General features: G+C 47.0%; 3 protein-coding genes across 6 annotated transcripts; 2 read left to right on the plus strand and 1 right to left on the minus strand.

Moving 5' to 3' along the window:
* Positions 1 to 13,036: 13,036 nt before the first annotated feature.
* On the plus strand, positions 13,037 to 14,722 carry LOC149366447 (putative ATP-dependent RNA helicase DDX5). Its single transcript, XM_089559204.1, has one exon. The coding sequence runs from the start codon at positions 13,037 to 13,039 to the stop codon at positions 14,720 to 14,722; it is 1,686 nt and encodes a 561-aa protein (XP_089415330.1).
* Positions 14,723 to 21,085: 6,363 nt separating this feature from the next.
* LOC149366448 (peptidyl-alpha-hydroxyglycine alpha-amidating lyase 1-like) lies at positions 21,086 to 37,345 on the plus strand. Its single transcript, XM_089550818.1, has 8 exons — positions 21,086 to 21,320; positions 23,096 to 23,226; positions 24,512 to 24,625; positions 26,498 to 26,570; positions 28,036 to 28,237; positions 29,172 to 29,363; positions 31,292 to 31,398; positions 32,242 to 37,345. The coding sequence occupies exons 1-8, from the start codon at positions 21,234 to 21,236 to the stop codon at positions 32,341 to 32,343; spliced, it is 1,008 nt and encodes a 335-aa protein (XP_089406944.1). The 5' UTR covers positions 21,086 to 21,233; the 3' UTR covers positions 32,344 to 37,345.
* A 148-nt stretch (positions 37,346 to 37,493) lies between these two features.
* On the minus strand, positions 37,494 to 104,258 carry LOC149366449 (uncharacterized). 4 transcript variants are annotated; one of them, XM_089550824.1, is made up of 11 exons: positions 104,102 to 104,258; positions 67,578 to 67,694; positions 64,611 to 64,789; positions 62,756 to 62,845; positions 60,377 to 60,682; positions 57,168 to 57,260; positions 55,176 to 55,268; positions 50,382 to 50,510; positions 49,935 to 50,147; positions 47,668 to 47,958; positions 37,494 to 45,614 (listed from the first exon to the last, which is right to left on the minus strand). In XM_089550824.1, exons 1-11 carry the CDS (start codon positions 104,151 to 104,153, stop codon positions 45,507 to 45,509), a joined length of 1,671 nt encoding a protein of 556 aa, XP_089406950.1. In that variant the 5' UTR covers positions 104,154 to 104,258; the 3' UTR covers positions 37,494 to 45,506. The 4 variants fall into 4 exon arrangements, with proteins under 4 accessions (XP_089406950.1, XP_089406955.1, XP_089406959.1 ...); XM_089550829.1 differs by lacking the exon at positions 104,102 to 104,258 and adding an exon at positions 83,437 to 83,623; XM_089550833.1 differs by lacking the exon at positions 104,102 to 104,258 and adding an exon at positions 69,682 to 69,899.
* Between the last annotated feature and the right edge of the window lie 39,921 nt (positions 104,259 to 144,179).

A 144,179-nucleotide genomic window follows, 5' to 3' on the forward strand; every position in this document is an offset into this window, starting at 1 on the left:
TCAGATCATCGCAAGGCTCATCGTAAGTTCACTTACCAGCTTATCTAAACGCGAATGCCTGGCAGACATTGGTGCAGTGTGTTTTAAACATAAATTAACAATAGCTTTAGAGCGCAAAGCCCCGCATTTATGGCACTCGAAAGCAGACCACAAGTACCTACGATTTCTGTGGTGCAGTTTTCCGAAATAAGCAGATTTTACGCACAGCGTTCACTTCGTGAATGACTCCGCGCGCTGCTCACAACCCGAGCTGCGAAGGCAGTGAACTTCCTCGGGTTCCTGAGTCGTCAGTTTCTCTTTCCCTGCAACAGCGAGGATGCCTGACGCCAACTCCAGAAAAGCAATTTCAGTATTTTGAGTTTACCGCTCTCCGTGTATTGATCCTAGCGTGCGCTACCGTTCCAACAATATTTTTCGATCCTTCACGCAGTGCACTACAGGTGGACACAAATACAGAAATACTTTTACATTTTGTTCCCAACACATTGCGCACGCACCCCTCGACGAGGCTCCACTTACTCCTCTCGATTTTTGCTGCTTCCCCATTAATAACATGGGTGTACGTCTTCAGTATGTCTTCTTCGTGAAAATGAAGGTCGCACACCCGTGATTTTTCGGAGAGTTTTCTTACAACACGGGGCAATGGCTCGATCCCATGCCGCACGGAGATCCGCGTCACGAGGAGCCGCGAAAAAATTCCTCGCAGTCTTGTTTTTTCTGTAGCCGCTCGTGCAGCCCGGCGCACAGCACGTCGGTATGGCAGATACAGCACCTGAAACTCTGCATGCAAGCGCACGTAGCACAGAGACAACGATCACAGCAGCAATCGCGTCGCGAAAGCACTCTACGACATGCGCGCACAGTAGCAGGATTCGCGTTTAGATAAGCTGTTAAGTGAACTTACGATGAGCCTTGCGATGATCTGATCTCCACCTTTAAAGTAGATGTCTAATATGCTACTTTGGTGAAGAAACTCTAATAACCACGCTCCTTTCAAAAATCATGACCACCCGCAGTTTCGGCCAACGGTGGCATTGGCTAGGCAGCGATGATCTATCACTCCAGTTGCTGCAGCAAAGATATGTGGCATACTCGCCGCACAGGGTTTAGAACTGACTGGTGTCTTTACGATAAACATCGGTAAGTGCGATATTTGGGACGCCAGTTGCTCAACATTCCTGAAGGCTGCATGCTACGACGCTGGGCGGCCGGGCCTGCGGCGTCTGCTAGCGGCGGCCAGCGGGAGCCTGTTTCGACGGCAGCGCCCCCTCGCGCTAAAATTTTCGAGCCGCTTCAGCCGCATGGAGAAGGCGGAGAGTTTGGCAACTTAGTTTAGTTCCATTAACGTTGGTCACTAATGCGCCTTCCTAGCACTATAGTGCCTAGAATACTGGCTAGTGTCTCGAGCGGAGGGGTCTCCGCATGGGAAGAGGGGGCAGCGCCAGCGCTGCCTTCCAATTTTCGCCGCCAGAGGGCGCTTCCTGTCGTAAAGGTGCTCGATTGCTGCAGTTGCCCAGCCAAGCCTAGTGTTGTGCACTGTGTTTAGCTTGCGTCTGCGCGTTTCTTTGGTTTTGTTTGCGCTGTGATTTGAGCAAATGAACTGAAAGCTGCAGCGACTAATCGTGCTTAAGTTGCTTCAGTTCAGTTGCCTTGCCAAAACTTGGTTGCCCCGAACACGAGGCAGCAACCAGGCTGTGGGTTGTTTTATGTTTTGCTAAGAATTACGTTTTATGTTAAAGGGCTAGACAAAGACAGAGAGGCACAAAGGCAACGAAAAAAATTGTTGAAGTTCAGACACTGCAACTAGTTTGCTAATATCAATACAGTGTTTTCCTCTCTGTATATGTAAAGTGCCTTGCTTAAATGGTATGGCTGTGTACTGTTTCTAGGCGCTTCTCTTTATAACTCTTGATGAACGGTCTCTCCAGCGACCAACTTCAGATATTTTGTTCAGTTAATAATTCAGTGCCTTGCCTACTTTGTACAAACTTTTAGCAGCGACCAGTTATATTTACCTGTTTATTATGGCTGTAGCTTTACAGTTTGCAGTATATTGTAGCCCTTTGTAGAAGAGAATCACTGATAGGAGCACTTTTTTGTTTTAGTTCTTGCCTTTTCTTCTCTTAAAAGATGGAACGAAAATTCGCAGACACCTGCATAAAAACTACTTCTGTATAGCGAGTTCTAACTTCCAAATGAAATGCAACGAGTCCTCTTCAGGCTGCATGTGTTCATTACATATATACGATCATAGCAAACAGATGCAATGTTGGGAAAGAGCCCCTGCGATTTTTTTTGCACATACACGACGCTATTAAATATTGTCTGACTGATATATCAAAATGATATATCAAACATCGGCATAACATGTCCAGAAGTGTAGCACTGGCCTGTAGAACTGAAATCCCTTGGGTCATGACCTTTGCAAAAGCTATGGATGCTATTTCCTAATACCAGTGTCATACGGGCGCTTCCGATTGCTATCGATCCGTTTGGGGTGAAAATTTTTTTATCGCGATTTAAGAATGGTCGCCGCTGCGAGGTCCAGCCACCTGGATACTGCTGGTTGAGCATGACAGCATGACAGTGCGCGCAACAGCCTACGGTCGCGGTTGAGATGCGCGGATCGCAGTCGACTGAATTCAGATCGAGTAAAATCGTGATCGAAAGTTCCCATGTATCAGCAACGAATCCGGATCGGAGAGTTTTCGGGGATACTGTGGCCGCAGCTGTCAGCCTTCGGTGTTTGTTTCAAGTTGGTAAGCTGGGCCTTTCGCTGGATATTCGGCATTTAATTTACCTTTCTTTTTCACTTCAGGGGTTCTGTACAGTGACGCTGTACAATGTACAGCGTGTTCAGTGTACGGTGGAAAGAATAAAAATTTTACGGATTGGATCTGGTAGTAAATCGGTACAACCATAGTACTTGTACAACGCATCGTCGGTCTCGCGGCGCTATCTCGGTTGATGATTTTCTACGGACAGTGTTAGGCCGTTGAGTTTATCTTCCGCCGAGAAAGGTTTTGAACAAAAGTGCTCTCAAAGCACGGAGAAAGATGGGCTGCGTAGCGAAAAGCGCAGCGCATGGTTAGTTTCCAACGCCGGGTCAAGGCAGCGAACGCTGCGCGGTGGCACCTTAGCGACTGGCAGCGCCACCCTGCGGTGGCTTCGGGAAGGCATCACCACGGCGGCCACGCGAGCGCGCGCCCTCGGCACACTAGCCAGTATATTCTAGGCACTGTACTAGCACAGGCCTCGTTGCAGTCGGCCATCGAAGAGAACTGGTTTCTGCCAGCCAGGCATCGGCGGCCGCCGACCACTGCTTCCGAGGTTAGCAAGCAGGTGGCGCGGCCCTCCTGCAGCGAGAAGTGTGCGAAGTAGGGAAAGCAGAGGTGGCGCCGCTTGCAGGGCACAGCGCGATGCTTGCCGCAGGAAGGGTGGCGCTGCGCGCGGTAGCCGGCGCACTGGGAGGCGCACTGGGAGGCGCACTCGGCGGCAGAGGCAAAGACGGCGCTGCCGTTCGCCGGACACGTGCCCGAAGAGAAGCTCCAGAAGTGGCAGCGGCCGCCGTCGTAGAACCACCAGCTATCCCTCATGTCTTCCCTGCAAAAGGCAGACCGCATGGTACCTTAGCGGTACTCACCTATGGGGCAGAAACTTGGAGGCTGACGAACAGGGTTCAGCTTAAGTTAAGGACAACGCAGCGGGCAATGGAAAGAAAAATGATAGGTGTAACGTTAAGAGATCGGAAGAGAGCAGAGTGAGTGAGGGAACAAACGCGGGTTAATGGCATCCTAGTCGAAATCTAAAGGAAGAAGTGGGCTTGGGCAGGGCATGTAATACGAAGGTAAGATAACCGCTGGTTTTTAATGGTAACGAAGTGGATTCCAAGAGAAGGCAAGCGTAGCAGGGGGCGGCAAAATGGTAGGTGGGCGGATGAGATTAAGAAGTTGGCAGGAATAGGGTGGCCGCAGCTGGCAAAGGGCAGGGTTAATTAGGGATACATGGGAGAGGCCTTTGCCCTGCTTTGGGCGTAGTCAGGCTGATGATAATGATGGTAAGATGTTTTCAGTCTGGCTCGCTCTTCACTGTGCACGCCAACTAGAATTTGGCCAGGTCGCGGAAATCGAGCGACGTAAAAAAAATTAGAACGTCGAAATGAATGCACGACGACATTGTACTAGCTATGAACTGTTAGCACACAGAAGAAAGCAAAAGGCTTGGACACCGCAGCAGCTTCATTGTGTGGTGTCCGTTATATATCACACGGAAAGAGGACCAGAAATAGACAAAACAGGCCGAATGTACGGGAAATCCCATATGCTTGTCTGCAGACACGGACACCAGGAAAGCCTGGGTGCGTCCCTGCGCCCTAGCTAAACATGCACCAGCCAAGGCTGGTTCTCTGGTGTAGAGTTGGCCAGCGGTTTTTACAATGCAGAGCTCGGGTTGGTCTGTTGTGCAGGTTTGTGCATTTTCTGGATCTGTCAGCTGAAGTCCCTGTTACGTAAGCTCCTCCCCACCGAAGAAGACATTTTGACGAAGGCTGGTGAGGTGAAAGATTGCCACGTGGGGAAGTAGTTCACGATCAGCTGCTGTGCTATTACAGACTGCTCTCTATTAACGAGCTTGCTTGGATAGAGGTGCATAGACGCGTCGAATTCCGTGAGTGCCTCGAAGTGCCAGGTGTGTGGTGTGGGCGGGGAAAAAAATGCCTTTCAGGCTTGTACCCTCTATTCTCATGCTTTTGAATTCTGAGGGACGGCCTCTCAACAGCATAAATTTCCAGAATCAGGGAATGCTGTAGTTTTCGGTAACGACATGACAGGACAACAGTGAAAACAATGCTTGCACCAGAAACTAACTATCAATTGTGTAAAAATGCAATCAAGGATACTGGACTACAGCTATTCTTATTGCTTTAAAAGTGTGAGCCCCCACGTTATCAGAGAGAGAACGAATTGAGGCTGCCAATAAGATGGCGACATTATCGCTTGATGGGGAACAAATTAGGCTTCGATTCGACTTGGTCGAACCGAGTTAACCGCAGTGGAAGCTGCGGTGCGATGCTTTCGGTTATATACAACTCTGGGCGCTGACGTCGCACCCACACTCCATCACACCATAATCACGTGGTATCACACTAAGGTCTCGTGACTTCTTCCACTACTGCACTCCCACTGTAAGGTCAAAGGGAAAGGGTGGTCCACTAAGTAGACCACCCTACCTCGACCATAGCTCAACCAAGGTCATTCAAGGTCGGCGGCTAGGCACGCGAAGTGTAAGTTAGGCATGTTGGTGTAGCTTTCGCTGCCAAAATTACCTATTGCAGCCGGTGAAGAGCGGCGTCTCGACGCAGGCGTCCTTCATGCGCTCTCCGAAGGCGCAGCTGTGCTGGCAGTCGGCCAGCGAGGCGAACCTGTTCTTGCCCCGGGCGCACAGCTGCATCATCAGGGGGTCCAGGGAGGCCGCCACACAGGCTTTCACCGACGGCCGGTAGTGGAACTCGAGCCGGGGCACAGTGCAGTAAGTGTACACGACACTCTGGCATTGGGGACTGGCCTGGGAAGGCAGAGTTGCGTGAAATGCTGTGCGCAACTGCTGTTGAAATACGCTGCGACCCGTTGCCCATGAAGCCCACACATTTTATACGTATAATAGCACTCTTGAGGCAAAGCGTATAATGTACGCGTACAGACCTAGGTACCTATATTGTTTTTCCGAAAAAGAATCAAATATAGGTCCTCAAAACTTCAGCGCGCAAGCATAATAATCCATTGCTACATTAGTTGTACCCTGTGGCACCGAGTATAGACGTCGCTTAACGTTGACTAGTGGCAGAAAGACTCAAAGGCCGGCACACTAACACATGAGTGCACTCATATCGCCTCACTCACACTCACGGATGTCAGTGTGAGTGGGTTTATGGTTTTTTGGTGTTTGACGTCCCAAAGTGACTCAGACCATGAGGGACGCGTAGTGGAGGGCTCCGGTAATTCCGACCACCTGGGGTTCTTTAACGTGCACTGATGTCGCACAGTACACGGGCCTCTAGCATTTAGCCTCCATCGAAACGCGACCGCCGCTGCCGGAATCGAACCCGCGTCTTTGGGGTCAGCAGCCGAGCACCCTAATCACTGAGCCACTGCGGCGGATGAGTGTGATTGAGTGGCTGTGTGTGTGAGTGGACGTGAGGCTGAGTGCGAATGAGTGGGTGTGAGTGTGGGTGGTCATGAGTGAGTGCCAGTCAATGTATGTGAGTGTGATTGGTCACGAATGTGAGAAGGCAGAATGGCGCAAGCTATACACAGGGACAAGAAAGTAGACGAGACACACACAGCGCTGACTTAAAACTGAAGGTTTATTTTCTCAGACACTTCGATAAATGTACAGCAGCATCAAGAAAATAAGAAGAGCAACCGAGTCTGATAAACAGTCATCGCCACCAGAAATCACAAAGGAGAACTCAGATCATCCAGCTACCGATAAGAACCGCAATTTATCTACAAGATCTACTGAGTGGGTGCTGACACAAATCTCTAAGATGCACGATCTTTACGGCTTCAATGATTTCTCGCGTGGTTTTGTCATCGCACGCGCGCAGCACGCTCGTGTTGCCCAGCTCAGGGGCCCATTTACAATCTCGGCAGTGAATGCCCAGATGGCCTCAGATTCGTTGCGTCACATTGTCTTTGTGCTCGGACAATCTCTTATTAAGGCATCTGCCGGTTGGGCCTACGTATGCATGGCCGCAAGACAATAGGAAAGAATACACGACGGCCTGAGCACAGGAAGCGAACCGGTCGCGATGATTTATGGTGCATCCGGTGTGCTTACGGCCCATTTGATTAATGCGCTTGCAGAGGCTTGACAAGCGATCCGGAGCTGAAAATAACGCATATATTCCTTCTCTTTTTCCTATCTTTCTTAAATTGTGCGAAATACTTAAAAATCCTTATCCTTATGTCGAAGAAAAAGTAAAGAGATAAGGATAAGATCGCAGTCATTCCCTACGCACACGGTATTTCACACAACTCAAGAAAGATAGGAAAAAGAGTAAGAATATATGGGTTATTTTCAGCTCCGGACCGCTTATCAAACCTCTGCAAGCGCGTTAATCTAATGGGTCGTAAGTACACAGGTTGCACCATAAATCATCGCGACCGGATCGTTTCCTGTAGTGTTTCAGCAATACTTACTATTGGCCCCTTGGTCAAGAAAGCTAATTACTGTGTGTGTAAACTTAATGACTCGCATCCCACCGGCTGTCAGTTTGTGCATTGTTGAATGCCACTGGCACTCTTCCAGCAGACAGCAGATGCAGAAACATGCTATGTGTGCAAGGCATGTTTCCGGATCTGCTGTCTGCTGGAAAGAACCAGTGGCATTCAACAATGCACAAACTGACAGCCGGTGAGATGCGAGTCATTAAGTTTACACACTCAGTAATTAGCTTTCTTGACCAAGGGGCCAATAGTAAGTATTTCTGAAACACTATAGACTCCATCAATACGACTCTTGATGAAAAATAAATGTCCTGTAGGTGTCACTGACACACAACGAACCACAGCACTCTGGAAAATTTTCTCGATCTGAACATAAAAAACTGGCTTCCATGTGCAGCAGGAGTTAAACAACTGGTGCTAGAGTGCGCCTATGGGATATTGTTTGGCAGTAAGCTCACGGGACGGCATCAGGACAGCAAAGCTGCTCCCACTAGATAAAGGTAGCCTCAGAGGCTTTGAGCGAAAGGCCTGTAGATTTTTTCAAAGCCAATACGCTTTAAGTACTTAGTTACTAGTAGATTTGTTTCTAAGAACGGCCTGTTGTAGCGTGCATATTTCATGGTTCGTTTTTTACAGCCACATCATGTATCTAAGCAAGTATATCATTTTTTTACTGTTTTGTTTGTTGGGAGCTGTACTGCTTTTGAAAAACATTATGTAGTGCACCGTTCCAAGCAATGCTTTATGCAGGGTTCGTGCCCAGTGTTTCAATCGGTTACTATCGCCTTTCTTCAGTACATGTATGGAAAGGCACTCATTTCTTATTTTAGAAATTGTGCATATAAGAGCCATGACTTATACCTATCCTATTGCTTTTGTTACCCTGTCACAGTTCACTATAATGCGAAATTTCATTTCAGGAATTAAATAACTAAATATAACACCCTAATGGTAGTGTCAATAATTAGAATGAGCCAAGCAGCACAACTGCCAGAGATACACAGCACTCAGGGGCTACAATTCTCTGCATGACAAAGCAAGAAAGTGCTCTGTAAACACAAGCACCAACCGCCTTTATTACACAAGACATAATTCTACTGCTAGCACTGGCCAACATGATTCAAGCTATCCTCATGAAGGCAGAACAAAAAGAGGACACCATCGTACAAACTTTCGGCCTGTCCTTTGTCCCCGAGTGCAGCTTACACCTGAGTGAAGCACCACTTTTCCCAACAATACTCTCCAATCAGTTTCTCAAACTAGTGAACAATGACAAAATATGGACACCTCCAATGTGACTCACTAGCCGAGTTAGTATCACAAGCACCAACACTGACACCAGGAGCTTCGACGGAATGTTCAGCAGATACCACAGCAGGCCCTTTCACCAGCTCGCGAGCGCGTTCATCTTTCAACGCGTGTTTACTTGTGTGACCGAGCAGTCTCAATGACTTTTTGGTCTCCCGAGAGGCTTTTTCACATATGCGTGTATCACTACGCAGTTGCAGAGCCATAACTGTACCGACTGCATACGCACAAATGCGGCTTGTTGAAACACAGCGCGCGCCATAAATGTATACGTCGGGTTTTTCACATGTACTACAACGGACCTAAATCGGCTGAAGATTGTAACCAAGGAGACACTCAAACCAACGTCAGTCGGCTAAAGAAAGAAAAAACGAAACCAACTCACCTTTCTTGCCTTTTCCCACCGCCTCTATAGCTGGTTTGACTGCAGCTACGCATCCAAAATCTGCACAGCAAAGGAAGGCCCAAAATTACGCGAGAAGACTGTGCTGAAGAATAAACTAATCGGACTCACCGCTTCCACTCCGTACTCTTCCCGCCGCGCGAAAGAGCGACGCCAGCAACGCGCGCCGCCACTGGACCGGCTTTGGCAGTGGCTGTTGCTGGGCGCAAAGTAATGCGCGTGCTGCGAACAGCTAACTGCTTCGTCAGCGTCACGTGTGCCCTCTTCCGCCCCGCTCACATCTTATCACACAGCGTCACGGCCAAGCACAGCTTTCCTTTCGTTCTCGTTTTCTTTGACTGGCTGTCAAAACCAAAGTCACGAAATAAACCTCGTTCTTTTTGCTCCAGCCACCCCTCTCGTTTCGTTCTAGCGGGCTCCGCCGCCGACCCGTTGGTGTATTCGCCAACTGCAGCCTGTACAGCCACAAGGCTTGAAACCACGTTGAATTGATCACGGTGACTGAAGATTGTCACAACGACTTACCTAAAAGGGATAATTATTCCCTAAATAATGCTTAAAAGTCTATACCAACCTATTGTTACTAACCATGTAAAATTTAGTTTAAATTCAAAACTGATATTCCAGCGCTGTGAATAATCTGTGTAAAAGTATGCAGAAAATGTTTTGAAAATCGTAAACGGCGTTATATGCCACTAAGCATCACGATTTGCGACCTAAAAGGGAAAAAAATTAAAAAATGAAATAAAAAAAAACAATAAAATTACAGTACAGAGAGCGGAGTCGAACGGCTGACCTTTCATGCGCAACACGTGCCTCTAATGCACTGCGCCATAGCAGCGATGTCAAGCCGTCGTTCTGAAAGAATATTTATAACCAGCCTTAACGGTGGCTGCTACCTGCCGGTGGGCGGCGCTGTCTTCGCTGGCTGTACCGGCTGCATTTGGCGAACACGCGACCCGTTGGCAGGCGTCCGCCAGGCGCCGGCCCGTTTGTAACAGCGCGTTTTGAATTATTTGAATGTGTAGAAACTGTATGGTTGCAGAGCTAGGTTTATATTTAAAGCATGTAAATGTTCGTTTGACAATGAAAACTCGTACATATGCACTTGAAAAATGTCAAAGGTACTGATATGTCCAACGGTCGTACACCTAATGTCCATAATCGGAAATTAGCAAAGTCCACTGGTAGTAAACCATCGGTGGTGGTGGTGGTGAAAAACTTTAATATTCAAAGAAAGTTTGAGGGTCAAAAAACCCTGCTTGCATGGTCGGTATCCTTAGTCCGGGACACCGCACGACGAGGCCCCGTCTCGCGCCCGCTTTACTAGAGCCCTTTGGGACTCCAGTGTGGAGCAGTTGAGGAGGGCAGTCTCCCATGCCTCTCGGGTGGGGGTGGGGGAAGGGGGAAGGTGGGGATTTTGAGTACATGCCCACACCATGTGAAAGATATCGCAGATCTCTGAACAGTGCGGGCAGCGCCCATCTGTGTTCGGATCGAAGTGTTTTGCTATGGAAGGACAGAGAAGAGTTCCTGTCTGCAGGCGCCGCAGAGTTCGCTCCTCCGCCTTACTCAGCCCCTTGGCAGATGCCGGGTAGAGACGGTGGCTGTCGCAATAATGAATTAGGATTTCGCGGAACCGCAGAAGCGGTTTATGAGCTTCTGAGCCAGGAGAGCTAGGATGAGGAGCCCGGTGTGTGAGCGCTCTGGCGGCCGCATCAGCGGCCTCATTGCCTCGTAGACCCTGGTGGCCAGCAGCCCAGATCACTTTTGTGCGAGTTGGATCGGCGGGAGGTCCTGCAGACTTTCGCTTTTAGACGTCCATCACTCGCGAACTGGCGGAAGTCCTGCGGATTCACTCATTTGGACGTATTAGTCGGTCCGGCGCGGTATGATCCTCTGGTCATCCGCTGTACATATCTGGTTCGGTTTTATGGCGCTTAGCGTCCCAACGCGACTCAGGCTATGAGAGACGCCGTAGTGAAGGTCTCTGGAAATTTCGACGTTAAAGAACCGCAGGTGGTCGAAATTTCTGGAGCCCTTCACTACGGCGTCTCCAAACAATAGGCCAAACTTTGATCTCGGATGGACTAGAGGACCCTGCAAATGTTGCAGTCACCGACTCAGTTGGTATACGAGAGCCTCCAGCCTCTCTGCTGCAGCGGTAAACTGACAGGATGCCAACACCGGCGTCATGTAAGTCTGCAAGAACTTCCCCTGGTGTAGCGTAAGGATCCACCCCGCGGATAATTCATTTTACGGAGGCAATTGAGTTGCTCAGGAATAAACACTTTCACCGGTGGTGAGGCGAAAGAGGCGCACTGCAGGAAATCGGAAACACAATCCAAGTCAGCCGATTTGCACAGAATTCCTCTCTTGCCAAATGGTCGCACCTCCAAAATCTCAAGACAGCGGCTGGTCGCTGTCTTTAGCTGCTTCTGGATGATTCGAGAGTTTTGAAGCGAAAAGCTTCACTACCCGCACCACAGCCGCGCTTCGCGTGAGCCGTCGGAGCCAAGATTTGCCACAGCTGCGCATGCGGGAAACCGAGTGACGTCACGCGCGGCGCAGGTGGCCGTAGCCGCCACCGCGCCGACTCCGCCGCCTGACCTTTCGGCGCAGCCACGCGCTACTGCGCATGTGCGCCGCCTCCTCACCGCCGCTACGACGGCGCGCTCGCCTCCTCGCCACCGTTTGACCATTCGTTGCAGCCGCGTGTTCACAACAGTTACTACGCATGTGCAAGGAGGGCTATATAACGCGCTTGCCTACACCGTTATCTTGATGCTCCCAGTGCATTGTGCGAACTGCGACAGCCATGACGTCAAACAAAGCATAACTGCAGCTCGTACTGGAGAAAAGCCACTGTCATTTCTTTTATTTTAATTACACCATCTCCTGCAGGGACCAGTGGCACAGGGATAAGCTTGACATCGTTTGGACCGAAAGACGTTAGCGGCATATTTTCAGCCCGCAAACTGGTCAACCAGGTTACCGGACCTGAGCCCGGGGAAGACATAGCCATGGCGGTAAGCCTACAGAGCATTGGAACCTACATCCAAAGGAGGGGAAAATTTGGCCAAATCCCCCACTCTGGGGACGGCCTCACCAAAATTTGAAGAGAGGCCAGAAGACGCACAGGCAGGCCGTGAAACAGAAGCACCAACAGGGACGACAGGGATCAGCAGTAGGAAGGGCAGCTCACGCTCTCAAGCTCTGAATGATAATGATGATGATGATGTCCTCAGGCTGAATGGCACATACCCACGGCGGTGGATTGGCTAGGGTGCATAGCGGATACAAACGCACACATGTACAAGCAATGGAGCATTTTGATAATTTTGGGACGTAGAGCTAGAATTTGTACAAAACAAAAAATACGGAAAACGAAAAGTAGTGAATTCGCATTCTAAAAGAGGAATCTACCAGATGAAATTATATAATCATAAATATAATCGCACACTGGTTTCAGGGCATATCCCTTCGCGCTTGCCCCGAAGGATAGGAGAATCGGAAGAGATAGAGGAAGCCCGAGTCGAGCGAGGGGGATCTCCAAGTAAATTCTACGGAGAGCAGCGAACCGCCGGCAGGAAAGGAAAAAGTGTTCTATGTACTCAAATCAAAATATCACATTCCCTGTACACGAGTGCGTTTGTATCAGCTATGCACCCTGGCCAATCCCCCGCTGTGGATATGTGCCATTAAGCCTGAGGACATCACCATCACCATCATCATCATCATCATCGCCACAAGACTCTGAATGTTAACCAGTGTACGCTTTTCGTCTTTGTCAGGACTCGCGCTGATCGCAACGCCAGCACGGAGTTGTTTCTTTTCGCATTATACCTACTCCAATCACCGTCATGACTTCTGGTGTTTTTTCTTTCACCGTCTGGTTTTCGCCTCGTTATGTCGTTCAAATTTCTTGGGTTTTCCTCGTAAGGAACACAGTATCGGACGAGTTAAATACCTTTGACATCCCTGCGGTTATGCGTGGAATAGAGTTCGCCGAAGAAGAGGGCGAAGGCAGCTGAGGAAGGGCAGCCGTCGGCGGAACCAATAGCGACTACGACAGGAACACAACGCTACCGCAGGCGAGATGTTTGGTCACCAAAATCAGCCCCTCGCGCAGGACACCATTGATGCCGTGCATTCGTTGAACAGAGCTCTCAACATGGTCCACAACATCAACCAAGGCCTGCCCCATCAACTGTTCAACGCTGGCCTGTTCGGGCAACAGTTTCACGGAAACAACTGGATGGTCGCACTACACGGGCTCAACGAAGGAGATGCCGGCATGGCGCCCCAAAACGCTGTAATTGGCCCCGGTCAAGGGCAAGCCGATGAGTTTGCTGGAGAAGTCAACCTGACAGTCGGGAGAGGAGAGGGTATTCCAGCAGGGTCCATCCAAGGAGAGGGTGCTCGGAGGCTCCGTTCTCCAGACTGGAAGCGCCTAGAACTGTTACCCTTAATTAAGAAGGCTTATCGGGAGCATTTGAACACATCACTGCGGTCACCCGTCGAAGTCGACGCCTACCGTGACGCCAATGACATCGCGGTAAGAGGCCGTGGCGTGCCGAAGCCTATTCTGAACATCGAGGAGGCTGGCTTCCCCAAACATCTGATGGAAGCCGCCCAGGCAATAGGGTTCGACCCACTCAGCGGGCTCCACGGCCAGTGCTGGCCAGTAGCGCAAAGCGGCAGGGACCTTCTCGCTATTGTCAACAACGAAGCTGAGAGAAGGACAATGGGCTACCTCCTGCCCGCCATCGTTCACATCCACTATCAGTATCCCTTTAAGCCCGGCGACGGACCTATAGTGCTTGTGCTGGCAGCTACCCGGGAGTCGGCCCGAGGGATTGAGCAAGCAGTCCTTAACATCGAGAAGTACACGCGCATTCGAGCTATGTGTCTTTTATCGGGCCTCCCGAAAACACCGCAGCTCGAGCAGCTGAAGAAAGGCGCACAGATCTGCATTGCTACTCCTGCCCGCCTTGTGAGCTTCATGGAGGATAGGTACGTGGACCTGAGCCGTTGCTCCTACCTGGTCGTTGATGGTGCGGACCGCATGGTGGCGATGGGCCTGGAGAAGCAGCTTCGCACCATTGCAAAACACATCCGGCCGGATCGCCAGACGCACATGTGGGTCACCTCGTGGGCAGCGGACATGGACGACCTCAGCGAAATACTGCTCACGGATCACGTGACGGTCAGATTCGGGACGTCCCTGGAATGTCAGTTGCACCGAGTACAGCACGTGGTCTTGGTCTGCGAGGAGGACGAAAGAGACAATGCACTCATCACCCTCTTCCAGGACATACTCTGTGATGAAAGGGACAAAGTAGTCGTGTTTGTGGAAGCGAGGCAGACAGTGGACGACCTGGTGGTCAAGATGCACGACCATAACTGGCTTGCCGTTGGTGTCCACATGAAGAAGAAAGAACAGGAGCGCCGCTGGGCATTGGAGGCATTTAGACTCCGCAGTGTGCCCATTCTGGTGACAACCTGCGAGGCAGTGTGCGGTCTGGCCGCGGACGACGTGCGTTTCGTGGTGAACTACGACCGCCCCGCCAGAAAAGAGTACATTCAGCGAATCAAATACGCCGCTCGCGTCGACGGTTCCGGTAAAGCCTACACTTTCCTAGCGCCCTCCGACAGCTGCCAAGCCAAGAAGATGATTTCGATATTGAGCGATGCCGAACAGGACATTCCGCGTGACGTCCTCAACATTGCCGAGAGGAAGGTGCCGTCGGGAAGGTCACCTGCTCTGGACTGCCACCAGTGATTCTTCGCTGTGTATTGGCTGCCTGAAGAACTCAAGTGGCAGTGGCACTTCAAAATTTGTTCAGGAGCGTAAATTGCTGGGCTAGTTGGTTCATAATGTTGTCAGGGTTGAACCAGCGGAACACAGACGCCGGACAAGAAAAAGGAGGTACACACACCACACCGCTGGACTTCCAACTGATTTATTTCGAAGAAAACCACCACATTTAAAGGCTTCCCTGCGCAAGCGCACACTCGGGATGATGGGAACAACTGTATTAAGATAAAAGAAAGTTATATTCTTTATCCGTGATAAAAACCGAGGGATCGCTGACACACTTCTCCTTGTTTTTCCTGATTAGAAACGCTTCAAGAATTTCACGCTCTCGTCTTGATTTCCCCCGACCGATAATGCTCGTGCGGTGAAGCAAAGGAGAACATCCTTCGCATACCTTAACATGCAAGGCTAAATTGCTTCCAGTGCCTGAATTGAACGTTGTTCGGTGCTGCCTCAGACGTTCATTGATGCACCAATGCACGGATCACGGATCAAGAATATAACTTTCTTTTATCTTAATACAGTTGTTCCCATCATCCAGAGTGTGCGCTTGCACAGGGAAACCTTTAAATCTGGTGGTTTTCTTCGAAATAAATCAGTTGCAAGTCCAGCGGTGTGGTGTGTGTACCTCCTTTTTCTTGTCCTGCGTCTGTGTTCCGCTGGTTCAACCCTGACAACATTATGAACCAACTAGCCCAGCAATTTACGCTCCAGAACTATTATTCTTCTACTCTGGGCCCTTTTCTTCGTGTTCAAGCATCTTCGGGTGTTTTATCTTCCTGCGTCAGCGCCATTGCTCTGACTACATGTAAGGCAAAAATTTTGTCTCATTGTCTAAAAAGCGGATTTCCGCCATTGGAAGTGTGCCAGCTTTTCGGCCCTCTGCCACCGTCTTCAGGCCACTGGAAGCGTGTCTGTAGAATACTGAAGTCGGAGCTATATCGGCAGGTCAGACACCTGCGGGATTGGCTGCGGCATGCCTGCCTTCAGATCGGGAATCCCTGGGCGGCTTCTAGCAGGCTTCGTGAACATCTCCGCCTAGCATCCCTACTTACGGAGACCTGCTGGAACGACCTTCGGCGACATTTGCCCAAGAAAAAGTGTCAGCCTGAAACAAGGACAGCTGTGACGTACCTAGAAGGAGCCTCCCTTCCATCGGAGTTCGACAACCTACTGAAGCTGGGCCCTAAGTACGCCCAGGAGCCGCAGATTCGAAAGCATGAACTTCTGGCAGCTGTGCACAGTATTGCTGGAAAGGCACCACCTGAGAAGAACAGTCACTGCGTCTCGGAGGGAGTAGGCTGTCTTGCACGGATTTGGCCTAGCCGACATAAAAGAAGCAAGATCTTCGCCCCTTTGTCAACCATTTCCCGCAGGAGGGCCTCAGCCTTCTGCAAGCAGATAAGGAAGGAGGGTTCGTGGTTTTGCCTTCTTCACTTTTTAAGACAAAAGCCGCCGAGGCTATCGAGAACTTCAGGAATTCAGACTTAAAACCACGAAAGGCTAAGGCTCTGGCATTGGGGCTGTTAAATCGGCTGAACTTGCGTCGCCTGGAAGAAGAAGTTCGGAAGAGGGATCAAGACGTCCTGCGGGTGTTCTTCAGCGCTAAAACTCATAAGCCTGGTTATCCGTTCAGTGCCATCGTTACAGAAGAAGGGTCTTGGCAAAAAGTCGTCTCCAACTACCTCAAGGTTTCCTTCGAGGGTCTGGTGCCTACGGATCCCCTTAGGGTGAAGAGCTCACTGAACCTGGTAGAATGCCTCTGTTCCGGTTTTCCCGGTGCCAATGCAGCCTTCTCTTTGGACATTGTGGACTTGTTTTACTCTGTTCCGCATGATGAACTCTTTTGTGCTGTACGCGAATTAATTGAAAGAACCGGGACAATTTCCTTCCAGAATAAGTGTGGCATATCTCTGGAATCTTTCCTTGAGCTGTTGAAGGTGTATTTAAATTCGACAATTGTTCAATATGATAGCAAGTACGTGGTGCAAAACCGAGGTATCTGCGTTGGCTCGTGTGTAGCGCCAGTTCTCTGTGACATTTTTTTTAGCAAAAATTGACTCGATTCTACAGGATTCTATTCAAGACACACGTGTTATTAGGGTTTTCAGATATGTGGACGATTTTCTAGTCATTTTAAAATTAAATGAAACTGACCAGCTCACTCTTGTGGCAGACCAGCTTTTAAATGTTTTTAGCGCATGCTCTGACAACTTGGCTTTTACCAAAGGGATTCCTTCTGACAAGACCATTAGGTTCCTTGATTTAGAATTGAGTTTTTTACCCGACGGGCACGTGTGTTGGAAATATGCGCCCAGGACTAAAAAGTCGCTTTTGCCATATGCATCGGCTCATTCGAAGCTGGTGAAACGCAGCATCGCAAATTTGTGGTTTTCGAACGCTCTCAAGAAAAGTTGCCCACATGTCATGCAGCAAAGTCTGGCCGAGCAGGTCGCGCGGTTGTCGGATTCTTGGTTTCCCCCGTCGGTTTTGCTTGCGGGGGGTGAATCACTGGGGAATAAGATGAAGAAACTGTCGGCTAAGTCTGCAAGTCCATCGCAAGAGAACAGGAAGAAGATTGAAGTGCTTCCTTACTGCCACAAGACATCGCATGGTCTAAAAAAAGTGGCACAAAAATTCGGTGTCACTACGGTTTTTTCTGCCCCCGGAAAACTGTCTGCTTTGTGCGCCCATATTTCTGGTGGTCCGCAGAAAAAGGGGACCTGTAAAACCAAGCACCAAACGAGGTTCACTTCGTGTGAAGTAGGGGTGGTGTACTGCATCCCATTGTCCTGTGGGAAAACCTACATCGGGAAAACCGGAGAGTGCATCAATGAACGTCTGAGGCAGCACCGAACAACGTTCAATTGAGGCACTGGAAGCAATTTAGCCTTGCATGTTAAGGTATGCGAAGGATGTTCTCCTTTGCTTCACCGCACGAGCATTATCGGTCGGGGGAAAACAAGACGAGAGCGTGAAATTCTTGAAGCCTTTCTAATCAGGAAAAACAAGGAGAAGTGTGTCAGCGATCCCTCGGTTTTTATCACGGATAAAGAATATAACTTTCTTTTATCTTAATACAGTTGTTCCCATCATCCAGAGTGTGCGCTTGCGCAGGGACACCTTTAAATGTGATGGTTTTCTTCGAAATAAATCAGTTGCAAGTCCAGTGGTGTGGTGTGTGTACCTCTTTTTTCTTGTCCTGCGTCTGTGTTCCGCTGGTTCAACCCTGACAACATCAAAATTTGTGCGCGACGTTGGTATTGAACCGTCGTAAAAGGAGATGATAGCGCTTATCCTTTCCCAGAGAACAATCTTCTTCCAGCAACACTTTGGGCAACACATCCTTGTACTGATGCCCGTTGGAGATTGACATTTTGTTGGATTGTTTAAAAATTCGATAAAATTTGGGCGTTCATTGCAGGATCGATTTTCGATACTGTGCGCTCGTTACATTTCGCCCGTTTGTAAGCTCAGATGAGAGCAAAACCCTCGAGCTATCCTTTATGTTCAGGAAGAACTAAGAATGCTTTATGCTCGATTGTTCACAACGTGAGGCCAGAGAAATTTGTCGCGTAAGAGAAAGAACGATGAGTCTCCGCTGGAATCCTTCATTAGGCAAGGAGGCCCAAGCGCAAGCCGTCTTATTTCTTCGGCAGGTGCATTTATCCATCGCACAAAGAATGAAGCACAACCCCGACTCGATTGCCAAAGCTGCTGATAGATGACGAGCACGCTATTCCCGGAACTATCCAGGAGGTGTTACAGGCTGGCAGCGAAAGAGCAAAATGCTACGGTGCAAACATCTGCTAATGTCGATATCGTGCAGAGCGCCCCTCTGTGCTTCTAAAGACATCACTATTCATTCGAAGCTCATGTTTCTCGGCAGCTGACATCGAAGGCATCTTCCCTGTAGGAATCTCCGGAAGGCACAGTCTAAACAGAAAATAGTAAGAAGGGAGTAAACTATACTCTAGCGCACACTCTTTTATAAAAGAATGTGCGCTAGAGGACAGCTTACCGTATTTTTACTCCCATATAGGCGTATTCCTGTCTAGAATTCCCAGCAAACCAAAAACCTCTCAGAGACGTAGGCAGACGTCTCTGAGAGGTTTTTGGTTTGCTGGGATGCGGCAGGTGCTGCCAAATGTTTGCCTGCCCCCCCCCCCCCCCCCCCTGCCCCCGCGGGTGGGCAGGGGGCCTTTAAAGGCCCCCTGCCCACCCGCGGCCAGCAGACACTCTCTACCTCACTTTGAGCGAGCCTCCTCTCCTTCCATTCCCTCCTCGAAATTTTTCTCTCCCGCTCCTCGTCGAGTAGGCTCGGCAAGGCAAAATCACCCCTTCCTTCTCCGGTGTAAGCCGGAGGCGTGGTGTTTGTGGAGTGCGTCACAGGGCGACGTCATGGCCCCGCCTTCAATAGAATTCTTTTCTTGGTTTTTGCATTTTCTCCGCACACTGAACGATCGAGAGGCGCGATCGGCTCGACCACCTAGACTTGTTAGCGAGCGCATCCTTTCATACATCTGTTTGTCATTCCCAGTTAACGAGCCACCTTTTCATTTTCTTTTAGGCCTCCCCACCGTTTCACGAGCGGAGGGGCGGAAGTCGGTTGTGTTCGAAACACACGGCGAAGCGCGGACCCGGCAACCGCCCGTTTGCTTTTCTCCATGCGTGTTTGTGTTCTGTGTGTTTGTGTCTTTTCTCCGCTCCAAAGCATATGTCATTCATTGGAGTCAAGGCGTACGCAAGATGCACGAAAGATAAGCGGTATGTGTGCGGAGCGGTAAAGTGGGCGAGCGAGGGAAAGGCTCTGCTGCACTACTAATTAAAACCTTGTTTTGGGGGGCTCGCATAGAAGAAAAGAAACTGAGAAGGGAGCCCGCACGCAGAGCGTCTCGTGACGGGATCACGGCGGGGGGGGGGGGGGGGGGGGGCGAGCCAACTCCCTCAGTTTTACTGTTTTTTTACTTTTTATGGCTAGGGTTCAAGGCTGTCGCCGCACGCTCCCTCCGCAGTTTTTTTTTTTTTTGTTCCTTCATGCGGGTTTGTAGGCATGAGCCAGAACAGAAGGCGCTGCGGAAAGCGTTGTGCAGACGACGCGACGCCAAGGCTACGCCCAACCTTCTCCCGTCAGTCAGAACGATGCACCAATGGAGTGCCTTTAGCGAAAGTAGCCCCCCCTTGACGTCAGCGGGGTGCAGAGTAGTGGGCCGATCCCGTTTTTGAAGGAAGGAAAGAACGAACGGGCTTTGATTTGAATTTTCGCAGCTTTTCGGGGCGCGCATGGCTCTAGTATTTTGCAAAGGTTATCTTCGATGCCTCATCTATGCAGTGGGCTTGTTTTTCAAAAATGTCCGGACCCTGGTCAGTGGCCCTTTAACTGAAAGAAGTAAATATTCTTTATTATATTTTTTATTACCGTTGCATTTCTCATTTCGTACAACAAAGGAAATGACAAGACCTGTAACCCGTTGCCCAAACGGCGCTGGACTGATACCTATTCGAGCAGGTTATTACACGCAGTGCTCTTTTCTGCTGAGAAATAATTAGATAAATCAGTTTTAACCATGAATTTCTTGGACATCGTTCGGCGAAAAAAGGGTTCGGCATGCTTTTTCTGAATGAAATTTCTGGGAAGGGGTGAGGGGAAACCATAAACCGTACCTGCGCAGATCTCTCCGAATCATAGAGGTCTCCAATTCCAAAGGCCATTTACTAACCTGTATATGCGAGAAGGATTGATATGCTCAATCGTATAGAGGACTTAGAAGTCAGCGTAAGCTAATTATACAGGCACGGAAGCAATCCATTTGAGAGTGACTAACTCTCAGGATGTTCCAGTGAAATTGCAGGCACTGTGCTTAAGTGGACGCGGATGAACGTAGACACACAAAATAAACTACATCATTCTGGAGATCCGCGCATTCACTGTAGACACTCGCAGAAGTTTTCTGTCAAAAGCGCGGTTCATACATTCCGCCACCGAACGTCATTCAATGCGTCATCATTCTGTTGTCACGCCATAGATTCTACAACTTTAGTTGCGAGACATTTCATCGACATCTTGTCTGCCAAAAACAACGCAATCACCGCCGTTGGTATTCAATATAAATTTTGTTGCGTCACCTAGTGGTGAAAAATCTAACTAATATTAGCAAATGTTTACAATTAAATTTTGTAATCTGTAGTTTTATTTTGCAAAAGGCGGCGCATGCATCGGCAAAATTTTCAGAGACTGCGGCGTTGAGCATTGTCTCAAAAATGCCCAACAGCTTCACAACTCTGTCACGCAGAGTTAGCATCACGTGACGACTAGCGAGTCCATCGTCCATCTCTGCGGCAAGAGCCGCTGTCAACTGTTGTGCGCGGTGCCCGTCAGTGTACCGTCAGCTGCAGAAGCCGGACTGATAGTTATACAAAAATATGTATCCGACCAGGTCCACACCATAAGCCACTGGCCTTGGAAGCTGTCAACATGACGACGATGTACTCGAGGGCTGCCGTCGCTTGCTTGCTGCTGGTTGGCGCTACCGGCTGGCACCTATCGCCCGCGCACAGGGAGGTGAGCGAAGGTTGCTCTGCTGCTCGTGTTTCGCGCTCTCTCAGATCGAGATTTCCTTTCTGACGCGTGCCGAGCGATCTTTATTTTCGCGTATTACTTGAAAGTGACTTCAACCACGAAAAGGATCAGCCCGAAGCACTCAACGGGGTTCTCTCATTGCAGCCGTCATCTGCGCGTATCGCTTGTTCTAAATTTGTCTCGAATCGGGCCGGTATAACGGCACATATGATCTTACAGCCCTGAAGTTTTCTGTGCGTCGACCCTGACAAGTGTCAGAGATGCAGTGTTCTTTGTTTAAAGAATAAAGAAACACATCGATGTCGCCCGACCGATTTTTTTTTTTTTTCCATGTGTCGATTTCACGAATGCGCACTGCGGCGTGTGATCGTGTATGTTTGAGTGTCCCCCAATAAATGCGGTGCACTAAAACTCCGGAGATGTCCTAGGCTACGTTTAGTTTCCAACCGATGTCTCCCGACCGATCGACGAAACAAAAAGGCTAACATATGGAACATGATGCGCGGTGCGCGGTTGCATTGGCCGATCGATCGGGGAAGCATTTCTCCTGATTAGATGACATTGAAGCTTATGCTGTTGTAGGACGATCATGGATGTGATGTTAGCAACTTTTTTTGACAGTTAATCATCTGTACAGCCGCACTCCTGACCCAGTGAATTTAATTTCTCAAAACCATCCACCGTGTTAATTTTGGGTGCTTCACTGCATGACAGACGTGTGATGTGGAGGAAGCAACGGAAGGGGCAAGTTGGGATGTCGTGGCGGAATAGCTGCACATCGTAACTGTTCGAACAAAGGTTATCGATGGCATGAAAATGTACGGCTTGTAAGAAGTAAATAGCTCAGTGTACAAGTTACTAGAGATGGCTACGTGGTAAGCAATGGTGATTGTTCATGTATCCTGGCACTATGAAGTGTATCTCAGAAAGCTTTGAATTGTTATGGCTGGACAATATTTAACTGTGTGCTTCAGTCAAAGCACACAACCTCCGTGGTTTTAGCACAGCTAATTGCAGAACTTCTTCATTTTTTCCCCCATGAACGTGAATGAGGTTCTGTTGATCGAACCTCAAATGAAGATTACTCATTGGAAGAACAACTAAGCAGTTCATCTTTTGACCATGCTGACATGCGCTCTGGATGAAATGTACAGTCATTGTGACCGAATCGACTGTGCAGAAGATGTTTCTTTCTCACTGGATGCTAGTCATCACGTATTTCTTTCTAATACATTTCACAGCTTGTGAGAAAGAAGCTTACAGTATGAAAGCACACTTAAACATCAGCAGAGGCTTTCTTCCCATCGTGGTCGAGGGTGAAGTTCACAAGTCTCACATTAATCCCCAAGTGATTTATTTTCATGACCTGGAATTAAACAGCATTGGTTCCATTTTCTATCTTCCTAATTTGACATGCATAGATTGAGTGAAAAGCAATGTTCACCTCGTTATAAACTTAACAGAATGGATGACTCTTTAAATCAGAAGAATCGGAGCACCTGCACTTACTGCAAGCTAAACGGTTCTCGCTGGCATGTGAGAAACCACTGTTTCTTTGCAAAGTCTACATTTTTATCAAATACTCGCTTTTCACAAACCACACTGATTACCCTGTTATGTCCTAGCTTAATTTCTCTGTGAGTGCTTTTCTGTTTGAGCTAGGTTAAGTAGTGCTGAAAGCATTTTGACATGTCCTCTTGATCATGCTGTACTTCAACCTGAATGGTAGTTTCACTATCATGTTTGAACTACTGCAGAGGTTGCCAGTCGAGGATGCGAACTGGCAGGTAGCAAATCGCAGCCAGTTGGGCCAGGTGGCAGGAGTGGCCGTCAACAGCCAGGGCCAACTTTACATCTTTCACCGGGGCCCAGTCGTCTGGGACCACACGTAAGTCGGGGCAGTGGGTTGCTTGTATTTCACTTCATAGTTTATTTTCGCACAGTCATCCTGCCCTGGCTACAAGCATGGTAAGCTGGATTGGAACTGCATGAAATATGCAAACGCCCAGGATTTGACGTGTATGCCTCTAGAGGGTTTTTATGCAACAGCAGTAATGAGACTGCAAGCCATTTATCACATCTCTGGGCATGTCTGTCGCTACACAGAAATTTTTCCCTCTTGTCGCAGTTTCTTACATGCAGCAGACCACTGCAAAATCCCTTGTTTTCATTTGTAGTTCACTGTAGTAGCTTGTGTTTTTATTTTGTCCACAGCTACACACAAATTTCTGTAGAGCGAAAGAACAAACCATGTGCATACACTGTATTGTGAATAGCATTTGTTGAGAAGAATGCATATGCAGTCTTTCACTATTCTTTATTTACTCGTTTGATGTCAGCTGACGTTATTCAGAGTTTCATGTGAAAATTGCGCCCATTGCTTAACGAGCAGTTGGTTATCGTCACTGTACATCACATATGGTCATGCATGCACATGTTCAAGTAGATGTGCAAGAAGTTTTCGTGCACGTAGTTTTATATTGTTGCATTTCAATACGTGCTAATAGTAAAGCACAAATATTCAAATTCACTCTATCTTCACATGACTAGCTAAAGATACTGCACTCTTAGTTATTGTAAAATATTCAGTATCACACATTCACTGAAGAGCAAAGAAACTCGAGCAGTGTTAAATCGTGCTTCGCTGTGTGCATATTCATTGATTTATTTATCGAACAGTAGAAAAATTAATTAACCAGCATATTGATTCATTTAATTAATAATTAATCTACTTATATAGCTTAGCTGGTTTTTTATTTATTAATAAGAAATCATTGTGAAAAGTTGTGTTTTGACATATTTTAAACAAGCTCCTCTTGGCTTTACATCCTAGACTCGATGTCTAGTTATAATTTAAGAGTGCAGTTACTTCACGTACTCGCTGAAGCATGCAACAGAGTGGTGACGTACAATGTGCGTCACCACTCTGTTGCATGCTTCAGCGAGTACGTGAAGTAACTGCACTCTTAAATTATAACTAATGTCATGTGCATGAAAATGCATGAATGGGGGGACCAGAAGTTAGTATTCTGGTAAATCATTGTTTGCTAAGTGCTCCTGTGAAATTACGTGCATGCAACTGTTATCGTTGTTGCTAACCTTGCAGCTTGTTTGGTACAGAGGCTCTAATAAGGCATCCAGCTTCATGCCGTGATGTTACACAATGCTCGCAGGTCTTTTACGGCTGGCCATGTTTACCGTCGTCCTGATGCCGTCATTCAGGAACCGACCATCTGCGTCGTGGACCCACGGTCGGGTGCCCTGCTTCACCACTGGGGAAAGAACATGTGAGCATCTTTGCTGTTAGCATTCCTTTTTATGTGCAGTGCATTTGGTTCAATACTCTGGGCTTCAAAAGGGTGGAAATTTGGGCTGGTTGGTGCATGATCTGAGGCTAAAAAACAGCGCAAACGGGGACGAAGCAGAGAGAGGGACACGACGCTGACTAACAACCAAGTTTTATTGCACGTTCGCCGGTTAAATACCTCTCGTTCGTGCAAAAAAGGAAGGAAAAAGAAGAAAAAAAAGGAAAGAGCCTCAGACTCTGGGCTTATTGCTCTAAATATAGGTATTCTTTTTTTTTCTCAGAAAGATATACATCGTCCGACACTGTGGGTATCAACACTTAACAAAGCACTTAATAATGACTTATAATAGCCCTTGAAAAAAATTTGCCTGCAATAATAAAAAAAATTATCCAGTGGGCAAACACTCCTCATTGCACCAAATTTTGACACCAGCCTTCGTTAGGCAGCTGCAGACTGCTGCGCCCTTGCCTTTGGTGGAGGCTGGAATGCATGTGCTCATTTCAATTAATTGAGGAGTCTTTTACAGCTTCTCAGTTATTATGTTCTTGAATGGCTGCAGGATTATATATATTATACTACAGAACAGTGATGGCATTTTTCGGCTTACCCAAGAATAGTGTGTGTTGTTCTGTCCTCTGTTCTTTCTTTATTGCATACTTGCGAAACAAGTGGTGACGGTAATGTTGAACCAATTTGTGAAAAAGTGCAAAATATTTTATACGACGCGTTTTCCGTCATTGTCAGCAGACCGGCGGATGGCAGGTGGCCCATCTGCTGCAGGCATTGCAAATGGCTGGTGTGTGAGATTGTTACAGAACAAGGCAAATAAATATAAACTTTCTTCCACTACATGAAGACACTATTACTATCTCTGACACTTCTTCATGCATTTAGGGCAAAAAAGCACAGAGTTTTTTAGATGTAAGGTGCATCCTTGATGGAGTGCTATGCTGTCCATATGGGCCCAGAAAGAAAGGAATAGTCATTCGGGATTGTCATGTGATGCGCCAAAGTTATGTTCCAGCGAAGATAGAACACAGTGCAGATAGCTGGGCTGAAGGCAGCATGAGAAAACATGTCCTTATACAGCTGTGCCTAGTTAATACGGGCACTGTGGTTTGCGAGCAAGACCGTCCATAAAGGAGTAATGAAGCATGAAAAAAAATTGCATTTTTTCACAAAAAAGAGCTATGATAAAAGTCTGCTTTTGTGTGTAGTGGTGCGGATTGAAGTGAACATTAGGCACTATCTCAAAAACCCTAGTAGCAGTATCCTGGCCACCATTATGCCTTAAAGTAGCCTGCAGTCTATGAGACACTTCATGGTGCCACTTGATATGACGGCACCTCTCTATAGCTGTTCACATGCTCACCAGCTGCTAGTGCATATCTGCACCCAGTCTGCTGGAAGCTGCTGAATGTGTCTTTTAAAGTGGCAGAAATGGTAGAAATTACTGAGAAAAATTTCTTTTCAGCCATGGATTGGATGCAGCAAATAGAAAGGCTCGCCAATGATCACCTTGCCACTGTAGAGCCTGAGGCCACAAAACAAGCAAGGCTTTCACTGGAACATTTAAGCTTTCACATCGCCTTTCACTAGTTTCCTGATCTTGGAATGCTACAAACAAGTAAACACCTTGTTCTTGGGCAGTCAAGGCTTTGTTATCTTTGCTGTCCTTATTAATGCAATAAGGAACACGTGAGCTGTAGTGGGCTCTGTGCGTTTTCACTTTGTCCATTTTTAAAACAACCTGTTTCAATCATAGAATTGAAGTTTCAAAATGCATTGAATGAGTTTGGTCAATAATTGTTTTCTATAATTCGAGTCATTGATCTGACTGGCTGCACGCAGGTTCTACATGCCGCACAGCATCCACGTAGACCGGGAGGACAATGTGTGGACCACGGATGTGGCACTGCACCAGGTGGGTGCTTTGTGTGGCTGAGGGTGTTAAAGGGACCCTGAAATGATTTCAGTGGTCATGTTCTCGTGCAATGGATCTGCATAGAGGTGGTCTTTGCAGGTATCTGACTCAAATTTAAAAGCTGTGCGCGAACCCTCTGATTTACAAATAATTTTTAAAAATCGCTGCTCACAGTAGCTCGCAACCGATTAGGGCGACACTTCACCGCGCGTCCCCTACCCCGATAACATCAGTGGGCGGTCTGGGTGAGCCCATTGACATCATCGGGTGTGCTCAGGGAGCTTGGGCGAGTGGGCAAGACGAGGCGCAGAGGGGTGCAGTAGCAGCTTTTTTATTTTTGTTTATTTTTTTGGTGCGTCAGCGTGTGTGAGTTGAAGAGGGCGAGGGGGAGCCTCAATTTTATTCGCCGATATCTTCGGTGTTAACGAAGCTAGCTTAAAAATTTTGCGGTGCGATGATGAGTGATGGAATACCGATCACTTATGCACTTTTTCTAACCTCAGTATGTACCACTGCATGGTCCCTTTAAGTATAATGAGCAGCGCATGCTTTGTTGCACTTATACAGTATATAGGTATTGGGGTTTGTAGTGTGCAGTGTGCAAGTGAATTCTAAAGCACCCAGGGCACTCAGCACTATTAGTGATACTGATGGACGGTAGATTTGCTGATTTGTTGCAGAAGATCCTGGTGCATTACCAGTGTGTTTTCCTAGTGCCTTCAGAGGATCCAAAGGGTCAATAAAAATTAAATAACCAAGCCTCAACCGCACCCCTAACCAAAGTGTCAACCGAAGTGCTAGCATACCTGATTTTCATTTGGCCTAACCATGCTAAATCGTGCATCATTTTTTTCTTATAGGATTTGTGGCAGCAAAATCAATTATCCAAGAAACGAAAGTGAGCTACTAGTTATCTTTTACTGCCCTTATGCCTAAGCCAAGATTGTGCCACAAGCAGTGCCCGGTCAAGAAAGAACAATTGAAACTGTTGAAATTACAACTGGAACCAATTAGAAACAAGCTGGAACCAATTAGATTCATATTGGATATAGTTGTATTTCTGACAGTTCTAACTCATCATCATCATCATCAACCTGACTACGCCCATTGCAGGGCAAAGGCCTCTCCCATGTCTCTCCAATTAACCCTGTCCTTTGCCTGTTACGGCCACTGTATCCCCGCAAACTTCTTAATCTCACCCGCCCACCTAACTTTCTGAAATTCCCTGCTACAGTTCTAACTTGTATTTGTTAACTGGGCAAAGCTTTGGATAGGTCAGAAGTTCCGAAACTATGAATTTCAATAGTTGTAGGGCTTGAAATAATAAATAAATGCTGTAATCTTACTTGTAGTTAGGTGCAAGTAACACGTGATAAAAGTAGCATTCTTTTATTCACTCCTTTTCTATTTATACTCAAGGTCGGCATTCACTTGCACCTGAGAATGCTAATATGGCCACATGCAGGTGTTCAGGTTTGGTGCGTCAGGTCCACCGTTGGTGCTGGGCCGTGCCTTTGAACCGGGTAGCGGGCGGGACCACTTCTGCAAGCCGACAGGCGTGGCCGTGGGTCCCTCGGGACGCATTTTTGTCAGCGACGGCTACTGCAACCACCGCGTTGCTGTGTTCACCCGGGATGGTGTCCATCTCACCGACATTGGACTCCAAGGTTAGCTCCTCTTCTTTTCCCAAACTGTTGTTGCACTCTTTTTTTCTAAAGTGCACAGTGTGTGCCTATTAAGTACCAACTATAATACCATATATACTCAGATATCTCTCAGCTTCCTTTTTTTCCACCTCCAGAGTCCTTTGGTTTTGTTTCCAGTGCAGTTTCTGTACTTTATTTTTTTTTTGCAAAAATGGTTATCGAGTCTACATGCAGAGTACATTCGCTTTATTGAACGACTTTTGAGGACTCAAGGACATCAACTAACACTACTGCTTAGGATAAACCTTTGTGGACGTAATCACATCAATATTCAATAAATTTATTGCGAATGAGTCAAATAAAATGGGCTACTTGGCGTGTTCATTTTTGTGACTAAACATTTTTATGACCCAAAAACTATAAAGGGTACTGTGAAACTGGAGTTTATTTTTATATCAGCTAAATTTACTGTAATTACCCGAATGTGTCTCTACCACAAGTGCACTACAGAGGTCACTTATACAAGTGTGAGGCAAGAAAAAAAGTTAACCAATTATGTTCAGTAATGTTGATTCAGTTATAACGTAAAGCCTCGCAATTTTTTAAACATACTCAAAGTGCTCTCAAGGATACATTGGGGGTCTGATAGAACATGCTTTCTGAACATTTATCGCTCTTTGGTACGTGCCTCCGTCTCCATAAGGGTGGACTTTCCACTTCCATTTTTACCGAAAAAGCTTTTGTTATCATTTGAATAAATACGACATTACTTGCCCATGCGTATCAAATCTCATTAGAATTCATGCAAAAATAACTGAACAGTTTTAATTGCCAGTGCAAAACTCAGTTAAAAGTTGGTAAACAGTGAAAAAGCAATAGAATGTACTGCTGGAAACAATTGGTGTCATGAAGTGGATTCATTGCACATCAACAAAGCCACTCTTTGCCCTTGCAGAACGTATGCTGGTGCCTCATGGGGTGGCCTACGTGCCCACCCTGAACGTGGTGTGTGTGGCCGATCGCGAGCGTCGCCGAGTGCTCTGCTACTGGGCGGGTTCACAGGGTCCACGGCCGGGTCGCGATCTAGGCGACCTGATGCTCGCCTTTGGCGAGCCCCTCCAACGTGTGTACGCCGTTGTTGCCCGAGGTGAGTTTCTTTCTTGATACCCTATACATGGTGAGGCTTTGGTGATTGTAATGCTTAGTGCTAGGCCTAACTGCAAATGGGGCTATAATTACTACGAGCACATGCGTAACATCAGTTATCAATGCCTGCATAACACTGAAAGCATTCTGATAACATCAGATGAAAGTTATCAACTTCCAGGATTTCGTCGCTTATTGTCCCTACATTCCATAAATTTAAAATGAGTTACTACGAGCACATGCATAACATCAATTATCAATGCCTGCATAACACTGCAAGCATAGTGATAACATCGGATGAAAGTTATCCACTTCCAGGCTTTCGTCGCTTATTGTCCCTACATCCCATAAATGTAGAATGAGTTACTACGCGCACATGCATAACAAGTTATCAATGCCTGCATAAAACTGCAAGCATTGTGATAACATCGGATGAAAGTTATCAACTTCCAGGATTTGGTCGCTTATTGTCCCTACATTTCATAAATGTAAAATGAGTTACTACGAGCATGTGCATAACATCAGTTGTCAATGCATGCATAACACTGCAAGCATTGTGATAACATCAGATGGAAGTTATCAACTTCCAGGATTGCGTCACTGATTGTCCCTACATTCCAGAAGTGTAAAATGAGAGATTCATTAAAAAAAGTTGATTGCAGCTTATTTAAATTTAGCTAATTTTGATGACTTCAGAACACATTTTGTAGAAAAAATACTGCATAAATAGTCAAGCCTATGCACTAAATCAAGAGAAAAATTTAAAACTGTTCCATCACCTGTCAGTGAGGCATTATGGAAATTTTAAGCTCTTTTGCCATTAGGCTTAGCTTTTCGCTTGAATTCATCTGTCATCAGCTGATACTTTCACATTTCTTTGATAATATAGTATGTTGCAAAAAACCATTCCTTCAATTTTGTTAACAATTCATGTACTAGTTCTGCAAGGAAATGTGAAAATTATTCACATTCTTGCGCTCATATCACACGCGACAGAATCCGCATTACGTGGTAATGAAAAAGTGCTAGCATCGCCAACTAGTTTTTATTACGGGCAAAATTTCATTGTTTAGCTCTCTGTGGCTCTGCTAAATACTCTGCTAAATGCTCATTTGGCAGCAAAAGAGTTATTTATAGCTGAAGAAATTAGCAGCTGAATATAATTGACCTTTTTCCCTGCACTATGTTCATACACTTGATGTAGTAGGGAATTGTAGACTTTGTGATTGATGAACAAGAATTCATGGTGATGTGTCCTAGCCTGGGAGATCCACAGCCTAAAATCATCATTGCCATCATTGCAGTTTACTTATGAAGACAACCAGTGGTGGCGATACCAGTGTTTCCATTTCTGGCCTTTCCTAACTCACAAGAAGAGTCAGTTTCAGTGCAAGTAGCCTGTTTGTTATTAGAATACCGTACTCAATCAGTATAGGTCAACTTCAATTTTGACTCAGAGTCAGAGTCGATCAGCTCAACTGCCTTGAGTTGCTCATGAACTTAGCGGTAACCATTCCCTTGCTTGAATTTGACTCCACCTCTTGAAATTCTTCTAACAAGTTGGGCCAACATTGGGCGAACAGTGGTTCATCTAGAAAGTTAGGTGGGCAGATGAGATTAGGAAGTTTGCGGGGATATGGTGGCAGTAACAGGCAAAGGACAGGGTTAATAGGAGAGACATGGGAGAGGCCTTTGCCCTGTAGTGGGATGTAGTCAGGCTGATGATGATGATGATGGTCCATCTATATGGCACTGCTGCTTGCAGGTGAAGTGCATGGAAAGTGAATTATGACCTATGAATGCATTTTTTGAAGAAATGCTGCTAGGAGGAGCTGGATTTTCAGAAATTGCGAACGAAGAATTCTACATAAGCCTTTTCTATAGTGCCCCCCCCCCCCCTGATTTTTTTTCCTCTCTCCTTTTGCATAGGGCATACCCTGTACGGTGTGCAAGCCCTGGCCCCCAACCAGTCATCGGCATTCCGGCTGGAGTTGGATCCGAGCGCCAGTCCTGAGCGTTTCTATCCAACCTCAGTGGTGAGTGCACTTTTCTGCAGGTTCCTTCCACTCTGTTCAGTCACCCTGCATAACTACGCTTGCATGTGCTTAACAGCTTGTTATAACCTGTAGTGCTAACTTCAATCTCTACGAGTCTCCTACGAGTTTCTAGCGCAAATCATCATTGTCATTATACATCGCGGCTCATCATTGTTGCAACAACTCTTTCCTGCCACTGCTCCATCTTTGACTGCACTCTTGTGCAGTAGAAAATCGTCAGCGGTCAAAGATGGTCAAAGAGATTTTATGGTTCTCACTGCTGTCCACCAAAGCTCCATCTCCTCCGCTAAGTCTTTTGCCAAATGCAGAGCACTAGGCCAGAGGAAATACAGTGGAATCTAAGTGAAATTTGAACTGAAGTAATTCAAACTTTCAGTTTATTTGAACTGATACTTTCACTGCGCCCCGCCGCGGTGGCTCAGTGGTTACAGCGCTCGGCTGCTGACCCGAAAGACGCGGGTTCGATCCCGGCCGCGGCGGCTGAATTTCGATGAAGGCGAAATTCTAGAGGCCCGTGTGCTGTGCGATGTCAGTGCACGTTAAAGAACCCCAGGTGGTCGAAATTTCTGTAGCCCTTCACTACGGCGTCCCTCATAGCCTGAGTTGCTTTGGGACATTAAACCCCAATAAACCAAACTTTTGCTGCATTAATTAAAAAGGCTGTCTTTAATTCCAACTCTGAATAATTGAAGCAAATTTTTGTTCCGCTTTGAGAGCGTATTATGGAGATTTGATTGTACTTGCTTTGGAGCAACCGCTCCATCTTTCCGTGATAAATGTGTGTGCATGAAGACGAGTCCTTTTTGGTTCATCTCTTTTCAGCCGCTGGTGCAGCCACACGCCATCGCCATCAGCCCCGACGGGCAGTCTCTGTTTGTGGCCGACCTGGACAGCGCCCGCAAGGTGTACAAATTCCGCCTCTGACCTGTCCCTTCCACCAGTGTACCTCACGTTTCAGAGATGTTCCCTACTCCTTTTGGAACCATGAATGGGTGGAGAACTTCGACACACCCATAATGTATCGTCATTGTGAAGCGATAATGCCGACTGTAAGACTGGCGAACTGAGCCAGTATGCATTATCATTCGCGAGATTACTAAGTCCATTGCTGGACAAAAAGGGTTTCTCTCAGCATGTTTAGTCGCCCCTTTCCTGTGGAAATTTCTTGACCTGATGAACAAACATTCGCCACTGGAATCGCAGCAGAGGGGACAGCTGGGAAGACCTTCAAGTTGGGTGCTGTATTCCTTTAGTTACCAGGTTACAGTCGTCCTTATGTTTTCAGTGGGCAAAAGGCTGTCCGCTGTCAACATTTTCTGCTGGCAACATTAAAAAGGCATGGTTTTTAGCAAAGGAGAAGAAAATGTTCAGATATCTCATTCAACTTATTTTCCTGGACATTTTTATCTGTCACAGTGGAAACCATAATAACCATAAGACTTAGATTACATAAATAACAGTAGACTTAGATATCCAAGACAGTATATAGTAACACACAAGGAACAGTGCTTGTCACCATTTGTTTGGTCTCTTGTTGTCTCCTGTGCTGCGATTACAGTTGGAACCAAATCTTATAAAGCCAAGGGAGCCGCAGAATGTTATGCACAATCAAAATCTTCATCAAGACACAAAGTATTGATCCCAGTGACTTAGTGCCCAGAAAATCAGAATTTGTGATGCACGAAAATCCACAAAATCTTTCTTCAACTTCACAGTGTTCCCAGTACTCACTGATGTGATACTAGTAACTTGGATTCGTAGCCAAACTGTACTGAGTATTTGTTGACTGTATAACATATCTGTTTCCACACTGTGTTGTTGTTAATGTGAATTGTGATAATTTAACACGCCCCTTTTCTCCCATTTGTAATGATGTGGAGAAGAGTGCCTAAGATGAGCAAAGACAACCTTTGTGAAAATGTTAATGCTGTAAGAAACTTGCACTGTCTTAGCAGAAGCTCAGATATTTACTCTATTGCCAGACATGTTTGGACACCCGGTGACACAGTAGTTCTAGTCATTGCTTCAGTTCCTATGTTATGGTGGAATCCTGGAGTGTTAGCATAGATGAAAGTAGAGATTGCTAAAGGTTGAAACAGCACTGAATCCCTCCACAGACTTTATCAGCGGAACTCCAGTTTTTGCAAGGTTAACTTATCATTCTTTTCATCATGTTTGTGCTTTCACACGGGTATTTCATTATGTTCAGCACATATGGCTCATGTATATGCCCACTTCACAGGTGCGACGCACCAAATCAATGAGTTTAATTATGAGCAGCCACCCAGATCATCACATATGTTGCAGTTGGAACTTCTTTTATTCTTTTTAGACTCCTTTTTGTTTGTTTGTGTTCATTTATAGCACTGACAATGTGCGACCGGTGAGTAGCTTTGAACAAACAGGTCTCCATTTCAGGTTATCTGAGGTCACAATGGTCTATTATACTCAAGACAAAAAGTTGACTTGTCTGAGATGCCCAATCTGACCTGCTTTCACAAAATGGATGCTTTACGCATTTTGTTTAGGTCCCAATGTTGTGTTCTGTTACTGGCTTCAAAAATTAGTGTGCACTAATCCGTACTAGTACCTCCTGATAGCTCATTTTTGGCTAAAATGACTGTTAGGCTTGAACAAATTTGAATGCTGTGATCTTTCAGGTTCAAAGTTAGTTTGAAGTGAATACAGTCACGCCTCGTTAATATACACACTTTGCTTCCCGAGCACAATTGTCGATAAAGCAAGTCGTTCGTAATAACAAATCGTGAAGAAAAATAAAGCAAAAATTATTTTAAAAATAACACTTCCGTGATTTGTGGATAAGGTCCGCTTCTGTGCATTGTGGTGGGCAGTGAAGAAGAAATTAGATAATCTTGAGAGCTCAAAATGAATTATCCTGATTGTCTTTGTTGTTTTAGTTGAATGTAGTGCAGTTCGAAACGCCTAGTGGTGCACGAGACACGTCGTATGGAGTGAAAACGTATCTCTTGCTATGTGTGTTCACATCATGCGAACTGTTATAGTACATATATGTCCACATTATGCGAACGGCTGCTGAAGCAGTCTTTCAACATTTTGGAGGTTGCCGAGAGAGTTTCCTTCCCAGCCATTCATGAAATGCAGCGAATGGAAAGGCGCATCGACTGTGCACCTTAATCCTCAGTAATGCATGAAGCTCCAAATAAAAAAAAAGAAAAGCAATCACTAGGCATTTCAACTTACACACTGCTTTACACTGGTGCTCTGCACTCAAAATATTGGAAAGGAACAATTTGGTTGTGTAGTCGATCTATTATATTCGGCACTGTTCATATTATTGGACAAGGATACGTGAACCAATGGGTTTTCAGGACTGTCACCCGCCGATAGGCCGGACAGCAAGTTTCCATGTTAACGAGGCAAAAAATAAATAGCAAAATTTTGGCCCGGAGGAAAATTGCCCATAATTTGAGTTGTCTGCATTAACGAAGGTCATATTAACGAGACATGACTGTAGTAATTTTCTTTGAATAATTTCGAAATCAATATATATTTCGAATACTTTTGATGCAAAAACAGTTTGCGTGTGGAAAAATCCAGCAGGTTCAAAACAATTTATTCTTCTAACCACAAGGCCCTTAGATGCAAAAAATGGAAGGTGCACCGAATATTTACAGTAAAACCTGGACCTTTCAAACAGACCACCTTTTATATATAATATGAAGCTATTGAAGTCCTCAGTCATCTCCTAAGAAGTTGATCTTCAGGGATATTGTAAATGCTCCACTAGAAGCCTCGGAAGCTGATCCTATGGCCTCAGGACTTTTGACCAACGCTTTACTTGCATCTAGAAGGCACATCAGCTTATCTGCGTGCATTCATCACTCACTTATAATTTTAGTTTTTGTTGCAGTCCAGTTTTTTTTATTATTATTGTTTGGACGCTTGTTTGGAGCAACCTGCTTTTGCATGCCATGTGCAAAAGCAAGGCTTTGTATGTTGGGTATCTGTGTCAGCTTCCTCAGTTTTTGAAGCCTTGCATCACAAGAGCTCGTTTTCGAGCAAATACATAAGAAAGAAGCCAATAGCAATTAATACCAAGGAAAGTACAGTGGAATGTTACTCATTTTTTTGTGGTGGTGTTGATTAAAGTGAGCTATAAGTTGTGCAATCATTTTAGACAGAAGATAAATTTACAGAAATGATCTTCTAAACCAATTACACTAATGCCATGAGGTTATCTCTACCCTTGATTTTCTGTAAAGTTCCCTTCTATCTAAAGTGATTACGCAATTAATTGGCTACTCTAATCAACACCACCATAAATACAAATTCCTCTATGTTTTCGTTGGTTTCAGCAAGCGTTTTTTTCACAAGAGCTTATTTTTTTGTTTCCCCTAGGCTGCATTATAAACAGTGTGTTACTTGTTTATCGTTGCCAGCGATATATTGAGCTATGGCTAGTTGTGACAGTTGTCCCTCAGTCTGGTGCCGATATGCTATGACAAAAGTGTTCAGTCTTCCTTAGGGTCCGGTCAGTGTCTTCAGTATGAGTCATACCAGTTTTTCGCTTGGGGAAAATGAGGAAAGGGGGGGGGCAGCTTGAAAGTGCCTAAATTCCGTTTTGTTGGGGAGATGACCTCAATTATGATGGGGAGAATTGAGGAAGACTGTGGCTGTGATCGGTGTGTGCCTGTATGAACCGTGCTTTAGCATGTACTGTGGTACAAAGAAAAGTTCTGACATCAGGATGTCGGCAACAGGTTCAGGTACTCTAGAGCAGTTCCAGTTGTTGCTGCTATCCATTTTTCTTTTTTTTTGGTCTGCTCTCAATATTGAGCCAGGTCATTTTTACCTAGTGAGTCATTTTTACATTTGTATCAGTCATGTTTCCTTTGCTTAAGAAAGGCTTATGGGCATTCACCTGTATCATCTTGTGTTGTGAGCCTATTTCACTGCAGATGGTTATGCGATGTCATAAATACTTGCCGCTTTCAAATACTTTGAGGACTTTCAAAACCAAATCTATTTGTTGAAATGCATTGTGAAATCTTCTTGCACACTTTGCATGTTAAGGCATGCCAAGACTGCATGAACAAAATTCAGGGATGTTTTGCATTGTTCACACTGTAGGCTGAGCTGTTGAGATCCTCTGGAAAACAGGAGCAAATTTTACTTTACACATTTTATACACCAAAAAGCCCAGTTTGTGCTAGACCTTATGAATATTAGTTGCTTAGGATATACTGCTTCAGTCAGCAGAACGCTTTTCTGTCACAACTTGAATGTGCTCGAAACCATGACAGTGTCTGCATCAAAAAAAACTTCACACTACTACGTATATCGCTTGCGGTGTTCGGCTAGAAGTTCATTTCACTTGCTTTCCTGCATTCAGAATTGCTAAAGCTGTTTCAACAGTGAAATGAAATCAGCACGGAATGCCAAGAACAAAAACACCTATGGAATGTTGATAATCTGCAGATTTATACGAGTCCTGAGCACCTCTCGTTGACAGCACACTTCCTCCATCTGTGAGGATTTTTCCATCTCTTCTTCAACATGCGCCGGAATCTATAAAGGCACTAATTAACCCTGTACTGTGCCAGCAGAGGCCACCGTAGCCTCTAAAACTGTCTCAATCGCCATCCGATCTCCTGCCGCCCCCGCTATGTGGGCGTTCTCTTGGAGTACATTCTATTATCGTAACAAACCAGTGGTTCAATATGAAAGCTTCAGGGATAGAGTAGTGGCTGCTTCGATAAGAGGTGTTTCAGGACTTTAAAAGTACTTGCATGTTTCATGTTCTCCGATCAAAACTTTACTGATCTTCTCTTTCTTGTGCCTGCTAGTCATTGCGTGCTGGTCTCCTTGCCATTACTGGTCACATGTGTTCCCTGTGTAAAGTGCGCACAAGCATACCGCAGAATTAAAGTACTGCACAGGCCTATTTATGTGTCTTGCCTGAGTTCCATGACTCTGCATAATCTGAACTCCGCGGATACAGGTTGTTGGCGGCAAAACAAGATGTGACCAACCTGCCAATGACCTGTGGTTATGGTTCAAGCAGGCTGTTCCAAGACAACAAACACCGTGCGCAGTCGTTGCTTTGCACTTTATTTCAAACCTACAGGCTGCCCAATGAGGGGAGGGCGGGGCACTGCTCAGTCCTGAAAGTGGGCATACCGGCACGTAGGATCACATAGGCCGAAGAACAGTGTTTATGACGACGCGAGATGCTCACGAACAAAATGGCGCGACATTCCGCAGTCAGCCTGCATCATTCAACGCCAACTGCAAGGCACAACTCTGAATGCAGCTATCCGCAAAGATATTTCAGTAAGGAAATTGCAGTTTTTTTTTCTTCGTAATATCATTCACATCGGGTGTTTACTATAAATGGACATAACCTTAGTAGTGAAGCTTCATCCACATAAATAGGCAACACCCTTTTTTTTTTCAGCAATAGGCAAGTAGTCTGTTGAAGCTTCTCTCACTACCTAAACAATTACAATTAAATAAAATGCTAATTGACAAGCACATAACGCACTGCAAGGCCTGCGAAAGCAATCCGATTCGTCTAGGCAGGTTGTGCCTGTCAGTTATTTCCTAAGCATCTCGCGTTGTGGTCGTAAGCTAAAAACAGGGCTATTTACTATTGTGCCCAAAGGCACTTCCTGGAAACAGGTTCAACAGTTGAACATGCACGAGTACACAGCCGTCCAAGCCAAACAGTGCTGCCATGCCAAACATTTTTTTTTGCAGCAAAGCCCGAAAAAATCTCTCAAATCCCGTCAGCAATTTGGCGGCGCAGCATGGTTGCTTTTCACAAGGAAGACAGTAAAGCCATCAACACAGTTGAATCACGCTTGAATTAGGCCTAGCTCACAATTCACCACAGACACATTGAACTTCTCCGTAGTTTTATGGACAATCCGTGACAATGTAAAAGCACATGCTTACGTAATCTGTAGCCTTGCAAAAACTCTGCGATGCAGTTTTCACGCAAACTCCTTTCAAAATTTTAGGAAGACTTCCAGTTTTTCAGAGCATTCAGCACAGGCATGCAAGTTGTACGCACGACTTTGGGCTGTAACGTCATATTTGGCTTGGTCGTGAGCAGGTATCTGACCTCTGCACTCGTTTTTAAAAACCTCTACATCTGGGACGCCCTCCTAATCGGCGAGCTGGGGAGACTTGCTAAGGTAACACGGGTCAGGTAAAGGGCAGAGAGCCTTTACCATTCCAAGCATGGCCACAAAAGGCAGTATATATACTACACTCGGAAACCTTTCATCGACTCCTGGAGACCCACGTTGAGGCAGTTCCTTTTGACTCGTACTTGCTATTAAAACTTTTCTCAGTCTATGGACTGAAGTCATCTCTACAGACCAAAACGGCAATGCTTTGACTTTTGGGAATGCTGTAGAGCTTTTGAAAACTTAGTAAGCCATCAAGAATGGCTGACAGTTTGCCAAAATTGATAACCACTAAAGAAAAGTTGAATGAGTAGTTAGCCGACATCCTGGGCGACACCACACGTGCGGATGAGGTTAGAGTGAGCAACTGTTTGTGCTGCAACTTTAGTTGAGTACCTATCAGAACACAGACAAGATCTCAACACATGCAAAATTCACACACTCCAATTAGGTAACTTCTTTCACGACCAGAATAGCAGGCCACAGAAGTCTTAGAAAAATTCAACTCTTATTTACAAAATTCCTTGTAACACATAAGCAACCTGATTTCGGTGTGGGTCAAGACTTATACAAATCTTATTTACAAAATTCACTGCATTGCAACACATAACCAATCAGTGTGGGTCAAGACCGATATAAACTGTGTTTGTTGTTCTGCGGGTTAGCAAATCAGCAATGGTGAATAAACCAAAGAAGCATCTAGTACGTAGTCGAACTGTGCAGACCTGGACAGTGACCAGAACTGTGACTTTGCACTGGCCCCAAACGCGATTTCGTGTTAACCCAGTAAAATGACCAGGCAATGATAATGTTAGATAGCAGTCATGAACCTCTAGTATTTCGTCAACGGAAGCAATCCCTATATTGGAGCAATGTAAAAAGGATGATAGCTTCAAGAAAAATTAATGTATGATCAAAAATGGAGAGTCAAAATAACTTCCGGATGTCTAAGAACAATACAATAACACCGTGCAGAAACACTCAGGTGCATAAAATAAATGAACAGCAAATTACAAAACTGCTTCACCATCTGCCAATGCAGCAGTGTACCCACAGAAATTTTGGGCTCAGGTTACTGCAAGAAGACAAATTGCAAGCCGTGACCATTACCAATGCCTAAGAACGATGATAGTGTGGAAAAACTCTGGTGTATACAATAAACCAATGGCACAATGCAAAACTGTTCCATCGCCTCCTAATGCAGCACTATGAACAAAGAAATTTTAAATTTTCACGTTAGGCTTAGCATAAATTATCTTCCAGCAGGCCTTCTGCATATCTTGCAGCTGGTACTTTTGGCTTTGCTTTGATAAATACATTGAAAACGGCCATTTCTGTAGTAATGTGAGCAACTAATATAGTACTTCTGCAAGCATAAGAGAAAACAGGCTTATCATATGAAATACACTGGGCCTTACTGGTGGGAGGCATCTTCAAGACGCATCCTGCTGATAGAAGTCCCCAATCAGCTTCTAAATAGACATTGTGCAACTGACGGTGCACTATTGGCTCGGAAATTCACAGCACACTGCTCCATGACTTGGGCCCAGTCCCGCCACACTTCACACACTAATAAGCACTCTGGTGAGGTATTGCACAGAGCAATAGTGACAGAGCTTGTCAAAACACAACATGCACCTAATTTAATCAGGCTGCAATTCTTCACCAAAATAAACTCCACTCATCACTGCTCAGCATTTTCACACAGAGATTCTCTGCACCGTACATTTTTTGGTGCTTTGCTCAATAAGTGCTGGCGAAACAAGTATTGCACTAACTCAACAATGCGATACCAAACAAAAGCGATCACTCTGTACAGGCCTTCTTCCAACAGCAGTACATTTTTCAGATAACTCCGCACCATACACATTTTTCACAAAAATTGACGCCAAGGACTTTATGATTGCACATGATACGTCGTATCACATGACCTTCGTCAGGGAGAATATGCTAATGCTGTACAGTCTGCAGCCGAAACCTCTACACGGTTAAAAGTACTCCTCAACTTGGGTCTCCGCACATGACTAACAATACAAAGGAGGTCGCAAAGCTTCTGACCTGTTTCTACATGCTACAGAAGCATATCACACAAGGACCGGCAAAGAAGTGCCCTAAGCACTACGAGGCTCGCTGAGGAAAAAAAATATGGTAAGCCTAGCCCATTGCTAGCAAACACTGCCCTCAACAACAAGACAAACCTAAGAGTACATCATTTTGTCAACTCCTGCCCCTTTTTTCAAGCCAAGAACAAATGGGGACTACATACCTTGCAGCTGTTGCGTACACTGCAAGAATTCCAAGTAATCTGACACTCGCATCCCTTGCATTTGGAAGAGATGGTTGTGCCCCAATTATGTTCTAGTAAATACAAACAGCGACTTTTACCGAGGACTGCAACGGTCGCAGTGTTACAGGGTCGGTCAAAAGTTCCCAGGCCATAGGCTCCGCTTTTCAGCGGCATATACTGCCACTTATGATAGCAATAAAGCTATCAAGGTTCTCAGAGGTGAGAATGGTGCTTCTCCTATCCTCTATAAAGATTTTGGGCTTTGGGGGTAACTTAACAATCCAACTATGGTGCTCAAAAGCAGATTCTGTGGCCCGGAAACTTTTGACCAACTCTGTACATAAAAAAAAAGAGCAACTAATGACGTTCCATAATCAAGTAATCACTTCTTTTAGTAATAAGCAAGCATGCAAAGCTCTGCACGAATGTGCTCAAATGACAACTACTACGCTTTACTCGTTTCCTTTGCAATCTCCCTTCACAAAAATAAAAAGAAATCCGCATACTAAAACACTGGCCTGAAAAGGCTTCTGCCTAGCTTAAACTGAGCATTGTAAACGTTCAGTGAACCTCTGATCAAAGGGGGTAGCATACAACAAGAGGTTCGATTCAAAATCCGCAGGGGCACATTGGGGAGGAAAAACACAAATGAGAACAACTGTGCCACTTCACTCAACGTCGATTCGCGGAATGTAGGCTAGAACAATGCTTTGGCATCGATAAACATGAACTTTCCCGCTTCTGCTTTCCACGAAAATGTCTCCAACAATTCAAAGACCACAGGTTTATGATTTGGCCCACTTTTGAAGGAAGAGGCGGTTGATGAGCGATCTGCTTTGCAGTTCTGGAGCGAAAGGTGAAAAAAATTCCTCACAACACTGGTTTCACAACTTTGGCAATCGAAAGGTCAAAGTTTTGTGGAATGAAGAAGGACAGTTACGTCGAACCACAACCGCCACCGGACGACCAACATCTATCAACGCACACACTAGCCACAGTCGTGTGCAACAGGTATTGCATGTAACAGGCCCGCATCAACGCAAAGAGGCAATTCATACAGTGTACAGGGCGTTCCGTATTTATCTGTTTGGGTTGTAAAAAATTATCCAGCGCAAACTACTTGCCGGCTTGGGTTCAAGCACAGACCGTAGGGTAGCCTATGATAGTCTTCATTTTTCGGTAAATAATTCAAACTTCGGAAATTGCCTGAATTGTCTGGAATCGGCGAAAAACTGCAGTCCTCTGCACAGAGAATTTTCGCCTAGGTGAGCGGAGGTGCAGATTTGACAGGCTGCGCCATCTGGTGTGTTCGAGACGTACCCCAGCTCCGAGCAGGGATATTGATTGTCTCGCTGTCCGCCAGATGGCGCGACCTCTCCATTCGGCTATCAAAGTCGCCTCAGTGAAAAATTCTGCGCGCAGACGACTTCAGTTTTTCACCGTTTCCGGGCAGTCCAGGCAAGTTCTGATGTTGAATTATTTATCCAAAAACGCAGACCGTCACAAGCTACTCTGTGGTCTGTGCTTAAGCAGAAATAGACCATTGGTTAGCGCAGGAGAATTTTTAACCACCCGGACAGATAAATACGGAACACCCTGTACATCAATGGACTTGTGCACGGACATTGAAACACTCAACAAAAATCAACGATCCTTAAAAACAAAACCATACATGTCGGTGCATCCAAGCGGCCGAAAGTTTGAAAAATGCAACAATTCATTTTGGGCACAGGGATTCAGTAGCATACACTGATCTATGTAAGCATTTCATGCTGAAAGATATGCAGATGCTCACTGAAGTCGTCCCTCAATCTGATTAGGGTGAACATTTGTGCCTCCTTAGTGTATTTGCATCACGTCTACAATGACCGATATACAACAATGATAATGTTCTACTGAGACTGGCAGTTCAACTAGTTTACAGCCAAAACTACAGTTGAAAGGAGTGGCATGCAAGTGGAACTAGCGGAAATCAGCTGTTCCTAGTTCAGAGCTTCTCCAAAAGTCAGACTTCACCAACTTCACCTCAACACGCTGCTCTAAACAGTAAACCAGTGCTGTGCCATTTGGGGAATTTTCCCTTTTTCAGGAAATTCAAGATGTAAATTAGGCAAAAGAGAATTTTCATGAAATTTCAGAGAATTTTTTAAAGAATAGACATTGTCTCACTTTTTCCACATTGGAAATGAAATTACAGGAAATTATAAGAGCATAGTGCCACTTTTTCACACTGACAAAGTTTTCAATCTGAAGCAGGGAAAAAAAATTTGACGAAAAGAGAATTTTCACGTAATTTTAGGGAATTTTAAGAACAGACATCGTCTCACTTTTCAAAATGGACAGTTTTCAAGCTGAAGTAGGAAAAAACGACCTGAAATCAAAATTTTTTTACTCGAATTGAGGGAATTTCTGATTGCTGCATGAAACATCACCGCAGTAAACCCAATAAGCATGCAAGCTTATGCACAACCTTTTCTTTGTTCAGTCACTTCTGCTATGTGAGCGTATGATTTCTTTTTGCACCAGATTAGTGTAATAGAGAGAAAACTCCTTGGTTGATTCCTTTTTCGCACAGAGAGTAAACATTTCCTACAGATGCGAAAAGTGCGAAGGACATTGTATTTTGTGAGCTATTCTCACAACTAGATACAGGACCCCTCCATGTGGTTCGAAAGGGTACGATCGGTGCCCATCATTCCCCACTAAGTTGTTCTGCATTTTGCAATGCTGCAATGTGCCTTCCATGCAGAATAAAGGCAGGCTAATCCATCTCCTACCTTGAAAAATGACCAGGAAAAGCAGCTCGTGAGTCTGCACTATCTAAGAAGCAGCAACCATTCGCAAACTCTGAAAGAACCCCATCCATGTAAAAGATACAAACTGTTCCCATTAATCATGACACAGAACAATATGCCCTAGAGCTGTGCCAATAGCCTCATGCTAACCCTTCAGCATGAAAAGAGCAAAGGAGTTGAAATTCAGTGAGCTCTAGCAACAAAGAGCCAATAAGCTCTAGCACTACATGCTTAGTTGCACTCAAAGGCCTTGCTGAAAAGTTTCGCATTTTCATGAAACCTTTGCTGCATGCTACTGATTCACGCTGCTTGCATGCCTTGAGATTCACAGGATCACAATTTAGAAACTGAAGAAGAAAATGTGCTATATTCTCGATCTGACACTGGCAGGGGCGCTTGAAGTGTCAAGGCCCTTACAATTTGTCGACAGAACAAGCGGATTGGCTTCTTTCACCATGCATGCTCAAATGCGGAATACAGTTGCACAGTGCCCTTGGAAAGCTGCAAAAGCCGTGCAGGCAGCAAAATGCACCAGCAAGACGCAAAAAACAAGACCCCGATTCTCGTCTAAAGCCCCAAAAAACAAAGTAATGACCACATTGTGGCCAAGCGTCCACAAACAAAACTACAGCCCATAAATTGTAACCTAGTTGCAGCTCACCCAATACATAAACCGGGCAGTAATGAGCTCACCGCAAACAGTAGCAGGGCTATAAAAATTTGGCCCTGAAGCCAAACAATTTTTCATAGTGGGGCACTCCGAAATCTCGCAGCTCGTAATTATTCGACCGGTTTTCACATAGTGGCTGCAAGTATTACCAGGGCAACCTCAGTCATAATAATAATAAACATGCCGAAGCCATTTTGCGGCGAGTCGCGCATCAACACAGTTGCATTTAAGATGAGTGGGCTATGTCTGAGTAACTTTAAAATAATTCTGTGACTTGTGAGTGCGCTCGACGCACACAAAACGTGCGGTGCGATCTCCTAGACATCGGCTTGGCCGGTGCATTAAGATAAAAGCCCTCGCAACAAACTACGGCAGTGCGCGACTCGAAAGCGAGACATCACCGCCATCCACAATCAAAACAGGAACGAAACAAACTCAACACACTATATAAACTCTCACTACGCCACTGGCCGCGACTCCTGCGGCCCAGCTTCTTTTTGTGAACAGTGTATAAACAGCAATTTATATTTGGCTTGGGTGCACCAACCTTTTTCCGCCGCGGAGGCAGCAAAAAAAGAAGCTTGTGAGCATTCCATTTTGCAAGTGGCGAAGCGCCGCTGAACCTGACGGCACGGGGCACCACGCTTTCCCAACGCATTCGTGCACCAGAAACACAAACAAAACCGGCTACACACATACCACCACACGACATCAAGAGCACCGTGGACTGCTTCGGGCAACGTCGAGCGCGCCCCGAGCAGATGACACAGACCAACGCCACCACGCAACCCTCTTTTCCAAACCAACGACGACAAAACTGGACGAAATCGATTCTCTTCACATCCCCACATAAGCACAACCTTGAGAGAGAGAAGGATGAGTTCGCAGAAATTGAAGTGGAAAGGGGGAAGAAGGGGTATGCGCTGGGAAAGAGGGCACACCTTGGTTCCTACGTAGTGTTCCAAAAAAACAGTTCGAGGGCTGGCACTGGCGAGTTGGGGATATATATATATATATATAGTTTCCTCTGGTATAAAGGTGGTGTTGGGTAGAGGCAAAGGGGGTCAGCGTCGATTAGGCGCCCCGATGCCGCCTGATCGTTGTGTGAGCACGTGTTGTGAAAACTGTCGCTGCCGGTTAGCTGGGTGGCAGCGGTTGCGTCAGCGGCGCAAGGGGACCGTCTGTGGTGCCATGGGCCATGGCGAGCTGTTTGTTGACAGTCCAGGCAGGAGGGCAGGCCTGGCTGGGCTTGCGTTGGCTGTGAAGTCCTGGCGAGGGAAAAGACCGCGACACCCCCGTCACACACTGACCGTTACTAACTTTCGAAAACAGCGATGCGGCAAAGACAGGTGGTTGATCTCCTAGCTTTGCAAAAAAGAGAAACAGAAAAAAACCTCGGAAAAGAATACTTTGTTGACTACGCAAAACCTGGTCAGCAGTCAATACTGAATATCATAATTTTAGTGCTGCTGCCTAAATGGCACCATTAACTGAGCAACTAATTACTGGATATTTGTGTGCCAATATCAATATAGTGGGCTCTGAGATGTGCCGTGATGGATTACCTTCAACATTCCATTGATATGCATTACAATCTAGGTATGATAGTATCTTTGCATTCTGTGTGCATTAATTTGAAGCATGTGATATGACTTTTGCAACCAGAACTAAACCTCCAAGCTCGTACTCAGCGGCCAAATGTCTTAACCACTGACCATTATGTAGTGCCTAAATTGCATAGCAAAAAGTGATGCAAATTCGTAGACTGATCTAACCTTCTCAAGAGCATGGCGGTGACAATCTACTGGCAATGTTTTCTTTACTGAAAGTACAACAGAGTAGATAGAAGACATTGCCTGGAACATAAATGCACTTCAAGAATGAAAATTTGTTGTTTTCCATGCTTTACACTTCATTATCACAAAGCCATCTGGCAAAGGAAAGCAATACATCAGAAAAAAAAAAACAATTATGATTAACTTTAACTTCCACACACTGGCCAGCTATGCATCATGAGGGAAGTTTAAGAGGCACTTTGACCAGACTTGTCAAAGATTATTTGCTGAGAAAAAAAACAGAAAATTCTTATTTTTCAACACCGTTCCCATTGAAGGCTGTGCATTCAATCCAATTTTTTCATGCCATCACGAAAAACGCCAGCCCTGAAAGTCAAGTGCACGTTTTTTTTAAGCGAGGGGGAAAAAAAATTCTTAACTCTTTCCCTACCGCACCCATTGAGCATCATTAGCCCGCTAACGATGATTTCATGCTCTGGTTTCAGAACCTTCTGCGTTGCTAATCACCACGCTGCAGATACAGCTTGTAGGCAAGGATTCAAAGTTTTTGTCTCTGATGTAGTTTTCTTTTGTCCCACGATGGGGAACTTTCTAACGCGCTGCGAAGAAATGAAGACGCGGACCTGTGCTCATTGCTCGCCATGTTGCCCGCAGATGACGCCTTTGCCGCTCGACATCGGAGCCTTCAGCGTTGCTTACAGGCACGATGCGAATCTGGCTTGTAGCCGGAGAACTGAAGTTTTGTTTCCGATATAGTTTTTTTTTCCCCTAAAAAAACGGCATTTTTTGAATGCGCTCCGATGATTCGGTACCATCAAAGTCGCTTGGCAGCCTCCACATGCGTGACAAGCGCACCAAAACATAGCAAATCTCAGGACTTCGTTTAGTCTGAGTGATTTAATCGACGACCTGTGCAACAACGAGCCTGAAAATGGTGCAAGGTGCTGAAGATGATTGAGATTTCACATCGGTGATGATGGAAACCAGCCTGAAACACAGGCAACCGTGCTCCGATGCACAACTGTAGGGTTTCCAGTTATTGTTTTGTAGCATGAATACTATTCAAGATAGAAATGATTTTTTTTTTGCAGATAGTGGCCAATAGAGTAACAAACATTTTGCATATTTCAGAAAATTAACATTTTTTTCTTTTTAAATACAAGCGTGTCTTCGCAAGTTTTGTTCAATTTTTTTCTAAAATCTCGTTTTTAGCAAATAAAATTTTTTGTTGCAACATGCAATTTGTTGTTTAAACTTATATGAATAGAAAGCACCTTTTTTCCTCTCTGTTTTTGGGTATTGCAATAAATATTGAATGCAAAAGTATTAACAGAAAAAAAAATGTACTGAAACCTTCAGAAAATGGTCATTTCCCCCATGGTACGAAAAGAGTGAACAAAAATGGGGAGTGGGTTTATCCCGCTAGTAAATACGGCACAAGGCGCGCATTTTAAAAGCAGAGAAGCATGGTAGTAGCTTTCCCAGGGTTCCGCAGCTGATCGTCGTCATCTCACCGCTCACTCACCTTGCTGCCAGGAGTGGAGGGGGCTGCAAAGAACTCATCCGCAAAGGGGTCCTGTCCTCCGCAGCGGCTGAAGATGTTGTTGCTGTTGGACAGAGACGGGAAGGGGGCGGCGGCGGAAGTTGCAGTGGCGGTGACCACGGGCGGCAGGGACGGGGACACGGAGGACGCGTTGCTGCCACTGCAGAAGCCCTCGTCTAGCGCGGTCAGCGGAGGTGGCGGGGGCGGAAAGGCGGGTGGCGGAGGACCCTCGTCCTCTTCTTCCTCCTCATCAAACGTCTGCCAGCCGCTGGTCTGCATCAACGGCAACACGACAGACCCATAAACGCTACACGTCACCCCTGAGAGACGACAACCAAACCCGGTGATGTCCCATCTAGAGAATTTTTTGATTTTCACGAAATACTCAGTTAAAACTAGGCCTAAAGAGAAAAAGAAAAAAAGGAAACCCTGCTGACATTTCGGGGAATTTTAAAGAATTACAGCAGGGAAATGTGTCCAATCTGCTAGATGTCAACGACGGGCCGCTCGCAGCAAATGCAACGGCGGGAAGCGGCAGCCAATGCGAGCGCGGAGAGTGGCAGCGTCATGATGACATACAGCGCGCTCCTCTGAGCCGGGCCGGACTGCCAGCCTTGATGCCGACAGCCGGCGTCTGAAAAATGCGATAGTATTGTTATTGTTTGTGCACGTTCGTAGCAAGCCCTGAGATAGATGAATGTCAAAAATGCGTCATATCTGACGATCGTTGGCCAATACCGAGTTCCTGGTAGAGGTGATGACTGCGATACAAGCAAATTTCATCCAATAGCCGCTTTGGTGCTGCTCTTGCCTGGTGCGGTTCGCCTGCCGTCTGCTAGCTCTGTTGCTGAAGGTGTCGCGGAAATCTAGCGTATCTTTCATTATGGGACAGGCTGACAATAAATGGGTGCCGAGTGTAGCCCCTTTGAGTGCTGGCCAGTCCCAAAATGCTATCAGCTGTAGCATCGATGCGAAACTGGCTAGGCGTAGCGACGACTAGGGCTGTCAGGGAGCAGTGCGCAGTTTGTCACCCGGCGTTCCTGCAGGCGGCGTCGTTGCCGAAAGCTCCACTCTTGCACAGGCATGCTGTCGTTGCTCGAATCTAGGAGGCAGACTTTATGGTAGCATGGATGCTTTGTGTTTTCTTGTGCGAATGTGAAGTAAGCCGAGCCTGCCAGCCTGTCGACCAGCCTGGATCCCGTCTACCGGCGTCACAAAAATGAGCTAAAGCTTGTTGTTGACATAAAATATAAACTCTGGTATAAGAAATGTGAAAATATCATCTTTGGGGATTGCTGACCAATACTGAGTTGCTGGTAGAAGTAACAACTGCACTACAAGCAAATTTTGTAGCGAAAGCTACATTGGCCACGAACTTGCGATTTTGCTGTGGCGGTGCTCCGAGGCGGCGCTCGCCGTGCGGCGTCTACCAGCTTCCTCGCAGCTGTGGCGCGATTAAATCTCGACTGTTTTAGCTTTTTTTTTAGTGGTCGCTTATATCGAATTATCGCTTATAATGAATTTTTCCGCCGTCCCACTGACTTCGTTATAACGAGGGATTACTGTAAAAATATAGTTTACAAACTGTACAGATAATACAATGCACATAAACTCTGCTATCCAAGGCTATGCTGCCGACCCGGCTCTGTGGGAGAAAAGTGACTGTGGGAGTGCTGTTAGGAGAAACGCCACTCGCAAAGGCACAGCGCACCATTCGATATAAGTAATGTTCCACTAAACGGAAATTTGACAAATGTGAACAATAATGCTATACTGCTGCATGCGATTTTTAATAAATCCAAGATTGAATATGCTATGAAAGTGCAGAAAAAACTGCCCAAAACAGATTTTTTGGGACCAAAAAGGAATTTTTGGTTATGGCATAGAACATACCTAGCTAAACTGCCCCGCTGTTCACCCGGGAGCAAAAGTTTAGACCACAACATCCACAAAGGAAAAAAAACATGCAATTTCAATGTATGCCTCGCAAACAGCCAAAACTCAGAAGTGCAGCTGATGTTCCAGCATTACCTATTCCGCCATTCACCAACAAACAGATTTCAATCTCGCACTGACAGGAAATTCCAATTTTTTTTCCCCATGGCTGTCAATAATGCACAAAATTTCCTTCCAAAACAACGAGCGCCATGCTGTGCATCCACAGTACAGCACAGAATTCGCCAGACCTCAAACACCTCCCTACCTTGGTTCCGAGAGCAGGCACTTGAGGGCAAGGAAGGGAGCCTCACCTGTTTGAGCAGCTCGGCGAGTGTCTTTGGGGGACTCTTGAGTTCCGCAAAGCCAGAGCTCCCCTTGCTGCTGCTGTTGGCCCCAGCCAGGGGGTCGAGGTCGGCAAACAGGTCTGGCAAGGGCGTGGGGGGCAGGGAGGCCGTCGCTTGGGGCACAGTGCCAAACGGCAGGGTCCGCGGCGGCGGCACGGCACGGTGCTGCTGCTGCGCTGTCTGCAATGCGGTGAAGACGTGGCACAACGGAACACACTTAAGAGCCTGAACAGAACTGCCAGAGCAAAAAACTACAGAGAATGTTTACTACATTCCAAACGGAGCGAAAGCAAAGTTAGGTGGGCGGAAGAGTTTAAGAAGTTTGCGGGGATACGGTGGCTGCAGCTGGCAAAGGATAGGGTTAATTGGAGAGACGTGGGAGAGCTTCTTTACGCGGCAGGAGACGGCACTCACCCCTCCGAAGGTGGCAGCGGACTGTAAGGTGGCACGGGCAACAGGAGGCGGCGGTGGCAACAGAGGAGGCGGAGGCCCCACGGGTGTTGCTGGCTCGGACATGAAGGCACGGGACCCGGGATGATACTGCTGCTTGTGCCACGTGGGGGAAAGGGATCGAGGAAGAGGAGGAAAAGAACAGGATGCAGGAACAGTTTTAAGACCACCTGTAGCTGCCCTCCCACTTCATGCAGCAAGCCTACAGCGGTGGTAGGTGGCATCGTGGAGTGCTCATCCCAGGGTATTACACTTTGACAGCGAGAGCTGTTATTGGGAGCCACCACTGAACCGCTATGTAACTGAAGCCAGTTGTGGCTGTTCTTCCCTGGATTGGCTTGTCTTGGTATGTGAGTGATAGGCACCAAGGCAAGCCGAGCAAAGAGAAAAAAGAAAGAGGAGAAGAAGCAGGAAAAAATGGAGAGATAGTGTCAAGGAAAGAGAGAGAGAGACAGAAACAGACATGACGCTCATCGAATGTTTTAACAAGCTGTACCCTACTTTAATCAGTAATATTAGCAGGAACTGACAGGCTGAAGTGGGGTATTCGCATGCTTTTGTATAGCACTGTCTTAGATGCATGAATAGTTTATGGTCACAAGTATAGCCATTGTCATCACACATGTGCAATATGCGAACGCAAAACAAACAAGGGACAGGGGAAGCCTCAGTGGGCTAGTCAACATTTCTGCAAAAAGAATCAGTCTTTTTGGGCCCAGACAAGTTGCTTAGTAGACTTGAGGTTCTCCTCCTGGTTCTCACTCATTTTGTGCTGTTAAGAATTCAGTCTTTTCCGCCCTGTCGTTACTTCAAAATATGCGAAGAAATATTCAATAAGAAATCTGATTAGATTGCTATAGACATGTAATACAGTCAAGTCCACTTATAACAATGCTGGTTATAACAATATATTGGATATAACAATGGTCAGTCATGGCATCATCAGCTTTGCCATGTGTTCTATGGTAAAATAAACTGCTTATAGCAATGCTGTCAAGGCACATTATTGGTTATAACAATTAAATCTGGTACTTGAGTGTCAACCATTATAGAAAAAAAAAGGAAATGCTACAACCACACCAGCAAAACCATGCTTACAACACAAAAGCACTAAGCTGGCGCAGCAACACCACAAAAGCAAAAGAGGCAGGCGTCATCACGTCAGGAGAGCTGCTGCATTGCGCGTGCATGCAGCCAGCGGTTTTTTTCTCTTCTCAGCTGTCACCGCACCCTTAGTTCTGCATGCTTCTTGAATTTCCCGTAACGTGGAGGTGCACGAAGCTCCCACCGGTGGTGTAGTGATGGCGGTGCTTTGGTCATCAGTGAACATTGTTCCAGTTTCCTGAAGTTCGAATTAACGAGCTTTTACAGGCATTAGAACAATCAAACCCCTCTGGGTCCTTCCTGTCAATACATGCTCTGAAGTTTGTCATCCTTTCTTTTTTTTCGGCACAACCCTGTTATAACAATTATTGGTTATAACAATGGTATTTCCATGGCACTTGAATATTGTTATAAGTGGGCTTGACTGTAGAAGTGTGCCTGGGCACCCTTTTATGTCCACATCAACCTCATGCTGCATTAGTCCTCGAATGCACCAGTACCGAAGAAGGCCAGGACACACTCTGCAGATTCCTTTTAAAACAGACAAACTGCCTGTGAAATATGAGAGTTTCCTCATTGCCTTTGTTGATGAGAACATTGCTCCTTCCATGCAAGAGCATTACTAGCCTCATCAAGAGAAAAGCCAGCAATGTGTGTGTATTAATATGTGTGCTACTCTCAGATGAAGCAAAAAACCTCAGCGATGGCAAGAAAAACAGGGTGACATCACCAAGCGGTTGCATGACGCACACCGCAAGCTGAACACCACCACTTCAGACACTCCTATACATGTTATTCATCTATATATACCTGCCCCTGGCCAAACTCTGTGTGGCATTAGTTTCCCCAACAACATTCATGTCAAAGTTGTGACGCAACAATACAGTCTGCGTCTGTAAGGTCAAAGCTCTGTATGGTCAAAAAACGCCAAAGTGTAACCCACCGTCCATACCAACACTTTCATTCCCGCGAGCAGCAACAGGGTGAATTTTGATGAGAATACCTTTACGAAAAGCACAACAAAGTCATTAGTACTGGGGCTCTCGTGTACGTTTTTAATCCCAATGCCATCCTCTCTGAAGCTCTTCCAATGCCTTTTCTACTCTACAGATGTGCTGCCTCCAACTCAAAGCAAGTACGGAGATACCGAGTCAGAAAAATACATAGAAACTTTCTTATAACATAACAAGGTAAATATGGGAGAAGGTAACTGCAGATTTCACCTGGAGATCCTTCAGCAACAGTCACCTTTCTATTTGTAAAAAAAAAAAAAAAAATACCAGGAAACTTTTGAAGGATAACCTATCAGTACAGCCTATCTAGCACAGTTCGGAAGTTCTGCTAATATTCACTCCGCTTTTAATTAACTGAAACCAGCCTTCACAGAAAACTAGAACAATCTAGACTCTTAAACCTGCTTCAAGTTACAGCTCCTAAAGCTAAATGGCGACAAGCGCTCTGTAATAAATGCTCCGTTAAGTCGAATTTTGCTCATTAGCTTTTTGCCTCTTATTCAGTTCTCATAAGGGAGTAATTACTCATTGGCATCCACCCGAGCGCAGCCAAATGGCTACGCTCGTTTGGCTTCCACCTTGGGAGATTCCCCTAAACATTTGACCAACACTGTTCCCACTACGAGTTATTGATCAATTCGCTCTCGTCCTACCATAAGCTTGCCGTCCTGGTTAGCTCAATTGGTAGAGCGACTGCTCCGGTGAAGCGGTGGTCCTGGGTTCGAACCCCAGACCAGGACGAATTTTTCTTTAACTACGAAGTTTCTGAGAAAGCTGTATAGCTTTCCTTTGTAGCCGTATGGCTGCGCTCGGGTGGATGCCAATGAGTAATTACTCCCTTATTACAAATTTACTCCACCTTGGGGGATTCCCCTAAACATTTGACCTATTCAGTTCTCATAGCAAGAAAAAGTTTAAAACAAATTTTTGTGATAACATTGGTAATAAAAAGTAAGTCCAGGTCTGTAAACCAAAAAAAGGCCATGAAACACAGTAACTGTATTTTTCTACATCAGTAACACCTTCTTCAAAAAGGCAGCAACTGACAACATATATACAGGCTACCAAACAAGAAGTTCTGAAAAGATCTCAGCAAAGGAGACACAGCTTTATGCCTCTGGCACGCTATGTACATACCTGTGTACAGTGCAAACCCTTAGCTTTTCTGAGAGTGGACTGTACCTAGCAATGATTTCTTTACTTCAGGTGCACTTCACATCCTTCATCTTGCAAATAGGTAACCTGGTCTTTTATGCCACATGACGAATGTAGTTAAATAACATTTTGTGAAACAGTAAACAGGGTAGCATATCCACCTTTTTTTGTACAGTTTGCCACCAGCAATAACAGCATTTAACCAACCCATTGTTTTTCACACCGAAAAACAAAAAGCAAATAAACTGTCTTTCTTAATGCCTGAGAACACTATTTAGGTGGAAAAATATTTCATTTCAATGGAAACAAAGAATGGCGAGTCGAAGTGTTAAGCTGCAATGAGACAAGTATGTGACATAACGTCTTGAAAACCACTTCAGCTGGGCAGAAAGCTTTCAGGCTGCTAAAACAAAAGCACCCCTAGAGTGACGGTGTTGGGTGCATTCCAAGTGCACTGTGTGCATTTTATGTTGCACTCTAGAGTGAACTGACAGCGCCAAGTGCAACCAATGGCGTGCTGTCTTTAATATCCCTGTCACACGGGCACTTTCGATCCTCATTGAGTCAATGCTCATCGAACTCAATGCAGATCGACGGTTGTCACACGGCCACTTTCAAGCGCAATCGAGCTCGATCCTGCTTGACTCGATGCCGGCCCCTCAAGAGTGCTTGAGGTTCCAAGCACAATCGAAAGCACTCTCGCTCTCACGAAGCTATAAAAATAAACACTAGTTAACAAAACAAAACTACAAATGTTGTTGCTGTAATTGATTAAAATGCAAGACAGAACGTTTTCAGGCACTATGCCTGCTTATATGCAAGCATATTTATAAATAATCTCGACCCCACGCTCCAAGCTTCGCCGTCAGTGTAAACAACAAAGATGGCGTCCTCCTGCTCGTCGACGCACAAACTGTGGAGCGTGCGCGAGACAGCCGCTCTCATCGACTGCTGGCAAGACCGCCTAGATAATTTGCGGCTCCAGAAGAGAAACGCCGTAGTCTACGCAGAAATCGCGGAGGTGTTGCAGACCCTCGGGTTCCATCGCACAACAGCAGAGGTACAGAGGTGCGTCGCACGTCTGGCTACGGATTTGGCTACCGCTGCCCTCGACTGCACAGTGTTGCCGGACATCACCTTGTTATGGCTGTTGGGAGGTACATTTGGCGCCACCTAGCACACATGAGAGAAACTTCTCAAGGAGCATTGAAAACGCCCGTGTAGCACCGGATGTTTCAAGCGTGCTCGAAAATCTGGATGCAGATCGAGTTCAATGAGCATTGAAAGTGCCCGTGTGACAGGGGTATAACTCTGTCCTTGTCAACCTAAGCAGCGCATGTCTTGCATTTGATTATGTTCCAACAAGCCCAATCTCATGCACTTACACTTCCACGTAGCAGCAGCTCCACTGCACAGAGTCAACGTACATGCATGCACACTAGCATGTATATGCACACACAGTGACCTGCACACAAGGACTACTCACCTGCCTGGGGTTGAACACAAATGATGTGTCAAACGGGTCGGGAGATGCCAGCGTGGCCGCGGCGGCTATCGTCGTCTCCATCTGCTGGATCCCCTGCAAGGCATTCCGTTCGTGACGCAAAAGCAGATCCTGTGACCAACACTGTTGGACACTTCAAGACAGTGCTCGTCAGACACTAGCAACTGGCAACAATCACTGTAACGATCACTGTAACGAGCACTAGTAACGATCACCGAGGGCTCCCAGGAGAGTGGGGCCGCCTGTTCTGTTTTTCTAACAAACCTTAGTTGAGAGTCAGTGCTTGTAGTGTGTCTCTCCTCTTGTTCTGTGTTCTCTGTCTTAGTTTGCGCTGTTTTATGCGAAGCATACTACTTTAGCTACCACTTCAGCCTTTCACCGTGGTTATGCGCCTCCAAATCACGTGATACATGACGTCACACCATGTGACACGATGACGTCACGGCAGTGGAGAAACGGGGGCCCACCTCGCGCCGTCGCTGTGGTTGTGCGCCTCCAAACCACGTGATACATGACGTCACACCACGTGACACGATGACGTCACGACAGTGGAGAAACGGGGGCCCACCTCACGCCGTCGCTGTGGTTGTGCGCCTCCAAATTACGCGACACAATGATGCTTCGCATTCTCCAGGCTTAACCAAGTTAAGCCTCAGCCATTTTTTTTTCTACCATGAATTCACACCAACTAGCCCAAATGTCTGCTTTGCTACTGTTTACAAAACCTACCCAGAACAGAACATAGTAACTGGAGTCTGTGACACTGCTACGCACCACTATGCCCGTGATGCCCACCTGAACCCCTCAGTGCTACGGTGATATGCTAATCACAACTGAGCCTAGCTGCAAGATGCACTTGTTTGATCACTTAAGTCGTTTGCTGCAACGTTTCTCGCCTGTATTCTTTCATTTTCAGCAGTCACAAACTTTTCTTTTCTTCTGCTCTGAGTTAAAAATTTAGCCCGCTAGAAGAGTTCACGAGAATTTCAGGGCGTTCACTAATCCCCGGACTAGCTCTTACACACTAAAAAAAAAAAATCCTGAAAAACGCAAGGCTATAAACAACCACTGCTTTCTTGTTCAAGATGTGCAATGTTTACCATGCAAACTTTTAAAAATTTGTAGGCAAAACTAGAACAAAGGCATACAGGAAGAACAAAATCATGACAGTAAGCCTTTTGTCCTCTGCTACATCCTCACTTTTTTCTGAGCGCATGTGTTGTGTTCAATTTACAGCACATACAAGCTTTCGAAAAGCTGCATGCAGCAGTTAACTAGACAATGTACCTTGTTAATAATGAGCTTATTATTATGCTTGCACGCTTATAAATCGGGGTCATCTCATCATCATCATCATCAGCCTGACTACACCCACTGCAGGGCAAAGGCCTCTCCCATGTCTCTCCAATTAACCCTGTCCTTTGCCAGTTGCCGCCACTGTATCCCCGCAAACTTCTTAATCTCATCCGCCCACCTAACTTTCTGCCGTCCCCTGCTATGTTTGCTTTCTCTTGGAATCCACTCCGTTACCCTTAAAGACCAGCGGTTATCTTGCCTTCGCATTACATGCCCTGCCCAAGCCCATTTCTTCCTCTTGATTTCAACTAGGATGTCATTAACCCGCGTTTGTTCCCTCACCCACTCTGCCCTCTTCCGATCTCTTAACGTTACACCTGTCATTTCTCTTTCCATAGCTCGCTGCGTTGTTCTTAACTTAAGCTGAACCCTCTGTTAGCCTCCACGGGGTCATCTGGCCACCCCTAATTCAGCATCAAAGAGTTGTAATTCACATGAGCAAACAAACTAGCACAATGTTGCCAGGGCAGGCGCCCACATTCGGGCGTCTCACCAACGACAGGCACAAGCCACGCAAATGGCGAACCCAATCTGGTCGCTCCACAAGGTGCAGCACTGTTGCCTCAATAGTTCTTGCACCAGGGATCGGGCATGGATGGATGACGGAGTGCAACTCACCTCCTGCAAGCAGTCCAGCTCCGACTGCAAGTCGAGGAGGTCATCCACCGTAGGAGTTGTTTCCGGCACAGGGGGATCACCACTGCTCGCACCCTACACACAAGCCCAGCACATGCACCACTACTGCAGGCATGCACGTGCAACACACGGTCCCACTACGAGGGATTCAAATAGCAGGGTCATGCACCACACTCAAATTCAAATAGGATTCAAACAGCATAAGAGGATTCGAATAGCAGGGTCATGCTCAAACATTCGAGGGACACGGGCATCCAACTCTCAAGTCATTCATTTCCTAAACGCACAAATGAACTCAGTGGAGCAAATTGCGAAAACATGGTGCATGCATAACTTTCACTGGGCCAAGTCAAAAGCACTGCAGAAACGCAGTCACGACTGTAGGTAGTAGCTAGACATGCTTAAAGGTGCACTGAAGAGGATTCTGAACTTGTCTTTTTGCCACGGGAACTCGATCTACACGTTCCTAGCATTCTCAGAAACAGTGACTTATTGCCCTGTGTGGCCGATTTCCCCAATTAAATCAAATTAACGTCCGGCTCCCGCCTTTTTTTTTTTAATTCTCCCTCATACGGTGGGCGGAGTCAACCAAGGCGTGGAGCGCCTTTCACCCAGTCCCGTGGAGGCTTTGCTTTCGCTTTATTTTGTTTTTTAGGTTTCCGTGAATAACTAGTTTCATTCGCAGATAATATAGCCACAAAATAAGCCCGAAGAAATAAAAATACGCGCGGACTATTTGCTACTACGGACTACTACGTATTACTCCGCCGATGGCAGAGTGGCAAGCCGCCACGGGACTGGGTGAAAGGCGCTCCACGCGTTGGTCGACTCCGCCCACCGTACGAGGGAGAATTAAAAAAAAAAGGCTGGAGCCGGGCGTTAATTCGATTTAATTGGGGAAATCAGCCACACAGGGCAATAAATCGCTGTTTCTAAGAAAGCTCGGAACGTGTAGATCGAGTTCCCGCGGCAAAAAGACAAGTTCAGATTCCTCTTCAGTGCACCTTTAAGTCCACTATGATGCTGCCGTCCTCGAAGGTAACTGTGCAATGACTTTGTGCAAGAGAAGCTAGTGTTAGAATTCAAGAACAAGGCCGTAAATACCTGTTTAAGGGGACCTGCAACACTAACCGATAAAGTTGCGGTACACCTGGGATGTTAAAGGACGCTGCTTCATGAATATGCTCCAGTGATGTTTTTTTGAACGCGTTTTTACCTGCAGCCAAAATTTTAATGTCAGTGTCTTCGTGCCTTTCTCCCTACTCTCATGACTTTACGTAAGCTCAAAGGACAGCGCTATTCTGCCTGCCTCGCCCACTCATCTCTATTGCCAGGCTACCGGGGGGGGGGGGGGGGAGTGCTTACAGGACAGAGCAACGCAGATGATTGGCCACAGCCACAGTAGCTGCATTACCTCTGAATGAATTTAACTAACAGCCCTTTCTAAACTGAAAGATGCAGACATGTGACACGGAGTTCGATGCGAGTTTGAAAATGTCACAGGAAAGTGTACGCCAACTTTCAAGCGTAACTGCTTTCTGTGCTGCGTGCAGACGTCTATTATTTGGCTCAGACTTTCATGCCACTGAGCCTTGCACTGCGGAGGCTGTGGACGTAGTGCGCCTGAGAAACCATACTACTCTGCCACATATCACTTGCTCTTCTCGTAGCCTCGGTAAGTGTTTGCACGAAAACAAAGAGCGGTACAAACGAAGTGGTAGCAGTGAAAATCACAGTCGAAACTGTGAGGCACTCAGTATTTGAGCCCTCTCTGGCTGTTAATTTCCACCGAGTGTGAACTACTTTTTAGGTGCGGATGGAGTAGGGGCAGTTCGCCCCACCAGCGATGTATCGTACCGCCGCGTGTCATTCTTACTTCTCGAAGTCCCGATGCGTCGCGGGACGGAGTAAAAACGAAGGCCAGGAGGTTGCATTTCACCGTACTTGAGACTGGCTGCAATGAAATATGTCTACGGTCACTGCGGTTATTACGATGAACTAATTTTGGGTGCAATCTTAGCCTGCATGAACAGGTGCACTAGCGATGGCAGCGTTGCTTGCTATGTATGAAACGGAGTACAGTCTATGGCATTGTGGTCAACCACCGTGCCCTTGCTAGTGTGGCATCATCATGGCTAGCAGGTGCAAGGCAGTTGACCTCGATGTTATGACACTAGATCGACAACACTAGTTGGAGGGCTTCCACTGAGAGGCAATTACAGCTTCGTCCTTGCGTTCTATCAGACTATGCACTGTGGCTCAAGGTTGCCATCATGAGTAATAAAACACTTTCAGCAGCACAGGTCTAGGAGGTAGTGACACCGCTCAGTTAACTACAGCGAGGAAGGAGAAGTCAGTACTCATTCCCAACACATCAGCACCAAGTTTCACCATTTCTAGCTCTGCAGGTCAGCCAATTTGACACACAGGAACGGGCAACTAACAGCTGGATGAAGCCCCAATGTTTACAGGGCTGGCAAGCACTGCACAAGGGCAGAAACCTAACTGCGACAGCAATGCTACTAAAAGCCTAAAGAACTTGCAGGGGTACGATGGGGCCAGCAGTCAGTCAGGAACATAGCAAACCACGATGCTCAGGCTCTGACAGTGGCCTTACCTTGTTCATCAGGAGTGTGTGCAGCCATTTTCAATCCCCCTCCCCAGTGTACAGTACGGTCCACTGTTAAAGGGAACATGTGATCGTGTGGCCTCCGTGCTTCGCGGCGCACTGCCACCTAGAACTTGCTGGAATTGTCGGCACAAGACGCATGTGCAGTAAGCATGGCGGCCAGTCTTTCCACGCATGCCGCATATTCTCGCTGCATCTAGGCAGCAGGGCTTCGTGAAGTGCGAAGGGCACGCGATCGCATGTTCCCTTTAACAGTGGACCGCACTGTACAGTACGGTCCATTGTTAAAGGGAACATGCGATCGCGTGGCCTCCACGCTTCACGAAGCCCTGCCACCTAGATGCGGCGAGAATATGCGGCATCAAGCGCACGCGCGGAATGACAAGCCGTCATGCTTCCTGCGCTTGCCTTTTGTGCCCACAACTCCCAAAAGTTGTTGGCGGCAGCGCTCCGCGAAGCGCGGAGGTCACGCAATCGCATGTTCCCTTTAACAATGGACCGTACTGTAGCACACGTCACACAGCGAGCCGGCCAGGAAGAGGGATGTTTCACCACCACCCACCTCTGGGCTGCAGATCACCTCCTGTACCTCCCCGCGGTTCGAGAAGTCGTTGGGTGGCGTCCAAGCCTGCAGCTGCTGCCGCTGCTCCTGCTGGGCCATGCGCAGCTCGTGCTGCTTCATCTCGAGCACCACCTGGAAGAGGTCGCGCAGGGCCACCACCAGCTGGGAGGCCGCCTTCTCGGTCTTGATGGCGATGAAGCGGTGGCAGCCGTCCTGGGTCATGCAGACGTAGCCGAAGGCCCGGGCGTCGCTCGCGTCTTGCGAGATGAACGAAATGCGATGCACCGGATGGTGGAACACCAGCTCCTGTGGGCAGGAGGGATGAGAAGGAAGGCTTCGGGCTACGCAGAGAGGCAACGGGTTCAGCCGTTGGGTTGAGCACCACTTCGGGGAAGTAGAAGTGTCAATATAAACAGCCCTTTACTTCATTGCTACGAGGCAGCGCGCAGAGACGACGGACAAGAAAAGACACACAGCAAGGCATCATCGGTTTGGTTTGGTTTGGTTTACGGGGTTTAACGTCCCAAAGCGACTAAGGCTACGAGAGACGCCGTAGTGGAGGGCTCCGGAAATTTCGACCACCTGGGGTTCTTTAACGTGCACGGACATCGCACAGTACATGGGCCTCTAGAATTTCTCCTCCAAAGAAATTCAACCGTCGTGGCCGGGATCGAACCCGCGTCTTTTGGGTCAGCAGCCGAGCACCATAACCACTGAGCCACCGCGGCGGCTCTTGTCCGTCATCTCTGTGCCTCATAGCAATGAATCTATACCAACTAGCCCTAGTAGCTGTTCTAACCCTTTACTTAAATTTTTGAGCCACGTTTTTCTAAACTGTGAGAGTTTCGGATGATGCGTTTTTCCAGGTAATAAATTTTCTCTGAGCAATTTTAAAATGGTATCAGTGAGGTTTCAGAGGCAATGGGTTCAGCCGTTGGGTTGAGCGCCACTTTTGGCACTAACCCAGGATCAGTATAGACAACCCTTTACTTCAATTTCTGAGTCATGTTTTTCAAAATTGTGGGAGTTTTGGATGATGCGTTTTTCCCAGATGACAAAATTTCTCTGAACATTTGTAAAGTGGTATCAATGAGGTTTCATTGCACAACAGTGGCGAAGACATACATCTGGAGTAATATGGAAAGAGTTGAGAATTGGGAGAGTTGGTACGAATTCATACGGCTGTGGCATCACGAGGACGGAGACGGAGTGACGACAACACAAGTCACTCTGTCCCCGTCCTCGTGGTGCCATGGCAGTACGAGTATATGGAAGGCAATATGAGCAAAAAAGTTCATTTGCTTCCAACCTTTAAATATATCCATGAAAAAGATATATGCAGCGTATCTGTGACAGTGTGAGGTATGCAGTACAGCATTAAATCTGCAGTAATATACCTTGGAGAAATTAAGTTTCATCAACATAGTTTCCTTGCATAAACTCTTTGAGTGTATGTTACTGGGGGGATACCGGCTATACTTCAGGTGGGTTCTTTATGTCACACAGATGCTGACTTAAAAAGAATTACAGGAATCGATGCACAGGAACGGGAGTTATTCAGTGGAGAAATTTAAAAATACAAGCAAACAAAACGCTGCCCTCAACTCGATTTTGGCGGGGCTTCCCACTCCTATTTCGCTCTCCCAATGACGGCACCTGGCGCAACCAATCAAAACAGCCTGCCAGAGCACGTCGCGGAAGTTTGTACTCCATGGTTGCCTGCTCTCTGTAACTCGTTCTTGCTGAGACTGGCAGCGTCGTTTCCATGCCAGAGCGCCCCTGGTGGTGTATTTTTATTTTACTTGCTTTGCAGGGCTCTTATTTAAGACAAACAGTTGTTTTTGTTGATCTAATATAAAACGCAGACAGGTGACAAAATGTGTCTCTATTTATTCACACAATTTGCAGTATATTTACTGTTTGTCCGATCATCAAGCTCGCACCAGGTGATGTCATATCCGCTGCTAAAAACCCGCCACTGTGTGGCGACACCATCAGAGCCATGAAGTGGTTTTTGGGAAGACATTAAAATATTAAAAAACGGAATATATGTGGTATTACCGACGCTAATAGCACCATTATAACTCACTGTATGCAATCAACAGGCAAAAGAGTTAACTAAGATTGTGTTTCTGGGCCCCTTTAACACAAAGAACTCGTCTATGCTATTACTATCACTAAAAAAGACAAATTACTGTTCCAGACAGTTTAATCCATTCATATTATCACTCACGCCGGTAATACACAAGCATAATCCAGGCTTTATAGGCCACACTTTTTAATCCACACCTTGGAGAATTGTGCTGAGACTTCGAATTCAGACGTGTAAAACAGACGACTCCTGTCGCAAGACAGGCAAGACACACGTGTGGTACTGACCCCGGTCTTGTCGTCCCGTATCTTGATCCCTTGGAGGGAGACGGTCAGCTGAACCCGCTGCTTGTGCTCGCCGGACGCTCGGACAGCCATCTGTAAGCAGAGGAGGAGGAGGACACAAAGCAAGCAGCTCTTCGTACTTTCCCCAACTGAAAACACATTACGCAAAGCTGAACATATCAACTTCACAAGGACTCTTACCTCTGCTTGGTGTACATCAATGAAAGCAATTTTTAGCAGTTTAGTTCTAACAAACAGTGCCGGGGGTTAGCCGTCAACAAGGCCATGTACAGTCGCGAGCAAAAATTATTAGCACAGATCACTGGCGATCAGAATTTGTATATCTCCCCACGCGGCGCTGCGGTATGTAGACCTGCCTAACGGGCCGTTTCCATTTTTGCAGCCTAGGGGGGACGGCATGAAGTAAGCTTTATCAAGCATGCACCGCCCGAGCGTTGAAGTGCCGACCCTACGTGACTGTGCTTGCGGCATTTATTTTGGCTCGGTTATCCTGAGCAAAAATAGCTTTTTTATTATTGTTTTTTTGTATGTCCGAGATGGTTTTTCAAAAGGAACTCGCGGGAACAATAGATGATAGCACTGCTTTTAGCAAGTAATTCTGCTGTTCGTGGCAGTCTGCTGAATGCCCCCTAATACTGTAGAATGGGAGCGGCCCGGCACTCTCGTTATCAGCCTCTTCGTCACCGGCAGCGCCACGCGTTGTCATTCCGGCGCTATGGTGTTCCATCATGTGTGCTAATCTTTTTTGCCTGCGACTGTACACAGTGTCGCTCAGATGCACTTGACTGGTCAGTCCAATATCGGTTATAGCAAAGGTTATAGCATTTTGCTCATGTGAGAGGGAAACCACAAATTTGCCTGACTACGAAAAGGGATGTGCAGACAGATAAAGCCGTAACCAGTGCAACTTAGAGTACGCTTGCTAATGCACAAAAATAGAGACACTTCAAGGAGAGCACACAGTGCACACAACAACTGAGATATTAGTGGCAGATGCATTTTCCTGGGTGTCCCCTTAAGAGTGCTGGATTCCAGCCCATATGCATTACACATTCCCACCCGGTGCAATGTTGCCCATGTCTTTTTGGGGTGTGGTCTCATACAAAACAGCTCCAGAAATAAACTGAGTTGAGGAGGCCAGTCCAGGTGTTCGCATAGTCACTGAATCACTTGTGCAGAAGCCTCGTGTATAAGCGAATGCATCTGTTCAAGCACCCCCGAGCACCATTCACGCTTGTTCACAGTTGTTAGTGCACAAGCATGTTCAACAATAGTTCGGATTTTTCTATTTTCGTTTTGTTTCATACTTCCTGTGCTTTATTCCACACACCATGACTTCCAACTTGCAAGAGAACTTTGCTGTGAACTGCCCATATACTATGGCACACATGTGCAAAATAGCCACCCAGAACAGTTGCCTTTATTCTGAGTCTTTCTTTCCAGCATCGTGTTGTGTTGTGTTGGGTTTAAGGGCGCATAAGCGGCTAAGGCTATCATGTGCCAAGAACAAGGTTAGAAAATTCTTCTGCAGGATTTTATAAGGAAGTGAAAAGCGATCGGTGGTGTAAAGGGCCTAAAATGTTACTTATTACTGGCTAGTGATGATGAAGGAAGGAAATTTTAAGAGTATCCGCTATTAAAAGCTTCTTTCCAGCATCGTACCAAGAAATTAATCTCAAGAAGTTGCTGCACACACTCGCAAACCCATCACTGCTCGTGGACTTTTCGGTCTCAAGAAAGCTGAAGGTGATAGTTCCTCTTTCTGAAAGCATCCTACATGTGCAAGAGGAAGACGAAGAAAAGAAGGGGGGGGGGGGGGGGGAATGAAGCCACCTGCCTTGAGCCGGGTCATGGTGTCCTGGCACATGCGGTCCCCGCGGGCCTCGGGTACCGCCTGGCTGCCAATGAGCTTGGCCCGGAAGACGAGCCCCTCCCCCTCAAACCGGAATGGGTCCCCCCCACTCTTGCCACCACTGCCGCTGCCGGTGCTGCTGCTGCCGCCGCCACCACTGCCACCTGCATCACGGCCACGATACCACTTCTTTTTGCCCCCTTCCTACACTTTCACACAACCAGCTTTCATGTGCTCAGACTGCTAAACACTTTTTAAAGGGACCCCGAGGACAAATCAAAGTTACCTTTATTGACAGAGTCCCGCGTTAGAATCACAGAGAGACCAATCTCATCAAAGACCAAGCTTTCATAAGCTCGAAAAGGCCAAAAAATGAAATATAAGTGTCGCAACCGCCGACCGATGGCAAAGGGTACACGTGGACGAAAGCCTATTCAGAGTAAAAGCCTTTAGGGTAAAAGTCTTTGTGGTAAAGGCCTTTAAGTAAAACACCTTTATTTCAAAAGCCACCGCAGTTAAAAGGTATTTACGTCAAATGCCTTTAGGTCAAAGGCCTTCATGGTTAAGGCATTTAGTGCAAAGACCTTTAAGGCCTTTCGCATTCACAGCATGCAAGAACCATAACTGCCCACCGTAACTAGTGCTACTGCACGATAATCCGCGCTAAGCCATGCTAAACAGTCTGCTAATTTTTTTTATTGCAGTTTTCTCAGTGCCAAATGCACCTTTTGCTTCTGGACAAATGTCACCATGGCTCCAGAGAGTCAGAGAATTTTTACTGAGAACATTAATTGACCCTTTAAGGGTACTATGAGCAATGCAGAGGCAGAAAAAAATTGTTCACTTTGTCATTTTTTTTTTCAGTAGTGATATTAACAATACCTGCTAGGTATATATTTTTTTCCCTGGAGATATACATTTAGTTTGGAACAAGATGACCACTTAGTGGTCTTCCTGCCGCTGATGTGTTTGAGCTGTTTATTCATGTACCGTCATCAGCTTATCCAGTCCTCCGGACTTCCTTACAAGGTAAGCAAGAGATGCATTCTATACCTGTTACCTTGAGGTACAGCCCCCGTCAAAAGAATAAAGCCCAAGTGGTCTGCTTCTAAGCTGTTTAGAGGCGCTCCCTAGCACATCTAGCATTCCAAAACTTGGGAGGATTGAGGATAAGAAGCCATTCCTCTTCCGAGAAATTACGGTCACTGAGGGTGCATAACGAGGCATACAGCAGGCCTCACAAGCAAACCCCTTGGACTGTATACTTTCGATGGGGGGTGTACATGACGAAAGCCAACAATCACCAAAACCAAGGTGCACAGGAGATGTTTTTCTTTCTTTTTATATTTTTTTTCTTAAACAACAAATTAAAAAAAAAACATCCCCTATGCTCTTTAGTGTTTCGGTGGCTATCGGCTTCCATCATGTACGTCATAACAAGCCCCTCTTTTGCGTTCCCTTGCCAGTTAGTTACCTTGAGGATTATTGCATGCATTTGGATATAATGTTAATGGGAACAGCAAATATAACAAGATAATATAATAAGATCTAGCCACTTTTATTTAGGCACAAAAAGGGTATCGGGTGAGAGGCTGAAAGACAGGTATGCTCTGATGATGATGATGCTCTTCCACCCATTCAGTAATGGCACTTCAAAAAGCAAAGTATAATAAAAATTGCTGGTGGTTTAGCATTGCTTAGCATGCAGTATTGTGAAAAAGCATTCAGGTGGACACCACTGCCACGTACCTGAAAGCACGACTGAGGTGTCCACTGACCCAGGGAGCCAGTTATGCACGTCTTCAACTTTTGCATCATCAATGCCAATTTATCCACTGTATGCCAGCGGCCTATGCTCCAGTGCCGCGTTTATGCAGCAATGTTATCCACGCCAACGCATGCAACACACACCTCTCTGTCACTACCACCACATATAGCTCTAAGTGCGAATATCAGTTTAATAGTAGTATTAGTTGATGAAGATGTGTAAAGTACAGCGCGAGAGTGTGTTGCAGTTTAACATGAGGCCTGTTCGGATGCGGCGATAGCCTAGAGCTCTCGTGCAGTGGCCAGCAAACCTGATTAGTTCGCGCTGCCATGGGTTCGAATTCCAGTCGCGGATATTTATTTGATTTATTTTTATTCATTCATTTCACTTGGCATAAACCCCCAAACATCACAAGATCTTGCTCGGGGTTTGCCCATTGGAATAGTGCTTTCAAGCTGAAAGAAGGTTTCCAGAAGAGAATGGATAACAAAAGCTCGAATAAATACATCAGTCATTAAACACTATATAAACTTCATGCATTAAACCCCACTGAATGGATAGAAATAAACTCAAAGTATACTGGTCGCTAACCAGACATTTTCCTTTAATGACACAGTAATCCAAGCAACAGCAAAAAGCATGCATAAAGCATAGTGAAATACCATAAAGACCATAAAAACACAAGAAATGCACGTTGAAAAAGACTAAGAAATAATTTAAACATATGGCCCATATGTAATACTTTTTATTAAGTCCCATTAATCATCCAATAACTGTAGAAAGCAAATATTCTTCAACAACATTTTTAAAACTATACCTCAATGTATACCAATGAAGTAAATTAACATATACAAATGTTTAAAAGATCAAGCATGAAGTATGTGAGCATAACAAGCTGAAGCAGCAAGAGAGAGCTCAACAAGACATCTACACACCTATTTTTAATAGTCCAGAGCTTTTATTTGTTTAAAGGCACCACAATAGAAAGCAATAGCTAGCAGTGCTTGTATAGCATAATAGATTTTTCATTTTGCTACCCTGAATACGTTGCCATAATACGAATACGATACCATAAGTAGTCTGGTATTTGGTTCTTGAACATGCTGCGATTTCTTTTTTGTGCTTGCTGGTACAACCCCACAATAAAAGTTGCATGCATGAGCAGAAAAAACCCAAGTGCTGACCTTTGTCCTTCTTGGGGTTGCTGCGGCGGTTAGGCCGGCGGCCCCCATCAATCCGCGTCGATGCATGGTTGCTCATGGCATCCTCCTGAGGGCTATCTCCGTCGTCGTCTTCTTCTTCTACACGACAAGACAAGATGGCCGTGTTTAGACCGGCCACAGGCAAGCACATCTAACACTTTCAGGCACCAGTTTTTGCTTCCATCAAAAACAACTAATCTTCCGCTTAAACAGTATATTCAGGTCCCCCGAAAGGCAATTAGCAAGTTTCTCAGCCCAAAATAGCAGCAATTAATTTTTCACAGGCACGAGCAAAATTTCGCACAAACTGTCTTAATTGATTCAAAAGGCAAGATTCAAATTCCAGGGTTTTCAAGCAAACACCCAAGGAACCGTGGAATAATTTTCCGTTTCAAAGATGAACATTGTGATTGAAGCTGCGAATAAAATTGATGGTATTACTGGCAGCGAAATTTGCTTGCATAACAATGGAGGGAAGCATGCTACCCAGCTCACCGCTTCACAAAATATTTACTGCATTTGCTATTTGGCATAAACAAGCATCCTATTTGCAACGGGAACGAAACTAAATTCACTCGAAAGAAAGAAATCACTCAGAGATGCAGCACACTGAGAAAAAGCTGTAAATTCGCTACGTATACAATTGTGTACAAAGCACCCTAAAGGTGAAACTGGATGCTTTCGAGTGAACATTGGGAACAGTAAATGACAATGGCTACTGGTAATCGCATGCTCATTATGACTGCAGCAAAACGTGAGAGCAGGCAGAGTGTGAATGACCATGAACTGATCATTTGTTTTTGCATACATGGCAACGTTTAATAGGAGTGCCACACCTAATTGTGCAGCCAACTTGAGTGCGAAGTACAGCATTTACATGTGTTTGTACGTTTACATGTATACATGCTTTTTAAAAATGGATGTGATACAATCCGACCTGCAGCTGTTTTTGCACACACTAGCCAAGCCACATACGGCTACAGAGATCAAAATGATAGCCCGCACACTTTCTCACACCCATGCTCACCACATATCTCAATCCCTAAAGTAGAGCAGATGCTGAATTAAGAAGGCAAATTTTTCAGACCTTGATACTATTAGCAAGCAACCCAAAGCTTACTATCTATTAGGCATGTTTGTGCATGGCAAGAACTAAATCACACCACTGCACATGACCGCGCATACATACACACACATGCACGCATTAAGAGGTATGCATGGATAACTTATCTGATCCTAGATCCGTTTCGTTAGATGGGCGAATTAACCTTTAACCTAAATATGTTAAAATACCCAAAGTTTCACGTAATGAATGAATGAACAGGGGTGATTATTTGCAACAATATAGACAGTGTAAACGTCTCGCGAGCTGTTGCACAAGCGCAAAGAACTAAACCGCAAGCAATGAAGGCGACAGTGGCCCTCAAAGCGCTGACGCGAGAACAACTTCCTCCTACACGTACGGCAGTGTAGCGACAAGACTGCGTGATGCTCAATACGCTATTCTAAACTGAGCGCTCAGTGCACGTACAGCAGAACAAACCTTATTTTGCAGTGTAACGCCGACGAGTGACAATGCACTACATTCAGCAAAAAGAGACAATTCGCGCTGCACTGTTTTTGCAGGTAGCACCACTGGCGCGCGCAACTTGTTACTCTGCCCCCGCGCTTTCCCGTGGCGCAAGAAAATAACGCAATAAACAAGTTAAACAGGGACCCGCGCAGAAAAACGCAACCGCTTTTAACCAAGCACGGCTGCACGCTGCAAACCCGCTCGAGAGCAGCTGACGGCGATCGCATCGGCGCGCGCGCTGGAAGACGACGCATAGCCGCAAGCGACGTCGCTCCGTTGCGGCCGCCTCCCGAAAAGGAAAATCACGCGGAGAATCAGCCGTGCTCTCCGGAGCTAAAAGCTGACGCATCCGCGAGCTCTCTGGGAGTCCGATCACAGCGGGTGCTCGTCGGACGAAACCCGCCGTGACCTAGGCGGACGTCGGTGACAAGCGCACGGCGCGTCCGCATACAGGGTCAGCAAGGCAGTCAGCCGCTCATGACCCTGCAAGCGACGACAGAGGTGCAAGCTCACATGTTACGGGGGTCAGCCCTTTGCAGCTCCGAGTGTCGGCAGCCGGTGCATGCTTCGCGCACAGGCTCCGACGACGGAAGCTTCTGTGGGCCAACGCGCCCGATGCCGTGAAGCGACAGCGGACACCGTCCTTGTCGCTTTTTGCTCGACACTGGTCCTACGAGTCGCACATCGGAAGACCCAGCCACCCTCAGCGTCCAAAACGCCCTTAGTGCCGTACGTGGTACCGTACAATCGAAAACAAACGTGGTCGTGAACGTCGAAGGAAACCGCTAGGGAACCACAATCGCTAGCGTAAGAAAACGTCGGACTTACGGCCTCCAAGACTTTCCGAATTTGCAGGCATCTCGGAGGCTGAGAAATGCCGAGCACAACCGACAGGAGCGCTAAACCCAGATCACGTGATGTAAGCCCGGGCCGCGCGCATTTTCGTCGGCTAATTCCCCAAGTTCCGTGCTGGGTTTTCGCATATTCGTGGAAAAGAAGAAGAAAAAAAAGATTACGAGCCATGGTCTCGAGCAAAGTGTACGACTGTAGCTTTCGTGAACAGGTCCGAACGCAACCAGCACTGCGCGTCCTCGAGAAATAATAGACTCCAGAGCCTGTTTTGCCTGGCTGACCTAATACCACGGCCGCTTGTGCGTTGCTCATTAACCGGCCGTGCTAATACACTCCCTGTTCGCAGCAGAAAGCTATTTTGTTACACTGAAGTGGCAGTCTGCGCAGCGTAATTTTACAAGGCTCACACGAACGAGTATCCACGCTGCTAGCAGGAGTGTTTTGCGTGCGGCGAGCGTATGCGTCAACATTGCACTTCTTAGGGTTTAGCTAAACATTACAAACTAATGCTGCTATAGCGAATAAAAAACAAGTTGGTTGGAAGAAAGGACGAGAGAAGGTGAAATAATTTTGCCATGATCGTTCGAAAACAAAACTTAGTAAGATGGAAAAAGACGTGCGGATGAACGCATATGCAGTGGACACCTCAACTGTGCTGTGGGGGGAAGGGTCGAAGATGAAGTGAACGAAGGCAGATAGAAAGAGGCGCCATGGTGTAGGGCGCCAAAAAATTTTCAACCACGCACCTATAAGGTACTTCGACGGGACCTGACATCGGACAGCTTTAGAATTATTAAGGGGTCGCGGACTACACCGGGTGCAAAGAGATGCTGGGGGGGGTGAAGATGCGGGGGGTCTGTGACTTCGGCAGTGCCGTGGTGCTTGCGGAAATCTTAACTCGGGATGAGTTCAAAGTTTCAATGCACCTTTTTTTTTGTTTACAACGTGTGGCGCGCTCCAGAGAGTGCGCGAAAACTGGTAGAAAAAAAATGAAAGAAAAGAAATCACAAACGGACGTAACAAATCAGGTTAACGTAAGAAGAAGCGCTCACTGGCAACTGAACGTTTATTCGGAAAAAACCAGCAATATGCACACAAAAAGGCGAAAATACAAAGAAGCAATAAGGTTCAATGACGCCGCACCAGGAATCTTAATGAGCAACGGATTACACGTGCATCAACAAGAGATCTAAAGCAACACAGCAGATATCGGCACGAAATAAGAAATACACGAGACAAAATGAAGTGTCATCAAGGAAAGCGTTTTCATGGCTTGTTAGGGTGACTGAAGGCAACGTTACTAGATTACGTTCACTGAAGGGATGCTAGTGCACGTGTCGATTGATTTTGCGATGTAATACGCTTCCTTTAGCTCGCGTGTGAGATGATTATGGTGTGTAAAAAGAACAGTGTTGTTATTAAACTTTGGCGCACATCGCTTACGCTTTCCTAGCCGGTCACATGCCCGGCAGTGGTCAGACAGGTTAGAGCGGTCTTGGTTAAAGAAATTCTTATGCTCCATAAGGCGTATGTTTAAGCAGCGGCCGGTTTGGCCGATGTAAGCATGGACGCAAGTCGTCGGAATTTTGTAGACTACATTTTTACGGCATTCAACATATTTGTTGACGTGCTTGATGCCGCATACTATGCTGACGGGACGGGGTGTTGCGTCTGCCCGTTTTTGGAAGGCTCTGCACAGACGGGAAAGCTTGGTAGGGGGCGGAGAAAACATTAACGTCATAGCGTCCACCTACTTTTCTCAGCCAATGTGATGTTCTATGAATGTACGGGATGACAGCAACCTTTCTTTTTTCCAGCGTTTGTGTTGTGTTATCGTCTTCTTTTCGTATTTTTAACGATACATTTATCGTTAACGATGCATGTATCAAATCAACTGTGATCCCATCATCAACGTGGTGAATTGTATAATTCCACGCACAACATACTTGAAAGTTTTTTTCTTTTTTTTTTGGCCCAAAACTGATGGATTGCTGACATACGTGACACTAGATTTTTAGTCTCATCAGCTTCAATTATTTCCCTTCGCAGTTGCGTCTTGCACCAGCGCAATACTGGGGTATTTTCAAACGCGGGAGTGCAGTTGTGGCATTTTAGAATGTGATCAACCAATTCGCGGCCTGATTTCCTTTCAACGCCTTTTGAGCGCTCCCATTTTGAGTCCAGAATATGCCTAGAATGCACCCCTATTTTCATGAGGAGCGCATGAAAGACAGGGAGGAAATGTTGCATCAGAAATACGCAGGCAGGAAGGACGTTGTGTATAGTGATGCGGCGGAGTAAAGAGTCGATCACACTTGTCTAGAGCGCTCGAGCGGTGCGGTCCGGTGGAAATAAAGTGAAATTCTAAAGGAGGCATCGGAGGCGTGTTTACAAGAAAGACATTGAAAACTTTATACGGCTATTTTCATTACTTACAAGTAAAGAGCAGCTGAGAGAGTCTCTCAGCAAAACGAATTGACTTTCACTGATAGATAATACTTGCGCTGCGGAGAAGCCTAATAGACATGTGCACCACACAGGCACCAGCGTCTTACCCCCAGCAAAGCAGCTGCGATAAGATTTAACTTCATTTGCTCCCCAGCGCGCCGCTCGAGCGCTATAGACAAGTGAGATCTACTCTGTACGTTGGACGAACAGCCAAGGTGGCAATGGTCGCAAAGAAAGGTGCTCGGTTAGTAAGTTTATGGGGCTTAACGTCCCAAAGCGACTGAGGCTATGAGGGACGCCGTAGTGGAGGGCTCCGGAAATTTCGACCACCTGGGATATCTTTAACGTGCACTGACATCGCACAGTACTCCGGCCTCTAGAATTTCGCCTTCATCGAAATTAGACCGCCGCGGCCGGGATCGAACCCGTGTCTTTCGGGTCAGCAGCCGAGCGCCATAACCACTGAGCCACCGCGGCGGGCAGGTCAGTAAGTAGCTGCACACCCAGAAGAGGTAGGGTCAGGACGGTGGCGGAGGCGGCCGTCGCTCTCGCGCTTACAGAAAAAGGCATGAAGGTGGTCGTCAGCGACTCTAAGGAAGCGATACGAAACTTTTAATTAGGCACAGTATCGCCAGCGACAGCACAGATACTGGCGAACGGTACAGTTGAGAATCTGATCCTCTTGATTTGGGCGCCTGCACAACAAACCCTTCAGGGTAATGAGGGAACTCATGAGCTCGCACGAAGACTGACTCTCCGGCCGATCTCCGTGCCTCGCTTCGACGATGGATACCTTTCAGAAAACGAGCGTCTGTATACTCTTTTCAATATATGACAGAGTTCTACAGACTTAGCAGACGGAATTATCCACAACCACACAAGAAGCTCAGCAAGAAGGAGGAAGCATAAATGTTACTTATTTAAATTACCATTGTTATTACTGCTAATTGTACCTGTCTGTGATGCTGCTTGCTTTTTATTAAGTTAATATTAATCTACCGGGGGTCCCGTGACAGTCGCTTGACTTTGGTACCTCGCCTGTATACTGAATTTATGTAACCAATATGTACCCAATAAATACTTATCTTATCTTAAGCAGCATGGTGGCAGTTGCAGGTGCGCACTTTTCCGAACCCATCCGCACTAAGTAGGTTCGTGAAACGGCGGCAAATGTAGGGCCTGTGGAGAACGGGCTACCCCATATAGCCCATATGATAATGGCATGCAGTCAATCCACCACTTTTGTGGACAGTATAGGAGTAATGGCAGGCTTTGTTACGTAGCCAGGACCTGGAAGAGCAGGATACCATCATCAGACAAGCCTTCGAAGCCACTGAAGTCCCAAGTGATCTCGGCCGTCTGCCAAGGACGGGAGGGTAAGTCCACCCTCCTGACATTTGATCTGTACTTAGTAAAGTTTTCCTATGCTACGCTATGTTTTCACCTGGTTTTCAACCAGTTTAGTTCGAGGGAGGAAGACAGGCGCGCGTGCGCAGAGTGGCCGCATGAAAAAGGCGGATTCCCAAACTAAAAAGCCTGATATGGCTAGTTGTTTGAGAGAGTACTTTAAGTCGAAATACCGTAGTCTGCGGTGTTCGGTCCACGGCCAATACATGCTTAAAAGCTGAAATTTTGCGCTAGCTAGCGGACTACAGTTTTTTTTTTCCAGTATCCCCGAACACGCCATGAAATTCACAAAGTTGTTCTTTTACGAAGCTTTGTGATACTGTCACCCTTTGTACAGCGCTCGAGCGCTGCTTTCCTGCACAAAACTTGACACCACGTCGCTGTTTCTAGCTTTTAGAGGTAACTTTTGCGCTGAACTAGAGCCACACAGATCTGAAAACAAGGCAGGTATTGGCAGTTTGCTCGGAAACAATGGGCTGCTTTCAAATTTCAGTTTTTATTGTATGGTGGGCACTGAGCGCTCTATGCAAGGGTGACGCAGACTGTCCGCGCACATACAAGCCCATACATACATGTATGTGCACGTGACCGTACATGCCCAGACACATGTCCATACATGCCCATACATACATGTATGTGCACATACATACAACCCGCATTCGCGAGTTAGGTACCGTCTTTGTCAAAAGTAACCAGGCTGCATGGTTTGCTTCTAGATTGTATAGTGTAGCCCTTGTGGCTTTCCTAGAGATCAAAAGGTGTTGGAAGGTGACAAGACCCCCAGTCCTTACCTATAACGACCATTTCAGCTACAGGGAGGCTGTGAGGGCTCCACTGTACGAGCTAGATGCAAATCATGCAGCCTGGTTACTTTTGACAAAGACTGTACATGCCTGGCTCCTGCAGGCTATGTACTGATCGCAGACAATCTACTAAGATAAAATTCTTTCCAGCCGAAATTGAGCACAGCGGACTATACACCGGGTGCGGACTGTGCATCGGAAATAACGGTACCCAGCCTATGGATAAATCCCAAAGCAGCAGGAATTGACCCGACAAGAGGCCAAGCATTCGGCAGCATTGAACTTCGTCACATCCGCAACTAAGTGGGACTTAATTTTCTCGAACGACCGCTTCACTAGACTTGCAATATGCTTCTCTGTGGCATCGCGAGAGGGTTTCAAACCTACCGAATTTCCGACTTTTCCTTCCTTAGTTTCTAACTTTCTCGAGTTACAAACCACAGAATTTCAAACCTACAAAAAAATACTTGACCTTTATAACTGTAATGTCTAGGCTGCAAGAGAGAGAGAGAGAGATTTATTTTCCGGCCTGCATGGTCCAGGTCGTCGTCTCAAGTCGGAGAGTCGGAGCCCATATTGCCTAACACGTGGGCGATATGGGCAACTAGCAGTGACCCCAGTATTGGGCGGAGGCCTTGCGGCATCTGTTGAAAGCTAATTGGAAAAAAAGCACTGGCACTGAAGAAGTAATAAGCCGCTTTGTAACCCTAGCAGTCAAAAAAGGAAAATTTTTATTTACTTTTTTTTGTCCATAAACACTCCCCTGGAGCGTCCGTTTTTTAAAAGCAAGAGTATTATTTTCTGTTATGAATCATACCACGTAATGCGCCTCCTAATGGCTCCACCAAGTGCCGCCACATTCTGTACATCCCTTCGTTCCGGGTCAGCCGTGCACAGTAACACGAGGGGTGTCGATAAGTTACCTACCTGAATATGAAACCACACTTAAGGGAGAAAATTGAACTTCCTATATTTAAACGCTAACTCCCTCAATCTCAGGCGTCCTTATTCCACTTCGACTCCACGGTAACGTATGCCTTTGGCAAACAGTAGAAGAAGACTTCTTGCTGCTGCAGGATTCCTGTCACCGCTGCTTTGAGAGCATTAACATCAGGAAATCATTGCCCACGCAGATATTTCTTCAGGTCCCGAAAGAGAGAGTAATCACCGGGAACCAGGTCTTAACTGTAGGTTGGTTAGTTAAGCTCCACGAAGCCGCATTCAATAACAGAAGGTCACTCAGGACATGAACTGCAAAGCATGATCAGTGAATTAGACAGGGAGAGCAGAACGGCGGGATTAAAAATTAACATGCAGAAAATCAAAGTAATGTTCAACAGTCTATCAAGGGAACAGCAGTTCGCAATAGGTATCGAGGTGCTGGAAGTAGTAAGAGAATATGTCTACTTAGGGCAGGTAGTGACCGCAGATCCGGTTCATGAGAGGGAAACAACTAGAAGAATAAGAATGGGGTGGAGCTCATATGGCAGGTTCTCTCAGATCATGAATGGCAGTTTGCCAGTATGCCTCAAGGGAAAAGTCTACAACAGCTGTATCTTACCTGTGCTCACCTATGGGGCAGAAACGTGGAGACTAACAAAGAGGGTTCAGCTTAAGTTAAGGACAACACAGCGAGCTATGGAAAGAAAAATGATAGGTGTAACGTTAAGAGATCGGAAGTGGGCGGAGTGGGTGAGGGAACAAACGCGGGTCAATGACATCCTAGTCGAAATCAAGAGGAAGAAATGGGCTTGGGCAGGGCATGTAATGAGAAGGCAAGATAACCGGTGGTCTTAAGTGTAACAGAGTGGATTTCAAAAGAAGGCAAGCGTATAGCAAGGGGCGGTAGAAAGGTGGGCGGATGAGATTAAGAAGTTTGCGGGGATTGGCTTCCTGCGCTGGGTAAAGGACATGGTTAATTGGAGATACATGGGAGAGGCCTTTGCCCTGCAGTGGGTGTAGTCAGGCTGATGATGATGATGATGTTTTTTGTTAGACTCGTGAGCTGGCGCATTGTCGTGAAGGAGCAACGCACCTGCCGACAACTTCCCGAAGCGTTCCATGTCCAATATTCTCGGCCAAAAATATTGAAAACTGGAAAATTGTAAGACACCACTACGGGTATATTGAACGTAATGGTCCGTTCTTATGATATGTAGCAAAATCTTTCTTTTAAAGTGTTGCCATTGATCGCATCGAGCAGTTAAGACTGCCATAGAGAACCAATGGGGACCTCTTTTGACGATAACACAAACGTTAATAGACAATAAAATATGCAATGCTGCCGTCGGGTGACCTGCGGATATATTGATTGCTATAGTGAAATTTTGCAATATATGAAAAAATTTCGTTCATAACCTGGCTCCCGTTCAACAATGCTTTTGTCCAGAATTGTTGGGTATGCTTCAGCGTCTTGTTTCGCTCGGCGCTCTACCGTGCTCGATTACAAAGTGTTGTTTATTTTGCTGGATATGTTTCGGAAATGTTCGTGTTATCGTTTGGGTCAACAAAGACATTGAAAAGGCATTTCTTGAACGATTCGTATGGCGTGGCCTTCAGCGCATGTGACTGATTCCTGTTTAAATAGAATCCTTACAGCGAATGTTCACAAACTTTATGTATGAAGTGTAACAATACAGAAGGGTATATGCTTGGGCTTGTTGGTTCATAACTGCAAGGTGAAAAACGTAGCGCAAAGAGACGAGGACAAAGAAAGACGGACAACACACGGCGGACAACACATAGCGCCGTGTGTTGTCCGTCTTTCTTTGTCCTCGTCTCTTTGCGCTACGTTTTTCACCTTGTAACAATACGTACGCACGTACTGTAAGTGCCCCCGGCTGTCTTTGTCAAAGACCTGTCAGAAGGTTTTATGCCGCAGTTATTTGCTAGACAAAACGTCTGCCAACTACCACAGAGGACTCCATTACAAACCCGACAGCTAGACCACTCGGAACGGAACGCTTTGTATCGTGTCTATATACGCTGTCCACAATCCTACATAGTTACAAGCCTGTGCTGGCAACGACTATGACACCTCGGTTGGTTACATAGAAAGACATCCTAAACTGTGAAACACCACAGGGACTGACCTATCGACGGCGATAATACTCCCTCCTAGCCGATTACTGCAGACCAGCGACGCAGAGCGACCTTGCTCAGGCATGTCTTTCTTTTTGACATAAACTTGCCAGCATTTCCACAGAGCGAGATACAAAAGAAGAAAAAAAAAGAAGCAGAGAACTGTTTGATAGTTGAAATTATAAGAGATCCTATACGTATATGCGGCCACTGTCTGAGTGTTTTGTATATCGCGCTAGCACTCAAGCCCGCATTCACGAAAAAAACCGGTTGTCCATCTGATCCTTCTGGTAGGCGGCCCACCTGCCCTGGTGAGAGAACGGGTTGTGGGCAACCTGCCAAGGTACGTATATGTAGATTGCTATGTGTAATTTGCATCTGGTTACACCCGCGACTATGGTTACTACGCGGAGGAAAAGTTGTATAATTTTAGTGCTTCAAACAAAATCTGCGATTTCCAGTGTTTCATGTGTCCCAAACTACTTCACCGATCACAACAGAGTCTTTATAACCTAAAGTGTAACCGTGATCGATATGTAAGCATATAACTACGGTATTAAACATTGTGTCATGCACCTAGTGTTTGACCCACGCCATGCAAATACGCCGAACACACACAGTACATTTGATATACTACTTCAGTCACATAGCAATATTATACATAACAAAGAGGAGCCGCGATAAAAAATGAAACAAATATAAACAATGCCAAACAATGGCCGCCGTGTGCTAGCGCTCCTAATTTGCATTTGACCTAACAACGCAAATCGATGTAATTTTTTTTTTCGCCTCGTGTATGGTTGTAATACTCGTTATTTTTACCCGACTGATGTTATTAGCTGGTCAGACAATCGCTAGTTGTTGCTGGATGGCTTATGTTTGATGTTTTACGGGGGTTTAAAGTCCCAAAGCGACTGAGGCTATGAGGGACACCGCAGTGAAGAGCTCGGGAAATTTCGACCACGTGGGGTTCCTTAACGTCCATTGACGTCTCACAGTACACGGGCCTCTAGAATTTCGCCTCCATCGAAATTCGACCACCACGGCCGGGGTCGAACCCGCGTCTTTCGGGTCAGCAGTCGGGTGCCGTAACCACTGAGCCACCGCGGCGGCAGTTGTTGCTATAGAGTCGGCCGAACAAGCTGGAATGCAGGAAGAGATTTTTCTGTTTCTAATTTCATGGACAGGAAAAGCCGGAACAAAGCGAGCTAAAATAATTATAAATCTTAGCAGGGCGGCAAACAGAACCGCAATTAGCGCCCTTGTCATCCCTCCGAACAATGAGACCACACACGGCTCGACTTAATTGACGCAAAAAATCAACCCGTCCAGCTAATCCGTCATTGAGGCCTGTCCCTCTGAGCCTAGAAATGCTTTCTGGCCGAGTCACGCTCACACAGATGGTGGTCGGTTTGCGGATGACAATATACACGCATGCCGCAACGAGGCAACGAGCCAGAAGCTGTGACTTGTGCAACTGCTGCGGGTTCAAGCGATGGCATGCAGCTTGGGCATTCATGTAGTGGCACTTGCATACATGCACAGCGGCGACGTCTGGTGGATGGCACGCCGCCAACTGCGGCTATTGCGAACATGCTTGTTACTATGCGGCCGGACAGCCGATCCGCTAGATTGTGATTAAACGAGTAACGCTGTGAGAAATTCAAGGTTTTCCACTCTGTGGGACGAGTTATAGCGACTGTTGTATTGCGACTTAACCTTACCATCACGATCACAGAGCTCGCTAAAAGCTCACTTGAATAAAAATCTATTTGGAACAGTATGCAGGATGGTTTGACGGCGGTACTGCTTTGCATGCAGAAATCCTCTATACATCTCTCTACATCTTGCTGACCGAAACACCGTGACAAACCAAGCGGCGTGACTGAAGGGACAGAGATAGCACCGAACATTAGAATAATGTAAAACTGTTATGTAATTTGCAGTAAAGTTCTATGCCACATTAAAATGTTACGGTAATGTTACAAATCGATAAATATCATTAATTGTTGTACAGTAAACATTTTTTTAACATTCAAAGCAAACATTGTGCTAATGCTGGCTTTCAAATGTTAATATAATGTTAATAACGAAGAGGTAATCTTATTTGTTCTACCACAAATATTAGTTAAAAGTTCCAACTAACCACTGTTCTAATGCTGTATCCTAAACGTTATCGTAGCACTGAAACCATAACTATAAAAAAAAAATTACAAATATATTTCAAGCAGGGTGTCCCAGGACTTTTCCCACCGTTTGACGGTAATGAACGTTTTTCAACTATCAGTATACTTTTCAACTAAACCACTTCGATTGTGTATGCCATATATTATGCATGCTGAGTGCGATTATTTTCATAGGAAACTTCGCTTATTACCAGTTCGCCACTATCACTCATGGAACACCCCACAGTAATGTGCATATAAGCTTGACTCCATTGTTTCCGTTCAGACCTGAGTGCATGAGCTGAATGTGTTGGTTGTGCTGTATTGCGAGGCTCAAGTGTCGCCGTCGTTGTTGGTCTTTGCAAAGTGTTGGTGAAGTTGTGCACCTTCACAATTTGCGGGCGTGCAGATTCGTGCAGTGTTACCTCACGATTTTAAAGAATGCTGCATTCATGTTGTTTAAATGGAATTTTTTTATCTATTATTCGTAACATTTCAGAAACGTTAGAAAAAAGTCACGTTAAGAACAACGAAGTAACGTTTGACCCGAACAAAATATTAGCGTTTTTGTAATGTTGCCTGAACACTGCATGAAGCCAAACAGATGATGGAGTACATCAACCTATTATTCCTTCCTAATGAGAAAGAGGCTACCTTACACTAAAAACGGAGTTTTCATAAGATATAAAATGCCAAAAGGTTAAATATATATGTAACCGCCAACACCGGCCATTTTCACAAGCAAGCTGCGATGACGTCAAGCGTTTTTTTTGCTGCTCTTTGAAGATAGACCCCACCTCCATACTATTCCCCTCAGAGATCATGGAATCCTTAACGATGTCGACGTCATCGTCGACGTCACGAGTTTCAATTTAGTGAGGGGAAAAAATATTAATTTACAGCTCCAAACTTCGCAGCAATAAACGCGTGTTTGCTGCCGAATGAACGTAACACTGCCATAAGGAGCAAGACCACCCAGTTTTACTAAGAACAAGATTTAAACCAAGTCTGCCGCATCGTCCCTTTAACATTCTGTTCCCTTTCTCTTGCTCGCCGCACGGCTAACGACGGACCGGTTAAAGCGTTCCGGGTTGACAACCAGACGAGCCAAGTGCGCCTGATTGAAATTCTGCCTGCACTTCTGCTTGGATTACTTCCCGCGTTTAAATATAGCGTCCGTGTCAGGGTAACTCGCTTTCTATTCCAGCGTGTTATCGAGTGCAGCCGTTGCGTGAGTTGGATGCAAGCGTGCTGAGCGAACTCCGCGGTGGAAAGCGAGAGCACCGATCGTCGTAAGCCAAGAAAAACAAGGAGCTTTGTTTTGTGAGAGTGCATTCGTATACAGAAGCTTTCTCGACACTGATATGTCCCGAGAAGGAGCATGCGAACGTTTTAAAGCGAGAGATCTGCTACTCGGGGTACAACTTCCGATTTCGATGTCGATGAGACAATGACTTTCAGTGCCTCACAAGGTCAAGCCGATCTTAACTGCGTGGTGCTATGGCCCAAGCTATGATAGTACGACCACGTGATCATATGACTATGACCACTAGGTACCTGACCTTGAACCTTGGCCTTTGAACAGGACATTTGATTTCAGACAGTGGGTACATCGACAATGACCTTCAGTGCCTCACAAGGTCAAACCGAACCTAACTGCGTGGTTCTATAGCCCAAGCTATGAAGTACGACCACGTGATCGTATGACTGTGAACTTTGGGTACCTGACCCTGACCCTTGACCTTTGAACTAGACATTTGGTTTGAGACAGTGGGTACATCGACAATGACCTTCAATGACTCCCGAGGTCAAACCGAACTTAACTGCGTGGTGCTATGGCCCAAGCTATGACAGTACGACAACGTGATCATATGACTGACTACTGGGTACCTGACCTTGACCTTTGAACTAGACATTTGATTTGAGACAGTGCGTACATCGACAATGACCTTCAATGACTCACGAGGTCAAACCGAACTTAACTACATGGTGGTATGGCCCAAGCTATGGCAGTATAACCATAAACCTCAGTAAACCTCAGTAAACCTCAGTAAACGAGTGCTCTAACCACTGAGCCACCGCGCCAGGTCCACCGCGGAGGGTGCTTACAGTACATGCAGACATCAGGAAACAAATTCAAAAATTGGAGGGTATGAAGCTTCGCTAAGGGTATGAAGCGATAGCTTTACTGGGTTAACGCTCATTATGCGGAACTGGACATCACAGATCCCTAGGCGCCCTCATATACCGCTCCTGACGCAGTGGTACAACGGTTAAGCGATGGGCCTGCGACGACAGGTGCTGCCACCGGTGGGGCTTGTGCGACCCAGGTTGCTCTTCCCGAGCAACTTCTCGCGACCAGTAATTATTTTAACTGCCACCTGCCACAGTGGGCACGTTGCGATGACGACACAAGGTCACATGACCTACGCTACCCAATTGGGTTGCTTCTCCGGGGATTTTTCGCTCCCAACTTCGACGATGCCGACGACGACGTCGACGACGGCGCCAGATTTTCCGCACAACGGGAGCCCTAATGTTATCGCGTTCAAATGCGTTGTTATAACTGGAACGACATGATACACGAAAACAGCAGCATGTCTCCAGTTAATATTTTCTCGTCACCGTTGTCTACGTTACACCGTTGCCGTAGACTTCACCTGCCTTCGGGCGGAACGGTACAAGAGGCAATAAGCCGCCGCATGCATGCAGGGACAGGCGCGCGCGGCAGAGCGTTGCGCGTATTCGTTGTATTCACGACTTCCCGGCCGACCGAGCCGGAATAAAGCTTTGCAACGTTAGATAAGCGTCGTTGCTCGCATGTAACAGTATACTCGACTAGGACAACCGTTTTCACGAGATGAAGGAAACGGCTTAGGTGCGAGTTACGGTACGGCTAGAGAGTGGGACCGGTCTGGAGTTTCGCTCATGTGGGACGGGCTTTGCGCATGATACACGTAATTGGGGCGCCGCCCATGTAAAAAGAACGCACTTTAGACATATTTCAGGAGCATTATTTCCTTGGAGAAGAGTGTATTGGCAGCATATGAGTCTTCAGCAGCGATATGATCGCCCACAGGCGCGGACAGGACGTCGTGCATGCTAACTTTGCACATACACACCAAAAAAGTTTCCACAAAAAACAGGCACGAAAATAACAACTCACGGCTTCAACAGTCATTGAACTGGTGTAAACAGAATACTTTCGAGCTTCTGGCCATGCACACTACATAAAAAAACGTTTAAAAAATCTTGTCTGACACTGCCATCATATAGCGACAGTTATTATTGCGTGAAAAGACTGTTTCCAGCTTAGTACAGTGAGCATTCTGCCTGAAGAGTCACAGCTGGCTAACAAGAGGCGTTACCAAAATGGCTGCCAACACGGTTAGCAAGTTGTGGAGGGGGTGTGCATGGGAGTCCGGCCTCAGCGTTTGTTGTAGGCTATTCGCTCAGACTGATCGAAAGAAGCTCTAACTACGCCGCTATGTTGCAACTTCGAAAATACGTACCATGACACCGAAGGTGGCGCCATCCCTCCTCGGAAAAGTACCACATAGGCAGCTATCGTGGAAAAAGATTCGCACTAGAAGTTAGTAAAGTCACTTTGTGGCTTTAGGAGCGAAAGTAAATTAAATACTTTGAAGCTTGCGACGCCAGAAGGAGAGCGAACAAGATTTCTTGTCCGGTTCTCGTCTGTCGTCGCCTGCGTTGGCGTAATGAATGAAGTCACCACCTTCGTCAGAACCCACTTCACATCCTGCGTCATTAAATGCGTCACGACCTGGTCCAAGCTGCTACCCTCGAGACTGTAAACAGATTTCGCAAGCGTATGAGGTTACAACCGGTCTTAACGAAGCCGATAGCACGGGATCAAATGGTGGAGAACACCAAGGCGTCCAGACTCTTCAAATCAGTGTTCACTCTCATTCAGTCGGCCTGCCGGCGTGATAAAACGCTCGGAACGTCACAGCGAACACTTAACGGACGGATGCAAGGTTGGGAAATCGGGGATATCACCGACAGAACGACGTCACCGCTTTGCGGAAGAGGTGGGAGTCGCAGGAAATGCAAGCAGCATTTTATCGTGTCACTATATCTGACTTCCACACAGCGCGACCCGCTTGCAGGCTCGTGTTATACTGTCAGGCGCCTGATGCTGCCGTTCTCGGTGATTTCAGTGACAAAAGCCCTGCACTGCATAGCAGTTCGTAAGGGTCGAAAAAGAACGAAACGGAACACTTTATTCATGGTGACACACAGCGCAAAAAAGACAAGGAACCAGAGTAAGAAAGACACAAGACAAGCGCTGTGTGTCACCATGAATCTTTACCAACTAGCCCAGTTGAACGTCTTGAGGAACACTCAAATTTCATTAAACGGAACACAGTGAAGACAGCGGTAAAGAAAAGTAAAGCCGCTTTGGTAAAAAGGTTAGATACAGGATTGTTAAGCCAACTGAAAATAGTTGCGTCTGCGAAAGTGATGGGAATGAATGAATAAAAAAAAAAGTTAAGTCTCGAATGAAGACTGACACCTCTGACACCAATGGTCACAATTTAGAAGTATGACACCCTTTAGTGTGACACCTACTTTACGGCGATGATTGATGCGAGATGATGTTTGATTAAAATGGAGGCAACGACTGCTTCTGAATTGAGTGAGAAGAATAGGTCTTGTTTGCTTTACAAGAAGTTTTCATTTTGAGCGCATAATACGCGGCCTTTAAAAGCTTCGTGCAGTAAAAAAATATTGTAAACGAAGTGTTCCTATTCACACCGCTCGCGCCTGCTCGCCACCGAGAATATGAGGGCGGAAAACAAGTAATGTCACCCGCCGCGTTAGCTCTGCGGGGGCTCCGCTGTCTAGAACGAGGTCGTGGGTGCGATTCCCGTGCCCTCAACGCGGCAGCGGCCCCATTTCGATGGGCCGAAGGGCAAAGACGCACGCAAGCCGTTTTTTTTTTGTTAAAGAAAGCGTGAAAGAGAATGTAAGATGTGAACTCGTCAACATTTTGTTTATTCAGGCCAGTCGTGTAATCGGCCTCTTGTTATTTTCCCGTCAGTTTCAGCAGAACACTTTATTTAGTAAAGCAACTAGCCAGAGCAAACGATTGACTGGTTCATTCATTCATTCATTCATTCATTCATTCATTCATTCATTCATTCATTCATTCATTCATTCATTCATTCACTCATTCACTCATTCATTCATTCATTCATTCATTCATTCATTCATTCATTCATTCATTCATATGGAAGCTTGTAAGCTGTAAGCGACGCGCAAAGAAGGGAACCGGATTAATGTACACCGCCTGCAGCTCTTGGACTGGAGCCGAAACGTCACCACAGGGCGTTCCCACATTTCGATCCTATGTGAATTTGGCTGCTGCGGTGGGAATGGAACTCATGACCTGGCCTAGTCAGCCGAACACTATTGGCCACTGGCCCATTTTGACGGGTGGAATGCGATGAAATCGTATCTTGCGCCAGAGCGGTGGCGCTCGCGACGTTTGTGGCGTTTGAACAAAGGTGTGCTGTTAGCGAATTTTTCCGATTTTACACCCTTCATAAGGGATTTATCGATGAAGAGTTGTCTATTATGTTGTTTGCAGCCCGTTCAAAAAACTCCCTGTTTGGTCGAAGTATATCCGGAACGCTTCATTGTGGCATCCCTCAAATACCACGGTGTATCGTCGACAAGTAAAAATCCTGTGACTTAGGGGACCAAAGTAGGAGAAAAAAAAAATGCCTTCAAATAATATGCCGCTTTTTGGCGCACTAAACTCATGAATGTGGTACTGCCCCACCGCAGTAAACGTACGACCGATGTCTTTACCCGGTAATAATACGTACCATCGCGAGCAAAAGTAAGAGAACCTCCCCCCCCACCCCCTCAAAGTTCCGACTTGTGCCACTCTGAGTGGGGGCGCCATCTGACAATGGAATTCTGGTGTTGAAACCAGTGCTGTGGGCCTGTCTCAACGCCAGAAGTGCTTTGTCAGGTAGCGCCCCCATTCAGAGTGGCAGAGATCGGAACTTGGAACGGGGGTCGCATACTTTTGCTCGCGATGATACGTGAATGCTGCCTTGAAAACCAAATCGCGACAACGTTCGAAATTTTTTCCAATGTCGAATGTTCGAAATATCTCAGTAATTAGCAAAAAATAAAATTTCAAATTATCTACTGAAGATATTGAGTACCTAAATTAACGTATGGTCCAGTGCTACATCCTTTTCAAATTTTCTGAAAAAAAGCAGGTAGTTTATAGATATATATGCTGGCAACCATGCTCGGGTTCATCCTGGTTCCGCCAGGAGCGACAAGCGTTTCAGGAACAAGCCTCAAGCATAGAGCTAATATACCAACTCAAGGACCCGCCTGCGCTTACCGGCTGCGTACAAATGACTGCACTTCGTCGTAGTCGTAGTAGAATATCAATAGTAAGTGTTTATTTAAAATTAGGAATTCAGGTGTTCGATGTAGCTAGCGTATAATTCATGTTGAGATCGTTAACATTGACGGAAAAGGTAGAAAGAATAGAACGAGTCAGAAAAGAAAAACCACACACATATACACAACGCAAAAGAAAAATTCAAGGATTAAATACAAGAAAATATGTAGAATTTAATGTCTTGTCACTATAAACAGCTCGAGACTACAGTGTGGAAAGTGTACATGTACGAGTATGTGCAAAAGTAATTTAAAATGAATATAGTCAGGTTGACTGTACGTTGTTTAAATTTATGTAACCAAACCCCTCTATAATACCTCTGGCCCTGAGGGTAAACGAAATAAATAACCAGTAACGCACCGCTACTCCTTGGGGAGGCTAAGCCACTGATGATCGATTAGCTGTTACCGCCTAAGGGACTAATTGTTAGTTCTGTGGTGTTCAAAGATCCGAAGCGACACGTGGCCTATCAGGGACGCCGTAGTTGAGGGTTTCGGATTGATTTAGAACACCTAGGAATCTTTAACGAGCCCTGACACCACCCAGCAAGCGGGGTATTTTAGCGTTTCTCCTCTATCTAAATGTGGATGTGGTCGCCGAGGCCTGGATTTAATTCCGCGGCATTGGGATGAGCATCCGACCACCAAACCCACTGAGCCTCCGCTGAGGGTGTGTATAGAGGCAATATACGATTTTACACCAAAGAAAACATCACATGGAGCTCCCAACAATACATGAAAAGTACTAATACAGAGGGAAAACGCATGTCTAGACTAACTCTGTGTTCCGCACCTCCTGAAGCCGCTGCCACCAGGAAGGAAAAAAAAATTGACGATGAAATCTGACGAGCTTAACTGCACACGATTACATCCAAACCATTTTCAACCGAGTGTTCGTTTAGGGGGGTCTAACATCCCAGAGCGACTCAGGCTACGAGGGACGCCGTAGTGAAGGGCTCCGGAAATTTCGACCACCTGCGGTTCTTTACCATGCATTGGCATCGCACCGTGTACACGGGCCTCTAGAATTTCGCCTCCATCGAAATTCGCCCGCCGCGGCCGGGATCGAACCCGTGTCTTTCGGGTCAGCAGCCGAGCGCCATAACCACTGAGCCACCGCGGCGGCTTTAACCGAATGTTCTCGCTAGATACCGCGTGTTCAATGCGAAACACGCTCAGAACAAGTTCTAGACAAGCGAAACGTTTTGCCCCTGTACGAGAAAGTGACAACCATTTGTGCACCTTTCGTCTTCGCCGAAAGCGTGTAGCGGCGATCATGCATGTGACTGCCTCTATAGCCGCATCGGTTCCACAGCGCTAAGCGTAGTTTTCTGCGTCAGGCTTTGCGTGCAACGTGCACTGATTGCGCGTAATCGTATGCTCCGATGAACTGGAAGCAATTACGTTTGGTCACGTCATAAAAGGCCCTTCGATCACTGAATGCGACGGTGTTTCTAGGCTCCGTGGTCCAGTGCAAGCGCGCAGCTTTTGCTTTTCACCGTCCTAGTTTTCCCCAACCGCGAGGACGCGTAATCATTTGAATGCTGCCCCGATCGATCGACGTCAACCGAAGGTATAGGATCGTGCGGCGTTCAGGTGGGTCTCGGAGAGTTATCTCTAATAGGCCGAATCTCTAATGGTAAGAAAGTCCGCGTCCTATCATTAGGCAACGTATAATGAAACAAAATATGGGAATCCTTCGAATATATTCGAGGAGTGAATAATTTGACTGCCACCATCATCAAGCGATCTAAGCTGCCATTTGTTGTCAATAAGGAACACGAGCCGACTTTTATTAATTGCTGGTGTATAAATTTGGTTAAGCCGCCGCGGTGGCTCAGTGGTTATCGTGATCGCCTGCTGAACCGAAAGACGCGGGTTCGATCCCAGCCGCATTTCGATGAAGGCGAAATGCTCGGGGCGCGTGTACTGTGCGGTACAGTGTACGTATGCATTAAAGAACCCGAGGAGGTCGAAATTATCCGGAGTTTTCTGCTACGGCGTCCTTCAGCTTGCGTTGCTTTAGGACGTTGAACGCCACAAACCATAAATTTAATTGTTTCAGTAGGATACAGCTTATATCAGTAAAAAAAAAAAAGCTGTTGGTAACAGCGTAGTAACAACACCCCGTGTGCCGCAAGGTTCAGTTTTATTTCGCTAACCAACCACAACAGTAAAAATTTTAATGCCACTCTACCAAAACTCAGAAGTATAAAAATAATTGCCCTCGGAATTTCATATCACGTGTTTTATTTTTGACTGACGTTGATGAATAGAAAAGCTTTTAACAGCTGACATCCTGGCCTGCTAGCAACAATGTGTGTAGGTCGTGGATGTGGGCGGGGCTTCATTGCAGACGCATGTTGTAGCTGGGTATAGGAAACCGTAATCACCAATGAAACAGTTATTGTAATAAGGTAGTAATTACTGATTGGCATCCACCTAAGAGCAGCCATACGGCTACAAAGGAAAGCTATACAGATTACTCAGAAACTTCGTAGTTAAAGAAAAATTCGTCCAGGTCCGGGGTTCGAACCCCAAACCAGAATTTTTCTTCAACTTTCGAGGTTTCTGTGGACGCTCTACAGCTTTCGGCTGTAGCCGTATGGCTGCGCTTGGGTGGATGGTGATGAGTAATTACTCCCTCATTAAAAATTACTTCTGCCGCCGCGGTGGCTCAGTGGTTACAGTGCTCGGCTGCTGACCCGAAAGACGCGGGTTCGATCGCGACCGCAGCGGTCGAATTTCGATGGAGGCGAAATTCTAGAGGCCCGTGCACTGTGCGATGCTAGTGCAAGTTAAAGAACCCCAGGCGGTCGAAATTTCCGGAGCCCTTCACTACGGCGTCCCTTATAGCCTGAGTCGCTTTGGGACGTTAAACTCCATAAACCAAACCACAATGATTTTTGTGGTCTTCTCCACTGCTCGTTAAAGCGTACTTACATACTGAATGAGTATACGCGTCAGAGCACTTTTTTTTTTGCCCTAAACCCTGCTGTAGACGTCCTCTCCAGAAACGGACCTACTGTAGCAGGCTAAAAGGTTATACGTTTCCGGTACACGAACTCGCATGACTGGAACACTTTCATAATGCACTGACTGATGCACCACACCACGCGCTTACAGTGATGCCAGCTCTCGCCCAGACGCTAATTTTATCGAGCTAAATGAGGCCTTATCTCTTATATCGCGAGTGCTTATCTCCTCTTTTCTTTTTTTATACTTGGCTCTAGTTCCGCTTTGGCAGCCAATCTAGCACTTTCTGCCCTCGGAGACCGCGAGAGAGGTTCGGAAACAAACATTGCGGGCAGAACTGGCCCCCTATCAGGACCGAGTTCTCCAGGAGAGATAAGCACAACAAAGCGGGCCACCTGATCGAACGCGGCTTTTCACAATCGACCTCTTATCTGCTCCCTCTGAAGTATACAATCAAACACCGCTGGACACACAGGCAATTCCAGCAGAGCAATGTGACGAACGTTACGCCGTTGATAGATAACAGCTCGGTATCAGTGTCCCACTCAGCTAAAACACTGCAGCGTTCGGGACCAGATTTCATACACAGGCAAGATTCCTTGAAGTAACAGAATGTGGTGGTGGGTGTTCGATGCGAGGAATTTTTTCGAAGGGGTTAGTTATACGCATTATACATATATACTACTAAAAAAAACGATAGGATATTTTCAATTTTTTTGTATACATTCAATGATTCAAAATATCACGGATATATAATACCTTTTTTGCAATTTCTGAATATAATATGATGCAATAATGCCCCCTCCTTCCGTCAGGATTTGTTGATGGCGTAACTGTTTGCGTTGAGGTCATTTTTCATATTTACGAAAAATTAACTTTCCGTCTGTTCTAAATAATTATTAACCAGCCGTCACTTTCAGGTGAGATTTTGCGGTTACATATGTTACTACATATTTTTGTAAGCAGTGGTGCGGTTAACATAACGACATCAAGACTGTTCAAATGGTAACAACCTTAAGCCACAACTATAGAATGAGATACCATCAGCTTTCACTGGATTTCGGAGTAGTGCAGACCATGCCTTCCCAAGTTTTGAAGAGATGTGTGTTCAGAGGAGCTTCGAGCTTTGGTTTTCGGTCTTCGTAGGAGACACGCCAGACCGACCGGCCGACCAAAGTGTCAAGAAAGACATTCTTCGCGCGAGCCTAAAAAAAAAAAAAAAAAACTCTAGACCGGCTGTTATCGTCATTTCCGGAAATTTGGTCCTTTCATCAGGCTATCCCGCAACTCTATGTACCGTGAGACGTTATGTGCAATGTGCTGAACTTAACAGGACCCGAGCTCCCACCCTGCACATCTATGAAAAGAATTGGATTTGAAGGATGATGCAGGTAAAGGAACATCCGGTGTGGATACATTGCGAATGGAGAAAAGTGATTACATTAGACGAATCGAAGTTCTTGTCGAGTGGGAATGATGGGATTCGTTGTATACGTCGCCCCAAAGGCAATTTATATGGACCTAGTTATAAACCTCCAACGCTAAACCATATAGGCGGGGCCACAATGGCACGGTCCTTACAAAATCTTTTAGACAGTCTGTATAGACTGTCCATTCACTTATGTCTATAAAGACTATTATAAACTATAGAAAATTCCTAGACAGCAGTTCAAAGGCAATGCAAATGCTATAGACAGTCTTTAGGCAATCTATAGATTTATGGCCCTGCACTTTTAGTAGACTAGTCAAGAGAGAAGCCGCCGCGGTGGCTCAGTGGTTATGGTGCTCGGCTGCTGACCCAAAAGACGCGGGTTCAATCCCGGCCACGCGGTTGAATTTCTTTGGAGGAGAAATTCTAGAGGCCCGTGTACTGTGCGATGTCAGTGCACGTTAAAGAACCCCAGGTGGTCGAAATTTCCGGAGCCCTCCACTACGGCGTCTCTCATAGCCTTAGTCGCTTTGGGACGTTATACCCCACCAACCAAACCAAACCAAACTAGTCAATAGACTATCAGTAGACAAAAATAAATATCCATAGAAAGGCAATACAATCTATAAGAAGTCTATAGACTGCCTATAGGCCATTTTTTATAAGGGAAGGCTGCTTCTCTGCTCGTGAAGTTTGTCTCCTTGACTTAATTCGAGGTGCCGTGAGCGAAAAGGTAGTTGATGGCATTCTTGAAAAGGTTATGCTTCCACAGGCACGCAAGAATCTGGAATTTGGATATGTGTTTCAAGAGGATTACGACACGAAGCACTCTTCGACGCTTTTGAACAACTGGATGAAGAAAAGTACGGTGGACCTCATGGAGTGGCCAAGCTGGACTACTGAAATTATTTCAAGTGATAATGTTTGTATGAGGGTCGCGCATCGTGGGAGGTACAAAAAAGCCAGAATTGCAAAGCGGCAAGTTGAAAAGCTGCCGCAAGTGTGGAGGAACATGGACTAGACGTTCAATGACAGCTTCCTGGGCTCCATTATTTGGCGCAATCAAGCACTGATCGCCAGAAAAGGTTTGGTTTATTAGGGTTTAACGTCCCAAAGCGACTCAGGCTATGAAGGACGCCGTAGTGAAGGGCTCCGGAAATTTCGATCACCTGGGGTTCTTTAACGTGCACTGACATCGCACAGCACACGGGCCTAACAGAATAACAAGGTACTTACCCCCCATCAGCACGGGTTTCGAAAAAGCTTTTCCACTGTCACTCAGCTAACTTCTGTCATTCATACTTTTGCAAGTGTACTAAATAGCGCTGGTCAAATGGATGTTATTTTTTTAGACTTCAGCAAAGCCTTTGATGTTATTTCTCATGCCAAACTAATTTACAAACTTGAACTTATTGGTCTTCCTAATTTCATAATTCGTTGGATTTCCTCATACCTTTCTCACCGCACACAATTTGTTTGTATTGATGATTGCTATTCAAACCACCTGCCGGTCACTTCAGGCGTCCCACAGGGAAGCGTCCTCGGACCTCTCCTCTTTTTGATATATATCAATGACATTATTAACGTTATAACTACCTCTGTTCAAATTAGATTATTTGCAGATGACTGCGTTTTATTTCACCAAATTACTTGCCAAGATGATCAAGTTTTACTAAACTCCAATCTTCAGAACATACATACATGGTGTAATAAATGGGAGATGAAGCTAAATTTAGAGAAATCAGTATACATGACGATAACTAACAAAAAGGCTTCCTTCTCATTTCCTTACAATATTTCATCTCACCTTCCGACCGAAGTCAGCGAGTACAAGTATCTAGGAGTTACAATAACGAAAAACCTTAGCTGGAATAAACATGTATCAAACGTATGCTCCTCAGCCTTTCGTAAACTCTGCTTTCTTAGACATAAACTAAAACTTGCCCCACCTGAACTTAAAAAATTAACCTACTTTTCAATAATAAGACCATCACTAGAATATGCGTGCACCATCTGGGATCCCTACACTAAACGTAACATCGAGGCCCTTGAAATGATTCAACGCAAAGCCGTCCGTTTTATTTTTTCAAAGTATCGTGTAACTGACTCACCAACGACCCTCATGCGAACTCACGGTATTGAAACATTACAGCTGCGCCGGAAAATTCAAAGACTGAAACTACTTTTCTTACTAAAAAAACCATAAACTGTCTATGAATGCAGACCCCTTCCTTAAACCTAACACTACGCGCCAAACACGAAATCATCATACACAATCATTAACCCCTTACAGTGCTAGGATTAACGCCTTTAAATACTCATTTTTTCCACGCACCATTGAGGAGTGGAACAGGTGTCCGCCAGATCTCTTAACCAGAGCTGATTCTTTTGACTCAATGTTTTCTTCACAGCATTTAATTTGAGTGCCATTTATTTCTACGTTCACTTTTTGTATTTTGCATCTGAGCCTTGTATTTATTGCTGTATTTTGTGTAACAACTTGTATTTAACATTTTTCAATTTTGCTAAACCTGTTATTTTTTGCATATATTATGTATTCGCCCCTCCTGTTTGGGCCTACTGTAGGCCTGCAGTATGTTCTAAATAAAATAAATAAATAAAATAAAAATATTGTTGTTGATGGCCTCGGTTGAAATAGCACACACCCACTGTGGGGGATCGGCCAGGGTCTGTTGTAAACTCCAACCATAGTCTCTTATCTTATCCATGTCCGGTCATCGCAGCCGAGATGAAAGGATACCGACCGTCGCACTTGTAGTTTGGGATGCGGGCGCCTCATCGCGGCGAGCGCGGAGACAGGTGCAAAAAACTAATCGCTCGTCGCAAAGAACGAGAAGCACTCATCGCAAGCTACAAGTATGAAGTAGTGAGATATATTAATGCCTACTAATCCGATAGGTATCAACCCCGAGCAAATATGCCCGTTGTCTGTTCTCCTGCCTGTTCGCAGCTGGCCTAGCGCGAGCACTGCCAGCGGCACTGCCCGCTCATCGGCCTCTTGTACTTACCACAAATGCGTGCATTCGGACCGATTGAAATGTAGTAAACATTATCTGTAGTTTTTTTTTAGTAATAATGGTGCAATGGCTTACTTATGGGAGTGCGGTTTTGTGCCTAAGGGCAGAAGTTCATTTGAAACCAGAAATAAATTAGAGAGGTGTTTGAAGCAGTAGGTGCCTACGGCAAAATCACAAAAGAGACAGTATACAGGGTCAGAGTAAACTTTTATCTAATGAACGCATGAGCAAACTGGACGATAACAGGTGGGTAGCTAGCGAATTTAAATACTTTACAGAAAGAGCTTAGTTTAGTTTAGTTTGTGGGGTTTAACGTTCCAAAGCGACTCAGGCTATGTGAGACGCCGTAGTGAAGGGCTCCGGAAATTTCGACCACCTGGGGTTCTTTAACGTGCACTGACATCGCACAGTACACGGGCCTCTAGAATTTCTCCTCCAAAGAAATTCCACCGCCGCGGCCGGGATCGAACCCGCGTCCTTCGGGTCAGCAGCCGAGCACCATAACCACTGAGCCACCGCGGCGGTTACAGAAAGAGCGTTGACTCACACTGGCGAAATTAAGAAACTAGGTTGCTCCTCTCGAGCAACCCATGACAACCAATCATTAATTTACCTGCTAGCTGCCACGGTGCGCACTTTGCTCACAATCCGGGGGACAGGTTGTGATGACGCCACAAGGTCACGTCACTTAGGTGGCCCATCTGCCTTCTGGGCTGCTTCTCTGGGTATTTTTCTAGGCTTTTTCGCTCACGGTGAACGACGACGACAACAGCGGTGGATTTCCTGCGACACGAGCTCCTTAAGCTTATCGCGTTACAAGTGCCGTTGTGCAGAGTCAGAAAGTGAGTGCTGAGACAGCAAGCTTACTTGGCCCGCCCCAATAAATGCATCCATTGACGCGAAGTGCGGAGGCAAATAAGTTTGATTGATTGGTTATTAGGTAATGAAAGAAGCGCTTGCTGTCGCATTTCTCTGTGGATACCTCAACCGCGCCGTGAGCGAAGGGAGGAGGCTGGAAGTGAAAGAAGAAAAAGAGAAAGATTTACTGTAGTGGAGGGCTCTGGATAATAACTTCGACCACTGACATAGCACAGAAAACGGACGCCTTTTTCGTTTCACCTCCACCGAAACGGGGACGCCGCGGCCGGCTTCGAACCTGGGTACTCCGGCTCAGTAGCCGAGCGCTCTAACCACTGAGCTACCGCGGCAGATAAAATAAGTTTAATGGAGGCCCTAGAAAGCGCTCCTGCATTAAAAAAAAAAACAAGTTATTCTTGTCATGGGTATAGAAGTTGCGATGGAATGCTTATATTTGCAAGAATTGTTGTTCACGGTCACTCATTCGGCTCGGAAACTTTTAAACCAAGCCCCTTCACTCCGACAGAGCTCTCCTTGAGGCACAGGCCCGAGTACTACTGGACAAGTAGGAGCCCACCCCTTGAGGACCTTTTGTTCTTTTTAATTAACGTTGTTCCTTCTCCTCCTCCTCTGAAGCCTGATTATTGTCGGCGTCGATAGGTGCCCGAAACGCGCCGCGCCGTATATCAGAGTCCTCCAAGTGATTGGAGTACTGCCTATATGCCAAGGGTTCAAGGAGCTTACGGACATCGCGGTATCGGAATCGCGGGGGCAATATGCCGATATATTGCACGACAGACAGGCAGCAAGCTCTTGTCGTTCGCTTCAATATATTGCTCGCTGGACCCGCAGCACGTACTTATCTTTCGCAGCCATATATCGCAGAGAAAAGTACATAGTTATATATCGCTGCACAGAGTCAGTGAGCTCTATCAGGGGTTGTGACCGACAGTGAAACTAGGACAGTACTTTCTGCCTGACCCTCGCCTTTGTGCAACAAGAAATATGAATACATTACAACGTCGGGCTCGGCCATGCCTGGCGGTCACATCTGAGGTGGCCTTAGAGTTTTCGAGATGCTACTGCCCGTATTTCTTATCTCGCAATTCACCCGCAACCTATACAGCCCGCTGTGGTGGCTCAGTGGTTATGGTGCTCGGCTACTGACCCGAAAGACGCGGGTTAGATCCCGGCCGCGGTGGTCGAATTTCTATGGAGGTGAAATTCTGGAGGCCGTGTACTGTGCGATGTCAGTGCACGTTAAAGAACCCCAGGTGGTCGAAATTTCCGGAGCCCTCCACTACGGCGTCCCTCATAGCCTGATTCGTTTTGGGACTTTAAACCCCATAAACCAAACCAAACCAAACCCGCAACCTAGGCTCTTCTGCGTACAAATTGCAAGACGGATGAAACGCGCTGGAGCCGACACAGTAAACCGGGAGTGTCCGAACCCCGATGGCCACCATGTAGCAAGGCCCAGACATTCCCCTTGAAATTCTACCCCTTTCCATACAAATACTAATTAACTGGTAATTAATGACGCTTAAGCTTCGCCTTTAGGAGTGGAACGTGACAACGTGTTGTAGCGCTGCTAGGGAGTCCACGGAACGCCACCACCCGTTCGGCGTGATGCCTTGCCTGTTGGGAACACCTTTGAAGTAGTAGTAGTAGTGGTTCTTTATTGGTACATTTAATATGGGAGGTAAAAGAATGCTTGCTGCCCCGGCATCTGCTATCGCAGCTGGAAGCACTTGAGCTGGGGTTGAACGCAACGCTTTTTGAAGAACGGAAATGGCACAGTAATTCCACGAGGGAGATCGAGCGGCCGTGGTAATTCTTTGTCATCTCGGCGAACACCCGAACCGCACCGTAGAGGAAGGGAGGAAGTGGAAGTGAAAGAAGAAAGAGGAGCCCTAATGAAGAAAATGAAAATTGCATTTGAGGAAAGGAAACTGCACAGTAACTGTCTCACGCATAGAGTTTCTTACTATTAGTAGTAGTAAGAAACTCTATGGTCTCACGTATCGGTGGACACCCGTCATCCGTTTGTAGAGGAAGGGAGGAAGTGGGAGTCAAAGAAGAAAAAGAAAGAGGGGCCGTAACGAAGAAAACGAAAATTGCATTTGAGGAAAGGAAATTACGCAGTAACTGTCTCGCATATCTCGGTGGACGCCCGTCATCCGTTTGATGACGTAAGCTGCGCTCGTCGATGAGTCACCCCAGGCGCTGGATGTAACGCCGGACGGACGGACGGGAGAATGAGCCGTTAAAGGCTTTCGCCTTAAAATGTTCGATGGCCGGCTATAGGTAACTGGTACGAATAGCTATAAACCTTTCCTATGGACATGAATAGCTGTATTTTCAGGCGGATATACTCTTCTATAGACAGCTAAAACAGTTGTATGGAACGCTTGGAAACTGCAGCCACTGGTCTTATATTCACTGAATGATGTGGGACCATAGGCGAACAACAGATGAACAGTGTTGCCTCAGCGCTTGCCAAGACTGCGGACAGAGGTTACTGACAAATGAAAAGGCGCGGCAACAGTCTGTCTGGTTACCGCAGTGACAACGTGGCTTACCCAGGTAGCACGGAAACATATTACTATAATGTTGCGTTTTGTTTTGGTGAAATGTTAGTTATTTCAATATTCTTAATGTTCTTTTTCTCTAACATTTTTGTAACGTTACAGATAAAGGTTCGAATAACCTTGTAACATTGACGAACATTCAAACAACACAAGTGTAACATAAATGTTATATTTTCGAAAATGGTGAAGCTGACGATGATGATGACGAATTTTCATGGCGCAAGGGCATCTGTGGCCAAAGAGTGCCTGGCACAAGGTGTTTTAGACTACTCAAGGCGGGGTCAACGACCAATTACCCAAGTATTTTACCCTAAACAGGCCGAGTACCAAAAGCTTGCACCCATTGTACCACCGGTGGATACCCGGCGGCACTGCGGATCGAACCCCGAACCTCCGGCATGCGAGGCAGATATTCAACCACTTGGCCGCTGCTGCGGTATAGATAATGGTGAAGCAGCCCTGCAAAAGTCTGTAGGCCCGCCTGTTGTGACAGCACACAACTCGAATTCACTCACCTCCGAACGGATACCATGGAGTCGAGCTTATATATCTATTACTAAGGAGTTTCCCATGATTGATAGTGGCTAATGGGTGATGAACAGTTTTCTAACAAAATAAAGGGGCTGTGTATGCAGTCTATGGCGAGTGTAAGAGACGTGGCTGCAAAGTACTGATAGTTGAAAAACATCTTTACTCTATGAGCAGTGGAAAACGCACTGGGAACAAGTGCTTGAAATATATTTGTAACGTTGTACCATAGATATACCCGTATATAGCATTATAGCAACATTTAGAAGACTACATTGAAACAATGTTTATTTACAACGTTAAACTAATGTTTTCTTCATAGCTTATAACGTTATATGTTGATTTATAGCTTTAATTTAGCGTTAACATGCTGCACGTAATATCACTGAAACATATATAACATTTTTTAACATTATTCTAATGTTACGTGATTTCAAGGCAGTAAAATGAAGTCAGTGGGTGGCGTCACCTCACCAGAAGCGAGATGCAGCGCCAAATATTACAGCTCGTTGAGTAGTATTTCACCTGCCGAAGGCAGCGCCCGTTTAGGTTTTCCTGCATGCGGTTCATTTTGCCAGCGGTGTCTTTCAACTTACGATGTGTTCTTCGCAATCGAAAGAACAAACGAACGAGCATAAGACATATACATTGCAGGTTACGCCGACGATGATAACTTCAGCACTTTGCATATTGTTTCAACCGAAATTCGCGCGTTTTAACAGTTGGTGCACCCTTTATTTATGCGTGTATAATCACTGCCTGATTGGAGCCATTGCCGGATTTTGCCCAGCAAGCCATGGTGTGCCTTAACATTACTTAATCAAATCATTACTATTGAAAGTCTACCAGTGCGAAGGCCGCTGCTCCTGAGTACATGAAATAAAGATTAACTGATTTAGTGATTGATTCAAAAGTATTTGCACGACGTGTGCACCCATTATAAGGCATACAATCTCGCCTCATAAAACTAACTTAGAGACGCGTTACTGGAATACTTTATCAAGTTACGACTACACGAATGACCGACCAAAAGACCGTACAAATAACTGCTGCAGCGGTCTCAAAGCGAATGCATGTCAGTGGGCAACACGCAAGAAGAATGTAAAAAAAAAATATGCGAAAAAAAAGCATGCGCGACCTACGGAAAAGTTGTGATGAAGTATTTTAATTGCGAAGGGTAAAGAGACCTTGACGGGACCTGTTAAGGTACACTCTTTGTCAAAAGTAACCAGGTTGCACGTTTTTCTTCTCAGTCGTATACAGTCGTATACATATATTAAAGCTATTATGTCAGCCCTCAAGCTCTGAATCTCTGTATGGGAAGAAGAACCCGTGTTTTCACCTTCAAAGAACTTTTTGATCTTCAGGGAAGCCGTGAGGGCTCTGTTATACGAATGACAAGCGAACCATGGAGCCTGGCTACTATTGACAAAGACTGCGTATTTTATTTATTTATTTATTTATTTATTCAAGGTACCTACAGCGCCTTGAGAGGCATTATTGTAGGGGGAGTAAGTACATAACAGTAAAATTCAATATAGTAAAAGAGAAGAAAACAGAAAAAAAGTTACAGAAAAATGTCAATAAAGAAAAACAGCATCACACCCGAGACGCAGAACCAACACTGAGAACAGCATAATCAGATTATTGCATTGTCAACTGTGGCCTGGAAATTCTCGCTCTCAAACACTTCATTGGGCAGCAGGTTCCATTATCTATATTATCTATATCTATATTATTATCTATATTACGCATTATCTATATCTGTCCTTTAACTGATTGCAACAGTGTATCTGCCGCGCATCACGACCGGCTGGATCTCACAGTTCCGGCATCTAGAGATTGACGACCATAGGTAGTACAAAACGTACTCAATTAAAACTCAGGGCGAGACTTCGCAAAACGTTTCCTCGTTCCTCCGCTTTACCATGCGTGCGGCCGAAATGTATGCCGGCTTTCGTAAAACGCTCGGCAGCAGCCGGCGTTTTGCCATGAGGCCTCGCTCGGACATGTCGAGGACGCCCGAGTGGCGTTGTCTGCGTTGCACGATCGGCGCGGTTACGCAACTACACGCTTCTCGCGCCGCGTCCTCCCGCGGTGCATGAAGGATATACTGAGGCCGTTCCCGCACAGCGCGGGGTCTTCGAAATTTCGCAGTGGAGCAATCCAGTCTTCACGCGAACCGTTTTGCGTTTTTTTCCGCCTGGGTGCGTGACACGCGCCACTTCATCGTACAGAAGGTTGTCTCGACGTCGGGGTGAATGACAGCAAAAAATACCCGCACTAAACAACTTTACGATAAGCCGGATCCGACCCAGTACTATTAACTACAATAATGTAATTCGGTATTGCAATTATTACTGTATAGTTCTGAGACCAGAGAAAATGTTTTTATGTTTCTGTTTGTTTGTTTGTTGTGTTTTATGGCACATAGGCGACTAAGGCCATCATGCGCCAAGCACAAGGTATGTATGAAAAATTTCTGCGCTGATTTGTATGGAGATGTGAAAAATCATCGGTGGTGTAGAGGACACAATACGTAAGTACTACCTAGTGCTCACAGCGCTACCTAGTGCTAGTGCTACCTGGTGCTTTGTGTTTCTGTTGAAACTCTCGAGTTTTCCTAGCCGTAAGGCAAGAAGTAATTGGTTGTGAGGAAAGCCCGCAGTAACTGTCTAACTTCTGGGTGGAGGTCGCAATGAAGCATGGACTTCAAACCACCTAGCGCTGTCGAGAGTGACCACAATCTGCCTAAGCCTTTTCCCTAACCCCTGCCATTTTTGTCTCATGACAAATAAAAGTTCGCTCCCCCTCCTTATCGGTGGACACCTGGACCTTACTACACGTGGACCTTACTGAAGGGGACGGGATTTAACTTCGACCACGTACGCGGGGTTCTTTAACGCACACTCACGTCACACAGCACACGGGCGCTTTTAACGCAATAGCGATAAGCAGCTCGTGTCACAGAAAATCCGGCGTCGGCGTCGTCGTTGACCGTAAGCGAAAAATCCACGAAAAATCCCCAGAAGAGCAACTTAGGAGGCAGGTGGACCACCTGGGTCACGTGACCTTGTGACGTCATCCCAACCTGCCCACCGCATTATGAGCAAACTGTCCACCATGGCATGTAGCAGTTAGATTAATGATTGGTCGCTCAGCGCAAGGCCCACAGATGGCAGCACCTGCCATATCCCAGGGCAGTGGCGCATCGCTTAACCGCTGCACCACTGAGACAGGAGTGGCGTGAGAACTCCCAGGGATCTATAAATGGTTTGTTTATTGGGGTTTAACGTCCCAAAGCGACTCAGGCTATGAGGGACGCCGTAGTGAAGGGCTCCGGAAATTTTGACCCCTAGGGTTCTTTAACGTGCACTGACATCGCACAGTACACGGGCCTCTAGAATTTCGCCTCCATCGAAATTCGGCCGCCGCGACCGGGATCGAACCCGCGTCTTTCGGGTCAGCAGCCGAGCGCCGTAACCACTGAGCCACCGCGGCGGGGAGGATCTATGAATGTAAAGTAGAGAATAACCAATACTACATACATGAGAATTAACCCATTACGCTATCGCGCCGTACCCTTCAGGCAGGGCTTAAATGTCTCCTCCAATTTTTTTGCTCTTCGCCCCCTTGAAATGCACACGCTGCGGCCGGGATTCGAACCCGCGACCCAGAGCTCAGGAGCCGAACGCCGTAACAACTGAGCCACCGCAGCGCCTAGGCAGAAAAGTGTGCCTTGGATCTATAACGTGTTATCCTAAAATTCTTGTCGTCGTTTTCCGGAACCTAGGTGACTTGCATACGGAGATGCAAAATTGGCGGAGGCTCGGGGTGACTCTGAGGACGCGAGGAATAGGCGAAGCAAGGACACCATTGTGGAAGACGTGAGAAAGTGCAGAATAGACCAGGAAATAACACCGCGTACGACGGTGTCCAAGACTCCTGGATCATCTGTGCTAGCCCTTCGCAACGCCCTTTGCATATTTGTTGCTCTCGTGGTTGATATACCTCTAGTCCTTCAAGGAAAGTCCATGACGCCAACAGTCATGAAGACACCTTTAGGGTGCTTCTGCTGCCAAGGTGCAGGTCGACGCATCTTCGAGTCAGGCAATAAAATTGCTTAGTTTCAGAGGCCCGAATAGCGTCGCGCATTACGGAAGACGCCGTGGTGAAGGCATCAGAAAAAAACTTTCGACACGTTGTTTACGTGTATTGAAACAAGTGGGAATGCAAATCGAGGCGAACGCAAGAATGCACGTGAGTGTTGTTGCAAAATGTTTTCTGCATCGAAATTCGTGGCCGCAGGGCAGGTAAGTACATAGAACCAGCAACCTCGCGGTCGGTAGCAGAATGTTAGCCCATTAAAGTGGGCCGCACGGTCTGATGTCACCAGCCAGGCGCATTGATTTCTTGAAGCCTTATACTCGCATTTGCTGCCAGTGTGCATGCTTTGATTCTTGCTAAACATTATCATGCACCCAGGTAGAAAAATGTGATAGCAGAACGTAGTACAGGCGTGTAAGTAGCAGCAATGTTGCGTGTTAGCAAGGCTATATGCTAATATAATTAATTGACCAAATCCTTTTTTAGGTACTTTTAATGAAATGATTAGTTGAACACTCAGGAGGAACATAGAAATTATGAAGTTATGGTCGATGGGCTTATGGGGCTCGAAGTCCCAAAGTTACTCAGGCTATGAGGGACGCCGTAGTGGAGGGCTCCGGAAATTTCAACCGCCTGGGGTTCTTTAACGTGCACTGACATCGCATAGTACACGGGTCTCTAGCATTTCGCCTCCATGGAAATGCGACCGCCGCGGCCTGAGGTTACGGTCACAATAATATAGCGTTCATATGATAAGCATAATAAATGCCCCAAAATGCATACTTAATTGCTGGTTTCAAACTTCTTTTAAAAGTTCGTATACTTTTCAACCTAAAGAAATTCGCCGTTCCTTGTGTAGTTTCCGCCGTTGATTGTATATATAACACTGATTGTATTATTAAAAGACTATTACGCATTCAAAATTTTTCAGAAACATTTATGGAAACACTTCCATGTAAGATATAATAGGGCTGGGACCCATCGTATAAAAATTTAATGAGCGTATAGAAGTAGTACACAGTTGTGTTTTATTTTGATGCTGTATTGTGGATCCTTGTAATTTTTTGCGTGGAGAGCGTTTGGTACATTCATTATCGGTGGGCCCGGGCCTGCAACACTACCTACCGACTCAGCGAAAGGCGAAAATGTGTATAATGGTTTGTGGAAGTTTAGTTCAGCTATGGAAAAAAAAAAATTGCCGTAATGTTCATTTGTAACGTTTTTAGGTTATAGAGGACACTATATATAAACGTTCGACAGGAACAAATGGTTCGGTGCTGAATAATACCTTCTAGGTATATATTATATCGTCCGTAGCCGCCTCATCTTCACAGTGCGAACGCGTAATAACGAAAGGAGGTCTCTTAGCTTGCGATTAGTTTCGTTGCTGTACAAATGTGTGTGTTGCTGTGTGTGTGTGTGTGCGCGCGCGCATGGATGCATGTGTATATATAAAGAGAGAAAGTTCTCAGGGCTTGGTTGCGAAGAGTCGGACGTGGAGAAAGAATACAGTGATGTTCCTGTCGCGAGATAATTTTCTTAGACCACGTCTGACTTTGTAATATATATATACGCACATACCCCGGCAAGTTAACTCGACGCCCGGGCAACTTCGATCATCATTTTCATTCGACAAGTAGAAATAGATCATCGAACATTTACACCATTCAGTGGCAGTGGTTCACCTTGGTCGGCTCCTCCGGCACCCAAGGAAGAAATTACCACCACAATAGCGACTTCTTGGAAACTGGACAAAATAAACCATCCCGAACGCATGCAGCCCCACTGATCTGCACGGAAAGCCCTTAATCGGCGACGCTCTGCAGTTTCCTGTGCAAGTATCCGTGAAAACCCGCCGGGCTTTCCGCGCAGTGGACGGCCTTCTCGCACAGTGAACCCGATGCGCGCCGCCGGGAGCTGTCATGCGATGCGCAAACGAGAAACGTCCAATCTGCGCGAGTCCGCTGACAGGGCGCCCACTCAAGTTGCCGGAAATTCATACGCGTGCGCTGGCTCGCAGCGAATTTCCATACAGAAGATTCGCATCCAGCACCACGTGAAGCCCGGGAAATGAGAGCAGATGATGCAAGCGCATGCACTGACGAAGACAAATTTGACCGTCATGCGCGCGCGCGCGCGCCTGCCAATGAAAGAGCACGCGGTGGCGGCTGCTGCCTGCAAGCGGCGTGGTGCTCACCCCACAGGCGTTCCGCTCGGCGGCTCGACCAGGGCTCCAGGACTACGGCCATGGTTCTGTTGCTGATCCTGCAGGTAGACTCGCGGGGGGCGTCTTCTTCGTCGCCAGCGGCGGACTTGTTGCGCGTGCGGCTAAGCGGGCGCGCGACGCATGGGACGGCCCCGAAACAACGCCCCCGCGATGGTGGCGTCATCGGGCGGCAGGCGCCCCGTTTGTTCCGCTTTGTGTTTTCTCGATGCCACTGGATGGCGCTAGCAGCGCATTATGGCTCAGCTTCGTAAGCTGTTTATGGCTTTTATGGTTCATTTTAGGGTGTGCGCGGTCTTTTAATAAACAATGTTTTCAAGAAACATGAATGGGATTTAAACAATCCTTAAGCCTCCGTGTAGCAAAGCCTAGACACTGTAGCACCTGTGATCTCAACGCAGTGGCTCAAACCGAAATGTATATTCGCGGGCGGAAGAATACGAGCTACGCGGTGTCAGTTCTTCTGGCACGTTACCTAGCGAAAAGTAATGGAATTTGACTCATATCACATCAAAATTTGCTTTTGCCCTTGCGCATCAAGGCAATTTCTGTTACTCAGCAGCACAACTGATTCAATGTGGAAGCGTGGTCCATAATATTATTCCACAAACATTTCAACGAAATGTACCATTCGGCGCCTCGCCTACGAAGGGAAATATATGATTTACAGCGCCGTATTATGGAGGCTGATATCTTTTGTCACGTGGTCACGCCGCCATTACACGCCTTCTGACTGCTCGGCGCCTGTCTCGTTGCGACGGTTGCTGCGTTTGTTGGTTCTGTTCCGACAGCTACTGTCTCAGTTGATGCGGTTTTAAAGGAGCGGAAAGACGACACTAGGGTTTGACCAAAGCTTCAAGTGACATGTCAGGACTCTGATCACTTGAGGCGTGAAAACGTAATCAGGCTTTTTGTCGCGGAGCGCTGCTCCCGACTGCTCGGCGCCTGTCTCGTCGCGACGGATTGCACCAAAGTACGAATGCACCTGCAACTAACAGGGGTTTTGCAAAGCTGCCGCGAGTGATACGACTGGAAGTCAAAAAGCGACACACTCCAAGACACTGAAAACCATAGGGGACTGTCATCCAAAAAGGCCTGGCCGTCACACTTCTTACACAATATGACTCTTAGACTCCTGCAGCGGGCAGTTCAGGCACTTAGCCGACCGTAATTTGCCAGATCGTTTCAAACGATCCAGCGTAGCCAAAACCCCGCGCTCCCATCGCAACATGAACGCGCGCTGGGGGCCCTCTGGAGAGACGACGCTGTTAGCGACAACGACGAAGCTGACTCTGCGCGCCATCGGTGTCCTTCACTAGACATTAGTGGCATGAGCCCCACGCCCATAGTGTCCGCGACTCTTTTCGTGACGGCGTTTAAATCTGGACTTACACAGATTATACTGGGACTAAAAAGAAGAAACAAGAAAAAGGTCTGGACTTGGACTGAACTGAAGCTGTGTGATGTCGTCAGTAAAAAGAAGCAGGTCTGCTGCGATGGAAAGGCGGAGAGGGTTGGTTAGAACGAGGCCAAAGAAGGCGCAGGGGCTACTAAGGCGCAGCCGCATGTGAACGCGCTTGTGATCAACACAGTCTCTATCCAGCCTAGCTCCGAGAAAGCGTTCGGAGCAGCAGGCTGAAAAGTCAGGGGTATCAGCGCTGGTTGAAAACTGCTGTCGTCATCATCATCAGCCTGAGTACGCCCACTGCAGGGCAAAGACCTCTCCCATGTCTCTCCAATTAACCCTGTCCTTTGCCAGTTGCGGCTACCGTATCCCCGTAAAATCTTTAATCTCAACCGCGCACCTAACTTTCTGCCGCCCCTTGCCACGCCTGTCTTTTCTTGGAATCCACTCCGTTACCCTTCAGGACCAGCGGTTATCTTGCCTTCGCTTTACGTGCCCTACCCAAGCCCATTTCTTCGTCTTGATTTCGCCTAGGATATCATTAACCTGCGTTTGTTCCCTCACCCACTCCGCCCACTTCCGTTATCTTAACGTTACACTTATGATATTTCTTTCCATAGCTCGCTGCATCGTACTTAACAACTGTCGGTAGGGCTTAAAAGCTTACTGGCCATTTAGAGCCTGCCAAGGGGCTCCGCAAGAGATGTACGCTACCTGAGCGGGTCCCAAGCATCGTCTCCGACCCACATTTTGCGACAGCCAGTCACAAGATAAGGGTAGCTCACCGTGTACACAGAACGTGCGGAGAAAGAATAGCCAGGATAGGTAGAAGCAAGCGTTTGATCTTGGTGGTAGTGTAAGGTCCCTCGGCGGGGTATAGGTGGCGACACGGAGGCACAAACGGGGACAGCCAACTGAAAGGTCAAGGGCGCTTACACTGCTTACGGAGAACCCGAAGACGAAGCAAGCGGGGCTAGAAGAAGGCGTGTTTGACACCTGGAGGTTATAGTGGCTGCAAAAAACCATGAAGTTACGAAGCATTCCTGGTCTTTCCTCTCCAGGGGATAAGATCCGTATGTGTTAGTGTTCCTAAATTCGTGTTAAGCAGCCGCAAGCATTCTTGTATTAGCGAGACGATGCAGCACCTGACAGCTTGGGATTCCAGCGTGACTAGGAATCCTCCTCAGTGTGACAGTACGGGGACGTAGTTTGATGGGAGCTGTTTGCAGGTCATACCTCAGTTGTGCAGGAATACGACCTGTGTGGGCTGCCCGTACATCCATGGAATCGGTATATATGGTATATTCAGAATGCTTGGGGGGGGGGTGGGGCTACGGAGAGGTCCTGAATACTGTTTATTATAGAGAGGGTCTCTAGGGTGGCTGTTGGAGGGAGATCAGTGTAAGGACAAAGGGTGTGAGTCGCTACATGGTTGCCAGTCGCAAGTTAATAAGCAGCTGCTCCAACGTGAGATCGTGATGAGGGTGTGGTGCGTATGCGATCGCCGAATCAATAGGATGGACATGATTGGTAACGCGTGCGGAATGTCTGCCTGGGTTGGTAGCGGCTGCAACGTTTTTTGGAATCGGGAGGATTCGGAGGTTACCTGGGAGCGGGGAACAAGGGGTAAGAATACGGAGGTCAATATGTTTAACAGCAACCAAAGTAATGTAATGTAATGTTTAACAGTCTCGCAGGAGAACAACAGTTCACAGCTTGTAGCCAGGTGCTGTAAGTGGTAAGGAAATACGTCTACTTAGGACAGGTAGTGGCCGCAGATCCAGATCATGAGAGGGAAAGAAGTAGAAGAATAAGGATGAGGTTGAGCGCATATGTCAGTTTCTCTCAGATCATGGATGGCAGTTTACCAATATCCGTCAAGAGAAAAGTATACAACAGCTGTATCTTACCAGTACTCACCTGTGGGGCAGAAACGTGGAGGGTAACGAAAAGGGTTCAGCTTAAGTTAAGGACCACGCAGTGAGCCATGGAAAGAAAAATGATGGGTGTAACGTTAAGAGACCGGAAGTGGGCAGAGTGGGTGAGGGAAGAAACATGGATTAATGACATCCTAGTCGAAATCAAGAGGAAGAAGTGGGCTTGGGCAGGGCATGTAATGCGAAGGCAAGACAACCGCTGGTCCTTAAGGGTATAACGCAGTGGATTCAAGAGGAGTTAAGTGTAGAATGGGTCGGCATAATGTTAGATGGGCAGATGAGATTTAATGCGGACATACGGCGGCCGCATCTGGCAAACGACACGACAGAGTTAATTAGAGACACATGGGAGATGCCTTTGCCCTGCAGCGGGCGTAGTCAGGCTGCTGATGAGGATGACGTGATGATGCTGCAGTATACAGTGTCCCTGTTGCGTGCTAAAAAGACGCGCCATTTGCCGGTCACGATGCTGTGTCAAGAACAGCCCTGTAGAGTATAGGCACTCTCTAGTGGACGTATGTACGGGAACGTTAAGTGCGGTCTTGTACAATGTGTGAAGTGCAACCTGAATCTAATGTCTTTGTTGGCAGGTTAGAGTGAGATATGGCGCTGTGTATAGAATTTTGCTAAGGGCTAATGCGTGGACCTAACTTTCTTACTTGACCCTTGCGTAGCCCGGCGTGCTTATTGACAATGCGGCGGACTAGATGCGTAAGCTGATGGCAGACTTTAACGGTTGTATTAAAGTTTGCGTGATTGGATGATTCGTGGATAAGTCCAAGAATCCGGCAAGACGGTACGCGATGGATGGGGTGACCCGCCATTGTGAGTGTGATGAGATAGTTGTGTTGGCGTTGATTTCGGGTTTTTTTTAATGGGTAGCAGGTCTGGTTAGGTGCGTGAGAGAGGCTTATTGTACGTGTCAAGATAACTAGTGACTGCATAGGTAACTTTCTGTAGGGTGTCCTCTACTGTCCCTAGAAACCCAGAGGTGCACCAAAGAGTAAGGTAGTCTGCATAGAATGTGTTTGAGGTTTCGTATAGATGCCAGAATACGAGATAGGGGAGCCATTCCGAAGTTAAAGAGTGGGTGACCACAACTGCGCCTTGTGGTGTACTACGCGAGAAGGAAAAAAGATCGGAGACAGAATTGGGGAGATGGAACCTGACCGCAAGTCCACTACATTTCGCAACACTACACCCTTCACCTGTCGAGTAATGAAATGCAGTCAACGAGGGCAAGATGTCGTGCGGGTGCGCACGACTATTTGATTCAGAAAATGGTTATTTTCTTTTCCGATTGCTGTAACGATCTTCTTATTGCAAGCATTTGTCTGCGTTCACAAGCCTCAAGCTAGCCACGCGTAAAGCTTTCCTAGATGCTCCTACAGTCGCGTTACTTGAAGCTAGAAGCGCATTGAGATTTCGCCTCGGATAACTTGTCCGTCGAACACACACTTAGCCTTGGGTACTTACACGTCGTTGCACAGCGTCCCAGCCCTGAAAACAGAGGGCTCCAAGGTTGTTGCAATTCCTACCTAACACCTCTAAAGCTCTGGGTGCACTCTGAAGTACCAGGAAGGAGTAGAAGGAAAAATCTTTTTATTAAGTACAAAACCTTAAAAGTAACAGCTAATCATCTGAAATTCCAGCGCCCTGTCACTGTCTCGCACTTTTCGTGTTGCTCGTATGTGAGGGCGACAATGGTATTTTTTCTTTTAACAGATTGACAAGTTAGACGTCGCACTTTCAAACGCGTTTATTTATCCTTTACCCACAGCGCAAAGTTTCTTTAATATTCATTAAACGAATACCCCCACATATGACAACTCGTTTGAGGGGATAGGTTGGTTGGAACTGGCGCATAACGCGTTTATTTCAAGAGTGGGTGATACAGTTGCGTCTCGTGGAGTACTACTCGAGACGGGGGGGGGTGCTGATGATGGAACACAGCTGCTGTAGCTCTCGCGTGAGCCTGAGTCGTGAGCCTGTTCGCAATAACTGACAGCGACTCTTGGCTACCTTAACTATCCTAGAACAAACTACTCATGTTGTCTCATGCACAACACGGCGAACTACGCTGAATCCCGTAAGAATATACAGGGTGTTTCACCTAAGATTTTGCGCAATTTTTAAAAATAGGCTTGTTGAGTTAGACGAGCGCTTTTTTCGGCATAGTATTGTCGTTGGCGCAGTACATCAGAGTGCTGCTAGCAGGCTGATTAAGTAATATCGAATAGTAACTTTTTAAATATTACTGTTAGCCTCCTCAATTTCCGAGAGGCGTGTGGCCTACCGTAAGTTATATCCATATGAGATTTTAGAATTTTTAGTCTAAAATGCACTTACCCTCGGCACTGGGGCACAACAGATTTTTTCCTATTCCGGCGAGTTTCGTGCACCGGACAGGTGGCTTTACCTGCAAGCTTCTCGAAAGCGCATGTGTTTCGGCGCGGTTTAGCCAGGATATTACTGTGGGCTACATGCCTCTCAATAATTCAGGAGCCTGATTATAATAGTTACAAAGTTAACTTTTCAACATTAGTTAACCAGCATGCTAGTTAGCAAGTCTTAGGTGTATTGTGACGTGCACCATTGACAATGCTATGCCGAGAAAGAAACGCTTATAATTTAAAAAGCCTATTTTAAAGAACTGTGTAAAGTCTTAGTTGTCACACCCTGTATATCTGCTGTTTGGAGTAGCAGGCCAGGGCCATGTTACCACCGGCCGACCTCTACCTTTTCCTCTCATTAAAATTCATTTCTCCCTTCCAAAGACACTGATGTCGATCAGAGAAATAGGGAAGATATTTCCCCACGGCGCTGTCATTAAAATTAGCCGATATATGATTGTTTTTACGCTAGTTCGCGACAAGAAGCGCATGGAAAAACATCCTTATATTGGCGCGTAAGGAAAGGGAGTGAGATGCCGTGATTCGACACACACAACTGCTTTAATAAAAGAACCATAAATAAAAGATAGCAGCAGCTAAGCAGCGGAACGTTCTAAGTCCTCAAGAACGTCTTCACGTCCTTGATGCGTGTGAACGAGCCGTTCTTGCAGTCGTTGTCGAAGTCGTCCAAGTCCACGTCGAAGAAGGCTATGCCGTGTTTCTTGGCCGCATAGGTCATATACGACTTCTTTATCTGCCGAGAGAGGAAAGTTGACAGGAAGTTGTCCGAAAGCCTACAGTATACCGCATATTTCGCGCTTAGACGAAGCAGCGACCCTATTAAGGCGGAAGCCTTTAATGTCTCATCGTTGTAAGCAGCAGTTGTCGACAGAAAATGTCACGCTTTTCAATTGGTGGAAACGGTCGTGACGTCACAGTGCGCGAATTTCAAACGGGGCCAATTGCACTTTGGCTAGTAACCATGCAACCAATTGAAGGGATCGTATAGTGATGCTCAAAGTAAGTGGGACTGAGCTTAGTTAATTGCTTAATTACCCAATTAGCCTAATTAGCTTTACTAGTCAGGCCATATAAATAAATAAAATTCATTAAGAAATTGGTCGAGCTCAGGAATCGAACCCCGGTCTTCGGCGTGAGAGACGAGCATGCTATCCACTCGGCCATGCCAGCTCGATGGTTTGGAATGAACAATGGCGCGTCTAGTGAATACGGTGTTTTCACTCACTCTCATCTTCCTCCATTCCCTTCCGGCGAGGTTTAGGTGTCCACCGACAAATGAGAGACAGATACATTTCCTTTCCTCAAAAACCAATTTACCGACGAGCGAGGCGTAGAACCGAATGGGCGATGGCGTTCTATGGACTCCTTGGCAGCGTTGCAAGACGCTGTCGCGTTCCACTCTTAGGGGCAAAGCTTAACATCTTAACCACACATCAGTGACCACACTTTAGGTCAAAAAAGTGCCCCCCTGAATTTTGACAGGTGTCCACCAAGATATGTGAGACAGTTACCGCGTAATTTCCTTTCCTCAAATACAATTTTCATTTTCTTCATTACGGCTCCTCTTTATCTATCTTCTTTCACTCCCACTACCTCCCTTCCTCTATGATGCGGTTCAGGTGTCCACCGACATGATAGAGAATTACTGCGCCATTTCCTTTCCTCAAAAAGCGTGGCGTTCAAAGGGCAAGGCATCGCGCCGAACGGGTGGTGGCGGTCCGTGGACTCCCTGGCAGCGCTACAACGCGCTGTCGCGTTCCACTCCTAAAGGCGGTGCTTAAGCGTCATTAATTAGCAGTTAATTAGTATTCAGGGATTAATCAGTAATTAACAATTAGTGATTTGCCATCACTTAGTAATTAGTACTCAATTATATGTGACACCACCAGTGCCACAGAAACAGCGAAGGTGGTGCGGAAAACGCTTCCGCCTCTACCCACTTTAGACAATCAAAGTGCCCCTGAATTTTTTATTTTTCAAGACCGCTCTCTCTTATCCCCTCAGCTGCTATCTCACTACTGTGGCACCTCCCCTGCATGCTCCCTGTGCGGCGACCCTCACGCCACAGAGAGAGAGAGAGAAACAACTTTATTGCCATAGATTGGAGGGATTTAGGGCAGGTGGGCTTGGTGTGGCCCCCAGGTGGGGGCGACTTCCTGGGCCCACGAAATGAGTGCCAGTTGGATGCTCTTGTCTGGCCTTTTGAGGAGTTGGTTCCATCCTTCTTCGGAGGGAGCTGGCAGTAAGGTTCGAGGGGGCGGATTTCCCGCGCAACCCCAGAGGATGTGTGCCTGGGTGGCGATTTCTCCCTGGTAACAATTTTGGCAGACGGGGTCATATTCCCCGTCTGTGATGAGTGAAAGTCTAGAATGGCTAAGGATGGAGTGTGTCTGCAACCTGCGGAGCAAGGTGGCTTGCGCTCGATTCAAGTCGGGGTGTGGAGGCGGGAACTGGCGTCTCATCTCTCTGTAGAGGTTGGTAATTTCGGCAAAGGTCTGGGGAGCCTCGGCAAGAGCGTCTGGGTCCGTGGGGCCGGCCGCCCGGTTGGTTAGTCCTCGGGCTAGTCGGTCGACCCCTTCGTTTCCAGAGTTTCCCGCGTGGGCGGGTACCCAGACCAGATTGATCTTATGGTCGGGAGTGCAGCCGCGAAGGATGCGTGCAGCGGGGTGGCAGATAAAACCTGCCGAGTAATTTTGTATCGCTCTTTTGGAGTCGCTGAGGACTGTGCGCGTACGTGGGTCAGCGATGGCCAGCGCGATGGCGGTTTCTTCTGCCGCTGTCGGAGAGTGAGCTACTACTGTGGCGGCGGTGACGAGAGTAGATTGTGGCGTGATTGCACAAGCCACGTATGTGTTTGCACTTTGCCGTGCAGCATCTACGTATTTTGCGTGTTCGTCGGCAAGGTATGTGGCATCTAGTGCTTGGGCTTTCAGCTGACGGCGCGTATCATGGCGGCCAGGTAGCATGTTTTTGGGGATTGGTTTTATAACTAGGCGGCTATAGACCCCTATCGGAATGGGCGTCGTGGGGTGGACGTCGCCTATGGGGTTGATGTTGAGACGGTCAAGTATGAGCCGCCCGTGTTTAGTGCGGGAGAGGCGGTGGATTTGGGCGGTCTTGTGTGCCTCTATGAGTTCTGTGAGCGTGTTGTAGATGCCGAGTTGGAGGAGGTGCTGTGTGCTGGCGTACTGAGGTAGCCCCAGTGCCGCTTTGTACGCTGAACGTATAATGCTGTTCACAGCTTCCTCGTCCTTCCGGCGGAGGTGATAGTAGGGGTAGGAGTAGACTATCCTGCTAATGAGGAAAGCTTGCGTGAGCCGACAGAGGTCATCCTCCTTCATACCTCTGCGGCGGGTGCTGATGCGGCGGATAAGGCCGTTGATCTGATTGGCTGTGGTGCGGAGGCGCTGAATGGCCTCCGAGTTTTGCGTGTTGTTCTGTATTAACATACCCAGAACGCGGATGGTGCGGACCGGCGGTATGGGATGTGTGTCGACTTCAAGCACAATAGGTTCTTGCGGGTCGGGGACTGGCAAGCGAACTCGTCTGTCCCTGATGACTAGTAATTCTGACTTCGTGGAGGAGCATGTGAGCCCGTTCGCCTGTACAAAGGAGTGTACTTTATCGATTGCTGTTTGGAGGGAGTTTTGGATTTCCCCGTCAGAGCCAGAGTTGGTCCACAGGGTAATGTCGTCGGCATATATTGAGTGTTTAATGTGAGGTATCTCTTCCAGGAGCGGAGGGAGGCCTCTCATTGTAGTGTTGAAAAGGAACGGAGATAGGACTGCTCCTTGTGGTGTTCCTCGGGTGCCTAGTGTGATCTTCTCGCTGTGGAGGTCTGCAATGTGAAGTTCTGCTGTACGGTTATGAAGAAAGTCGGCGATGTAGTTGTAAGTGCGAGTGCCTACATTCATTTGTGAGAGGTTTGCCAGGATGGAAGCATGTGACACGTTGTCGAAAGCCTTGCTGACATCTAGGCTTAGGATAGTTCGTGTAGCTCGGATGGGTCTCGGATCGAGGATGTCGTGTTGGATTTGCCACATAATGTCTTGAGTGGAGAGGCCGGTCCTGAAGCCGATCATAGTGGGGGGAAAAAGGTCCTCTTGGTCTACGTGAGTGTGTAGTCTATTGAGTATGACGTGTTCCATGACCTTTCCCAGGCAGGACGTGAGCGAGATGGGCCTAAGGTTGCCCAGCTCGAGTCGTTTGCCTGGCTTAGGTATGAAAATCACTTTGGCATGCTTCCAAGTGTCTGGAAGGCGACCCTCATGCCAGTGTTGGTTGAAGAGGTCCGTGAGTGCCTCGACGGACTGATCTTCGAGGTTACGAAGCATCTTGTTGGTTATGTGGTCGTCGCCAGCGGCTGCGGTGGTTTTAATCTGGTTGAGGGCGGCGCGGACTTCTCCTGCCGTGATGTCGGCGTCCATGTTGGTGTTCTGAGCACCCGTGTACCCTGAAGGGATGGGAATTTCAGTGGAAGTATTGATGTATTTGTCTTTCAGGGTAGCGAGGAGTTCCTCATTTGTGCCCTGAAAAGCGTGTATGACACGGGTGAGGTTCTTGTGAGATGTGGATTTGGTGTGAGTTGGGTCCAGTAGATGTCTGAGCAAGAACCACGAGTTTTTGCATCCTAACTGGCCGTTAAGACGGTCGCAGGTTTGATGCCATTGCTCCTGACTCAGTTTGATGGAGTAAGCTTCGATCTCTCGCTCGAGGCGAACGAGACGGAGCTTGAGGGATCGATTGTGTTTTTGGCGCAGCCAGCGAGCGCTAAGACTGCGCTGGGCCTCCCACATGTGTATGAGTTTGGCGTCGGGTGAGGGGCCATCCTCGTCCTGGGTAGTCGTGGAGGTGGCATTGGCGGTATCTTCGAGCAGCGAGTTTGTCCATGTGTTCAGGTCGTCTATGGGGGCCGAAGTGCGTTTGGCGCGCACGTATCGGAAGGCGTCCCAGTTAGTGTGCCTGATTGTTCGGTTGGGGGCTTTGCTGTGTGTAGCCGTGAAGGTTGTGCTGAGAACATAGTGGTCGCTACCTATGTTCATGCCGAGGTTTTCCCAGCGTGCGTCTGGGATGTTGCGGGCGAAAGTGAGATCGGGGCAGCTGTCCTGTGTGACACTGTTTCCAATGCGAGTAGGCCTGTCGGGGTCTAGGAGTAGTGTCAGGCCCAGTGTTTGGGCTGTTTCCCACACTTTGGCTCCCTTACGACCGCATGCTTTGCGGGGGTAGCCCCACTCGGTATGCGGCGCGTTGAAGTCACCTAAGATGAGTAGCATCCCTGTTTGTGCAGCCGCGCAGGCCTTACGAACGAGGGTTGCCACTCTTGTACTTTTGTCGCTAGGGGGACTGTAGACGTTGAGGATGTGGAGTGGGGCTTGTGAGCGGCTGTTCGGTAGGACCTGTACGAAAGTGTGCGGAACCTCGGGGTAACTAAGGTCTATATGATTAGCTGCTAAATTTCGGTGGACCAGGATGGCGGTGTTGGGCCGTTGGTCTGGTGTTGTTTGTTGGTTATATGCGGCGTAGCTGGTAAGTTTCGTGTCCATGTAGGTTTCCTGAAGTGCGATGATGTGGGGGGTGTGCGGCTGGGCCTGCAGGGTGTGCTCCAAGGCTCGCCGCTTCGCCTTGAAGCCCCTGCAGTTCCATTGCCAAACTGTGAAGGGGGAGCTAGCCATCGCGTTTCCCGTAGGGTTCGGGGCGCTGTGTTAGCGCGACGGGTGATTTAAGAATGCCGCCTGCACGTGAGCGCGCGGTTGCACTCTCCGATGTGGCAACAATAATGGGTGCTGGGTAGTTAGGAGGGGTTGTCGTCTTCAAAGGGGTTGCGGATATCTGGGGATTCGTGAGAGTATCGAGCCTGGCATGAAGGGTTTGGATGTTGGCTGCCATTGTGGCGCAGCTTTCTACTAGACGGTCAATGGTGGGGGCTAGTCGAAGGAGGGCGCCCTCGAATTGGGCCATTCGCGTATCAGCTGCCTCGAATTTGGCATCTATGTCTGCTTGTGAGGAGGGGGGAGGTGCTTTGCGCTTGTTGCGTTTAGACTGTTCAGTGTCCATGCGTGGATCACCTACGGGGTCGGATGTGGGAGCGTGAGCCACCTGCTGCGGTTGCAATTTGGGGTTTGCCTGTGCTGATTCTAGGCTAAGAATTTTGGCATTTGCTTTGGCCAATTGTAGCTGTAGTTCCTTGACCATGTCTGCCAGCTCCCTTACCTGTGAATCTGGTGGAGAAGCGGTGACTTGTGCAGGAGTCTTCCATCCAACTTGTTTGACTGCTTTGGTCTCCGGCTGGCCTTGAGAGCTGGCCCGAGAGCTGCGTGAGGCGGATGTGGAACGGCTGCGAGTGCGGCTGGAAGGGCTGTCGCTGCCGAGCGGGGGGAAGGAGTCGTCCCGCAGTAGGTTGTGGTCGCCGCGGTTGCGGTCTCGGGACCGGGACTGCCGTCCGGGGTTCGTCGAGTTGGAGCCGGTATCGGCGTCAGTGGCCGATGGGGAAGACTTGGGCCGAGTGGAGGACGTGAAGCGGTATTTGCAGCTTCTGCTGCCTGTCGGGTGGCCACCTTTGCAGACAATACATGAAGCTTGGCACGTGGGCGGTTGGCCAGCTGGAGGAGCGTCATGTGCTGTGCCACAGCGTCGGCAGGTTGGTTTTCGTGGGTGGGGGCACACATCCGCCCTGTGCCCTAGCTTCCGGCAGTTGAAGCATGCCTCCGGCCGGCTTTTGTAGGGGAACACCTCAAAAGTGAAGCCGAGATACCTCACGTAGCGGGGTAGCTTGGCATTAGCGATAGTCACCACGAAATGTCGTGTGCGGCCCATGCGGCGTGCAGCGACTATGGGGAGTTCGGGGTTTCGAGCTTGGAGCTCAGCGAGGATCTCAGCGTCGGTCTCGTGACTGTAGGCTCTGTAGATTATTCCTCGCACGGAGTCATCGGGGGCTGGAGCATACGTGGCTACCAGGATGGCGTTGGAGTCAATGGTTAAACTTTGTATTTTAACATACAGGAACGCCCGTTCTTTGTCCGGTGTGCTGATGGTAACAGTGTTGTTTGTAGGATGGACGCGGACTTGGTCGGCGGTTATTGCAAGGCGGCCGTCGATCTTGGCGGCGTTGTAGATGGCCATCGCCAATTTGGCCGGGCCGACTGCGTTGAGGTCGACGGTACCTTGAGGTCGGAAGACGATTTTGTAGTCCTCTGAAGGCAGGCGAGGAAGTGGTCGTCGTTTAGTCGGCGGAGGTGGACGGCCGCGGGGTCGTTGGTCTGACAGGACAGTGGTGGCTGCGGGCGTTTGGGTGGTGGCCGGCGGCGTTGCCGGTGGTGGCGGGCGTCTGTAGCGGCGTTGCATTTCGAGCGCCGTCCAAGTGCCATCGGCCAGCTCCGCGGCGGTAACATCCGTGCCGGTGACTGTGTACTGCATGTTGAAATGCAGTGAAGCGCCGTCGAGGCGAAGCGGGCGTCGCCGCCGCAGCTGGGAGCAGAGCACGCACTAGGCGTGCTGAGCCGTTAGGCCTAGCTCCCGCGGTCGGGCGTGGCCGCAAATCGGCCGTAAAGTTGAAGGCACTCGCCTGAAAGTGGTTAAAAGTCCCACAGGTGACGCCGGATGGGTGGCGGGCCGTCCTGTGAAAAATTGGTGGCTGTAAATAGCCGGAAACTGATGAAATCGTCGGAAAATCGCGGACCGCATATAAGATGCGTCCACTCGCTCCGAGCGCAGTCGGCGTTCCCCCCTCACGCCACACTCTCCCACATCATTTTCAGCTGCCCTGCTGATCCTTCCCCGCAGGGACAGCCCGCGTTATCAAGTTGGGAGGACTGGGAGTTTGGGCTCTGGTCTCTGGACCCGACATCGCAACTTGCTGCGGAGATTCGGGGTGCCGACGTCATGAACAAACACCAAATGAACGTTTCGACGTAGAGTGGGACCGTGCGGTGGTCCAGGGACCCAAGGGGGGTCAACACACCTGCCTTAATGTTTCTCTCTCTCTTTACCACATTTTTGTCCTCTCAAGACGAAGCTGCAGGTGACGTAAGAAATTTATAAGTCGAATAATATGACGTATTCATGTCCATCAGATATTACACCATCGACTTACCCCTCTCTTCGGACAGACGATGCTCCTTGTGCTGTATGTACTGCTTCAAATTATTCAAATCTATAGTAGCACAATTTGTAATTACACGCTGATTTACTTCCTTAAACTCATTTATTCCGCACAAACTGTGCACAGAGGAGGGCTTCGTGCTCCTTTGTTGGACATGGGTGCCTCCCGTTGTGGCCTGCGTACTGTGCTTTGACTGTCTGACTAACTGTGACCTTGACTGTGCTGTGACTGATTTTTCTCTCTTTTCAGTTTTGTTTTTTCCTTCCCTGCTTTTCGTGTTGGCCTGCGCACTGAGCTTTGACCATGCTGTGAATTTGTTCTTTTTGCTTCTTGCTTTTGTTTATGTTTTCTTATTTGTTTTTCTTTGAATTGTTTTTTTTTATTTTCAGCGTACTGCTCCATTTCATTTACCTCGAATTGGCTTTAAGCCCGGCAAAGCTTTGCCGGTTCAGACCCTCTGTGTTTTTGCATGCTGCTTTCTATATTTTTCTGAGAGCACCATTAAAAGGGCTATTACAGCGGCCACAGACGCGGGCACCAGCCTCTCCTTACGTGCTGTGCGAGTTCGGAATCGGGCTCGCAATTTTCGACCTTTTGTGCCTCCGCTACAGTGCCAGAAAAGGGGAGACATAGCTCAGAGGCCAGAAGGCATGTTTTGTAGCCTTGCGTACCTAAAAAGTGGGAGTGGCTTAGCTTGGCTGTGCCAGGATATATGTCGCGAAAGCATACGGCACAGCTGGCGAAATGAGCGGAGGCGAGCGCAGCGACGAGGCGTGCGGTGTGACGTCATGCCAGATGGCGCGGCGAGCGCGCGGCGTCCGCCAGCTGCGGCGTTTGCTAGGGAACGGCTCAAGCTCGGTCTCTGTGCCTCCTCGGAGCACCGCAGCAGCGAAATCGCAAGTTCGTGACCAATGTAGCCTATTGGCTTATTGGCTTTTTGAGGTTTAACGTCCCAAAGCAACTCAGGCTATGAGGGACGCCGTAGTGAAGGACTCAGGAAATTTCGACCACCTGGGGTTCTTTAACGTGCACTGACATCGCACAGTACACGGGCCTCTAGAATTTCGCCTTCATCGAAATTCGGCCGCCGCGGCCGGGATGGAACGTCTACAGTGATCTCAAGTGACACCTGCCAGTGATTGTGCTACCGCACACACCTTCATCAAGACGCTGTATACGAAGTGGCATGTTGCGGTGTCGGTCACCACTAAGTGCTACAACACAGGAAAACGAAAACTATAGATTTTTAAGATCGTCCTTCAATGCTGAAACTGTATCGGTAGTAAAGGCGCCGGTGACGGAATAGGGGCTGTGTCGCCACAAAAGAAAAAGATCGCACGCGCAAGACGTGCGGAAACACGTAAAGACACCTCTATCTGATTAGCCTGCGGCATGCCGAGACTGATGCCTGCAGGCTACTCGGGAACGTTTCTGTGCTAGAAGAAAAATATCGCGGGGTGTATCACGGCCGCGGCGGTCGCATTTCGATGGAGTTGAGATACGAAAACAACTGTCCGTTGTGCGATGCCAGTGCATGTTAAAGCCACAGATGTTCAAAATTAATTTGGAGCCTTCACTACGGCCACCTCTAGTCGTAGCTCGCGTGTTGCTTCATGCGTTAAATTGCACAAATTTCGATTAACAATCTATCTTTGCCTTTAAAGCACCCTTAAGAAGCTGTAAGTAAGGTATATCACAATATCGACCAGTAAGCTTTGACACCGTATGAATAGAAAGAGGTAATAAAGTTGTGACAGTCACAAGTTGGTAGATTTCTTAAGACGAAAGGTAAAAAAAATGTAGAGGTTTAACGTAGCTAAATCGGGTGGACGTGCGAAAGCAGGTGTTCATACTTCAATTGGACGGTACATCTAAGCTCCGCCTTAAGAGTATGACGCGATATCTTCGGTGGGTCAGTGCCCATATATGCAGGATTTGTGGTTTTCTATTTAACAGTCACAGATGACGGCGAGTCCTCATATACCACTACCAGCGCAGCGGTTAAGCGATGCACCACTGTGTTTCTATCACAGCCACCAGTAGGGATCGCGAGACCCATGTTGCTCTTCCCGAGCAACCACTAGCGCATCTGGCACTCTTCCCGAGCAACCACTAGCGCATCTGGCACTCTTCCCGAGCAACCACTAGCGCATCTGGCACTCTTCCCGAGCAACTGCTAGCGCATCTGGCACTCTTCCCGAGCAACCACTAGCGCATCTGGCACGGCGCTCCTCCGAACCTACCCGAGCAGGTCTTGAGAAGTAAAGGCGTGACCTAAGGCGTAGCTTAAGCGTCCTCGCCAATTGAAGAATGAACACTTACTATCACATATCTACTAGCTTTAACCATGGCACGCTCCTACCACTTCTATTTTGTGCGTTGTACTCCGTGTGTGATCTACATATTTAAAGGCGATACAGAGCTATATATTGGACATCTTATAAACTCTAGCTGTCTCATGGTTACAGAAAAGCTCTTATAAAAATAGTCTATAGAGAGTCTATAAACTTCTTATAGACTCTATTGCCTTCCGACAGATATTTCTTTAGTCTCTTCATAGTCTATAGACTGCATGTAGACAAACGTCAATTAAATTGTATGGCCATAAATCTATAGATTGCCTATAGACTGTCTATAGCATTTGTATTGCCTATAGGCTGCTCTTTAGGATTTGTCTGCAGAAAGTCTATAGACTTGATAGATGGAAGTCTATGCATAGTCTATAGACAGTGTAAAAAAAATTTGTAAGGGTAAGCAAGTTTGGGAATTAGACTGGCTCGATGCACGCTCATGCCGTGCCTTCAGACGCACATTCCATGGTAATGGTTGTCACATCCTCCGTCTGAAAATGGTTGATTGTAAGCGCGGGAAACAGTCATTGCGCTTAACAGACAAATCAGTTCGAAGTCATGGCGGAATTTGAAAAAAATACCCATGATAGACGTAAGGTTACCGTCTTGACGATAACGATTTCGCTTTTTTATTCCGCTTGACGTCAGCTCGTCGCTAAGACTGCAGTTTGTTGCGAGTTTCACCGTCACTCGTATCGAATCACGACGCATAAGTAAAAATTTACATGCAGTTCATACCAAACAATTCTGGACAAAAGCATTTTTGAACGAGAAATAGTATGAGCGCAATTTTTTCATATTTTGCAAGATTTCACTATAACAACATATCCACAGACCTCTAGTCAGCAGTCTTGAATTTTGTTTGCTATTAACGTTTTGGCTATTGGCAAAAGCGTTCCCTATTGGTTTCCATGGCAGTATTAACTTCGCAATGCGAGCAATCGAAACGCTATAAAAGATGAATTTTCCTATACAGGGTGTTTCACCTTAGACTTTCTGCAATTTTTAAAAATAAGCTATTTGAATTAGATGCGCGCTTTTTCTGGCATAGCATTGTCAGTGGTGTAGTACATCATAATTCAACTAAGACGTGCTAATTAGCAGGCTTGTTAACCAATATTTAATAGTTAACTTTTAAACTATTACCGTTGGGCTTTTTAATTACTGAGAGGCATGCAGCCCACCGTAAGTAATGTCCATATCCGTTTTTAGAATTTCGAGAACGCGATTATCCTCGGCGCTGTGGCCCAACAAATTTCGCCTACATCGCGCCAAAATACATGCGGTTTGAGAAGCTTGCAGGCAAAGCAACCTCTCCAGTGAACCTAACTCGTCGAAATAGCCAAAATTTGTCGGGCCACAGCGCCGAGGATAATCGCGTTCTCGAAATTCTAAAAACGGATATGGACATTACTTACGGTGGGCTGCATGCCTCTCAATAATTAAGGAGCCCAACGGTAATAGTTTAAAAGTTAACTATTAAATATTGGTTAACAAGCCTGCTAGTTAGCACGTCTTAGCTGCATTATGATGTACTACACCACTGACAATGCTATGCCAGAAAAAGCGCGCATCTAATTCAAATAGCTTATTTTTAAAAATTGCAGAAAGTCTTAGGTGAAACACCCTGTATATCGGAAGAATGAATCATTACCTTCAATATTTCTCTACTGGTAACTCAGCTTCTAATATTCAAAATTTTTGTCCCAGAACTTGAGATGATAGTGCGTGACATGAATTATGCCCGCTGAAACACACATCCTCGTCTATGGAGTTAAATAACCAAGCAAATCGCCGTTACATGCCACTTCACACGCAGCACCTCTATGAAGTTTTGATGTTCTAAGACATGTGTCACCTGGAGTGGAACGAGCTTCAAATAAGGTGCCGACCTACCTTCGATATTATCGTTCCCGTCGTCTCTGCGCAGAAGCTGAAGTAGCTGTCTTGTGACCAGATGTAAAGGTCAGCTTTGGCGTCGTAGTCTTTGTGCGTGATTACGCCCATGCACACCTGCAAGCGTAATATGTGTAGCTATTTCAGAGCAGCGTGGTCAGCACCTGCGCAGCAGGAGGCTGATCGGAAGTTAACTTCCTAATGGATACTTTTCGAAAAGGGTACCAAAATGGTCATTAAGTACCCGTGCTGTCGTCTGTCGGGAAACAACAAAAATGCTTTGCATGAGCTTCATTCAGCTTAAACCAGACATGGAGTGCCAGGAAACGCATGACGAGCTGGACGCGTCAGCCAGAAATGGCAGTAGGCTTGTGACGAGACTGGCTCGTCGAAAACCATTAGGGAACTAATGAAGGCTACTTTTATCCTGCGGTGGATATGGCTTATGGCTGTGATGACAATGGGTAAACGTAAAATGGCAGATCATGTTCATAGGCTCCCGCCTTGGCTGAGCCAGGAACGATGTTTAGCTGTAAGGTTCTAGATCTGCGGATGCTTCTTGAAACCCACCTCTAGAAGTGTTTTTCGCTGAGCATATTTGGAAGGAGGGAATATGTTTTGGCATGTTGGTTCTTCGTCACACAGGAAGTAACTGCAGAGCAGCTACAGTAACTACAGAGGACGAGGCGAGGACAGGGCAAGCGTTACCTAGCACCATGGTTGATTAATGGAAGGCCACCAAGCGGGGTCCAAACTGTAGGAGGCAGGAACTTGGAACGAATGCAGAAGGAAAAGGCAGAAACTGGGACCTCAGCATTGGCGACGAGTGAAACGAGGAACCATGAATACAAACAAGGATGAATAGAAAGGACCAAGATAATAGAAATGAACTTCACGAGGGAATATGTTTGGGCGTGTTCGTTCATAGTCACACACTTAGTCCTGTCGTCGCCTGGTCTTCTGCAGATACTGCGCTATGCTTGCTGTGTGACATTTTTTGAAGCAAGCGTCTTAGTAGCCATATTGAGCAACGCACAAAAAACTCTTGCTTTCTGTAACTGCTGTGCAGCTATAGAAGGCTATATGCGGTATTACGGCATCGTGAACGTAGGCTTAGAACCCGGCACTGCTCTTAACTTCAATACAAAAATCCACCGAGGTGCAGTGGAAAGGCTTTTTGGGCAATCACCTGTACGTAGTTGAGGAAGCCAAATTCCTTTGCGCTGAAACCGCTTTTGGACTTATGGTATGGGCTGTCAGATTTGAAAATTTGTGAGGCCAGGCTGAACGATGTCATGACGATGGTCTTCTCGGGTATGGAGGCGTTCGGGATTACATGGACGGCCACGTCTTTCTGGAGACAACAAAAAAGAAAAGACAGAAGGCGCAACTTATTCGAAGCTGTTTAAAGAAGCAGTACACGCTTAACTCGCCGCAAGGAGGTATGAACAGGCAAGTAAAGGGAATATAGTGGCTTGTTATGACATACATGACTGAAGCCAAAAGTCACCGAAACCAAGGAGCATAGGGGATGTTTTTAAAAGACATTTGAATAGAAAGCAGAAAAACCCCATGCCGCTAGGGGGACACGCACCCACAACCTCCGAATTTCGCGTCCGGTGCTCTTTCAACTGAGCTACGGCGACGGCTATCCAATCTTCAGCGTTTCTTCGGCTTTCTAATCAATTATCTTTAAAAAATTCCGTATTAGTCACCCATTGATGAACGCCACAAATTATGAAAAAAACATCCCCTACGCCCCTTGGTTTGGGTGACTATAGGCTTTCGTCACAGAAGGAAGTACGTAAGAATTCGGGGGAGGGTTTGAACTACTCATGAGGTGGGCAATTTAGGGCTGTTCTAGTTGCACTACGCATTTGTTAAATTTTCTTCGCAGAGATTAAAAAATGGCTGGGGTTCAACGTGTCTTCAAACTAGTTATACAAGCGAAAGCTCTGCTAAGCATGGTCTCCAGTGTCTTAAATCAAATGTCAAGATCAAAGGTCAAGGTCAGGCACCGAATTGTATATGACCACGAGGTCGTACTACCTGGGCCATCCCACCACGCAGTTCAGTTCGGTCTGACCTTGTGAGACACTGAAGGCCACTGCAGATTTGGTGCCCATTGTTTCAATTCAAATGTCAAGATCAGGTACACAACGGTCATAGTCACATGATAGCGTGGTCACATTACCATAGCTTGGGCCATACCACGGGGCAGTTAGGTTCGGTTTGGCCTTGTGAGGCATTGAAGGTCACTGTCTCATCCACATCGAAATCAGAAGTTGTACCCTAAGGAGTAGAGACAAAAGACCAATGCGTCCTTCTGGGTAGGGAGTGGGGGGGGGGGGGGGGGGGTTAATAACATAGTGCATATTTTGAGTTGCTGTATAATGAAGGCATAGTTTTAATCTATGACAACGAGGCCTGTACTGAAATCGATGTAATTATTTTAAATAAAGAGAACCGCAAAACACATTAAACCGCTCACTCGCGGTTACCCACCATGGTGGGCTGGTCGTCGCGGCTGCTAGGGTAGTCCCACGAGGTCATGCACACGGGCTTTTGACCGGGCTTCCACGAGTTGACGTGGGTATGCACCACCACGATGGTGGGCGACACCTTGCTGCAAAAGCCATCAGAGGGCGCAGTGTGCCAAGACCGAATGACTGCAAAGTACGACACGCTTCTCGAGGACTCTTTCTCACTTCCAATAGGTGAGACGCTTAAAAAATTCACCGAGAATCAATCCGGTTCAACCTAGTAGACGAGCGAAAGCAAAGCCGGCGGTATTTGTAACTAAGAATGGTGTGACGTCATTGCCACGTCATACGGTGGAGGTTCAGCGCAGCTCGGCTCCAGCTGCAGCTAGCCACGTGGTGTGACGTCACGCACGTGACGCCGGGCTCAAGGTAAAACGGCAACGGCAGCTCAGACTGACTATGAGCAAACTGCCCACCATGAGAAGTGGCAGTTAATGATTAATCGCTAGAGGTTGTTCGGGAAGAGCAACCTGGGCCCCACAAGCCCAACCGTATCGTTTAACAGCTGCACTACTGTGCCAGGAGTTGTAAGAGGATTCCTTGAGATCTTCAATGTGTAGTCGTCATCATCCTTATGAGCCTGACTACACCCACTGCAGGGAAAAGGCCCCTCCCATGTCTCTGCAATTAACCTCGTGCTATGCCAGTTGCGGCCACCGTATCCCCGCAAACTTCTTAGTTTCATCCGCCCACCTAACTTTCTACCGCCCCCTGCTACGCTTGTCTTCTCTTGGAATCCACTCCGTTACCCTTAAGGACCAGCGGTTATCTTCGCATTGTATGCCCCACCCTAGCCCATTTCGCCCTCTTGATTTCGACTGGGATGTCATTAACCCGGGTTTGTTAGCCTCCACGTTTCTGCCCCATAGGTGAGCACCTGTAAGATAGAGCTGTCGTATACTTTTCTCTTGAGGGATATTGGGAAACTGCCATAATCTAAGAGAACCTTCCAATTACGAGCTGCTGTTCCCTTGCTAGAATGTGTATGCAGGCAGCACCTAAGCGCCAGAGATGGAGTACTTGAGCGGGAGGGATCCCCAGTGCTACCTCAGTGTGGATTAAGTCTACAGCATCCGGAAAGATACGGAAAGATGACCCCAAGCCGCTGAAGGGACCCCTTATCGCTAATGCGTTATACCCGTAAAATCCAGCTTAAGTGTTCGCCCAAAGTTTTTCATGCAACTTGCATATAATCGTCGCACGTGTATTTTGTCCGTATTTTGTGGCATACGTATAAGAACACCAGGCTGTCCTTGGCCACTGTTCATTGATAACTGTGTCGGTTTGTTCTTCTGGCACCTTAGCGTGCGGCCTAGAACGCCATTTTAACACAAGGGTCACAAAAAGAGGCAGCGCCCTAATTAGCCCACACGAGCCTTTATGGAGCCTCACGCAGAGACCCAGAAGGCCGCTTATTGTGAACAAACCTGACGATGGTCTTCAAGGCATTGGCCTTGGCGCTGTTCTGGTAGGAGCTCTTGTACGAGCTGAAGCGGACGCCAACGACCAGGTGGTTGTTGGGGGCTCCCCAAGTAGTGTGAAGCTGGCGGAAGGTCTATACGCGCGGGAAAAAAAGAGGACAGATCACTGAGGGTGACAGGGCGCGGGCAGACATACATAGGGAAAGGCAGCACAATGACGTTTTTCAAGCGAAAGTTTCACTACGGGAACACTTGGTTCAATCGCAGACCGTGCAAATTTGACCTTCAGCTGAGTTAGAGGTCAAATCTTAGTAAAACCACGGTGCATAGCCGGGCGCTACACCAAGGTGGTCCATAGGCTTAGAGGTCAGAGCAAGGTTGAGGTTGGCCCAACCCTATCTCAAGGTCAATTCAAGGTCAAAGTCAAGGTTGTACATATAGGTGGTCACTTGACTGACGTCATAAGTGATGTCATGATGTGACGTCACGAACCAGCCACGAGTGCCGTGCGGCGGCTCTAGGAGCGCGCCGCTGCCGTGTCTCGGCGGCAATTGGTAATGGACGAAGAGCTAGAGCACCGAGCTGTTGTCGCTGGGTGGCTCGCTAGGCTTAAGCGGCAAAGCGAAGCCGAGAAAAGGAAGCATGCAGCAGAGACCGACGAGGAGCGTGCACAATGTTTTGAAGCTTTCGCTTACACACCAGGCTTATGCCAAGTTAAACCATCAGTAATTTTTTTTTCAGCTTGGAAATAGTGGGATGCAAAGGTGTCGTACAAGGCTGGGCTAATGACATGACTCCGATTGGGACTACGACCACACACGCCGTGCAAAAAGTGACGGCTTGTTGTTGCAAAATTTACGTTATGTAAAAGCTTTAATATACAAGAGCGAGTAGATAGCGTAAAAGAGCCCTACGTAAGATGTTACACGGTCACGAGTTGGAGAAGTAGCTTTTCAGGTATATTACGTGACAAGATGGACGCGCAGTGAGGTGAGGTGATAACATTCACTCTTCTGCGAATGAGCTGCAATATATTTCCAAATATCTTATTTACGACTGTTAGTGTACACGCCCAGCAAACCAAAAACCTCTCAAGAGACGTCTAGCTAGACGTCTCAGAGGTTTTTGGTTTGCTGGGCGTATATGCTACAAATTATAGGCAGTCGTAGAGCTGCAGGAGCGCGAAAGGCAAATTTCCAGAAATATGATAGGCTCATATTTTTCACTGTAAACATAGCTGCGAGCTGCCCTGAATGAAAAATCTCTCAGTTGACCTCTGTCCTGGAATTCTTGATGCTGTAGGAAATGCAAGAGGGTTCTCCCTCAGGTTCTGCCCTCCCCGTTAGATCATGTGACACGTGACACTACTGGTAATACAGGACTTGCTACGTCCGCCGCTATGGATGAGGGTGGCGCTGGTGAACACACTCAAGGCTAGGTCACACGGGAACGTAAAAAATTACGAGGAACTTTAGCGGCTAAAGTGGTGAAAGGCGAAAGCCTGAATACTGTATTCTGCTACGCGATTGTTCACTTCACATTTTGTTGGTGCATTAATTACCTACCAATTAATGACGCTTAAGCTTCGCCGTTAGGAGTGGAATGCGACAGCGTGTTGTAACGCTGCCAGGGAGTCCACGGAACGCCACCACCCGTTCGGCGCGATGCGTTGGCCTTTGAACGCAACGCTTTTTAAGGAAAGGAAAAGGGGCTGTAATTCTCTGTCGTCTCGGTGGACGTGCCCCAAATTCCTTGTATAATAAAGTTTTTTTTCTCTCTCTCTCTCTCGGTGGACACCTGAGCCGCACGGTACAGGAAGGGAGGAAGTGTGAGTGAAAGAAGAAAGAGGGGCTGTAGTGAAGAAAATGAAAATTGTATTTGAGGAAAGGAAATTACGCATTAACTGTCTCACATATCTCAGTAGACACTAGTCGAAAATTGTATTTGAGGAAAGGAAGTTGCGCAGTAACTGTCTCACATATTTCGGTGGACACCCGTCAAAATTCGCGCGTGGTGATGTCACGACAATTTGGACCAATCTGAAACGCGGACAAATACGCCTTGCTCGTCGGTAAATTTGTTTTTGAGGATTGATTGATTGATTGATTGATTGAAAACATCTTTATTTATTCAGTATTCTCAGAACATGTGGGTGGGCCGCCTAGTCCGGTAGTCCATTGGCTGCTGCTGCTGCGCTGGCCCTCCCCACCAGCCAGTGCTGACGGTCAGGATCATCGCTGAGCAGAATAGCCTCCCACTGCTCCTCCGAGGGGTTGGGAATGGGGTCAACTAAGGGATTAAATTGGCATGCCCACACCATATGGTAGAGGTTAGCTACCTCTCCACAGTGTGGGCACTGCGGAGAGTATAGTGTAGGGTACCACAGTATAGTGTAGGGTGGTTTTTGAGGAAAGAAAATGTATCTGTCTCTCATATCTCGGTGGACACCTAAACCTCGCCGTAACGGGAAGGGAGGAAGATGGGAGTGAACGAAGACACCGTATTCACTAGACGCACCTTTGTTCATTCCAAACCATCGAACTGGCATGGCGTAGTGGTAGCGTGCTCGACTCGCACTCCGGAGACCGGGGTTCGATTCCCAAGCTCGGCCAATTTCTTGCTCGGTTTTATTTATTTATCTGGTCTGACTAGAAAGGTTAATTGGACTAATTGGTTAAGTAAGCAATTAACTAAACTCAGTCAAACTTACTTGGAGCACCAATATAGGATCCCTTTATTTAATTGCATGGTTAGTAGCCAAAGTACAATTAGCCCCGTTTGAAATTCGCGCACTGTGACGTCCCGACCATTTCGACCAACTGAAAAGCGTGACATTTCTGTCGACAGCTCCTGCTTACAACGATGAGACATTAAAGGCTTCCGCCTTAATATCCAGAAACAAAGTCGGACAACCGTCAACGTAGCTCAGTTGCTAGAGCTCCGGACGCAAAATTCGGATATCATGGGTTCGTATTCAAGCGCGGCACGTAGTTGGTTTTTCTTTTTCCTTTTGCTTTCTAACCAGTTATCTTTCAGCGATAATATAATTCCACTATGAATTAAGCATAATCGATACTGGAATAAAAAAAAACATTCCCTGGTGCTCCCTGGCTTCGGTGATTGTTGGCTTTTCTTCGCATTTAATTGAAGAAAATTTACGAAGCCAATTATCTTCTCTTTCAGTCCGGCCAGTAACACAATAACGTGCGAGACAAAATGACAGTGCGCTGCTCATCGTTTATTTTTAAACCGTGAAAATATTAATTTTGAACTGTATGTGTTATGGAAAGTCGCGTTCATCGAAAACCGCGTCAGAAGAGGAAGGCCACTCCGGAAACGGGGAACATAGGAGCGCACACTTATCCTTAATGACGTCAGAGGTGATCATGGAGGCTGCGCACAGAGTTGTACAACCTAACGTGGAATGACGGCGCGACGACACAATCTTCTATTGCACTGTGCATCTAATAGAACTCCCGAAAAGAACAGAGGAGCATCTCGCCGCGCCTTGTTAGATCGCGTTCGAGTGGGCGGACGATGCCGATAGCGATTTGCTCAATGTCCTGGCATAGTCAGGTTTCCAACTCTATTAGGGAATGCAACACCGATGAAACAATAAAAGGTGCACTAAAGAGGAATCTGAACTCGTCTTTTACCACGGGAACTCGATCTACACGTTCCGAGAATTCTTAGAAACTTCTAACTATCGCCTTGTGCGGCCGATATCCATAATTTAAACCAGATTAAACGTTCCGGCTCCCGCCTTTTTTTGAACTCGCAGCAGACGGTAGAAGGAACCAACTAACGCGTGGAGTGCCTTTCAGGCAGTCACGTGGCGGCTTCGCTACCGCTTTTATTGTTTTTTTAGGTTTCCGTGAGTAAATAAATGCAGGCAGAGGTCACATAGCTGCAAATTACCCCCATGGAAATAAAAATACGCGTGGACTCTTTGCTTTCGCCGATCGCTACGTATCACTCCGCCGATGGCAGAGCGGCAAGCCGCCACGGGACTGGAAGAAGGTTCGTTGACTCCTCCTACCGTCTGTGGTGAGTTAAAAAAGAACGGGACCCAGGACGTTTAATTAGATTTAAATTGTGGAAATCAGCAGCGCAGGACAATAATTCGAAGTTTCTAAGAATGCTCGGGACGTGTAGATCGAGTTCCCTCCGTAAAGAGACGAGTTCAGATTACTCATTAGTGCACCTTCAAGGACGAGGGTAATGAAAGTCAAAGAAGGGGCTTGTAAAAACGGACCTCGAATAGCTATGTGACTATTTTGCCCTGTACAATGATTTGCCCTGTACAATGACGCAACCTGACGAGTGTAGTTTTCTTCAGAACTCTTGACAAAGACTGCGCGTATACATATAAACCCTGCTGTCGTGCTTGAATCTACGGCGACGAAAAAGATTACCATAGTTGCAATACGAAGCGAATAGGATGTGAGTGAATGCGTCTTGCAACTTCGGTCTCATTAAACCGTGATCTGGCGTGAGCATTTATTCACCGTACGCGAGGAAAAAATTCTCATTCCTCATCAAGCATTTGCTCGAGAAACACTTGTAAGTACTTCATTTATTGGTGGACTCTATTGCCTATTTATTGAAAATTATTGGCGCATGCCCAAACATTCAGGAAAAAACATTTTCTTACGGAAACCAGGTTATGAACGGAATTTTTTTCATGTATGGTTAAGATTTCTCTACAGAAGTCAACATATCAGCAGATCTCCCGTCAGCAAGATTGCATTTTTTGGTATTATTTTTGCTATCGTCAAAAGCGTTCCCCATTGGTTTGCTACGGCAGTCTTAACTGCTCCATGCGAGCTATGGAAATTTCGGTGCACATCGGAAGAATAGACTACTGCCTTCAATATTTTTGGTAACAGTACATTACAGTTGTGATTTGCGATATAAATGCATGTTAGAGAACCCCAGATGGTCGAAATTTCCGGAGCCCTTCACTACAACGTCCCTCATAGTTTTTTTATTTGGTTTTTGTGTTTTTTTTAGAAAGGAAATGGTGGGGTATCTTTCTCACATATCTCGGTGGACACCTGAACCGCGTCGTAATGGAAGGGACAAAGCAGGGACTGACAGAAAGGAAGAGGTGCCGTAGTGCCTTCAACCAGTTCGTCCCTCATAGCCTGAGTCGCTTTGGGACGTTAAACACTCATAAACTAATAAACCAATCTTCCAAACGCTAAGTGCCGCTGCTTTTACGAGATAGTTTCGAATTAACTCTTACGTTGATCAGGCCCAGCCTATTGGCGTATCTTCCAAACGCTAAGTGCCGCTGCTTTTACGAAATAGTTTCGGATTAACTCTTACGTTGATCAGGCCCAGCCTCTTGGCGTCTGTCGCGGCCGATGTGAGGCTGGTCTCACTGCCCTCTGCGTTGAGGATACCGTGGTGGACGATCTTTTTGTCGAAGTACTGCTTAAGAAGCTGGTTTCCTTTACCCGAACCACTGAAGGCTTCGGAAAACTTGCTCCCGGAACTGCAATGAGCCCAAACGCACGGCAGCCGAGGTTTAGAGGCTAAAGTATAGAAAAGAGCCATGGTCGAAACACGACGCACACGTGAATCACTAGAAATTGCGCAGACATCTGGCTACGAGCAAGCCGCAATATATGTGCTGATAGGGAAAAGCCCTGGCACGCACAACAGATGCAACATTTAGAAGAACAGCCGCTCCGTTCGTTCCCATCTTATTTCTCTATGAACTGCAGTGCTGACGAATTGTCAAAAGGTAGGTAATTCAACTTATCTATAGGTAGGCTTCCACATGAAAGAGTTGCTCAATTATCTTGTCAAGCATGAATCGCTTTTAGATCGCAATCATAGCAAACTGAGGCAAAAAATCTGTAGAAAAATTCAGAGGGCACTTTGGCTCTCTAAAGTGCTGCAAGGCGAAAGCCTTTCCTGGCGCAGTATGGATGGATGGATGGATGGATAGGAGCGCCCCCTTTGAAACGGGGTGGTGGCAATTGCCACCATGCTCAGCTTTTCTTTATTTATTTTTTTTTGTTTACTGTGTTGGCAATTCTCATTAAGATTCTCCATCAACTTTGCCTACGGTTTCCTACTATTCTAACCTTATGCCACATCTCTGCTTTTCAGCCACCAATCCTCCAATCGCTTTTTGCTGACTTCCACTGCAGATTTATTTACATGACCATTGTTATCTTTAAACCCTAGGGCCTCAGAAAGAGTGACTGTGCCTGCATCGACATCCGGATGGATACCATCACATTTGATTATGAGGTGTTCAATTGTTTCCACAGATCTACCACACACTGCACATGTGTCATCTTCTTCGTTAAATTTCTTTTTGTAGCTGCGCGTTCTAAGACACCCTGATCTAGCTTCAAAAAGTAGGGCACTGCCTCTTGAGTTATCATAGAAAAATTCTTTCCTGATCTGCCTTTTCCAGAATCGATATAGTTCTACACTATGTTTCTTTTCCATTGAATTCATCCAATTTTTAACTTCCGCGTTTTTAACCTGTCGTTTAATGCTCTTTCTTTCTCCGTCCTCATGACCGGCATACTTACTGGTTAGTTTTCTAGTTCTTTTCCGCCACTGTGAGTCAACGTTCTTTCTGTATAAATATTTAAATACCTTAGCTGCCCATCTGTTATCGTCCAATTTCCTCAGGCGTTCTTCATATAGTATTTTACTCTTAGCTTCCCGTGCCTCGAACGATGCCCAGCCCATATCCCCTTGTACTGCCTCGTTTGTGGTTTTGCCGTGGGCACCTAGGGCTAATCTTCCAACCGCTCTCTGATTTACGTCTAATCTCGACTGAACTTCTGCCCTTAAGCACAGAACCGCATTGCCGAAAGTAAGTCCCGGCACCATTATTCCTTTCCAAATACCTCTTAGTACTTCATATTTGTTGTACCCCCATAATGCCCTATGTTTCATTATCCCGGCGTCTCTTCGTCCTTTTGCCCTAAGAGCCTGCTCATGCTTTTCCGTGTATATCTGCCCTTCGTTTAGCCATATCCCGAGGTATTTGTATTCGGCCACTTTGGGTATTTCGTGGCCTTGTATTGTAAGCACCTGATCAGTTGTATCGTTAAAAATCATCACACCTGATTTAGTTGCGCTAAAACTGAATCCTAGAGCGTCTCCTTCGTCTCCACAGCAATTAACCAAAGTTTGTAAATCTTCCTGGCTATCTGCTAACAGTACAATATCGTCCGCATACATTAAACCCGGGAGTCGCTGCTCAACTACATTTACGCCTAATCTGTACGATAGATTATAACCCAGATTACTTTCTTCTAGCCTTCTTTCCATATTTATCACGTAAAGCATGAACAGCAGCGGTGATAGAGGGCAACCTTGCCTTAATCCTTTGTGCACCCCTACAGTTGTGGTACTTTTTTTCCCTTCCCATGTAATTTCAACTTCATTATCTCGGTAGATTTCCTGTAGAAAATCAATTACCTCATCACCAATACCTAAATCTTTCAATATGCTCCACAGGAGTTCCCTGTTCACGTTATCGTATGCACCGCTTATGTCTAGAAAGGCTATAAACAGAGGTCTATTTTCCGCCTTAGCTATTTCTATGCATTGGGTAAGCACGAACAGGCTATCATCTAACCGCCTACCCCTTCTGAACCCATTCTGAAGTTCTCCGAGTATCCTATTCCCTTCTACCCATGACTGAATTTTTAATTTCACCGCCTGCATTGCCAGCCTGTACATAACAGATGTTATCGTAATCGGACGGAAGGATTTTATGTTCATCTTATCTCCTTTCCCTTTGGCAGTTTGGCGGACGTCTTACGCCCCCTGTCGGAGCGGACGAGAACTATTTTCACTAGTTGTCCTCTGCTCGAAAAGGGGGTGTCAGGCATTCGTAGGTGACCTTGTTATTTCGTATTCGCGCACTCTGACGTCATAACCATTTCGACCAACCGAAAAGCGTGACACCTCTGCTCACAACCTTCTGTCGACAACATCGTCGACAACATCGTCGACAACGATGAGGCTTGGATGAGGCACTAAAGGCTTTCGCTTTAAAACACGGCGCTGTCGTCACCGCAGCTGCAGCGGAAATGAAAACCAAACGCCGGCGCATTTCAAGCTTCGGTTTCCAGTAACTCTGATTCATCAGTGCCTGCTCTAGTTTTTCAACGCCAGCCGCTTCGTTCGCTTCGCAGTGGGGGATCCTCGGCAGCCTCAGTACAGCTAGTTACCGCGCCGCGACGCTATGGAGGTCAATCCATTTACGGTACCTCGACTCGACTGTACAGAAGTGGCTCATGACGATTTTTAAGTGTGCTTGCGCTCTGTCCTAAAACGCAACCAAGACATTACTCTCTATCAATACCGTGCACAGCAGATGCAAAGGCTACATCACAGGGAGGGGGGACAGAAGGAAAAGGAGGGATGGAAATGGCCTTGACCAGTTGGATGGCCAGTATCTGTCTGGCATTGAAATAACAGGGGCTACGCTGGATCACCGATACATAGCTTGAAGGCACCGCAATGCGTGTTGAATATGACGTACAGCACAGACGGAACTTTCTATCGAATAACTCGGCATGCGTATAATAGGTGGCGCAACTGAGTGCGCTGGTAGGAGCTGGGCAAAAGCATATGCGTTGTACCATCACCATCAACAGCCTGCCTCCGGCCACTGCAGGGCAAAGGCCTCTCCCGCGTCCCTTCAATTAAGCCTGTCCTTTGCCATTTGCGGTCACCCTACCCCCGCAGACTTCTTAATCTCATCCGCCCACCTAACTTCCTGCCACCCCCTGCTACGATTGCCTTCTCTTGGAGTCCACTCCATTACCCTTAAGGACCAGCGGTTATCTCGGCTTCGCATTACATGCCCTGCCCAAGCCCATTTCTTCCTCTTGATTTCGATTAGGATGTTAACTCGCATTTGTTCCCTCATCCACTCCGCCCGCTTATCCCACCGCTCTGAACCGAAGCGAAAAAGTACATATAAATGTCGTCATCCGTGTCCATCTGTTCTTTCCGCACCTCCGGGAGAAAACACGTCGCACTGGTGCTGTAGCCGTGCAATGGAGCTGGATGAGGCAGTGGTGCGCCGCATTGGTTTTAAGGTCAAGCAGGGCCGGACCCTTGCAGGCTGCACATATCTACGGGGCAGCACGAAGCTCCACTTGTTTCGGTCCCACACAAAGGCGAAAAGGCAGCCGAATATGCCGCTAAGGCCGAATAAAAGCGGAGGAAGGGTTCGGCGAGTCAAGCATAGAAAGCAGCGTCGAACTGCGGGCGCGCTTCCAGACAGGAAATGAAATGGGTCAACGGTTCAACCGGCTCAAAATATCAAACGGCGGCGTATTTCCAGCCTCGCTCGGATGGGTGGCGATTCAGTATTCCATGCGGACAAACATTGGGCGCACGCTGACAACGATAGCAGGCACTTATTCAGTTCTAGAAGTGTGTGATGAGAGGCTAGTTGGTAAGGCATTCTGAAGACAAAACTACGCAGGAGACAGGACACAGAAAAGATGTAGACAGGACGAGCCTAGACTAACAACTGATTTATTGAACGAAAAACGGCCTTCCTTCAAGAGCAACGCATGCGCAACCAAACTTAACGCCCAAAGCAAAAGTACACAATCTTATCATCCCAAAAAGTAAAAAAAGAACTTGACTTTTTGGGTTGATAAGATTGTGTACTTTTGCTTTGGGCGTTAAGTTTGGTTGCGCATGTGTTGCTCTTGAAGGAAGGCCGTTTTTCGTTCAATAAATCAGTTGTTAGTCTAGGCTCGTCCTGTCTGCATCTTTTCTGTGTCCTGTCTCCTACGTAGCTAATGTCTTCAGAAAGCACTTATTCAAGACGTGAGCAGTGTCCTCTCGCCTGATGTCCGCGGACAAGCCATAGCCCGTCTTCTTGGACTGCTGGGCAATTGCCTGGAATACCACCCAGCTGACTGGGTACTGTTTGCCGGTGAAGGCTCCGTTGTTGTACACCAGGTCGGCGTAGAAGGTGAGGTCACACACACCGTCGTCCGGGAACTTGGGCACGATAGCCTCCTGCCCCACCACGCAGAGGATTGTGTCCGACTGCTCTCCCGCATGTGGCTTGGGCGGCAGCAGCGTTGTCTGAGGCTCTGCGGGAAAGAGTGCCCGACTGTTAGATTAGACTGCGGTGCCCCCAACGCAACGATTACGATGGCGCCCGACGACGGTGAAGTCGGCGCTACTGCACACAACATGCGTGTCAGTTCCAAACCTAGACTACGTCAATAAAAGGCACAAGCAATAACGGCCGCTAAAATGAATAGTACAGCTAGGGTCATTTTGATGATTGCCTTAACATTGGCCTTTGTAAGGGTTACAGCACACTCAGGACAGGCGAATTGGAAACTGATTGAAAAGAATCTGGTATTTAACTTACACTGAAGACCGGTGGTACCAAGTGTGTAACTTCCAGTGTGGTACGCTGGGTTTATGTGAACTTGTCTCGGGCTTCTGCGCCATAAAAGAGCCAAAATTTGCCTGCGTACGACGCTGAGTACCGTGACCCATAAAAAGCTCCGACTTAAGGATATGACGCGAAAGCTTTAGTGCAGCGGTTAAGGGATGCGCCGTTGCCCTGCGATGACAGGTGCTGCCACCGGTGAGTCTTATGGGACCCTAGTTGCTCTTCCCGAGCAACCTCTCGCGATCAACCATTAATTTAACTGCCACCTGCCAGGGTGGTTAGTTTACTCACAATCCCGTTAGTAGGTTGTGAAGACATTGTGACCTACTTTACCATCATGATGATGAAGTTCAGTACATCATCATCATCAGCCTGACTACGCTCACTGGAGGACGAAGGCCTCTCCCATGTCTCTCCAATTAACCGTCTCCTTCGCCAGCTCCAGCACCCGGGTCCCCACAAACTTCTTAGTGTCATCCGCCCACCTAACTTTCTGCCACCCCCTGCTACGCTTGCCTTCTCTTGGAATCCAGCCAGTTACCCTCAAGGACCAGCTGTTATCATGCCTTTGCATTACATGCCCTGCCCAAGCCGATTTCTTCCTTTTGTTTCGAATAGGATGTCACTAACCCACATTTGTTCCCTCGCCGACTCTGGCCGATTCCGCTCTCTTAATGTTACACCTACCGTTTTTCTTTCCATAGCGCGTTGCGTTAACCTTAACTTAAGCCCATAGGTTATGCGGGTGCAAAAGAAGCGATTGGCTGAGAGGTTTTTGGAAGAAGTATAGCCTTTGTCAAAAGTTTAAAAGCCCAGGCGGTTTGCTTCCGGGTAGCAATGTGTGGCTCGTTATGCATCCCCCGGCGTTCAAAATTTCTTGAAGTAAGAGGAACTCTTGTCGTTCTCCCTCCAGAATTTCGGAGTTTAACGCGTGGTATACAAGAACACCACTATACGTCTTGGAACCAAACCGCCCGGGCTCTAAACTTCTGAAAAAATGGCTGAGGCTTAGCTTAGGTTAAGCCTATCAGATGCGAAGCATATTGTCGCCGAGTTTCATATCGAGCACGCCGCTTGGCTAGACGTTCTACACGCTCTTCATCAGTCGCTGTAGCACGCCGCAACTTTTGCTTCTCATTCCAACGAGCAGCCCTGTCTCCAGGAGGCATCTCTAACCCGTGTACGCCTAGCAGAGGCAGGCGCACCCCCTTGTATACCGCCGCTCCAGCATCACGTGTTCACTACAGCGCACCTAGCGGCAAAAGCAGGAAACACATTGGTCGCGACGCCTCGCGCGACGGCGCGAGCTGGGGCCACGTTTCTCCTATGTCGTTACGTCACGCATCACGTGGTCCTCCTTGGTCGCGACGCCTCGCGCGACGGCGCGAGCTGGGCCCCCGTTTCTCATCTGCTGTGACGTCACGCACCACGTGGTCATCCTTGGTCACGACGCCTCGCGCGACGGCGCGAGTTGGGCCCCCGTTTCTCATCTGCTGTGACGTCACGCACCACGTGGTCATCCTTGGTCACGACGCCTCGCGCGACGTCGCGAGTTGGGCCCCCGTTTTTCATCTGCTGTGACGTCACGCATCACGTGGTATGACATGGAGGTCACGAAATGTCAATGGTAACGACACCGCCGCGCTCGAGGAGCTGGGTTGGGCTATTTTAGTATGCTTCGCATAAAAAAGATTCTGCGAGCCCCCGTATAGGGGCGCCGCAGGCTCACCCGAGAACTTGTCGGTGACAGCCTGTGGCGTGACCTTCACTGAAGAGGACTTGCGCTTGCGCCTGGTCGTAGGTGGCGTCGGAGCTGGAGGCTGCTTGATTACGAAGCTCGGTCCACTCGGGGGACTCGACTCCTTGTCACCGCCACCCTCGCCGCCTTCGTCACCGTCGCCGCTTTCAGGTGGGGCGGCTGCGAGAACAAAAATTAGCTGTGGTTCATTCCTGGTGGACATAGTAAAGTGGGTGAAAGCTTTGTTAAGCATACTTCAGGAGGAAAACGGCGCAAAAAAAACGGGGACAAAAGAGACAAACACGACAGGACCACCGCCAACTTGCAACTGAATTTTATTTCGCACCAAACCCGCCTTTATGTATGCCAACACGCTGTAGCATCCGTGTAATCGCGCGCAGGCAGTAGAAAAGATCACTGTAAGATATCTAACACATGTAGAGCGATAGCAACCACGTAACATACTATCACGGCTAAAAAAACTCAACAAATGTATAGCAAACAACACTAAAGCGGTCATGGCCAAGCAACTCTTAAACACCAAAAAATGATACACACTCATGAGTGATACGAGATGACCAACAAGAAACGTAGAAAAAAAGGTGAAGAATGAAGCGCTAAGACCGAAGTAGTGTCAAAGGTAAAAAAAAGGTTGAAATGGATGAAGAGTGCCAACCTTAAAATTGGAAACGAACAACCAGCAGCCACATGAATGATAACTGATGACCAACAAGAAGCATGAAAAAGGGTGAACGCTGAGCTCAGACCAAGGTCGGCGTCAAAGGTGTAAAAAAACAAACCAGAACATAAATCCGCGCAACAACCGCACATCGTCAAAAAAATTGTCCCCGTTTTTCTTGCGCCCTTTTCCTCCTGAATCATGAACCAACTAGCCCAAACTAGAGTTCTTCTTGTTAAGCATAGTTGTCTTAACCATGGATGATCTTAAACAAAGATCATCAGATTCCGCTTGACGGCGGCGATACGTCGTCGAAGCACTAGTTCCGGTACGTTGCTCATCCATGGCTTTGTGCGAAGGTAAGCACACGTCACAGGCTTATAATTGCATAGAGAACGGCGCGCCGTGCGATTTCCGGCAGTTGCGAGAGTGCCGTCGGCTCCGCATACGCAGCTGTGCGAAGCGCAGCGAGTCACGTGATTCGATAGCTGCGAGGCGAGCGAGTGCCGTCGGCTCAACGCGCGCAGCTGTGGGGAGGCGTGGCGAGCGACCCATCAGAGACGTTCTTTTGGCGGAAACTGGGTGAGAGGACGGCATGTGGAAAGAACGCAACGAGCACGTGCCAAAACATGGAGTATCTAGCGCTGCATGTGTTTTGCGGAAGAGGCCGACGTGCTCAAGTGTTCTCCAGGAAACTTCATAAAGAAATTTCCTTGCCGGAGAAGTGGTCAAAGCACTGTACGTGTTCTAGTGCGTGTGGTCGATTGAACCGCCCTACACAACAAACAGAAAAGAGTAAAAAGGGAGTCACTTGTACTTTAGCCAATTCCCTTTTATAAAACGGAGTGGGCTAGAGGAGTGCTTGCTCTTTTTACTCCCACGTAGGCGTCAGACACAAGCAAAAGTTCGGCCTGACCGCGTTCATCCAAAAATATATATCAAGCCTCGGCGGTCCAATGAATGTACACACAAAATCTGGCAGCCGTAGGTCAAATATTTTTCTCTTACGAGTTTTCTCCATGCTCTCTGCTACGGGCCTCTGGGCCTGCATAAACATGCGGCAATGTTTTATGCCGTATAATTAGCTGAATACATGCACGACAAGAAATTGCGTGAAAAAGCACAAGAGTCTTGGGAACAGTTTGGGCGCTGGGAACAGAAATCTGGTGTACACGAATCAACCAACTTGGAAGGCTGCTCAGAGCGCGCCAATTGTTTCACACTTGTTGAAAAGCTGGCCACGTGGCAGTATATTGAGTACTCTTTCACTTCCAATGGCACTTGCGCTGCGGGAGTGTTGCGTTTTTCAAGTCTTATGGTGGTCAAAACACCTTCATTATTGAATCGGTAACTTTTTTTCTTTTTTTTACAATCAAGCGTTGCCACATTTTCACGTGCGTCCCTGGCGAGAATCATCGGCGTTTAGTAACTCCGACGCGTTATCGTGAAAAAGAAAAGCCAAGTGGCGACCCTCACTGGCTGTCATCTGGACGCCCACGATGCCCAGGAGCAGGAGAACGGCCACCACGACTAAGATGGCGAAGATCTTGTTGGACTTCTCTTGGCTATAGAAGAAAAGAAAGAAAACAAGCACCACTTGGTTGCCTTTATCCGCGTTCTCTGTCTTTTTTTTTTAGAGACGAGGAACAGCTGATGTCCTCACGAGGGTCCCCCCCCCCCCCCCCTCCGTCTTTTTTTGCCGCTGACTGGGGTATCCCAATTTCCTGTTTTAATTCTACATTGAGCAAGCTCTGTATAGAGTTTACCGTCCCTAATGAGCTCATATAGGCTCCAACGGAGACGAATTGAAGGACACTGGTTGAATTTCCATCACGTGACGTCCTCTGCCACTGCATGCAGACATTCCAATGCAATGACTGACAGGAACACTTACAATCTGAAGGTTATAGAACTGCCTCTTGCAGGATCCTTAAGATATCATTTGGCTCCGTAGGAACGAGATAAAAGGCGAGAAAGAACTTCGAAAAAAATTGAAATGCGCACTTAAGCTCCGCCTTAAAGGTATGACGCGATAGCGTAATAAGTTAGTTCCCCTATATGCAAAAGGTCATCCTCTACATTCATAGTTCCCTGGGAGCCCTCATACCCCTCCTGGCGCAGTGGTGCAGCGGTTCAGCGATGCGCCACTGCCCTGTGGTATGGCAGGTGCTCCCAGCGGTGGGCTTTGTGCGGGCCAGGTTGCTTTAACCGAGTGACCAATCATTAATTTAGCTGCTACCTACCATGGTGGACGGCTTGCTCACTCTCTGGTGGGCAGGGTTTGACGATGGTTTGGTTTGGTTTATGGGTGTTTAACGTCCCAAAGCGAATCAGGCGTTCGAGGGACGCCGTAGTGAAGGGCTCTGGAAATTTCGACCTCCTGGGGTTCTTTAACGTGCGCTGACATCGTACAGTACGCGGACGCCACGTGACATATGTGGCCCATCTGCCTTCAAGGTCGCTCTCTGGAGACTATCTGCCAGAGCAATGCTCGTGATTTTTCGCTCACAACGGGGACGCCGACAACGCCTACGCCTGATTCTCTGGTGAACGGGGCTATAACGTTATCGCGTTGATAGCAAACCGAGTTTAGCCTCAATGTATATACATGATGGGTTACTTTATTATTGCTGATATAAACGCTTAGAGACCTTGTGGAAGGCGCAGAAAGCTTTGAGCTCTCGTGAGCCGGATATAAGAAGAGAGCGAGTTGAAACACTATCGCATGTGGTCCCCAGATGTGGCCCAGTCACCCTGCCTGCAACAAACGTGCGCCCAGAGGGAGAGAAAGTGTACTATCTCAAGCGAGTTACGACTAAAAAGGGGCAAGCAAACTTTGTTGTTTTTCTCCGAGAGCTGGCGGTATATGGAGTACCATTCGCCAACCATACCAGAAGCCTACGCTATGATGTAAACCGTCGGCCCAAATTTTAGCGCCAGATAACGATCAGTAAAGAAAGAGAGACATCCAAAAAGGTTTCCATTGTGTCGTGAGTTACGTGAACGTACACGTGTTGCCCTGCTGAGGGGGTAATGCTCCCGGAGTCGCAAGTCTGTGAGAAAGGTTTTAATCGAAATTGCGAAAGAAATATATGGCTCTTGTGGTTTCCATGCCCTTTTTGCATCTTTAGAATAAATTGATCCCGTCCGAAATGGCTAGTAAGGCACCGCGCATATATTCCAAGGCCTTCCTCCAGATCAATGAGCAGGTGGTCATCATCGTCATCATCAGCCGGACTACGCCCACTGCAGGGCAAAGGCTTCTCCTATGTCTCTACAATTAACCGTGTTCTTTACCAACTGCAGCCGTCGTATCCCCGCAGACTGCTCAATTCCATGCGGCCCCTTAGCTTTCTGGCACTACCTGCTATGCTTGCCTTTTTTTGGAACCCTTAAGGACCAGCGGTTATCTTGCCTTCACATTACATGCCCTGCCCAAGCCCATTTCTTCCTCTTGATTTTGACTAGGATGTCATTAAACCGCGTTTGTTCCCTCGCCCACTCTGCCCGCTTCCGATCTCTTAACGTTGCACCTATCATTTTTCTTTCCATAGCTCGCTGCGTTGACCTTAACTTAAGCTGAACCCTCTTCGTTAGCCTCCACGTTTTTGCCCCATAGGTGAGTACCGGTAAGATACAGCTGTTGTATACTTTTCTCTTGAGGGATAATGTTAAACTCCCACTCATGATCTGAGAGAGCCTCTCATATGCGCTCCACCCCATTCTTATTCTTCTAGTTACTTCCCTCTAATGATCCGGAGCAGAAGCGACTACCGGCCCTAAGTAGGCATATTGCCTTACCACTTCCAGCAGGTGGTCAAGAGCGTCTTATTACCGTGAAAAAATAACCACAGTGAACTTCATCTTAAATTTGTTTTGGTGACGCTGAATTAAGAATTATTTAGCACTGAGATGACGCAACTTACTCTTTGCCGCCGCCTGCAATCAGAAGAGAATAGTTAAGGACATTAGGTGGCATATCCGTAAGTCTAGTTACGGCCTACTTATCTACGCCGTAGCTCACTGTTCGAATGTGTTCGAGAGCGCCTCCCCCCCCCCCCCACACACACAAGCACGCACGCACACGCACGAACGCACGCACACATTTTCATTTCGCGAGAATATTTTCACGCGCATTTCCAAGTACTCTAGCGTCGCTCTACCAACTCTGGTCGCTGCGATGTGCAAGTCAATGGTGCAAGTCAGTAATGATGGTAATTGTTAATGGTGTAAGTCATTAATGGTACTAATGGTACTTGCCGCATCAGCGGCTAGTACCGCTAGTGTGCCACCACGGCAGGAGCTGATTGTTCCAGCATTTGAAGCGATTGTACAGACTAACAAAGTCAGTGGAACAACGCATGTCAGTGGCGCCAGCACATTTTTCAAAGCTCGGTCCCTGTTGACAAGGCACATAGCGTAGACAGCATTTCCCACTTAGTGATTGAGGTTGCAGTGGGTTCTCGAGAAACTGATGTAAAAAAAAAAGTTCACAATCCCGCATGGAAAGCATAAAACAGAGATCCTGCTTTCGAGTCCCTCACGAGTAGGCCAATTGTAGCGTCACACATGACGTCTATAGGTCAACTGGTGTAGTAGGAACTAAGCTCTCACTAACATAGCCTATAGCGAGTTGAGGAAGCAAATCAGAGGAGAAAATGTCGAATGATTATAGCACAATAATAAAGCATGTTGGGCCTTAATGTACTCACCGGCTTGGCTCTCTACCATAGAAGACTCTATCGTGGACATTTCTGCACAAAGATAGAAAAAAATTGACACTGGCTTAGCTCAGAGGTACGGTATATGCCTGGCTACGTCTAGTTGTTTGGCTTATTGTCACGACTACTTGGTAGACATTAAAGACGAGACATTTGATGAAGGCGGCACGTGTTATTCAATTTTGACAGCCAGAAAGACGGCCCGGTGATACGTAAAGTAACACGCAGCCGTCCGGTCGGAGGCGAGCGGCGCACCAGCTGCGCGGCTGTGACGTCATTCGGCTCCTCGCGCATGCGCACAAGCGGCGCCGAAAGCCCACAACGAAACGGCGGTACTGCGGGTAATGTAGCTCTCCCTACAAAAGCTATACGTTTTGATCGTGATCAATCGCTTAATTAACCAACAAATGTATTGTTGATGAATT

Source organism: Amblyomma mixtum, chromosome 1 (genome assembly GCF_055824585.1).
Source record: "Amblyomma mixtum isolate Tamu chromosome 1, ASM5582458v1, whole genome shotgun sequence".
Lineage (NCBI taxonomy): Eukaryota > Metazoa > Arthropoda > Arachnida > Ixodida > Ixodidae > Amblyomma > Amblyomma mixtum.

Bases quoted from the DNA above. Each gene is read 5' to 3' on its own strand.
- LOC149366449 (XM_089550824.1), bottom strand. From the start codon at position 104,153: ATGGCCGTAGTCCTGGAGCCCTGGTCGAGCCGCCGAGCGGAACGCCTG. The intron at 62,846-64,610 runs GCAGGTGGCTTC...CTCTGCTTACAG, and splicing joins ACACCATGACCCGGCTCAAG to ATGGCTGTCCGAGCGTCCGG. The intron at 55,269-57,167 runs GTGAGTTGCACT...AATGCCTTGCAG, and splicing joins AGCTGGACTGCTTGCAGGAG to GGGATCCAGCAGATGGAGAC.
- LOC149366447 (XM_089559204.1), top strand. From the start codon at position 13,037: ATGTTTGGTCACCAAAATCAGCCCCTCGCGCAGGACACCATTGATGCC.
- LOC149366448 (XM_089550818.1), top strand. From the start codon at position 21,234: ATGACGACGATGTACTCGAGGGCTGCCGTCGCTTGCTTGCTGCTGGTT. The intron at 24,626-26,497 runs GTGAGCATCTTT...GGCTGCACGCAG, and splicing joins CACCACTGGGGAAAGAACAT to GTTCTACATGCCGCACAGCA. The intron at 31,399-32,241 runs GTGAGTGCACTT...ATCTCTTTTCAG, and splicing joins GTTTCTATCCAACCTCAGTG to CCGCTGGTGCAGCCACACGC.